Source organism: Hyla sarda, chromosome 1 (assembly GCF_029499605.1).
Source record: "Hyla sarda isolate aHylSar1 chromosome 1, aHylSar1.hap1, whole genome shotgun sequence".
Lineage (NCBI taxonomy): Eukaryota > Metazoa > Chordata > Amphibia > Anura > Hylidae > Hyla > Hyla sarda.
In genome coordinates, this window is record NC_079189.1 from 229,153,033 (window position 1) to 229,297,211 (window position 144,179).

General features: G+C 42.0%; 4 protein-coding genes across 11 annotated transcripts in view; 3 read left to right on the top strand and 1 right to left on the bottom strand.

Moving 5' to 3' along the window:
• Nucleotides 1–10,293, top strand: part of LOC130365708 (signal-transducing adaptor protein 1-like) — a 219,909-nt gene extending 209,616 nt beyond the window's left edge. For 5 of the 6 annotated variants that reach the window (XM_056568891.1, XM_056568889.1, XM_056568887.1 and 2 more), the window contains 2 exons: nt 2,935–2,988; nt 9,076–10,293. In XM_056568891.1, the coding sequence (XP_056424866.1) occupies nt 2,935–2,948 (14 nt within the window). In that variant the 3' untranslated portion in view covers nt 2,949–2,988; nt 9,076–10,293. Of the gene's footprint in view, nt 1–2,934; nt 2,989–4,592; nt 4,703–9,075 lie in introns of all 6 variants that reach the window. The other variant, XR_008891898.1, reaches the window with a different exon arrangement.
• Nucleotides 10,294–28,597: 18,304 nt separating this feature from the next.
• UBA6 (ubiquitin like modifier activating enzyme 6) lies at nt 28,598–91,157 on the bottom strand. The gene is made up of 33 exons (XM_056568892.1): nt 91,072–91,157; nt 88,549–88,612; nt 84,109–84,203; nt 82,687–82,715; nt 82,515–82,609; nt 82,271–82,382; nt 80,093–80,173; nt 79,893–80,015; nt 77,673–77,796; nt 77,176–77,279; nt 73,978–74,040; nt 72,361–72,437; nt 65,021–65,087; nt 64,475–64,618; nt 61,661–61,728; nt 60,821–60,899; nt 59,553–59,633; nt 59,040–59,117; nt 57,207–57,388; nt 56,992–57,097; nt 54,970–55,059; nt 54,794–54,874; nt 53,709–53,837; nt 53,552–53,603; nt 50,658–50,721; nt 46,830–46,899; nt 44,309–44,380; nt 40,074–40,191; nt 39,731–39,924; nt 37,745–37,872; nt 32,824–32,911; nt 32,202–32,296; nt 28,598–29,004 (listed from the first exon to the last, which is right to left on the bottom strand). Exons 2-33 carry the CDS (start codon nt 88,587–88,589, stop codon nt 28,866–28,868), a joined length of 3,069 nt encoding a protein of 1,022 aa, XP_056424867.1. The 5' UTR covers nt 88,590–88,612; nt 91,072–91,157; the 3' UTR covers nt 28,598–28,865.
• A 23,188-nt stretch (nt 91,158–114,345) lies between these two features.
• On the top strand, nt 114,346–119,676 carry METTL18 (methyltransferase 18, RPL3 N3(tau)-histidine). 3 transcript variants are annotated; one of them, XM_056568893.1, is made up of 2 exons: nt 114,346–114,952; nt 118,507–119,676. In XM_056568893.1, the coding sequence occupies exon 2, from the start codon at nt 118,573–118,575 to the stop codon at nt 119,614–119,616; it is 1,044 nt and encodes a 347-aa protein (XP_056424868.1). In that variant the 5' UTR covers nt 114,346–114,952; nt 118,507–118,572; the 3' UTR covers nt 119,617–119,676. The 3 variants fall into 3 exon arrangements, with proteins under 3 accessions (XP_056424868.1, XP_056424869.1, XP_056424870.1); XM_056568894.1 differs by lacking the exon at nt 114,346–114,952 and adding an exon at nt 116,175–116,199; XM_056568895.1 differs by lacking the exon at nt 114,346–114,952 and adding an exon at nt 116,733–116,757.
• Nucleotides 119,677–135,878: 16,202 nt separating this feature from the next.
• Nucleotides 135,879–136,836, top strand: LOC130357024 (transcription factor Sox-3-B-like). Its single transcript, XM_056559360.1, has one exon. It carries the CDS (start codon nt 135,952–135,954, stop codon nt 136,834–136,836), a length of 885 nt encoding a protein of 294 aa, XP_056415335.1. The 5' UTR covers nt 135,879–135,951.
• Nucleotides 136,837–144,179: the final 7,343 nt, after the last annotated feature.

Genomic DNA, 144,179 nt, shown 5'->3' on the forward strand with positions numbered 1-144,179 from the left:
CAGGTTTTTGACAACTTTTTGTTAAAATCGGATGTGTAAATGAAAAAAAATATTTTTCTACTAAAATGCTGGTTTTTCTCCAAATTTTATTTTTTTTACAAAGGGTAATAGGAGAAAATGCCCCCCAAAGTTTGTAACCCCATTTCTTCTAAGTATGGAAATACCCCATGTTTGGACGTCAAGTGCACTGCGAGCGAACTACAATGCTCAGAAGAGAAGGAGCGCCATTGAGCTTTTAGAGAGATAATTTGTTTGGAATGGAAGTCGGGGGCCATGTGCATTTACAAAGCCCCCCGTGGTGCCAGAACAGTGGACCCCCCCACATGTGACCCCATTTTGGAAACTACACCCCTCACGGAATGTAATAAGGGGTACAGTGAGCATTTACACCCTACTGGCGTTTGACAGATCTTTGGAACAGTGGGCTGTGCAAACAAAAAAATTACATTTTTCATTTTCACGGATCACTGTTCCAAAAATCTGCCAGACACTTGTGGGGCGTAAATGCTCACTGTACCCCTTATTACATTCCATGAGGGGTGTAGTTTCCAAAATGGGATCACATATGGGTATTTATTTTTTTGGGTTTATGTCAGAACCGCTGTGAAATCAGCCACCCCTGTGCAAATCACCAATTTAGGCCTGAAATGTACATAGTGCGCTCTCATTCCTGAGCCTTGTTGTGCACCCGCAGAGCATTTTACGCCCACATATGGGGTATCTCCGTACTCAGGAGAAATTGCGTTACAAATTTTGGGGGTCTTTTTTTCCTTTTACCTCTTGTGAAAATAAAAAGTAAAGGGCAACACCAGCATGTTAGTGTAAAAATTATTTTTTTTACACTAACAGGCTGGTGTAGACCCCAACTTTTCCTTTTTATAAGGGGTAAAAGGAGAACAAGCCCCCCAAAATTTGTAGTGCAATTTCTCCCGAGTACGGCGATACCCCATATGTGTCCCTAAACTATTTTCTTGAAATACGACAGGGCTCCGAAGTGAGAGAGCACCATGCGCATTTGAGGACTAAATTAGGGATTGCATAGGGGTGGACATAGGGGTATTCTACGCCAGTGATTCCTAAACAGGGTGCCTCCAGCTGTTGCTAAACTCCCAGCATGCCTGGACAGTCAGTGGCTGTCCGGAAATGCTGGGAGTTGTTGTTTTGCAACAGCTGGAGGCTCCGTTTTGAAAACACTGCCATACAATACGCTTTTCATTTTTATTGGGGGGGGGGACAGACAGTGTAAGGGGGTGTTTATGTAGTGTTTTACTCTTTATTAGGTGTTAGTGTAGTGTAGTGTTTTTAGGGTACATTCACACTGGCGGGTTTCGGTGAGTTTCCCGCTAGGAATTTGCGCTGCGGCAAAAAATTTGCCGCAGCTCATACTTGAAGCAGGAAACTTGCTGTAAACCCGCCCGTGTGAATGTACCCTGTACTTTCTCATGGGGGGGGGGCTGTTTCAAAACTACAACTCCTAGCATGCACGGTCTGTCAGTACATGCTGGGAGTTGTAGTTTTGCAACAGCTGGAGGCACACTGGTTGGAAAACCTTCAGTTAGGTTCTGTTACCTAACTCAGTATTTTCCAACCAGTGAGCCTCCAGCTGTTGCAAAACTACAACTCCCAGCATGCATGGTCTGTCAGTACATGCTGGGAGTTATAGTTTTGCACCAGCTGGAGGCACACTGGTTGGAAAACCTTCAGTTAGGTTCTGTTACCTAACTCAGTATTTTCCAACCAGTGTGCCTCCAGCTGTTGCAAAACTACAATTCCCAGCATGTACTGATCACAGAAGGGCATGCTGGGAGATGTAGTTATGCAACAGCTGGAGGTACGCAACTACAACTCCCAGCATGCCGAGACAGCTGTTTTCTGTGTGGGCATGCTGGAATTTTTAGTTTTGCAACATCTGGAGTGCTACAATTTAGAGACCACTGAACAGTGATCTCCAAACTGTGGACCTCCAGATGTTGCAAAACTACAACTCCCAGCATGCCCAGGCAGCAAACAGCTGTGTGGGCATGCTAGCAGTTGTAGTTTTGCAAAATCTAGAGGGCAGTATAGAGATCACTGTGCAGTGGTCTCTAAACTGCAGACCTCCAGCTGTTGTAATACTACAAATTCCAGCATGCCCACACAGCAAACAGCTGTCTGGGCATGTTGGGAGTTGTAGTTTTGCAACATCTGGAGGGCTACAGTCTAGAGACCACTATAGAGGTCTCAGACTGTAGCCCTCTAGATGTTGCTAGGCAACTACTCACTGGCTTCCGTCGCATCCGGGAGTCGTCCTCTTCTGCCGCACGCCGCCGCAGATCTCCGTCGCCGCCCGCCGATCCCCGTCGCTCCGCTGCCTCCGGAGGGGTAAGCGGACTCCGGCGCCGCTCCTCTTCATTTTCCCCGTTCTGCCCCGCCTATTGTGGGAGGGCAGGATGGGGAAAACGAAAGTAAACCCCTCCGCCCCTGATCTGCTATTGGTGGTCGCGTCTAGACCACCAATAGCAGGGATAGGAGGGGTGGCACCCGTGCCACCTCACTCCTATCGCCTTAGGGGGATCATGGGTGTCTTAGACACCCACGATCCCCCTTCTATTCCGGGTCACCATAGACCCGTAATGACCCGGAATCGGCGCAAATCGCAAGTGTGAATTCACTTGCGATTTGCGCCGATCGCCGACTTGGGGGGGTCTAATGACCCCCCTGGGCATTTGCACGGGGTGCCTGCTGATAGATATCAGCAGTCACCCCAGCCCGGTCCCCGCCCGGCGCGCGGCAGGGACCGAAATTCCCACGGGCGTATGGATACGCCCTTCGTCTTTAAGTACCAGAACACAAGGGCATATGCATACGCCCTTCGTCCCCAACAGGTTAATGTATAGCAGATGTCTACCCTAAAGGCAGTATTTAATTATTATTCATTGTTACTTTTATTAACAGTATTTCCAAGATGAATATATAACAACACAAAAAAGCAGGAGTAATGTCCATCTGGTAAGTACAACTTTAAAGGGGAACTCGTGAGTGGCAAATATATATATAAAGCTTCAAAGCCACCACACTACCTGAATAGTATAATATGTTTTACAGTATAATATCCCTGTAAATCATCCTGCCTGATATGTATGGCTTCTGTGGCCCTGTTGTCTTCTCTGGCTGCTTGATATTCTTTGCCGCCATCCTTACCTCCCCTTGCCTACATCTCCCAGCAATCTTTGCAGCTCTGCTCTGCCAGCCCCCACCCTCCTGCTCAGAGCAGCAGAGAGAGGTTCAGTGTCTGATTGGCTGAGGCTGCACACACCTCCCTGTTTTCAGCACTAAAGAGTATGACTCATCAGTGCAAGGCAGAAATCACATGGGCTGTGTCTCTCACAAGGTCGGGGACTGCTTTCAGAGACAGATTTGGACAGAGACAGAGTGGATGATTTGATGAGGTCATTCCTTTATTTCTTGCATGTAAGTGACAACCAAAGAGGGGAAACTGTCCTATATAGCTAATGAATGATATTTAGTTAAATAGGTTAATGAGAGGGAAAGAATGGGCTATGGGTTTAGTTCCCCGAAACATATCATGTTGAAAATAGCCCTGACAGAGCCTTGTGTATGCAGCAGGTAGGACTTAGTTCACATGTACTGTAGTTAATTATAGAGCAGAAAACAAAAATGATGGAGTGCCAGATCTGTCCCACAATGGACCCAATTGACCTTAAATTGGGCCCGTCGAGTCTTATTATGGTGTCTTTGTTATTCTTCTCAATGTAGGTTCCACATACGTCATCCAATGCAGATGTGAACACAGTATTAAGGCCCTTTTACACAGGTCAATTAATGGATGAATGAGCATTCCTAGGAATGCTGGTTCCCGATATTTGACCCATGTTAAAAGGCCATCGATCAGCCGACAAAGGAAATAAATGCTTAATGGGCTGATTAAATCCTTTTTTTTTTTTTTATGGGCAATACATTTATCCTTGTTTTCTGCACATTGCCCTGTTAAAACGGAATGTATGGCCAAAAACTTTCTTTTAGCACAAATGATCCAGTGATAATATGCAGCCTGGCCACATGATTGATCGAGCCTTGCAAAGGTTTAGTAAAGTGCCTATCACTTAGATCAGCGCTCATTATGGGTGACCTATGTAAAAGAACCCTTAACCTCACTGAGCTGTTTCCATTGTAATCAATAGGAGCTATCACAGCAGATACTTTCTACTTTATATGTGAAATAGCACTGCTTTTATTGTATAGTGTTGCTGGGCAGAAGGTATATAATGTGTATCTCCTGCTTAGCATGAGCTGTACTGCACAGTTTGTTCCTGCTAGGAGCAGGGAGTCTCGTCAGTCCCGGCTCCTGTATAGTATACAGCAATGTGCTATGCACGTCTGTATACTATATGGCTGGCGGAGGTGAGTAGTAATGCTATGCATCACTCCTTACCTTCTTTAGACTCTGTGGGCTGAGCACTCTGCATAGTAAAACTTAGCCTAACACAAATGTTACCTACTATATGTCATCTTACCCTCAAGCTTAGAATTGTAAGGGATTTTTTCAGGATATAGCTCGCAAAGAGGTAAAAAAAAAATGTTTAAACCTTCAGGGAAATGGACAGTATATGATTTGCTTTAAAAAAACAAAAAATGAAAACAATGAAGAACAGATGGAGGCGAAAAAGGAGTTATACTAGATGAATAACATTCCAGTGTTAAGGTAAACTAGCTTAGAAGTGATTTTGTAAGCTGCTTGTAATTGTAGTGAAGGGCGTGATATTTCAGAAAGTTAATGCCAAGAGTGCAACAAAAAGCGCTCTCCCATAACATCTTCTTCCCTGTTTGCGTTGGCATTTATACCACTGTTTAATTTTAACCTTGGGGTACTAAAGAGTTAAGTTAGTCTTTATGTTAATAGCTAACCATGTTCATAATAGCCAGATTACATTCAGATAAGATTAATTCAAGTAAATCTCAGATGACATTTGTAATGAAGGAAGGGCCAATACCATAGTAAGAGAAAAGTCATGTACTTGTACGCCCATGTATAGACTGTCAAAGAGAGGTGCACCTGAGAATGGCGATAAAACTTACCTAACATATATATATGGTGTAATAATGAGGCATTTTTCAGAAACAGTTGAAGATAAAGTATTAAATAATGTACAATGTATGGGCCATTTACACAGGTTGTTCATAGAAATGTGTGTTCTCAATATTTGACCTGTGTAAAATGGCTGATGATCAGCCGAGGAAAGACAAAATACTCATTATCTTACCAGGCTTCCATTGTTAATATCGTCCGCTGCTTTTTCAAGTCCCTGTCTACTCCTGAAAATCATTCTGAGATTCTAAATAAAAAATAATTTTGCTGAAGAACATTGGAAATTTGTTTCCTACTTATCCCTGCATGGCCACTGCATCATTTCTGCATCTTTTATTTCGTGGTACCCAATAAAATGACTGAAATGCCTTTTTCCGAAGTACCAAAAAGATGTTATAATGGCCAAAAAAACTCACAAACTTACATGGCCTTTTTAATAATGTTTTTTTCACTGCCATAGACTTCTATGGGATAAAAAAAAGGCCAAGATTTTGAAGAAAAAAAGTGTCATAGTCTCATCATGCTGCAGTTTTGAAAATCCCCCACTAAGCCTAAAAAGGCAGAAACATGCCCTAATGATTTGTAGCTAACATCTGAGCGTGGTGTTTTTCCACATAAAAAATGCTGTGCGCCAGTTTTGACGTTTATGCAAAAAAAAATTCAATGGAAACTTTTTAAACTACGTTTTTATAGATTTTTTATTTTTTTTTCAAGAAAGAGAGATAACATAAGAATGCACAATCTAATAAAGTAACAGATCATGAAAAAGAAATCAAACTATGTGCCTGCATGAAAGACTTGTACACTATCCAACGAAGAGCAAAAATATATTAGAATATAATATTCTAGGACAACTAAAATGCATTCACCACAAAAGGGGAGATCCCTAGGCATGAAAATAAGAAAAAGCTCAGAGCAAATCACAGTAAAATACAAGACAGAAAGGAAGAGGGAAGAAAAGGGGAGGTAGACACTAAGGGGGACATTTATCAATGTTTGCTTATGTATTCCTCTTTTTAGTTATTTTTTCTTACTATTTTTTTTGCTTATGTGCAAAAAAATCACTTTTTGCTTTGGTGAGCAAGTTTCTTTTTTTTTTTTTTGCTTAGGGCACTGCACAATCATAAAGTTGCCTAAAAAATTGAGTAGTCGCACATGCGACTTTTTAGCGACAATTTTAAGCAAAAAAAACTACTAAATACTTTGATAAATGTCCCGCTAAATAACTGAACCTAAAGTAAGAAGAGACAACTAAAGAACAAGTACAGCAAAAAAGAAATTATAAATCGCGGTCAACAGTGTCCCACAAAGAATAATATTATTGTTCTTTATTTTATAGCGCCCTTGGTTCCAGGATGCTGTACATATTAACTCCTTAATGACGCAGGACGTATATTTACGTCCTGCACCGGCTCCCGCGATATAACGCGAGGTCACGCGGTGACCCCGCGTCATATCGGGTTGGTCCCAGGCAGGGACCCGCGACTAATACTGGACATCAAAGGGTATTAACCCTTTAGACGCGGTGATCAAAGTTGACTGCTGCATCTGAAGTGAAACAGAAAGCACCCCGTCAGTTCAATCGGGCTGTTTGGGACCGCCGCGGTGAAATCGCGGCGTCCCTAACATCTGTCAGGACACCAGGAGGATCCCTACCTTCCTCCTGCATGTCCGATCACCGAATGACTGCTCCATGCCTGAGATCTATGCAGGAGCAGTCGAGCGCCGATAACACTGATCAATGCCATGTCAATGAATGGTAGTGAACAGTGTAAGAGATCAGTGTGTGCAATGTTATAGTCCCCTATGAGAACTAAGAAAACCCAAAAAGGGGCGTGATCATCTGGAAAAGGGGGTGTGGTCACCAAAAGGGGTGTGTTCCCGACATTTTCACAAAAACCCAACCTATTTACTAAGGTTTCCACAGAAAATGTGGTGGATTTTAGCTGAGGAAAATCCTACAGATCAGAGCATGTGTAAAAAAAAGCAAAATGTAGGGAAAGTGGAAACTGTAGGGAAACCTTAGTAAATACCGTGGAAAATAAATTGTAGGGAATTAAAACCCACAAAGAAACCTACACTCCACTCTTGGTAAATAAGGGCCAATATTTGTATGTGTACTAAAGCAGACCACTTGACATCCTCTTTAATGGTCTATTCACACGTACATTATTCTGCACAGATTTGATGCACAGGATTTTCTGCTGCAGATTTCAATGTAAACTAAATGACTGAACACAGCTTCAAATCCTGTGCATCAAATCTGCGCAGAATACTGTACGTGTGAATAGATCCTTAGGGTACCTTCACACGTACAGGTTCCTGCGCAGATTTGATGCACAGGATTTGTAACTGCCGATTAGAAGCTGTAGTTAGTTTACATTGAAATCTTCAGCAGAAAATCCTGTGCATCAAATCCTGCGCATCAATTCCTGTGCATCAAATTTGCGTACGTGTGAACGTACTCTAAGGGTATATTTACACGGATGGGTTACCCACAGCGGGAAACTCATAAATAACATGCCATAAGGGTAATTGGGCCCCAGATGTGGGTATGGTTCCATCTACATGCGCTAGCCACTTTGTGTGACCTAATTCTTTTTTTTTTTCTTGATTTTTTATTTACACATACATACAAAAATCTAGTAAGACATAGTTACATCTATTGATATACACACATATGAAAAGAAAAAAGAGAAAGAGAATGAAGAATCTAAATAATTACTTAATAATTAATAAATATACATGTCCATTGATTACAGGAAGAAAAAGTGAACATTTCCACCAAATGTGTAGGAAAGTCCCGACTTTGGTTCCACATCTCCAACACATGGGAGATGCATGAGGGAACATAAATTTTATTTGGTTCGGTGTTTTTATACCACCTGTACATTAATTTACAGGAAGATTCCCAGTGATTAGCACAGCGACATAACTGGAACGGGAGAATATATTATGATAACCACTGGTATTCTATCACTATTTGTATTCCCAAGTCCCTCTCCCAGTGAATCTTAAAAGAGCACTGAGAATGAGTACGCAACTCCTTAAAGGACAACTGTAGTGCTAGACTTTTATATATTTCTGTGCCCGGCCTCAAAAATAAACAAAATAAACTTTAGCTCACCTTCCTACGATCCCCCGTTGGTCCGGCACAGGCCTCACAGTCCAGCGCACGAACCTCGTTCAACTTCCGGAGGAAGGGGATGCCATAGAGCCGTCGGCGTATCACCGGCCGCAGCGATGTCCCGCCCCGGCCGGTGATAGGCTGAGCGCACTGTTGTGTAAGAAGCCGGCCAGAGCTCCTTACATGACAGTGGGCTCAGCCTATCACCGGCCGGGGTGGGACATTGCTGCGGCCGGTAATACGCCGCTGGACCATTAGGTCTGTTCCGGACCAACAGGGGCTCGTAGGAAGGTGAGTTAAAGTTTATTTTGTTTATTTTTGAGGCCCGAGCACAGGGATATATATAAAAGTCTAGCACTAGAGTTGTCCTTTAATGTGGGAGTATGCTATTGATAACCCCTTTTTGATCCTTTATGCTGCTCAAAATATTGTGTATAGTCTAAGGCAGGTGAAGGAAGTGGCCAATTTAGACCTGTCAGAAGGTGTCTTAATTGTAAATATTTAAAAAGATCATGAGAGGGAACAGGAAATTTGTTCCTTATCTCTTCAAAGGGTAAAAGGGAATTACTTATGCTGACATCACTTAAGAATATTGCTCCCAATTTTATCCATGTTGTAAAGTCAGCAGCAATAAGATTTTCAAACTATCTAGGGGAGTAGATGAAAAAGAGACAGGATTTAAAAGATCAGAGGAAAGAGCCTGTAACCAAGTAGAATAACTAGCTTGAATAGTTGGGGTATATGTGTGACCTCTTTCTAATACAAAATGAAATTGGAAGTTGTGCAATGGTGGATAAACATGTCTTCTACATCTGTATACTGGGGGGCACAGCCTAATATAAATTGTTTGTTTCTATTTCAGAACACTTTACTGTGGAGCAAGATTTTGGATGAAACCATATTTAAAGAAATTAAAGCGCTATTTATATATAGTTAAAGTACTAACTATGAATTTACCTGGAAACAAAATAGAAACAAGTGCAACCTTTACTTGCTGCTTCCTTCTTTAGTCACACATTTCTATTCAGATGTCTCATATACATGTGTGTTTTTGGGGGCCATTCACAGGAACACTGCTTCAATGATCTTCTATCTACACACATTGGCCAACCCACATGTTGCACCACCAGATCAGAAGGCCCTAAGCCTTCTAATTTATTGAAATCTCTATGAACACTAGTCTCTTTACTTATTTTTTCATGGATTTTTAAGCAACTTTATCATCCATGAAATTCAAAAAATTCCATTTGATTCAATTTCCATAAAGCTTTATATGATTTCTGCTGTGTGGTTTTGAGGTCTATACTGGTAGAGATAAAGCTCAGATGTCAATGCATATTTGCAACATGCACAACAAGATGTTAAAAGATGACATAGATGTTATTTAAAGAAAAAGATAAAAATAAAATATAAGGCCACTTTAAATTATTCATATAAAACAGAAAATGTTTCCTAAACCGTGTGCTGACAGCATGGTTAGGACAATCTGACTATAGATTAATATTAATACAAATCCTTAATATGAAGCCCATACAAGTTTATTGGACATTGGGGGAGGTTAATCAAAACTTGTGTAAATGGTAAGTTCTCCAGTTGCCTATAGCAACCAATCAGAAAAGAGCCTCTGAATAATTACATAAGCAATCTGGTTGCTATGGGCAACTGGTCAACATTTTCTCTACAAAGGGTTTGATAAATCTCCCCCATTGTAACTATGTATATTTTCAGTTTCATTCAGAGGATTTTGATGTTAATTCTTTATGAACCAGGCAGTAAAGAAAGTGTGACATTGTCATTTGGATGTCTAATGTACCGTGACAAAATTCTTCCAGGGGAGTTCTCACTGTTCCAAGGATCTTCTGTTGGCATGTATTTTTGAACCCTTGTATTCCACCACAAGATCAAAAGGCCCGTAGTCTTCTGCCTGCTAATATGTAGTATTCTCAATGAACACCTCTCTCTTTTTTGTCTTGAAGTGTTTTTAAGGCAACTTTATTGTATTTATCTTACAGATTTTAAACATGTCAAATATAAATCTTTGTTCATTTCCATAAGTCTTTTTATAATATATTTCTGCTATGTGACATAATAGTCTCATGAATTTTGTAGTCTGGAATGTATAGGTGAAAGACCTTTTAAGACCTATATAGATCACGGCTCTTCATTGTCCTATACATTCATGGTGGTACTAACCTCTTTAGAAGTGCCTCAAAAATCCTCTACCGTTTTACCTGAAGGTTTGGCTGAGTCAGAAGCAAGCAGTCAGAAGATAATCTCACCTTCTTCACCTGATTGTTCCAGGGAATAAATATATGTCTAGTGGAAGAAGTACCAGATAAAACCCCTGCTGAAGTACAGGAAACTGATATCCTAAATTCTTTCATAGAAGAGCAAACCATTTCTAATCATATCCTGAAGGCTCCGCAGGAAAGAAGGGAATTCTTTATCACTAAGTTAAAGCATTTCTGGCTGCAAGGTTTCTTTCTTTCTTTTTTTTTTTTTTTTTTACTGTAAATTTGTATTCAAGTTTTACAATTTTATACAGATAAAGATAAAAACAGCATGTCAAATAAAAGTGCCTACAAGGGCCAAATATAACCAGGTGATTCACATGAGGGATGCAGAAACATGGGCAATAGTAGGCAATAACAGGGTGAGAGTTCAAGTTTCATACATCCCCCCAGAGGAATGCGCCATTGCGGCAAAAAAACTGAGTACATGCACAAAACTCAAAGGGGAAGCAGCCAAAACCGCCCCAAGAAACATAGAAGCAAACATGTGGAAAATTATAAAAATTGAACAAAGACAACACAGAGACAAACAACAGTACAAAAAAACAAGACAAAAGACTAAGAAAGAAACCAAAGAAAGGGGAAAAAGAGTAAGAGAGGAACTGAAGAAAAAGCGTATCAGGGGGGTTGTCGATCAGAAAAGCAGTCCCGTGGTTCCCAGGTAGAGAGGAAGGAGGGAATAGTATTATTTAAAGATGTTGTGAGTGATTCTAGAGAACGAATCTCACGTATGCAGATCAACAGGTTAGTCTTAGATGGAGGGAGAGTCCTTTTCCAATACTTTGCAATGAGAGTCTAAGCAGCGAGAACAATGTGCATTAAGAGCCTAAATGGCTTCTTAGCTAACCCCCTGGCAGATAAGTGCAGAAGATAGGGTAACAGGTCCAGAGACACACACTCCCCCCCCCCCCCAACACTCCCTGAATCAAGCGACTTACCACTCTCCAGAAATCTGCAATAAGTGGACTAGACCAAAAAGTATGAAAAACAGTTCCCAGGCCAACCCACAGCGCCAACATTGGGGAGGAATAGTGGGGTTCAGTTTGTTAAGCAGCTCCAGGGTATGATATCATCCCATAAGCCTGTGATTCCCAACCGGGGTGCCCTACTGCCCGGGTTGCCGCGGGATTTTGCCGTGAATTTTTTTAAAACTTTTTTTTTAAATGTCCTGCCCCGGCCTGCGCGCCTATGACTCATGGTGCTGCAGGGGGGAAGGGAAGCCTGCGTCCGCACTGTGCACACAGCGTCCCCCTCCCCCTTGTGGCGCAGTGAGACGAAAATGGTTCCCTGAATGCCGTGGAACGAACTGCAAGCTGCACCGGATTCCTGTGGCATGGAACTGCAAGCTGTGCCGGATTCCAATGCCGGCTTGCTTGAGGTACTATACCCTTTCCTCCCCATTGTTACCCCTTCTCAACCACGTCCGGACTCCCCCCCCCTGACACCAATGTCCACCCTCCTGTCATCCATATCCACCCCCCGTCATCCATGTCCACCTCCCCTGTCACCCATGTCCACCTCCCCTGTCACCCATGTCCACCCTCCTGTCACCCATGTCCATCACCCATGTCCACCCTCCTGTCATCCATGTCCACCTCCCTGTCATCCATGTCCACCTCCCGTCACCCATGTCCACCCTCCTGTCATCCATGTCCACCCCCCCGTCACCCATGCCCACCCTCCTGTCATCCATGTCCCCCCGGTCACCCATGTCCACCCCTGTCACCCATGTTCATCCCCCCCTGTCACCCATGTCCACCTCTCCTGTCTTCCATGTCCACCCCCACTGTCACCCATGTCCACCCCCCGTGACCCGTGTCCACCCTCCTGTCATCCATGTCCGCCTTTTGTCTATACCTCACCCATGTCCACCCGCCTGTCATCCATGTCCACCCTCCTATCACCCATGTCCACCCTCCTGTCATCCATGTCCACCCCCGTCACCCATGTCCACCCTCCTGTCATCCATGTCCACCCCCCCGTCACCCATGTCCACCCTCCTGTCATTCATGTCCCCCCTGTCACCCATGTCCACCCCTCCTGTCCTCCATGTCCACCCCCACTGTCACCCATGTCCACCCCTCCTGTCATCCATGTCCACCCTCCTGTCATCCATGTCTACCCCCACTGTCACCCATGTCCACCCCCCCCCTGTGACCCATGTCCACCCTCCTGTCATTAATGTCCGCCTTTTGTTCATCCGTCACCCATGTCCACCCTCCTGTCATCCATCTCTGCCTTGTGTCCATCCCTGTTACCCATGTCCACCATCCTGTCACCCATGTCCACCCCCCTGACACCCATGTCCACCCTCCTGACACCCATGTCCACCGTCCTGTCACCCATGTCCACCCTCTTGTCACCCATGTCCACCTTCCTGTCACCCATGTCCACCTTGTGTCCATCCCTGTCATCCATGTCCACCCCCCTGTCACCCATGTCCACCCTCCTGTCATCCACGTCCACCTTGTGTCCATCCCTGTCACCCATGTCCACCCCCCCTGTCAACCATGTCCACCCTCCTGTCCTCCATGTCTGCCTTGTGTCCATCCCTGTCACCCATGTCCACCTTGCTGTCATCCTTTTCAACCCCCCTGTCAGCGCTAAATCAGCCAAATGAGCCCGGGCAGAGATCAAGCGCCTCAGCACAGAGAGAGAAGAGGAGGACAGTAAAAGAGCTTCAAGTTGAGCTATCTCCGCATGAAGTTCCCGGGAGCAAGTCAGAGTATCACGTTTCAAACGACATCCCAGAGCTATACAGTGCTCCTGGACCACCGATTTATGGGCTTCCCACAGCACAGCCTGAGAGGCAACCGAGCCCTCGTTAGTAGTAAAATACTCCCAGGAAGGCAGAGATTTGAGCAAAGAATCATGGTGTAAGCACCGAGTGAAAGAAGAGGAAGGAGAAAAGGATAGCAAAATTGGACTATGAAACTGGTTCAAAAGAGGCCCCAGAAAGCACATGGACCATGGGAAGATTACTATAAAAGTAATCTATACGCGTGTGCAATTTATGAAGGTGGGAGTAAAAAGTAAAAGACCGATCCGTAGGGTGGTTAATCCGCCAGAGATCGTACACGTCGGAAAATAGAAGCTAAGCGCAGGGTAGGGAGGAGTAGCAGAAAGAGAGAGATGGTCCATGGAAGGCGAAAAAACAAGGTTAAAGTCACCCCCAAAAAGCCAGGCAGAGGGAGGGTATCTATGGAGCTTAGCAAGAACTCTACGTAGAAAAGGAATCTGACAGGTGTTGGGAGCATAGACATTACACAAAAGGAGAGGTTTCCCACCAAGACAGTCAGTCCACCATCTGAGGGACAGGCAAGTCCAGGTGGAGCAAAAGGAAGGCACATCAAAGAAGGAGCGTAAAACGGCAGAGCGTCCCTCTTTGCGGACAGTAAGGGCAAAAGGAAAGTTCCATCTATAGGTTACCTGATGGGTCCGCTGGGCAATCAGGAGAAGTTGCAGCATTCGCAATTTGCAAAGGGTGATACAGGACAAGTCCTGATCCAGCTGGATAGGTGCACCATCAAAGTCAAAGTTCTTTGAAGAACGAGCCTTAGCCATGATCCCCTCTTTAAGCTGGAAGTTTTGGACACAGCAGATGACATCATGGTGGGCACCAGTAGAAGACTTGGGACGAAGAGCTAGATGAGCCCTATCCATTTTTATCTTGTGAGAAGGAGGCTCACCCAGGATGAGGTTAAATATGGCTTCCAAGGACACATGGAGGTCCTCTTCTCAGGTCGCCTCTGGAAGTCCCCACACTCACTGAGAAACTCTGATTGAGAGGCAATGGTAGACTGCAACTGAGCGACATAGGCCCAGGTAGCATCATGGGCATCCTCCAGGCCCTCCACTCTGTCAGAAACTTGACGTAAATCCTGATAGAGGGAACAAAATTCAGCCCTGCAAGCATCAGTAACTTCAGTAGTGAGAGAGCAAAAGTCCTCCTTGGTGGGAATTTGGGCTAAAAGCTGACTCCAATCTGCAGGAGCAGGAGACAGTGCCAGGGCACCCGAGGGGGCAAGATCTGCCTCCAATAAGGCATCCCAGGAAGTTCCTTCTGCCCTAGGCCAGGAGGGCCCATGCGGCCCAGGTGAGGCATGAGGAGCCCCCTGAGGGGCAAAGCAAGGTGCCTCAGCATTAATCCATGAGGCCGACATAGCCCTCTGTGGTTTAGGGGCTGGAGGTGCAGGGGGTGAGCAGGTGAGAGTCCAGCAGGGTCAGAGTGTGGAGGGCTAGATGGTGGGGAGTACAGAGTCAGGTGACCCAGCAACAAGGGCCCCAGTGCCAGAGGAGGGGGAGGCAGCGCCCCTCACTAGAGCTGCCCAAGATGGTGGCTACTGCCCAGGGGAGATTAAGAGAACAGGGCCCCCTGTGGGGTGAAGGGCAACCCCTCCACAACACCGCTCACCTACGATGTAGATTGCAGGGCCAGGGATCCCGTGGGCGAGCTGCTGTGCGAGGGGCCTCCACTATGTGAGATGCTGCGGTAGGAGAAGAGGGATGGCCAGGCAGCTGCAGGTCAGACTCACTCCCCAGGGTCCAGACAATCGCTTCCAGCAGGGGAGAAGTCGCAGGGTGTAGCAAGTCCCACGAGCATCAGTCCAGAGGATCTTTGTAGAAGAGCTGGAAGCCGGTCATCCGTCAGGTGAGCCACACCGACGGAGCAGAAGCGGCGGCCTAATGCAGGGCCTGTAATTGCGGCCGCACTGCACAGGGCCGGCGTCTGGGGCTGCTGCAGGAAGCAGGCGATCCCTCCAGATGGCACCAAGGACTGCCAGAGAGCTGCGGGGGATTCTATAGCTTGCGGGAGGTCCTCTCCATCAAAAAACAGCCAGGTCACCAGGTTTGGAGCTGATTTTGCGCCTTAGGGAGTGGGAGCACCACACTTACACGGCCATCTTCCTTGGCATCACCCCATGCCCCCTTGGCTGCAAGGTTTCTTATATTAATTGCACAACCCTTTTTTTTTACAAATGCCATATTCCCTGTTCTTTGACTTTGCATAACCTTACATTGCATCTTCTTTTGGTTCTCCAATAATAAAAATGCTTAATCACCCTTAAACACCCTAAATCTGAACATGTAAGCAGGGTCCATCCCCGTCTTGCCTGGCTCTTGCTACCATGTAACCTTTTTTTGTCGGTCCAGGTTGACAGTATGAAGGACAACATCACTATCTGCCTGCTGGGTATCCACAACCAAAGAGGCAGAATAACAAAAGCTTGTTGTAAAGACACTGATGATAGATTAGATGTGAGCTAGCTGGGTCCCCTCGCTTATGTACACACATTAATTTAAAGACATCCAAATCCCTTCCCCGCTGGTTTCAAACATTTTTCGGATCTGTGCTTCACTTACGTTGCTTCACCACTGGGTGCCCACTGATGCCCAGTAGTAGAACCCTGGGGGTAACAATGCCACGTACGCCCCTTTAAACCTACATAGCAGGTACATGGGGCAAGCATCTAAAAACTGATCCCCCCCCGAGCACAGAAGATCAAAGAAGGGAGAGGGCTGCAAATATGCCCACACTATGGGCTTCCATTTAAAACAGTGAACAAGAAACCATGCTGCTAGATGAGTTCAGGGGAGTAGATACAGCATCCACCTCTGGGGGAATCATCCACCAGTGGCTCCATATGAAGACTTATACTGGGCAGACGTCACCTCCGCCTACCAAAAAAAGACCTGTCCCTGGGCAGGAAAGACGAACTGAGGAGGAAGCGGGGTGGCTGTTCTTTTAAAGAGATAGAAGAAAGATCCTGGTTCCTGTTAAGAGGCTTTGTGCCATCATCGGCAGCGCCCCAGGGTAAGGGGTAAATTTACTTCTATACCAAACCCTCAAAGATAATCCCCACAGGGAGCGAAGGGTTATTTTAATCATCAGTATCCCAATCCATTTTCTTAGTGCGTAGTGCAGACGCCTATTATCAAGACTCTTGATTGAAAGCAAGTTCTGTGGTTTTCACTATTTGTGGAGCAAATTTTAATGCATAGCAATAAATGTGATGTTTTGCAATATACGTTAGCAGGAAGGTTCAAAGATAAGGGGTTTTATACCCTGTGATCCCAGAGAGAGTCAGTATTTGGTTTGGTATACAAAAAAATGTAAAATAATGTATTTGTCCTGAATTAGGATTTAAGAATTCTTAAACTGTGTAGAAATGATACACCCAATTGGGCAGGAACCTAAATCCTGAGAACCAGTGTAAAAGTCAAATTTCGATGGTCCTCATAGTGAGACGGGATAATGTTAACCTCACCACCACAGCAAATAAGTTTGTTAGAAATCTAACAGTTCAGTGCCATTTTTTCCAAAAATAACGCAAATGCTGAAAGAAATGTACAGTTCATACCACTGAGGAATGGTAATCTGTCATATTATCAGAAGGGCATGTCTAAGGAGTTATTTCAGGGTAGGAATCAAAGCAACTCTTTAAAGGGGTACTCCGGTGGAAACCTTTTTTTTTTTTTTTTTAAATCAACTGGTGCCAGAAAGTTAACCCCTTAAGGACCCGGGGGTTTTCCCCTTTACTTTTAAAAAAATCATAACTCTTTCAATTTTGCACCTAAAAATCCATATGATGGCTTATTTTTTGCGCCAACGGGACGTCATGGGTCCTGCAGGGGTTAAACAGATTTGTAAATTACTTCTATTAAAAAAATCTTAATCCTTCCAGTGCTTATTAGCTGGTGAATATTACAGAGGAAATTGTTTTCTTTTTGGAACACAGAGCTCTCTGCTGAATCACAAGCACAGTGCTCTCTGCTGACATCTCTGTCCATTTTAGGAACTGACCAGAACAGCATATGTTTGCTATGGGGATTTTCTCCTTCTCTGGACAACCTATAATGTCCAGCAGTGGCCCGTTGCTACAAACCTTAGAGCCCTGGCTCGATCAGTTATTACAAGCCAAGGTTTTAGTGCTTCGCTGGATATCTTAAATATTCCAAAGACATTCTGTGCAGTTTCAGAGGAATAATGTTGGGGCCAGATTTGAAGTGGTTAAGCTGCAATGCTTTATACAAGCATTCCGTGGCTCATTTCATTACAACCCATCTTTGTCTCACTTTAAGAATGTGGTATGTTTTGGTTGGTGCACAATTTCTTTTCCTTTGATGGTTCTTTTTTTTCTTGCATAAAAGTGTTGTCTGTTGGAGGCTCAACACTCCCCCTCCTTGACAGATCTAACAGTATCATATTGGGAAGAAAAATACATTTTCTTTGTACAGAATCCTTTCTCTGCACACATTCCGTGGTATGGGAGGTTCATGAATGACCTCCTCCTTAATTGGAGGGAGGAGGCTTTTCCCATACCACAGTGTGAAATACATGAACACCAACTATTTCAACCTCAAGTTCACATATAGCAATACAGGGGTACTCCCGTGGAAAACTTTTTTTTTTTTTTAAATCAACTGGTGCCAGAAAGTTAAACAGATTTGTAAATCACTTCTATTAAAAAATCTTAATCCTCCCAGTACGTTTTAGGGGCTGTATACTAAAGAGAAATCCAAAACGAAATGCATTTCCTCTGATGTCATGACCACCGTGCTCTCTGCTGACCTCTGCTGTCCATTTTAGGAACTGTCCAGAGAAGCATGTGTTTGCTATGGGGATTTTCTCCAGTTCCTAAAATGGACAGCAGAGGTCAGCAGAGAGCACTGTGGTCAGGCAGAAAAGAATTCCAGAAAGAAATACAACTTCCTGTGGATCATACAGCAGCTAATACGTAGTGAAAGGATTAAGATTTTTAAATAGAAGTCATTCACAAATCTGTTTAACTTTGTGGCACCATTTGATTAAAAAAAAAAAAAATTTTCCCCTCCGGAGTACCCCTTTAAACCACAAAGGGTAATGGCTTTCAGTTGATGTCAACCATGTCAACCTTAGTCATACTGAATGACTAAGGTTGACATAGCCGACTTAAACCAGTTACTTCTTTGTCTTCACTTGTATCAATGTGTCTTGGATTAAAATACAACAAAAAGCTTTTAATCCATCAAGCCTGCGCTGGAGCTTTTGCCTTTATACTTTTGGATACAGTGTTTGTAGTATAGATTAATGCAACCCTTTAAGTAACCTATTGTAAACAGACCTGTATATACAGTCAATGCCGTTAATGTTGGCACCCCTGAAATTTTTCTAGAAAATGAAGTATTTCTCACAGAAAAGGATTGCAGTAACACATGTTTTGCTATACACATGTTTATTCCCTTTGTGTGTATTGCAACTAAACCAAAAAAGGGAGGAAAGAAAGCTAATTGGACATGATGTCACACCAAACTCCAAAAATGGGCTGGACAAAATTATTGGCACCCTTAACTTTATATTTGGTTGCACACCCTTTGGAAAAAATAACTGAAATTAGTCACTTCCTATAATCATCAATAAGCTTCTTACACCCGGAATGTTGGATCGCTCTTCCTTTGCAAACTGCTCCAGGTCTCTCTTATTAGAAGGGCGTCTTTTCCCAACAGCAATTTTAAGATCTCTCCACAGGTGTTTAGATCTGGACTTATTGTTGGCCACTTTAGAACTTTCCAGCACTTTGTTGCCATCCATTTCTGGGTGCTTTTTGACCTATATGCCCTCTTCCGTCCACGCCCAGGGAGATTAGCTACAGTGCCATGGGTTGCAAACTTCTTGATAATGTTGCGCACTGTGGACAAAGGCAAATCTAGATCTCTGGAGATGGATTTGTAACCTCGAGATTGCTGATATGTTTCCACAATTTTGGTTCTCAAGTCCTCAGACAGTTCTCTTCTCCTCTTTCTGTTGTCCATGCTCAGTGTGGCACACACAGACACACAATGCAAAGACTAAGTGAACTTCTCTCCTTTTTATCTGCTTTCAGGTGTGATTTTTATATTGCCCACACCTGTTACTTGCCCCAGGTGAGTTTAAATGAGCATCACATGCTTGAAACCATCTTATTTTTCCACAATTTTGAAAGGGTGCCAATTATTTTGTCTAACCCATTTTTGGAGTTTGTTGTGACATTATGTTCAATTTGCTTTTTTCCTCCCTTTTTTGGTTTAGTTCCAATACACACAAAGGGAATAAACATGTGTTTAGCAAACTATGTGTTACTGCAATCCTTTTCTGTGAGAAATACTTCTTCTAGAAAAAAAATTCAGCGGTGCCAACATTTACGGCCATGACTGTATGTTAATGCAGTAAAATACATTCAAAATATGCAGTAATTTTTATGCCTATTTCATGACATGCATAACTAGAATGAGATTTACATATCCTGTTTGCATATATTGCATTACATTGCATTGCTGTTAACATTTTACAGGTTTTAAAAAAAATTATTTATACACCTGTGATGGAGGGTATTTAACTGCCTTTCAAGTTCAGTAACGTTTTCTTTGATCAAGGTTGTGCAGGACCGCATAGGACGCGGTGGTGTACAGTCTTGCAATGTTTTTAATGATTTGAAAAAAAAAAAAAAAAAGCCTACAGTGTTTGTAGTGCTGGGTTGTCTTCATTACTTATCTTCTCCGCTCCTGTCACTGCAGCCACCTATTTCTTGAGTTTACTCCTCTGTTTTCTTAACAAGACATACTTCAGCACACGCTAACTGACGGGAGCAGAGGTGTTGTACAGGTTCTGTGCACTTATTATAATAAGTCTTTATTTATTGTTGTCCGTAGTGGGATTTGAACCCAAGGCCCCAGCACTGCCAGGAAGCAGTGCTAACCACTAAGCCACCATGCTGCCCTTAGCATACATCTGCTATGCACGGTTGCTAAAATGGACAGAGATGTCAGCAGAGAAAACTGTGCTCGTGATGTCATCAGTGTTCCAAAAAGAATTTCCTCTGTAGCATTTAGCAGCTAATAAGTACTGGAAGGATTAAGATTTTTTAATAGAAGTAATTTACAAATATGTTTAACTTTCTGGCACCAGTTGATTTAAAAAAGAAAAAAAAAATGTTATTCCACCGGAGTAACCCCTTTAACCCCTTAAAGGAGTAGTCCAGTGGTGATTCAGTGGTGAGCAACTTATCCCCTATCCTAAGGATAGGGGATAAGTTGCAGATCGCGGGGGGTCCGACCCCTGGGGCCCCCCGCGATCTCCTGTACGGAGCCCCGACAGCCCGCTGGAAGGGGGCGTGTCGACCTCCGCACGAGGCGGCGGCCGACACGCCCCCTCAATACAACTCTATGGCAGAGCCGAAGCGCTGCCTTCGGCAATCTCCGGCTCTGCCATAGAGATGTATTGAGGGGGCGTGTCGGCCGCCGCCTCGTGCGGGGGTCGACACCCGCTATCTCGGCGGAGAGCCTGGCCCCCGTACAGAGAGATCGCAGGGGGCCCCAGCGGTCGGAACCCCCGCGATCTCAAACTTATCCCCTATCCTTAGGATAGGGGATAAGTTTTTCACCACTGGACTACCCCTTTAAGGACCAAGGACGTACCGGTACGTCCTTGGTCCTGCCCTTCTGATATAACGCGGGGTTACACAGTAACCCCGCGTCATATCATGGCGGGCCCGGCGTCATAGTGAAGCCGGGACCCGCCTCTAATAGCGCGCAGCGCCGATCGCGGCGCCGCGCGCTATTAACCCTTTAGCCGCGCGCTCAAAGCTGAGCCGCGCGGCTAAAAGTGAAAGTTCCCGGCTAGCTCAGTCGAGCTGTTCGGGATAGCCGCGGCTAATCGCGGCATCCCGAACAGCTGACAGGACAGCGGGAGGGCCCCTTCCTGCCTCCTCGCTGTCCGATCGCCGAATGACTGCTCAGTGCCTGAGATCCAGGCATGAGCAGTCATCCGGCAGAATCGTTGATCACTGGTTTCTTATGAGAAACCAGTGATCAACATAGAAGATCAGTGTGTGCAGTGTTATAGGTCCCTATGGGACCTATAACACTGCAAAAAAAAAGTGAAAAAAAAAAGTGAATAAACATCATTTAACTCCTCCCCTATTAAAAGTTTGAATCACCCCCCTTTTCCAATAAAAAAAAAAAACAGTGTAAATAAAAATAAAAATATGTGGTATCACCGCGTGCGGAAATGTCCGAATTATAAAAATATATCATTAATTAAACCGCTCGGTCAATGGCGTGCGCGCAAAAAAATTCCAAAGTCCAAAATAGTGCATTTTTGGTCACTTTTTATATCATTTAAAAATGAATAAAAAGTGATCAATAAGTCCTATCAATGCAAAAATGGTACCGTTAAAAACTTCAGATCACGGCGCAAAAAAATGAGCCCTCACACCGCCCCATACACGGAAAAATAAAAAAGTTATAGGGGTCAGAAGATGACAATTTTAAACGTATTAATTTTCCTGCATGTAGTTATGATTTTTTCCAGAAGTCCGACAAAATTAAACCTATATAAGTAGGGTATCATTTTAATCGTATGGCCCTACAGAATACATATCAGGTGTCATTTTTACCGAAAAATGTACTACGTAGAAACGGAAGCCCCCAAAAGTTACAAAACAGCGTTTTTTTTTCAATTTTGTCGCACAATGATTTTTTTTCCCGCTTCACCATAGATTTTTGGGCAAAATGACTAACGTCATTACAAAGTAGAATTGGTGGCACAAAAAATAAGCCATCATATGGATTTTTAGGTGTAAATTTGAAAGAGTTATGATTTTTTAAAGGCAAGGAGCAAAAAACGAAAATGCAAAAACGGAAAAACCTCCGGTCCTTAAGGGGTTAACTTTCAGGCACCAGTTGATTTTACCTGTACACCCTCCACCCACTCCCTTTCTTTAATGTGGTGGCTAATAGCGCTTGGCACTGATCGCGGTGCCGCGCGCTATTAACTCTTTAGACGTGTCGTTCAGAGTTGAACGCTGCGTCTAAAATGAAAGTAAACTGCTCCCGGCTAGCTCAGTGGGCTGTTCAGGATCGCCGTGGCGAAATTGCGGCATCCGAAACAGCTGTAGGACAGCAGGAGGGTCCCCTTCCTACCTCCTCGCTGTCTGATCGCCGAATGACTGCTCAGCTCCCTATGGGAGCTATAACACTGCAAAAAAAAAAAAAAAAAAAAAAAAAAAGTTCATAAAGATAATTTAACCTCTTCCCTAATAAAAGTTTGAATCACCCCCCTTTTCCCATAAAAAAGTGTAAATAAAAATAAACATGTGATATCGCCGTGAGCGGAAATGGTGAATTATAAAAATATATTGTTAATTAAACTGCACGGTCAATGGCGTACGCGCAAAAAAAATTCCAAAGTCCAAAATAGCGTATTTTTGGTCACTTTTTATATCATGAAAAAATGAATAAAAAAAGTGTACGAGGAAAAATAAAAGTTATAGGGGTCAGAAGATGACAATTTTAAACGTATACATTTTCCTGCATGTAGTTATGATTTTTTCCAGAAGTGCGACAAAATCAAACCTATATAAGTAGGGTATCATTTTAACCGTGTGGACCTACAGAATAATGATAAGGTGTCATTTTTACCGAAAAATGTACTGTGTAGAAATGGAAGCCCCCAAAATTTACATAATGGCGTTTTTTCTTCAATTTTGTCGAACAATGATTATTTTTTTCCGTTTCACTGTATATTTTTGGGTAAAATGACTGATGTTATTACAAAGTAGAATTGGTGGTGCAAAAACGAAGCCATCATATGGATTTTTAGGTGCAAAATTTTAAAGGGTTATGATTTTTAAAAGGTGAGGAGGAAAAAAATTAAAGTGCAAAAACGGAAAAACCCTCGGTCCCTAAGAGAAAAAAAGTTTTCCTACCGGAGTACCCCTTTAAAGCGCTAATACTTTACTTCTTAAGGGTCCCATTTTTATGTAAGTTTTCCATTTAGAGCTCAAACTCCCTCAAAAGCAATGTAGATAAAGATAGATGTACAAAAATAACTCAGAAGGACTGAAAAATATTAACTGCTCTTTTATTCAAATATTTACTATAATTCTCCTATTTACTGTAAAGTCAGTCTATCAACCAAAATATTACATCTTTAAAACACGTCATAGCTGCACAACTGTCATTGTTGCAATGGTCTTGCTTGCATATGGCAATGAATGCCCCTGAGCATAAAAAAATTTAAGAAAGAAAAACACATAAGAAAACAAGGAACACAACTCTCATTTGATAGTTTGGCTCATTATATATGTATATCTGTCCTCCATATTGACTCCTGGACTATTCCAGTAGTGCGAAGCTTTAATAAGTTCAAGTCATATGTAAAGCATCATGTTTTACATCATTCTCACTGTGGTATCAGAAAAGAGGGCACAGGCAGCCATGTGGATACTAGATGACTAGAGATAACATATCATTTGCCATCGCAGAAACAAAGAAATTATTTAGTCCAGTTCCAGTTCCCAGTCAATATTTCAGAACCAGTCTTTGGATTCGGTTCTGTTCATAGCAAGTGTTACCAGATGTACTTGTTGTCAACCCACCAGGTTCTAAGAACAACCATCCATATACTGTATAAATAAAAAAAATGGATTTCATATTTATAGAAAAAGTTTTATCATAGTATAAGGTTGACAGAACTCTCGGAGGGTGCGTTCACACGGCCGTCTATCCCCGTTTAATTTATCCACGTTTCGGTTCCGTTCTTGCAGCCTGTAAACGGATTAAAAATGGGATCGTTTTACAATCTGTTTACATCCGTTTGTACCCGTCTGCACTCATTTCCGTTATTTTGACAGCAGACAAAATGGCACATGCTGTATTTTTTCTTCCGTCAAAAAAACGGATACTGTAAATTTAACATTGAAGTCTATGGAAAACAAATGAGCCTTTAATGTGATCAGTTTGCATCCATTTTTTTGATCCGTTTTTACTTCTGAGCATGCTCAGAACAAAAAAAAAAAAAAAATATTTGGGAGGGGGTTTATTAACTGAACAATAATGGATCCAAACAGATACAACAGATAAAATCTGTTTGCCTCCGTTATTGCCAGTTTTTTTTTAGTCCGTTTCTATTTTTGATGGGACAGGTCTAGACGGTTGTGTGAACGCAGCCTAAGGCTGGGTCCACACTACGTTTTGTCCCATACGGGAGCGCATACGGCAGGGGGGAGCTAAAAGCTCGCGCTCCCGTATGTGACCGTATGCGCTCCCGTATGCCATTCACTTCAATGAGCCGACCGGAGTGAAACGTTCGGTCCGGTCGGCTCATTTTTGCGCCGTATGTGCTTTTACAACCGGACCTAAAACCGTGGTTGACCACAGTTTTAGGTCCGGTTGTAAAAGCGCATACGGCGCAAAAATGAGCCGACCGGACCGAACGTTTCACTCCGGTCGGCTCATTGAAATGAATGACATACGGGAGCGCATACGGTGACATACGGGAGCGCGAGCTTTTAGCTCCCCCCTGCCGTATGCGCTCCCGTATGGGACAAAACGTAGTGTGGACCCAGCCTAACATATTTTTTTGTATCAATATGTAACTATTTTCAAGATCATGTTTTCATCCAGAGGCTGAAAACCATAACGTAAGTGCATGGCTCACCACAGTATCAAATAGGGATCCACCGATATCGATTTTTTTAGGGCCGATACCGATAATCTGTGACCTTTCAGACCGATAGCCGATAACTTATACCGATATTCCGGTATAAGTTATCGGCTATTTCTGTATACCCCAGGGGCGCAGAAGCCGCTGCAGATCAATGATTTAAAGCGGGCGCTTTAAATCAATGAACAGCAGCGGCTTTTGCGGGGCCAGAGACTGCCGCCGCCACCACCCGCTTCTCTCCCCCTGCCTGTCCTGGGGTCCTCACTAGTCCAACCACCACCACCGCCGCCGCCCCATTGCCTCCCCCATCCCCAGTTTTATAATTACCTGTTCCCAGGGTCCACACTACTTCTGGCTCCGGCGGCGTCCTGCGCTGTCACTGTGCGCACTGATGGTGACGTCGCGCTGAGGACGTCACTCGTCATTGTGCTGCGCAGCGCGCAGGACGCCGCAGGAGCCAGAAGTAGCGCGGACCCTGGGAACAGGTAATAATAAAACCAGGGATGGGGGAGGCAATGGGGCAGCGGCGGTCTCTGGCCGGGGAGGTGGACAGGACATTATCGACATATTGGCAAGGTAATTGCCGATACCGATGATGTCCAAAATCGTGAATATCGGCCAAACTGATAATCGGTCGATCCCTAGTATCAAAGTACTGTCTTTAAAAAACCTGCCAAAATAAAACATTAATATGAACAGGTCTTCAGCCTCTGGGAGCAAACAAGAAAGTTTAGTATTAGTTACAGAAAGGAATGATCATTAAAAGGATATGTAGTTAAAAAAGTTGTCCTAGGTTTTGACATTACCCCCAAATAGCAGAAACTGTGTTCCCCTCAAGGTGTCCCATTGTAAGTTGAGCACAAATGTATTTTTGAAGTAACATAGCCAACTCCTTAAATGCCTATTTTAATCTCACACTGGGTACACAAATCAGACAGACACAGCAGCAACACTGCCCGGCATGGGGCTAAAGCCTGATGAAGGGTCATGGTCTGAAACATTGCATATGTAGTGTCGTTGCATATGGATTTATAAAGAAAAATTGCACTTTTAATCACATAAACTGTATTGGAGTGCTGACTGAGGGCAGGGAATGGGGTGGAAAAAACTAAAATGTTGTACTCCCGTTAAACCCAGCCAGAAGTGCAGTAATGATGTTCCCAATCACTGGTCCTATGCAGTTCAGACTGGAAGAGACTGATGCCAGTGATTTGCTGCAGAGTCACATCCTCAATGTACACATCACCGCACAACCTCTGGCATGAAAACCAGCAGCAAGAAGATGGGTATATACCAGTGTTTCCCAACTAGGGTGCCTTCCGATGTTGCAAAACTACAACTCCCAGCATGCCTGGACAGCCTTCGGCTGTCCAGGCATTCTGGGAGTTGTAGTTTTGCAACACCTGGAGGCACCCTAGATGGGAAACACTGGTATATACAGTGTTTTTCTTTTATTTATTTTCACCCCATTCCCATTCCCTGTTCCCAGCTGATTTGAAAAAAGACCAGAAAACCACTTCAAGTGCTGCTGCACATAAAATTACTTGGCCACTTTGTTCAATAATATAGACTGTCCATAGCAACATAACATTCATTTAGTACTGTATCATTTTTCTTTAAATAAGTTTCTGCAGATTTGAGATAAGTGTCTGGATCTGAGACAACCCCTTTAAACAGATGTATAACTTTACATTATACAATGAATAAACTTTATTGAAATAAATCCTGAGTGCACTATGGAAAAAGCTGTTGATTCAGTAGTAACATATCGATGGAAAACATAAACACAAACGACAACATTGAGGCAGAAGCTGAGAAATGGATCAACTTTGAGACTGAAACGTTTCCTGTCATTATCTTCTCAACACGTTCACAGTTTACAGCAGAAAGAGCTTAGTTAGAGAACCTTAAATAAGATGGTCACTACATTTACAACAGTTGTAAAAAGCAATAACGTAGAAAAATTTTGAAAATTCAATAAATCCGAAGTTTGTGGTGTTGTTGGTGGTGATGTTGGTGGGGTGGTGGTGGTGTTGTTGGTGGGGTGGTGATGTTGTTGTTGGTGGGGTAGTGGTGTTGTTGTTGGTGGGGTGGTGAAGTTGTTGTTGGTGGGGTAGTGGTGTTGTTGTTGGTGGGGTGGTGATGTTGTTGTTGGTGGGGTAGTGGTGTTGTTGGTGGGGTGGTGGTGGGGTAGTGGTGGGGTAGTGGTGGTGTTGTTGGTGGTGTTGTTGGTGGTGTGGTGATGTTGTTGTTGGTGGGGTAGTGGTGATGTTGTTGTTGGTGGGGTGGTGGTGTTGTTGGTGGGGTGGTGGTGTTGTTGGTGGGGTGGTGGTGGGGTAGTGGTGGTGGAATTGGGCAATATAAGATTCAGTCCTGTGCTCCTTCTTTCTTCTTTTACCGAATGAATTAAAGGATGAGTGAATAGGTAAGTTAAAGACTACAGAGGCATTGTTGGGTATGTAGATGTATTACCAGAATGCATGTGAATTACCTTTGTGCCCCCCCCCCCCCGAACAGCAGCAAGGTTGCATTTTCCTTTCTAAGAAGGTTTTCCTATAAAGTCCTTTTTTATATGTCTATCAGGCATCAGAATTGTCAGATCTGAGGGGTCTGGAGGGTGATCCCATCCATGATCCACAGAATAAACAATGGGAGTTATGGTAATATGCCATAAAATAGAGACCTGTTTTAAAAGAATTCATAGCGAGAGCCCTGTTAATAAATTCAGTAGAAATGTTCTCATTTTATGTTTGCAACCTAATGACACTATGAACAGTAAAGTAAAAAGACCTTTTTGAAGCTATTTATTCTCACTGTGCCCTATTAGCCACTGAAATTTATATAGTCACCAGCTAAGCCAAAATGAATGACTTACGGCGGTTTAATATTCTATTGTCAGAACGTTACGTGGTCTATGTATATAGAATTTGTACAGAACACATAAGCATTTATCAAACATTAATAAAATAAGAGAAAAGGGTGTGTGTTGATGCATGAACATACCTCACTGCCAAACAAATATTACACCACTTCATTACATCTCAATATACTAAGGTATTTCAGAGGTCAGTGATAGACATGAGCGAATTTACAGTAAATTCTATTCGTCACGAACTTCTCGGCTCGGCAGTTGATGGCTTATCCTGCATAAATTAGTTCAGCTTTCAGGTGCTCCCGTGGGCTGGAAAAGGTGGATACAGTCCTAGGAGACTCTCTCCTAGGACTGTATCCACCTTTTCCAGCCCAACGGAGCACCTGAAAGCTGAACTCATTTATGCAGGATAAGCCATCAACTGCTGAGCCGAGAAGTTCATGACGAATCAAATTTACTGTAAATTCACTCATCTCTAGTCAGTGACTTCTAATACCCTTACAGCAGAGGTTACATTATCCTGTGTAAGTAAATACTGCGATCTTGCTCAATGAGACCAGTATAATAAAACAAAAGGAAAAGATTGATCTGTGACGTCACAATACCTGTTCCACAGAATAAGGTTTGGTTAAACAATGTACTATATTTACATACACACACACGTATGCAGCTGGATGATCATATGTGCACAGACTGACTACAAGGCACACAGACATATTATTACTTTATAGTATTGTAGCACAAGCCACTTCTCAGGAAAAGAGGTAAAGTACAAATTGAGCCCCCAATAGTCTTCCTAATTCCCCCTTTTTTTTTATATTTAGGATTATTTTTTGGGTTATAGCACAGAATATTGGATCCAAACATTCTGTAATCCAGTCCAAAGAAATGCATACAAGAAAGCAAGGGGAGACACTATAGGTGCAGACTCCAATATGCAAGTATTAGTGCAAATCACTGGTTCCTCTTTTGTTAAGGCTTCAACCTGCTGTGACATGTAGTACCAACACATATGGAGGAGAACATCAGCAATTGCTTTCCTTGTTGAAGTAATATCTCACAGGGGGTCCAGGTAAATCTTCATCTTCATCACACTCTGGTGCAAAGGACACAGTTAGGTCAACATATTTTCTCTCAGCTCCAGCTTTCACAAGCTTGTGCATTCTAGAGTAAAAAAAAGAATAATCTTTAAATTGTCACTGTTTATAACAACATCCCTCCATGTGATAGCCCAGTGGTCTTCAACCTGCGGACCTCCAGATGTTGCAAAATTACAACTCCCAGCATGCCCGGACAGCCGTTGGCTGTCCGGGCATGCTGGGAGTTGTAGTTTTGCAACATCTGGAGGTCCGCAGGTTGAAGACTACTGTGATAGCCTATGATATTTGTAAATCACTTCATCTACCAACATTGCTTCTTAACCCTGGTCACTAGGGAACTCCAATCTCTTTACTGTCTGTTAAAGAAATTCTGTCTCTAGTAACAGACAGCAAGACAAAACAGTGGGGGAAGGGCCTAGCTATCGCTATGTGTAGAAAAGGGGAGTGAGAGAGCATCCCTTGGCTGTGTGCATGCAAGCTGAAGCTTTATCTGTCCCTGAAAGGTAATTCAAGGCTTCCTTCCCATTTACTGTTTCTTTCCTTTCTGCTCACTTAGCACTATAAAAAGACAGCAATCCCTTCACATGCCACCTATAGTACTTGTACAGCACAGTGCCAGCATGTTTAATCCAGTAGGCTTTCACCACCACTAGGTCATGGCATTTCAGAGTAGTAACTGCTGTGCTGTAATTGGCCAGACAACTATGTGTTTACTGCTGGCAAACAGCCCAGCTCTGGTCCTGCCCCCTGAAATTAAAAGAATGAGAAATAGCTCTGTACCAAAATCACCTCGTCACTACTCTGAAGGGTTAATCTAACAAAACCATGCAGATTTTTTTAAAATAGTCCGAAACTACAGGTTTAATTTTGGCTTATCCAAAGTGTCAATATAGTTATGTGGCCGAATGTAAGGTTTCAGTGCTTTAGCGGGACCCTACTGCTGGAAGTTTCATAATGTAGCAGAGGAAACGACATCACACAGCTCGATCTTTCCCGTTGCTCCCCAGTCCGTCTGAGAGGTGGGATATACTATATATACTTACACGATCACTTGGGATGGGCTTACAGTAGCGTCATAATACAAGCCTCTATTTACAATTGATCACTAGAAGTGATCACTGAAACCCTAAATTTACCACCCACTAAATTAATTATACTCCTAAAATGTAATTTTTATTTGCCAACATTTAAAATTTCCAGTGTCCTGTCTCCAGTATTATAATACAGAAAGCCACATGTATCCACATGCTATTTATTTGTGTCCAATTGTCTCAGGCTGCAGTCCGGAGAACAATATAAACTGGGACAACACTGTTATTAAAGACGTATACACATTACCCCCCCCCCCCCCCCCCCCGACGTTTCACCACAAGAAGTGGCTTTATCAAGGGCTATGGAGTCATAATACAAGCCTCAGATCAATATAAAGATGCTTGGTGTATTCCTCTGATACTGGGGAATACATTGAGCACATGCACAGTGGGCGCTCTATGTCTCAGATGCTGTGTCGTCAATCTGGGGATGGGCTTGTACACAAATGCTTTTGAAAAACCATTCCCAGCGACTTTAGAAATGAAGCTTTGTCAAGACTAAAGTGAAACGCTGCAGTTTTTAAATATGTCTGATTTTGTTAAACTTTATTAGAACGCGGTTAAAAAATGTGTAAGAGATTATTATCGGCTTTAAGAGTGCTGGGTATCTTTTTCCTATGGATGGTTTCCAGTGGAATCCTTTCCCAGCATAACTTTACAATCTGTGGCCACACTAAACAAAGGTTCAGTCTTTTCCGACTCTTAGGGGATAATTTTCGCTTCAGCACAGTATTCCTTTATCTAAAGGATAGTGGATAAGTTTTAGATAGCAGGGATCTCCTGCACCCATTCCAGACTCCATGGGCGTGAATCGGCAGCCGACCTGCTCACTACCTAGGGACAGCCGGGGTGCCGTGTAGGAGATCGCAGGGCGTCCCAGTGGTTGGATCTTAAAACTTATCCCCTATCCTTTAGATTGGAGATAAGTTTTACTGCACCACAATACTCCTTTAATGCCCTAACTGCTGGTCTGCAGCTCCACACCTCATACAGGGGGCAACAAAGGTGCTTTAAATATAAATGATATTTTTAGCTATCCAATGACCTTTGAAAAAATTATTACTGATGGTACATTGTATTCTGAAACTGTGTAATGTTTGCGACTGAAACCCCATCCTGATCATGCCTATAGTTACAGGACAAGAGAGCTCAGGAACACTGAATAAGCCAAGTATATTAAAGGAGTTTTTCAGGAGATACATACATATAGATTATTTAAATAAACTTTTTAACTGCATTAAAATAACCTAATACTCCACACTAATTTCCTGTTTCAGTGGTCATGCATTGTATGCTGGGCATCATGGCTCCCAACACAGAGCAGAGATGCCCCGAATACAGCACGTGACCTCTAACGTGGCTGGCTATGGCACTCATGTGACATCTGCTCCAAAAAGAAGACTAGGATGCTGACACGAGCCAGAATGGGGCATGGGCCCAGTATTCGAGGTATGCAAGTTTTAGTCTGTACTAGCACAGGTGTAAAACAGATCTCTAAGGGTCCATTCATACTGAGAAAATTCAGTAAAGAAAAATCAGTGGATCAGCGCAATCCGGTATCGCTGTTTGGACACCCCAATGACAGATGGCACTTCTCTGACAGATTCCTCCAGAAAAGGTTTCATCTTCTGCCAAAATCCAATTCCACTACAAAATGTGCGACATGTGAAGTAAGCAGCAGAACCCCATTGAAATCAATAGGAGGCTGCTTCAAGCAGAATCCATGCAGAGTTGCTGTAGTGTGAATGCACCCAAAGACATATTGGAACTGCAATCAGTCCTGCACCTGTGTGTCCATCACATGAACAAATATGGACAAAGCAGGAGACCATCACACATGTATAAGGGACAAACAACACAAAGTCACCAGCAACCCAAAAGCTATGGACACCTACAAATGCTCTTTTTATTGTTGCATTGTACTTGCTATGTTGCAATAATGATTTATTAAAATGTTTTGCGGCATCTTTTTGCAGTTAGTGAAATCATGGCATGCTGTCCCTCTCTGGTCCTTCTCCTACACAATCCAATAATCTGATTTATGACCAGAGCAAAAAGGTTACAATTTGCATTTAGGAGAAAACATTACGTATCAATGATAATGTCCCTTATATAAAACATGTCTTGCAAGAAAAAGGTATCAGTCATTTCTGGCTAAAGCAACACTTACGTAAGTTTCAGTCTTTTCGCATGACCTGGCATAACTGGGATGTACAACATTTTAACTCCTTGCACAACCATTGTTGGTTCTATCCCATACTGTTCCTGTGGGAAAATGCAGATACATATTGGCATTTACAGAGGATATTACCCAAATATAAATTCATGTCAACTGATTCATTATAAAACATATTTTTAAAACTCAAAAGAGTTGTCCATATAGTTAAACATGTCTTACAGCTAGTGGTGCAGTATATATAGGCTAGTTTCCCACAAGTGTAATATGTGCCTCTATGGATTCCGACATGCAGTTTGTTAGTGATCAATACTGACAAAACAAGAGCGTTATCTACTATTTCAATATATGCTTATTAAAAACTGCAATAAAGTGGATGCAGTCAGCTCCCATCAGGGCGGGGGGCCCGGCCACACTCAAACAGGAAAGACGTCAGATGCCGGCACTCCGGTAAAACTTCACATTTATTGCAGAAACGTTTGAGGTCTCCTATCCTGTCCTAATATTTCTGCAATAAATGTGAAGTTTAATCTGAGTGCCGGCATCTGACGTCTTGCTTATTAAACTTTATTTAAATAAACAAGCATTTCTAAAGTAACAAAAGCCATAATCTTACTTTGACAGCATTGATGAAGTCCAAAAGTGTAAAGTCTTCCTTGCCATAGATCGTCCATCTGTCCCAAATAGTAAAGGAAATGCCGTTTCTGCAAAGCAGTAAATCATGTTGTTATTTCTAGGGCCCTTTAGCTGCACATTCTGACAATTAGGTTGTGACTTCTTTTTATGCCACAGATTTGTATGCAAACACACATTTTACATGCAAGTTTTAGGGGGGGATTTGCAGCAGACATGCTATGGATTTCCCTCTAAGCATTACATAAAAGTGAAATCCCAAAGTAAAGGTGTAACATTAAAGGGGTACTCCCAAGGAAAACTTTTTTTTTTAAATCAACTGGTGCCAGAAAGTTAAGCAGATTTGTAAATGACTTCTATTAAAAAATCTTAATCCTTCCAATACTTATTAGCTGCTGAATACTACAGAGGAAATGGTTTTCTTTTTGGAACACCGTGCTCTCTGCTGACATCCTGACCACAGTGCTCTCTGCTGACACCTCTGTCCATTTTAGGAACTGTCCAGAGGAGGAGAAAATCCCCATAGAAAACATATGCTGCTCTGAACAGTTCCTAAAATTGACAGAGATGTCAGCAGAGAGCACTGTGCTCGTGATGTCAGCAGAGAGCTCTGTGTTCCAAAAAGAAAACCATTTCCTCTATAGTACACAGACCCTAATAAGTACTGGAAAGATTAAGATTCATTAATAGAAGTAATTTACAAATCTGTTTAACTTTCTGGCACCAGTTCATTTAAAACATTTTTTTTTTTTCCACGGGAGTACCCCTTTAAGCCATGTGTGAATCCAGCCATTTTTTGTGGAGAACCTGAGTGCAGACATTTTTAACACTTTCTACTCCACCCAAGACTCCAAAAAATAGACTTTGGTAAAGACTTTGGTCACATTAATAAGACATAACTTATTTGGTTGGACCAGTGTTCAGGGAAACATCTGAGTGGAAATACTTCTATTTACATACTTCAGTTATTTAAAAAACTGATGCTACTAAGCATTGTGTGAATGCCTGTGCCATGCGCCAACCCCTGCAGCCCAGCACTATGGCAAAAAATGCACATAAGTTTTCACATTATATCTTTTTCTTTAACCCATTAAGGAAAAAGTCCATTTTGGCCTTAACTCCTTGGGGACGGAGGGTTTTTGTACTTTCGTTTTTTCATCCTTGCCTTTTAAAAATCATAACCCTTTCAATTTTGCACCTAAAATACCATATGATGGCTTATTTTTTGCGCCACCAATTCTACTTTGTAATGACATCAGTCATTTTACCCAAAAATCTACGGCTAAACAGGAAAAAAAAAATCATGGTGTGACAAAATAGAAGAAAAAACGCCATTTTGTAACTTTTGGGGGCTTCAGTTTCTACGCAGTAAATTTTTTTGGTAAAAATGACACCTTATCTTTATTCTGTAGGTCCATACGATTAAAATGATACCCTACTTATATAGGTTTGATTTTGTCGTACTTCTGGAAAAAATCATAACGACATGCACGAAAATGTATACGTTTAAAATTGTCATCTTCTGACCCCTATATTTTTTTTTATTTTTCCGCATACAGGGCGGTATTAGAGCTCATGTTTTGGGCCGTGATTTGAAGTTTTTAGCGGTACCATTTTTGTACTGATTGGACTTTTTGATCGCTTTTTATTCATTATATAAAAAGTGACCAAAAATACTCTAATTTGGACTTTGGACTTTTTTTTCAGTGTTATAGCCCATAGGGGGCTATAACACTGCACACACTGATCTTTTACATTGATCAATGGTTTCTCATAGGAAACCATTGATCAATGATTCTGCCGCTTGACTGCTCATGCCTGGATCTCAGGCACTGAGCAGTCATTCGGCAATTGGACACCAGGAGGCAGGTAAGGGGACCCTCCTGCTGTCCTACAGTAGTTCGGGATGCCGCGATTTTGCCACGGCGATCCCGTACAGCCCCCTGAGCTAACCGGCATTCGTTTACTTTCACTTTAGGCGCGGCATTCAACGCTATTAGCCACAGGTCCCGGCCGTTGTTAGAGGCCAGGCCCGACCCGCGTGATAGAAAGGGAATGGGCGAAGGGCGTACAGGTACACCCTCCGTCCCCATCAGGTTAAGGACCAGGTCAATTTAATTTTTGTATCTTCGTTTTTCCTCCCTGTTTTTTGCGTGACCAATTGTACTTTGTAATGAGAGCACTCAATGTACTATAAAATGTATGGCGCAACCCAAAAAATATATTGTTTGTGTCAGGAAATTGAAAGGAAAACTGACATTTTGCAAATTTCTGAGTTTTTTTTTCTTCACATTTTTTATGTCCCCATAGGGACTATTTATAGCAATCATTTAATTGCTAATACTGTTCAGTGCTATGTATAGGCATAGCACTGACCAGTATTATCGGCAATCAAAGATCCCAGGAGAGCAGCGGATGCAGGAGAGAGGACCTCTGTCCGCCATCTTGGATGATCGGATTCCCGCGGTCGTGACGCGGGCGATCCGATCTTCCAACAAAACGCTCGCATTTCCACAGATGCCATGATCTGTATTGATCACGGCATCTGAGGGGTTAATGGTGGACATCAGCGCCATCGTTAATGTCTGCCATTATGAGGGGGTCCCTGGCTGCTGATAGCAGCCTGGACCTGCCGTGCATGATGCAGGCATCGATCCGGTGCTCACGTCATGTACAGGACGTAAATGTACATCTTGGTGCGTTAAGTCCCACGCATCAGGACATACATTTACGTCCATTGTCCTTAAGGGGGTTAAAGAAGCACTCAGGAATATTTTGATGCCTGCCCTGTTCTCTTTGTTACTGGGTGACTCTGTTTTCACTGTATAAAGCTGGCCCTGTTCCAAGACACTCAACTAGACAATTTGATCAGTGCCTGCTGTGTGGACAAGAAGTCACTTTCTCAATATATCTATGGGATGCTCAATGTGAGTCTCAGAGTTAGATTGAGAAACTGATCTGCACAGCAAGCACTTGCAGTGTAAGAAGTGTAAGAGGCAGGGAAGTGGTAGGGATCTGAGCCAGCTTATAATGGGGGGAAACTGAGATGCGCAGGAAGGGAATTAAATGGCTGCTTGCCCTTGCCATACTAGTGCAGGGAAGCAAAGAAATGTTCCCATAGAGCTTCTTTAATTCATACTGAATTATTATGTTTAAACAGATTAAATATTTTCCTTATGTCCTGCCATTTTTCATTTGGATGTGTGGCTTAATCTGTCACCACAACCCATTTATTTTATACAATGTATGTGAGACTGTACAACAAAAAGCCAAAGCCAGTTCTAGTGTACATTAAAGACGAAACACTATTTTACAAAATTTTGGAATGTTCTAACATATACAACTTGCACCAAATTCTCATAAATCTATGAACTGATTTGGTAGCATTTATGACCAAAGAAAACTAAACATAAAAATAGAACACCACATTTTGGCCCCGTTCAAGTGAACAGCAGAAACTATTAGGCTGGATTTCCACTTGGCATGCCAAAGCTTAAAATGTTTTATTTATTATTATTATTTTTTTTTTTTAAGGAATTAAAAATATTAAGTAAGGATATACTTCTGGCTTTGGCTCGAAAACTGCAGTGACTGTTTGCCAAATAACTGCTGTATGTGCTCTCTCCTGTCTGATAGCACTCCTCTGTGCTCTCTCCTGTCTGATAGCAGTCCTCTGTGCTCTCTCCTGTCTGATAGCACTCCTCTGTGCTCTCTCCTGTCTGATAGCACTCCTCTGTGCTTTCTCTCCTGTCTGATACCACTCCTCTGTGCTCTCTCTCCTGTCTGATAGTACTCCTCTGTGCTCTCTCTCCTGTCTGATACCACTCCTCTGTGCTCTGTCCTGTCTGATAGGACTCCTCTGTGCTCTGTCCTGTCTGATAACACTCCTCTGTGCTCTCTTCTGTCTGATAGGACACCTCTATGCTCTCTCGTCTGATAGGACTCATCTGTGCTCTCTCCTGTCTGATACCACTCCTCTGGGCTTCCTCCTGTCTGATACCACTCCTCTGTGCTTTCTGTCTGATACCACTCCTCTGTGCTCTCTCCTGTCCTATCAGACAGCACAGGGAAGTGCTAGCCCACCCTCCCTTACTGGACTTAGTCCATGTCTGTGCTTCAGCTTGGACAAAGCCATGATTTCTATAAGAAGGAAATAACATTTTCGTATAAGTATATAATAAGTATATTACAAAGGTAATGTTTTGCCAAGATGTAAAACATATCAAGAGTTTTTGAATCTGACAGTGCGCATTTAAGATGGTTTTCTAGGGAAAATGTATATAGGATAGGCCATCAGTAAGTGAATTTTAGGGTGCTAAAACCCAGCACCCTTGCTGTTCAGTTGTTCTGCACAGCTGTTGCACCTGAATGGAAAGTCTCATGTGTGGGTGCTGGTAGTCAATGCCTGGCTGAGCTAATGCAGATGGTCTATCTGAAACACCGGAGAACTCCAGTAAAGGACAAATAATCCCCTATTCAAAGGATAGGGAACAAGTGTCTGATCATGGGAGTCTGACCACTGGCACCCCCTGCAATCTCCTGCCCAATCCTCTTGTACTCCTCACACACAGAGTGTGGGTCGGCATGTGCCCTCCATCTCTATGAGGGAGCTTAGTTACATTAGTACAGTGCTCGGGTATCTCTGGCTCTCCCATAGAGATCAACGGAGGACGTGTGCCAAGCCAACCCCTGCTCCATGCACAATTAGAGCCGGAGCTCTGGGCAAGATATCCTTTAGATAGGGGATAAATTGGTCCTTCACTGCAGTACTCTTAACACGACAAACATTTTAATAAATACTGGTTGGGTGTTTGCTATATAAGAGAGCATAACTGTAAACAGGATAACTAGTAAAAAAAAAGGAAATAAAGGAATGGATAAAAGATGTGATGTCAACACTATACCTTATGTGGGTTCTTTGTACTTCAGCAGTCTCTGTGAATACTATGATTGGAATTGCTAGATTGAAGAAACAGTTCTTATAAGCTTCAAAAGGATGTCCTCCGACCACTTTAATTAACTCCAGTGCAACCTGCAAGTGTAAAGTGAAACATAATCTTTACTAATATCTCAGTGCACCCCCCCCCCCCCCACACACATATATATTTACAAGAAAAGGGGACCAAGCATTTCTTTAAGATGGGAGAGATTTATCAGAGGAAAAGTTGCTGTGTTGCTCATTGAAACCAAATAGATGCCTTATTTAATCTTTGAAAAGGCCTCTGAAAAATGAAGCGATCTGATTGGTTGCTATGGGCAACTCAGCAACTTTTCCTCTGGACAGGTTTAGCTAAATCTTCCTCATTGTCAGGAGAGTCTGTGGTGTGAACCTACCCAAACACACTTGTCCATGGGTTGTAACTGTTACTGCTACATAGCTGTACTACCTGAAACAGCTACTTATTTGGTTAGTCCCCATTCACATCAGGGAGTCGCGCGCAGGAGACAGGGCCCCGCTAGCTGGCCACCAATGCTTCTTTTTGCCTTCTCAATCAGCCGTCCCCTTAGTTAGCATAGTCCTATTCTGCGACTCCACGTCCTAATGAAGTGAGTTGCATGTCACGTGAGCACTGCGCTGTCTGTAGATCGCATGCGCCAGGAGTTTATATACAGCTCTCATGTCCTGAGCTCTGACTGCTAAAAGCAGTCATGTGAGAGCTGTATGTAAACTGCCTGCACATGCACTCTACCAACAGAGCACAGCGCTCACGAGTTGCAGAATATGAATATGCTAACTAAGGGGACGGCTGATTGGGAAGACGGAAAGAAGCAGGGTTAGCCAGCCGGCTGGGTCACACCTCCTGCAGGTGACTCCCTGAATTCAGAAGGGGAAATTCGCCAGACAATATTTAGGGAACCACAGCACCGATTATAGTAAGTGACCCTTTGGATTCCTGGTCACCCACACTATAACCCAGTATATTGGGTTTAGTATGGGTGATCAGGGTGACAGTTTTCCTTTAAGGTGAATGGGCTTTCCATGGGTATGTATGCCCTTGGTCCTTAAGGCGTTAAAGAAACACAGATTTTTTTTTTTATACATATGTATACGTAAAGGAGTCAAATGCAATGAGCTCAGAAGTAAAAGTTTAAAGCAAAAGCCATTGATATTTGATTGGAAGGTCCTGACACCTATCTGACAGAGCCGCAATACCCGTATATGCACGGTAAACAGAGTAAGAAAAGTCAGCTCTGTTTATTGTATAGAGGCCTTAGGGTGCATGCCCACTACTTTTCTTAAGATACGGGACCATATACGGCTGGAGAGAGGGGGGCGGAGAGTCGGGGGAGGGGCAACCACACGCTGCCATATGCGGTCCCGTATCTAATGTATTTCAATGAGCGACCGAAGTGAAACGCTGCCTCCGTTTTGGCCCGTATACGGTTTCCCGACCGGACCTAAAAACGTAGTCAACAGCATTTTTAGGTCCGGTCGGGAAACCGTATACGGGGCAAAACGGAGCCAACCGGAGACAGCGTTTCACTCTGGTCGCTCATTGAAATACATTAGATACGGGACCGCATACGGCAGCGTGTGGTTGCCCCGCCCCCCTCTCCCCAGCCGTATACGGTCCCGTATCTTAAGAAACGTAGTGTGCATGCACCCTTACTAGGTTACTGCAGCTTTCCCTAGAGTAAATCGAAGTTGAGCTGTAGAACCCAGCATGGCCACTAAACAATGTGCAGAGAGGATTCTGCTTCAGGCTCTATTCACTGTGTATATTAGGGTGCCATGTCTCTGGCGGACAGTTTTGTCAGATGACGGTTCTGGGCGTTGACAGACTAAAGATCATATATTAGAGTGTCAACATTAATATTTTAAAGGTAAATAAAGAGAACAGACAGACTTAAAATAGATTTGTATTACAGGTAGACAGATTCCCACTGACCAGGCCAGACACCGCTGCCGTAGCTGTAGCTATTGCCGGGATAATCTTCCCTGCAATACGCTTGGTCTTCAGTCTGTCAGCTGGTTCAATAGTATACATTTTTGCTCTTAAGTTAGACGCTGCTGTGATGAAGTTGATATGTTCATTGCTGTCATCATCCTTTTCAAAAGATAGCATCTTCATCCGAAGGTCCTCTACAAGAGAGAAAAGAATATAAAAGACTAAATAAAGAATTGACTCATCCCTATATATACATTTTTTTTTTGCATTGCATGTTTTAGTGAGATTGTGAGTTTCCGGTTATTACGTCTAAATATCTCATTCATTCAGTTGCACAACTGACCTTGTGAGGTTTGGCCATCTGCAATGACTTTATCTAACTGTACCACCGCCAGCCTCTCATCTTCACTGCTCACTGAGATTTGGTCAGGCTTCTTTGCATTTTCATCAGTTTCTACTATCTATGGGGGAAAATACACATGAAAGGTTTCCAGTCGTAAGAAGGTTTCTAAAAAATAAAAAAAAAATAAACAAACCACATATAAATGGATTTTTTTCTAATGGCTCTTTTGTCTACTGCTTCTAGTTAATTAGTTATTAGGTCTGTGGTTTAACCCCTTAAGGTCTCAGCCCATTTTGGGCCTTAAGGACTCTTATATTTTCATCCACAGACTAGTATGAGGGCTTGTTTTTTGCGCGACCAGTTGTCCGTTGTAATGCCATCACACATTTTACCATAAAATGTATGGCGCAACCAAAAAAATACTATTTGTGTGGGGAAATTAAAAAGAAAACCGCAATTTTGCAAATTCTGGAAGGTTTCATTTTCACGCCGTACAGTTTACGGTAAAAATGACACGTGTTCTTTATTCTTTGGGTCAATAGGATTAAAATGATACCCACGATAACTTACTTTTCTATTACTGTTGCGCTTATAAAAATCGCAAATTAAAAATGTTTTCGAAAAAGTTTTTAATTTTTTTTAAATTACCGTATATACTCGAGTATAAGCCGACCCGAGTATAAGCCGAGACCCCTAATTTCAACCCAAAATCCCAGGAAAAGTTATTGACTCGAGTATAAGCCTAGGGTGGGAAATACCTCATCCCCCCCTGTCATCATCCAGACCCGTCATTAACATCCTCATCATCATCCCCTTGTCATCATCCCACACATCCCCCCTTCATCATCCCATACATCCCCCCTTCATCATCCCCTTATCATCCCACACATCCCCCCCTTCATCATCCCCTTGTCATCATCCCACACATCCCCCCTTCATCATCCCCTTATCATCCCGCACATCCCCCCTTCATCATCCCACACATCCCCCCTTCATCATCCCCTTGTAATCACCCCCCCCCCCTTCATCATCCCCTTGTAATCATCCCACACCCCCCCTTCATCATCCCCTTGTCATTATCCCCACCCCCCTTCATCATCCCCACACCCTCCCTTCATCATTCTCTTCTCATCATTCGCCCTCAGTGGTCTTCAACCTGCGGACCTCCAGAGGTTTCAAAACTACAACTCCCAGCAAGCCCGGGCAGCCATCGGCTGTCCGGACTTGCTGGGAGTTGTAGTTTTGAAACCTCCGGAGGTCCGCAGGTTGAAGACCACTGCGGCCTTCAACATCATCCAGCCCCCTCTCACCCCCTTTAGTTCTGAGTACTCACCTCCGCTCGGCGCTGGTCCGGTCCTGCAGGGCTGTCCGGTGAGGAGGTGGTCCGGTGGGATAGTGGTTCCGGGCTGCTATCTTCACCGGGGGCGCCTCTTCTCCGCGCTTCCGGCCCGGAATAGAGCCGTTGCCTTGACAACGACGCAGAAGTACGTTGGCAATGAACGCACCTCTGCGTCGTTGTCAAGGCAACGTGACTATTCTGAGGCCGGGCCCGAAGCGCTTAGAAGAGGCCTCCCCGGTGAAGATAGCAGCCCGGAACCACTATCCCACCGGACCACCTCCTCACCGGACAGCCCTGCAGGACCGGACCAGCGCCGAGCGGAGGTGAGTACTCAGAACTAAAGGGGGTGAGAGGGGGCTGGATGATGTTGAAGGCCGCAGTGGTCTTCAACCTGCGGACCTCCGGAGGTTTCAAAACTACAACTCCCAGCAAGCCCGGACAGCCGATGGCTGCCCTGGCTTGCTGGGAGTTGTAGTTTTGAAACCTCTGGAAGTCCGCAGGTTGAAGACCACTGCGGGTGGGGGAGTTCACTCGAGTATAAGCCGAGGGGGGTGTTTTCAGCACGAAAAATCATGCTGAAAAACTCGGCTTATACTCGAGTATATACGGTAGTAAAACATGACAAACTCTACAAATCTGGTATTGCTGTTATCAGGCCGGCCTAAAGTATCAAAATAACATGTTAGCTGACCACAAGGTAAATGGAAAAACAAAAAAATAAAAACACAATTTGCAAAATTATCTTTTACTATTTCTATTTCACTTCACACACAATAAATATATATATATATATATATATATATATATATATATATATATATATATATTATTATTTTTTTCCCCCGCAGAATCCGTTATTGAAAAATTAAAAGGTATCATTATAGTAGTTATTTATGCCCATTATAGGGTGAGGATAAAAATGAGAGTAAAGGCGGAAATTGGCCAGGACAAGTGGATTGTCATGAGGGACAAGTAGATTTTGCTCCGTTTTAATCCCGTGGACAAGTAGTTTTTTTTAAATAAAATTTCCACACCCCTGAGGTGCTGACACAATGATGCAACTCAATATTTATTTACCCTATATCCCACATGTGGGTGTTTTGCACTTTGTAACCCAAACACAGGCCTAGGAAAATAGGGAGAAGGATATCTAATGAAAAAACTTTGTATTTTGCAGGCCTTGAGGTGCAAAATATTTTTGGTAACATTTTGGGGTACATGTGGCATTTTCATCACTTTTTATTAGATTTTTATTAGGTCCTATGCATAATGAAATTATGGAAGGGTTTCAGTCCTTCCAGCTGGTGCTCCCTCACAAACCGGACAACATCCCCATAGAACCAGGGAGAGTTCCAGTTGTAAGGGATGGAGCTGTCCCACCTATCCCAGCCCAGCTGTCTCCAGAGGGGCATGAGAAACAAGCGAGACATTTCTACCCATCTGCAGACAGCTGTTTCGTGGTTTTTGCCACTCGTCAGTACAGAGCAGGGTGATCTGGCTTGGCTGGGGTAAGAGGCCTTATGAAGCTCCGTCATACCAGGAGTGGTAATCTCTCCCTGAGATAAATACTCATCCCCTTTAGCTGCTCACAGGCCTCTTACCCCCAGAGAAGCCAGATGACCCTGCTCTGTACTGACGAAACAGCTGTCTGCAGATGGGTAGACACTTTCCTTTTGGGGAGTAGTCTGGCTTGGCATAAATCCCGATTAGCTTTTCATATTCCTTAACAGGAGCTAATCTGATACCAGGGAACACTACCTGAATAAGCTGCTTTGCATATTCCCCTACCCAGAATGCCCGCAGAGTGCAAAATGGCCTTATGAAGCTCCGTCATACCAGGAGTGGTAATCTCTCCCTGAGATAAATACTCATCCCTATATATATATATATAATTTTATATATATATATATATATATATATATATATATATATATATATATATATATAAATTAGTCTCACTTCGAGTCCCTATAAATAGTCCCACTAGGAGATCAGACTGTACAATCTTCTGCCCGCAGGTATAATACACTGTGGTACAGATCTGTACTGCAGAGTATTATGCCTGTCAGAAGACTGGAGGCTGTTTCCAGGCTTCTGGCTGCCATTGTCACCTCGCAATGGTAATACGTTAAATCCTCTGGTCGCCCATTAAAGGGGTACTCCCGTGCCCTAGCGTTCTGAACATTTTGTTTAGAATGCTTGGAGTGGCGGCTGTGATCGTGACTTCTCAGCCACACCCCCTTCATCCGTGTCTATGGGAGGCCATCACGCCCCCTCCCTTAGACGTGAATAGAAACAGCGTAGCGTGGCGTAATGAGTAGCGTGGCCGTGACGCCATGACCACGGACGAGCGAAGCTGGCGTTTGTTAAGAATGTAGGGTGCTGCGGGAGATCACTGGGGGCACCAGCAGCAGGACCCCCGCAATTAGACATATTATCCCCTATCCTTTGGATAGGGGATAAGATGTCTGGCAGCGGAGTACCACCTTAAATCTTGTGGTTGCAGGATTTAAGGGGTTAAACACCCTGGTATTAAGAAAGCCTCAGCCCTGGCTCCCAGAGGGTGCACCATATGGCAGCAAGGCCTACTCCTAGCTGACACACACAGCGTGGCCAGAAAGAGGTTAATATGTGCATTGCAGAAGCTGGTTGTCTCTACATTTATACAAACTTTTGACATGTAAGTGACCCAATCCGACTAAGAAGGGAAAAGAGCAAAGCTTTGTACTTCCTAGCTTCCATCTGTTTTCCTTACCAGCCTTCGGCTCCATATATATATTTTATTTACATGACATCTATCTCTTGCTGAGTAAGCAATGTCACTGGAGTGTCAGCCATTTGCATGAAACTAATGGAAAAAAGGGGGTTGCTCAAGATGGCAGAAGAATGCACTTACCTTGTTTGATGGTGTAAATTCTTTGATGTTCACTCCCGATATAGTTTTCTTTATCATATCCAGTGACAAATCCTGGAAACATAGGAACAATGAAGGGATAAGTCAATTATCATTGCTAATTACCCAATAGAGCCCACTACATATACTTATTTCTCTGAATAAAGCTCCATTATATTATCCTGTTATTTATTTATTTTTTTTTTTAATACCATAGTTTTGTGTCTACTAAGCATTTTTCCCTTATAAAAAGTTAAATAAATACACATTAGTGCATTTTTAATAAAACATCATTACCTAAAGTTTGCATACCTCCCTTCTTCACAGCTGGGTGCCTTGGCATTACCTCAGTGCTAATGCTGACACAGCCTGATCAAAGCTCTTAAATGTTGGAAATGCTATAACAGTTTAGATTGGAAAATTCCTTTAATGTTGGTATAAAACTTTACACCAAGGGATATGTACAGTGTACAGTGCATACTGCAGAGTTTTCAAGGTCAGGCTTTCTTCCTGGAAAATCCCCTCCAAAAATTTCTGCCACATCATTGAACGCGTTCAATGTTCTGGCAGATCTCCGCTCCGTACACATTGCCATCTGTGGGGACGGTAATGTCTGCGAAGATCTAGTATGGACTGTTTAAGTTGGCACTGGCCGGCGCTGCCCGCACTCTGGATCTCCAGCCGGATATTGTCTTGATCTTGGACTGTCACAGTTTTTGGGAAAAATTAAATTTTTAATAGTAGTTTGCCATGAAACTAGCCCTAATTAAAACAAGCACATGTGCTCCTACTGTGAGGATATCCCCCTTGACTGGCTGGCTGACCATGACTATATGACTGCTTGTACAGCACTAAAAGGGATTATTCCATGATAATAATTATTTACTATCCATGGAATAGGGGACAACTAGCTGATGGGTGGGGGTCTGACTGCTAGGAACCCCTCCAATTACGAGAACTGTGGTCAATTGCTCCCTGAGAGAATGAAGCGGCAGCAAGCATATGCTCAACCACTGCTGCATTTACATTCTACCAGTTTAGCACTCGGCAATGTTCAGAAGGCCCAAAGAGAATGAATGGATCGGTGGTTGAGCCGATAACCCATTAGGTTTGCCTGTTCTACGTGGTGATCTATACATATTATAAATCTCTGAGCAGCGTGTAAACGGGTTTTAGTTCTCTATGAAGCCCATTCATTCTGAAATAAAATTGTGGTCTAAATGAGATATTTGCACATATATGAATGCCCTAGAAGAAAATCAATACCATTTATACTGAAATGCAGTGGTACTAGGAACTATAACATATTTCTACAAGTACAACTAAACTAAGTCAGCATAAACTGTACAACCCATTTCATTTCAAATATAAAATTACAACAGTAAATAACAGTAAAAATTGACAAAGCATCCTATTCCCTCCCCCCACCAGCTAGGTTGTCTCCTCCCATTTCCTCCATTCATTTTCAATCTAAGAGCCATTTTTCTTCCCACTATAATAAATAGATTTGTATCTTCTTATCTGTTCTATTGCGTTTTGCTATTCTTGAACTTTTGGACCCTCTGGGGCAAACCATCTCCTCAATATTAATATTCTTTCCATCCCGAAGATCTTTACTATAACATTATTTCTCACCTCCTCCCTTAATCCTATCCCTAGAATAGCTGTTTTAACGTCAAAATAGATTTTTTTACCCAAATTTCTTCTGTTATTTTGTAAACCTCGGTAGAACTTAGGACACCCCCAGGCCATATGAGTCAAATCTGCCTCTTCAGCTTGGCATTTTGGACACTTTGAGTCTACACTTTTTCCTATATTATGTAAGAACCTAGGTGTATATGGAATCCTATGAGCCAATTCTATCATTAAAATTTTATGATTCATATTTAGAGATGAGTGCACAATATTTTTAAAAATCTCCCCCCATTTTTCTACTTCTATCTGTCCAACCTCTTGTGACCATTTTTCCCTATTTTTGGGGGGAGAATTATTCAGAAAGGATCCTGCGAGTCCCTGGTATACCTTGCCCAGAACTTTTGTTGATGTAGTCTGCAGACTAAATATAAAGTCCTTTAATTCGTCTCTATTTATTTCCCATCTAGGGTTATTTTTATCCTTCTCAAAGGCACTCTACTTGTATATATAGAAATTTGCTCTTCTGATTATTATATTTTCCAATAAGTGCTTTCCATTATTTCAACGTGCTCTCTACTACTAAATCATTCACTCTAGTAACCCCCTTTTTTTCCAAGTTAGCCTTTTCATTTCATAATTTCTGGAAAATATCCATTATCCCATTCCCATTAACCGTCTAGTGAATCTCCATACTCTATTTAATATATTGCAAGTGGGGATCTTTTTCCCATCTGCGTGTACACATCTACCTCCTTCAATTAATTTCCGTGTAGTGCCTCCCTTACTCCCCATTTTAGATACATTTTCAATATATAATCTTCTTTAACCATATATTCACAATATATCACAAGTTAAATGTGTTAAAAGTTAAGTGTTTATAGCACTTTACCTTTTCGGTGAACTTGATGTTGTAAACGTCTGCATATAGTTTTGCTGCACTGAGTATAAAGCTGAAATGCCTAGAAAATGATAAGAAGCGTGTCAGGACACTGTGTTAGCAACATACTTATATCTCAGTTAAATTCATAAGTCTTATACTTAGATATACATTGATCAGTCATAACATTAAAACCACCTACCTACTATTGTGTAGGGCCCATTCATACCACCATTAAAAGGCATGGATGCCATAAAACCTCTGAGGGTGTATCTAAAGGCAAATGATCCTTTAAAGCAGTGTTCCCTAACCCCCGGACCAGTACCGGTCCGTGGATCAAACGGTACTGGGCTGCCCGAGGAACTTTAAATAATTTTACATTTTGGCATAATGAAGTGGGGATGCACTGGGTAGTCTTGGAAACTGAGCTGATGGGGGGAGTGCCCCCTGGGTTAGTTTTGTGGGTATCAGCTTTATTAAATAAGAAAATGGGAAGGGATGTTGCGACGGTTGTCGCGGGTTTGGAGGCATGGCGGTACGCGCTGCAACATCAAATCCTAAACCCATGCATATTGGAGAATGTTCCACTGGCGGTAGTCCAGTTCCTTATACCAACAACAGATTTTGCTGCCTGGATGAAGAAGGGTATTTTAACATTAGGAGATATTGTGGGGGATACAGGACTGCTGCCATTTGAACATATCACTAAAAAATTTGAAATCCCTCCAAAAAGACTTTTTTAAGTATTTGCAGCTGCGACATTGTGTCTCCTCTTTTGATTGGAGAATTGAAGTAAAGTCAAGATACAATGAGTATTTCTTTAATAATAAGGGGGGTAGAGGTGGGATATCTAGATCATATAAAGCTTTACAACAAACAGATCCCAAAATAATGAATTTTCAGGTCAAATGGGAAATTGACCTAGGGTATTCTATCTCTGAAGAAACATGGTCGGGTATCTTTACTATCCCAGTCAAGTTTTCACATTGTCTCTCCCATTTGGAGTCATCGCGTAAGTTACTATATAGGTGGTACCTGACCCCGGTTAAAATGGCTAAATTCAATATAAAGAACTCTTCGGTTTGTTGGCGGTGTAAGCTGGGGGTGGGTACATTAAAACATATTTGGTGGGATTGCCCACATATAAAAAGGTTTTGGGATGAGATATATGAATTACTGAAGCTATTGTGGGGAGAAACTATGGATATTACCTGGGGGCCAGGAATGGCGTTATTATCAATGGGTTTGAATCACCTTCAACTGAAATATTCAGTGATAGCCTTCCATGTACTGGTTACAACAAGGGAGGCGATAGCCAGTTGTTGGAATAGCCAAACTCTTCCAAATATAATTTCCATTGTTAGAACATTGAAACAAATATGTATTATGGAGAAATTAAGACTAAATAGGATTGTAAAGGATAAGTCAAAAGATAAATGGCAGGAGATCTGGGAAATTTTTGAAACACAATTAAATAAGTTGGTGTGAACCTCCCTAAATACTAGGGGTGAACTCTGGGTGTGAGTGGAAAAGGGAGGCGGAAGGATAGTTAGGTGAGAGGGGTGAGAGAGAGGGAGAGATTGTAGGATGTTGTTAAGTAGAGGTTTTGTTGTTTTGGGTCTTATTTATGTATATGTGCGATAATTGTATCCTGAAAATAACAATAATAAAATATAAATAATTTTACTGTGGCGGCCGAGGCGCAGAGCATTGCGCCCTCCCGAGCCCGACCATTGTGTGAAAATTCGCTATTGTTACACTGGTCCTCCTCCTGGCCAATCAGGGAGCGGGTCTTCCTACTTCCTGATTGGCCGAAAGGCAAACCTAAGTGCCTGAAGAATTCACACAGGTCCACTCACACTGTTACTGTAATTACATCTACCTGCAGCGTCTATAACGAGACTTCCTTGCGGGGACACGCGCGATTCGTAACATCATCGCATACGCAGCTCAGGACGTAGGGACGCTTACGTCCCGTGCGGCGCCTGTGATGACTTCACCTATCGCGCGCATCCCCGCAAGGAAGTCTTGCTATAGACGCTGCAGGTAGATGTAATTACAGTAACAGTGTGAGCGGACCTGTGTGAATTCAGAGTGAGATAAACTTGCCTAATATGAGGACCTGCCCGATCATCAGGGGCAAAACTATATTCTTAGGGGGCATAATTGTTTAAATACCGGGGTAATATCTATCTGAGGGCCTGTATAAACCTATTGGGAAACCCTACCTGATCATCAGGTAGGGCTCCCCAGTAGGTAGACATGTCCCCAGATAGATATGACCCCCATCAGGTAGTGCTCCCCAGTAGGTAGATATGCCCCCAGATAGATATGACCCCCATCAGGTAGTGCTCCCCAGTAGGTAGATATGCCCCCAGATAGATATGACCCCCATCAGTGATGGGGATCATATTTATCTGGTGGCATGTCTATCTGGGGGGCCTGTCTACCTACTGGGGAGCCCTACCTGATGGGGGTCATATCTATCTGGGGACCTGTCTTCATATGGGGGAGCCCTACCTGATGGGGGTCATTTCTATCTGGGGGCCTGTCTTCATATGGGGGAGCCCTACCTGATGGGGGCACATATCTATCTGGGACATTATTTACTAGGGGAACCCTACCTGATAAAGGGACATACCTTCCTGAAGTGGGGAGCTACCGACTTAATATGGGGACTTACTTTTTAGGGGCCCTATCTAGCTAATGAGGTGACATGTTTAACTATTTAACAAAGGAGACCTACTTAATTAACAAGCGGGCCACGGAAAAATTATCAAACGTTTACCGGTCCGTGGCGATAAAAAGGTTGGGGAGCACTCCTTTAAAGGGATTGTGTCATTATAGAATTAACTATTGTTTAAATAAAGTTTTTAGGTTAACCATTATTTATTTTCTAATTTTCCATCTAAATTTTAAAATAATCCTGAAATCTAAAAGTTTCCATTCTGATCACTAGGCCTAGAACTAAGCTGAGGCTTGCTGTTATATACAGAATACTTCTTAGCAGTGTCCGACTTAACAGAGACAGGATTACAATGAAAAGGGACACCAGTAGATGGGTAACAGAGGCACACACAATAGTAGCTGCTCACAGCCTCCCCCCTCCTTTTGAATGACATTTTCAGGTCAGTGAACTCACTAAGACACCTTTCCCATTTAGATCAATGGGATAGCATCAGTTTATTATCATCCATGTCTACAGGGTTTGCTGTAGAACATGTCTCTTAATACTTTAATGACTTTACAGCTCAGGCAAGATTGATACCCAATAATAATGTAAAAAGATTTAAATAAAAAATACAAATCATTAATTGGAAACCGATTAGTACAAAACAGCGAATCCTACAGATGCTCAGATCCAGATAATTTGGAGGAGCTCAACACCTTGAACTCTTTGCAAAACTTTTAAGACATAGTTTGAGGAACATGACAGCTGCAGGGTGCATCATCCTGCTACAGAGATAAATAAATAACAGTTAACTTATACCGGAATATCGGTATAAGTTATCGGCAATCGGCCCTAACCTCCACAGAGTATCGGTATTGGCCCTTAAACGATATCGGTCGATCCCTAATTTTTATGTTATGTCAGATTGGTATATATTAATATATAGGTATGTATACAGTATATATTTGTGTACCTGCTTAAATAACACATACAGTGTTTACAGATGGTAATATGCACTTTTCCAAATAAAATGGATAAGCAGCTTGCAAAGGGACAAATTACCCACCCTTTGACTGTAATCATTTAGGAGGACTAGATGTGTACGTCTATTTGAGCCCAATCCATATCATATAGGAAGACTTCCCAACAAAAAATAAAAATATACTTACAAAGGATCCTCTATATCAAATTCTATTGGAGTAGGTGGCCGTTTTGGAGACTGCCAAAATAAGCCTCAAAAGAAAAAACAAAAAACATTACAAACAATTAAATAATGAAGGTATCAATAAAAAGTAGTCAACTTTTAGTGAGTAGCAATGTATGGTCCAGATTGGCCATTACAGTTGTTCAAATTGGCCAGGCCATACATGATCAATGACACACAAGCAATCTTTTTGGGATCATCATGAGAATATTCTGAGAACATTTATTCCTAAAAGATTGTTCATAATTAAAAGAGATTTCCTGAAGGAAAAATCTTTTGTTCCACTATTATCCAAATGCTGATTTATCTATCAGTGCTCGGACAGGCACAGGCCCTATTCATTTCAATGCTAGAGTCTACATTCAGGTCATTTCAAGTTTTGAATCGGATTGAGAAATTAAAGGGGTTATCCAGGAAAAAAACTTTTTTTATATAACAACTGGCTCCAGAAAGTTAAACAGATTTGTAAATTACTTCTATTAAGAAATCTTAATCCTTTCAGTACTTATGAGCTGCTGAAGTTGAGTTGTTCTTTTCTGTCTAAGTGCTCTCTAATGACACGTGTCTCGGGAACTGTCCAGAGTAGAAGCAAATCCCCATAGCAAACCTCTTCTACTCTGTGCAGTTCCCGAGACAAGCAGAGATGTCAGCAGAGAGCACTGTTGCCAGACAGAAAAGAACAACTCAACAATTCAGGAGCTGATAATTATTGGAAGCATCAAGATTATTTAATAGAAGTAATTTACAAATCTGTTTAACTTTCTGGAGCCAGTTGATTTAAAAAAAAAAAATTTTCCCCTGGAATACTCCTTTAAGCTTACAGCGATTTTCAGTCTGTGACAAAACTTGGACATGTTGGGAGAATGGCTCAAACATAGTCACTAGCTGACTACGTTCAGGCCACTGAAATGAATGGGGCCTGTGCCTGTCCGAACACGCATACATCAGCATGCCATTTTAACATTTTCCCAATGTATACGTGCCGGGGCACCAAATGTGATGTAAACGAGGCCTAATAGGTTTTTTAGCCCCCAAAAAAGTAGATTTCTTCCAAGGGATGAGTTTTGTTTTTAAATAAAAATTCATCAAATTTATTAAATGTGTATGGGGACCTTAATCCTAGCCAGAGATCTGAAAGACCGCCCAGTCTGCAATTAAAATGCCTAATTTCCCCCAATAACATACAAGCTTGGTTTACATTTACTGTAGATTGACAACTGTAAAATGCCCCTCCACATAAGATCACAAACAAACAGTCTACCATTCATAGAAGTTGGAATGATTTATTAAGAATACAGATTACAGTTTTAATATTTCACAAAACAGAGCAACAGAAGAGTTATTTGAACAGAATGCATTTTATTATATTACTAGCTGAGTACCCGGCGTTGCCCGGTTTTTCCTTCCTAATCCTTGTTGGGGAGGTAAATTAAAAAAAGGAGGAAGCTTTTGACTTCATATCCCGTCCTTATATATTGTTGTCATATCCCAACCCCATATCCTGTCCTCATATCTCAACCTCATATCCAATCCTCATGCCCCGACCTCATATGGGACTGATTTGTGATGAAGATATTGTAAGCTGAAAATAGAAGGGGACGTGGCTTTGTGGGACTGGGCGTGATTTGAAAGCCAGACCGGTGCACAAAAAGGGTAAATAATAAAAGGGTGGGGCATAAAATGTGGCCGTGTCTTTGTGAGAAGGGGTGCGGCTTGCAAGCCGGATACACACATTCACCAGGAGATGCAGAGCGAAGCTTATAGAGTAAGGTAACGGAAGTCCCATATACTTGCATGGGACTTGAAATAAAAACCCATCTTTTATATAAGGGTGTAGGTAAGGGTTAATTTAACTATTATATATTTTTATTTGACACATAAGTAATGTGTACCAGGTATTCTTGAAATACCTCCAGCCGTACGGAAGTTATGTGGGAACATACATTCCCCATTGATTTGCATGGGACTTTAATCAAAAACCCCAACCCTCACAAATGGGTGTAGTTAAGGGTTAAATTAACTATCCTATATTTTAAGTGGACCTCCTATTTGGAAGTTATGCAGTAACATATTTCCCATTGACTTGTATGGGACTTTAAACAAGAACCCTGACCCTACCAAATGGGGGTGAGTAAGGGTTAAATTACCTATCCTATGTTTGTTGTTGATATATAAGTAACATGTGTGCCAAGTTTCATGTTATTATCTTCAGCCGTTTGGACGTGGTGCTGGAACATATACACACACACACACACACATTGACTTTTATATATACTAGCTGAGTACCCGGCGTTGCCCGGTTTTTCCTTCCTAATCCTTGTTGGGGAGGAAAATAAACAAAGGAGGAAGCTTTTGACTTCATATCCTGACCTCCTATCCCGTCCTCCTTTCCCGTCCTCCTATCTCGACCTCCCATCCCGACCCGTAATATGTGTACCAGTTATTGAAATATCTCCAGCTGTACAGAAGTTATGTGGGAACGTAAATTTTCCATTGATTTGCATGGGACTTTAAACAAAAACCCCAACCCTCACAAATGGGGGTAGTTAAGGGTTAAATTAACTATCCTATATTTTAAGTGGACATATAAGTAACATGTGACCAAGTATTATCGAAATATCTCCAGCCGTTTGGAAGTTATGCAGTAACATATTTCCCATAGACTTGTATGGGACTTACATAAACATAAACCCCGCCCCTGGCAAATGGCAGTGAGTAAGGGTTAAATTACCTATCCTATGTTTGTTGTTGATATATAAGTAACATGTGTGCCAAGTTTCATGTGAATATCTTTAGCCGTTTGGACGTGATGCTGGAACATTTGAGTTTTATATAGATAGATTATTAGAAGGTACTTACTACCATCTTTTAACCGGGTGTCAAGAGGGAATGAATGCAGTAACTGCTGTGCCTAGAATAATCAAAAAATTAAGGGTTTTTAAAAAGTAACATCTTACTGGGGATCGTACACAATGTTTATCTGTGCATCTAGAGTCCTGTGTAAGGTTTTACTGACCTTGTGATTGAAATACTTTTCAAACTTCAACCTTGCCAGTTCTACACACTGTGACCAGCATCTGGGTTTCCTGCTCAGTAGTTTAACAACATGGAAGCAGCCTTCTAAGCTTTCACAAGACTTTATTTTCTGAAAAGAAAGGCAAGAATATGAGAATATTGTTTCAACAGAAAATCCATCCTATAGACCAGTGCTTCCCAACCAGTGTGCCTCCAGCTGTTTTAAAACTACAACTCCCAGCATGCCCAAACAGCCTTTATATCAGCCTCTAGCAGTACAACAAAGCTGTTTATAAATCCCTCACTCTGCTGATCCAGTCCCGGTCTCTACAGTAAAGCTGATAGGATAGACCAACATATCCTGTTCTCTGCAGCTGACTATGTGCTCCAGTGTTCAACGTTGTAAAGTACCTGTCATGATCTTGATACATTTTTTAATCCTCACAGTTCACTCCCCCCCCCCCCCCCCCATGATAAACCACCCAGTCTTATTTTTATAATTCTTTTAGCTTTGTACTTAGCATAATATACGACACAATATCTAAGTCTCTGAGAGCTCTACAGAGTGGGAAGGGGCATTACCCATCTGAAGCTCTGCTGGGGAGAACTTCCTCCCTTATTCTGCTGTGCTGCTCTAAACACACAGCCTAGAGCAGTTCAGTGTGTGATAAGCTGTAATTTGGCTGAGACAGCACCCCCCCCTTCCTCCCACAGCTTTATGCACTGAACTCTACAGTGTGTCAGCTGCACAAGGGAGCAGAACTATCCAGCATAATGTTTAACAATATGCACTGAAGGCTGAATAGCTACATAACAAAAAACTAACAAAAATCTTTGTTTTTAATGATACATCATTTCATTTGTCTGCAGTAAAGTAGCCTCTAGTTAACTGCTCGAACTACTGTACTGTATACTTCTTTTTAGTGAAGTAAAGGTGGTTAATATTATTTAGAACGTGTAAAAGTGTTGAAAATATGCTATTCTGAAATATAAAATTTACTGCATGGTAATAAACCGTGTATATGTATAGGCACATAGGAAGTGTGAAGAGTTTTCTGCACATTTCATAGAGAACAATATACATACCTGTAAAACTTCTTGTACAGTTGAATGTGTTTGCCAAAATTTGTTGTATAGTGATGGTTTGTGGGTAAAAGAGCTCTCAAACTGGATGTGCATAAAAATAAAGTAAACCAATGAGAACAGGGCATAAAAAAAAAAACTAGAAATGATTAGAACTGCAAATAATGTTTATCCTCTACCTTATCTCTTGCCCACTGAATGGTGTGTTCAATGGTGGCTGGAAATGACTTTAAAGTGCAAAATGGGATTTCTTCATCTGGAGGATCTCGCTACATTAAAAAACATAAAAATCATTAAATTATTAAAGCACTTGGTTTGTAATAACCACTGTTCATCCAGCTTCAGCTTTGTCCGTTCTAACTTTTTCAGATAGAAGTGCAAAAGTAGCAGAACATGGCATCTACTTTAAAGGGGTACTCCGGTGGGAAAAACAATGTTTTAAACCAACTGGTGCCAGAAAGTTAAACAGATTTGTAAATGACTTCTATTAAAAAATATTTACCCTTCCAGTACTTATTAGCAGCTGTATGTTACAGAGGAAATTCTTTTCTTTTTGAATTTCTTTTTTGTCTTGTCCACAGTGCTCTCTGCTGACACCTCTGTCCATGTTAGGAACTGTCCAGAGCAGCATAGGTTTGCAATGGGGATTTTCTCCAGCTCTGGACAGTTCCTGATACGGGCATCAGGTGTCAGCAGAGAGCATTGTGGACAAGACAAAAAAGAAATTCAAAAAGAAAATAATTTCCTCTGTAGCATACAGCTGCTATTATGTACTGGAAGGATAAAGATTTTTTTTAACAGAAGAAATTTACAAATCTGTTTAACTTTCTGGCACCGGTTGATTAAAAAAACAAAAACAAATTAAATGTTTTCCACCGGAGTACCCATTTAACCCCTACAGGACCCATGACGTACCGTTACATCATGAGTCTGCTTCTGTTCTATAACCCGGGGCCATGGCGGGTCGGGCCCGGCCTCTAACAATGGCCGGGACCTGTGGCTATTAACCCTTTAGACGCGGCGTTCAAAGTTGAACGCCGTGGCTAAAGTGAAAGTAAATCATTGCCGGTTAGCTCAGGGAGCTGTTCGGGATGTCCGCAGCAAAATCGCAGCATCCCGAACAGCTGTGACACAGCAGGAGGGCCCCCTTACCTTGCCTCCTGGTGTCCGATCGCCGAATGACTGCTCAATGCCTGAGATCCAGGCATGAGCAGTCAAGCGGCAGAATCATCGATCAGTGGTTTCCTATGAGAAACCATTGATCAATGTAAAAGATCAGTGTGTGCAGTGTTATAGGTCCCTATGGGAGCTATAACACTGCAAAAAAAAAAAAAAAAAAAAAAAAAAAAAAAAGGGAATTAAGATCATTTAACCCCTCTCCTAATAAAAGTTTGAATCACCCCCTTTCCCCATTTAAAAAAACAAACAAAAAAAAAACAGTGTAAATAAAAATAAACATATCTGGTATTGCAGCGTACAGAAATGTCCGAATTTTAAAAATATATTGTTAATTCCAAAATTGTGTCTTTTTGGTCACTTTTTATATCATGAAAAAAAATGAATAAGTCCTATGAATACAAAAATGGTACCACTAAAAACTTCAGATCACGGCGCAAAAAATGAGCCCTCATACCGCCCCATACACGGAAAAATAAAAAAGTTATAGGGGTCAGAAGATGACAATTTTAAACGTATACATTTTCCTGCATGTAGTTATGATTTTTTCCAGAAGTACGACAAAATCAAACCTATATAAGTAGGGTATCATTTTAACCGTATGAACCTAAAGAAGAGAAAGTGTCATTTTTACTGAAATATTTACTGTGTAGAAACTGAAGCCCCCAAAAGTTAATAGCGTTTTTTTTTTCCAATTTTGTCTCACAATGATTTTTTTTTCCGTTTCACCGTAGATTTTTGGGTAAAATGACTGATGTCACTGCAAAGTAGAATTAGTGGCGCAAAAAATAAGCCATCATATGGATTTTTAGGTGCAAAATTGAAAGAGTTATGATTTTTTAAATGTAAGGAGGAAAAAACGAAAATGCAAAAACAGAAACCCCCGGGTCCTTAAGGGGTTAAGGCTGTTTGTGTGTATAGGAAGCAATAAAAGCATGCATTATGAGGCAGTTTTACTTCTGACCACTGTTAGGTGGCTACTTTCTTGAGAATTGAATAAACTATAATTTAATATAAGTTCTTACATAACTGTTATAGGATTCTGTTAATCGAGGTACAATAACTTCTGTGTGTCCTTTCGTCCCCATGGTCCCAGAGTCGAGCAGAGGTCTCATGTTAGACACAGAGCGACTGTATGATAAAATAGACAGAATTGAGCACACAAACAAGTTTCAAGTGACATTACAAAGTAGAATCAATAAATCTGTTCAAACACAGAAACTGCTACACGTACAGCTACCTGTCTACGTATCTTCTGGCTTCCACATTGTCCAGTGCAGTCACAATGATGTCCTGTTTACCGTAAAAATCATCTGTGTAGATATTCTCTGTGGCAGGACACACTTTATCCAGACGTGGTTCAATTCTCAACTGTGGGTTAATGCTTAAGGTTGCTGCCGCAGCAGTACAGCTTTTAGGTTTCTGACACAACAAAGAAAAAATATACCATTGGAAACAAGTAGCTTAAAGGGTACTCCGGTGAAAAACTTTTTTTATTTTTTTAAATCAACTGGTGCCAGAAAGTTAAACAGATTTGTAAATTACTTCTATTAAAAAAATCTTAATCCTTCCTGTACTTATTAGCTGCTGAATACTACAGTGGAAATTCTTTTCCGTTTGAAACACAGAGCTGTCTGCTGAATCACGAGCACAGGGCTCTCTGCTGACATCTCTGTCCATTTTTAGGAACTGTCCAGGGTAAAAGGAAATCCCCATAGCAAACATATGCTGTTCTGGACAGTTCATAAAATGGACAGAGATGTCAGCAGAGAGCACTGTGCTCGTGATGTCAGCAGACAGTTCTGTGTTTCAAAAAGAAAAGAATTTCCGCTGTAGTATTCAGCAGCTAATAAGTACAGGAAGTATTGAGATTTTTTAATAGAAGTAATTTACAAATCTGTTTAACTTTCTGGCACCAGTTGATTAAAAAAAAAAAAAAAAAAAAAAAAGGTTTTTCACCGGAGTACCCCTTCAAAGTAAAACAAAACATGAAATATGTTTTTTTATCGGCCGTGGTCTGAGTGTTCAGATCCAGACGGATCATTAGAAAGAGAAGAGAAGTATTTGGCGCCCACCTCTCTCCCTGGTCTATGAAATCAAGAAAATCCCCAAAGACTTACATTTTCGATCGTCTCATTGGTGTGACAGCTGGGAGAGAACGTACTATGCGTGTACATTTCCTGGTTTATTCTACTGATCGGTTGGGGTCTACACTCAGACCTGAACCGCTATGACATAGGAAATGTTTTTTTTTTGTTTAAAGGACAGTGCTTGTTTAACAGAAGTGGGTAATAACCAACAAGCTACTTTTGTATTCGAAGTCTACTGTATATTTCTTAATTCTTTAAATGGATTTTCTACTTGTAAATATGTATGCTTCAGATTAACACCACTGATGGGAACTAAGCTAGATGGATAAAATACAGTGCTTGTATGGCTGGTAACACCCAAACCCCTGTATCCTTGTCATCACTGGACTTACCAGTGATAGGACCAACATATTGGTAGAATGTGCGGTTATGCAATAATTATGCAAACAAATGAGCTTTTACAAGATTTGCCTGCAGATTTCATGGGTATGTCGCACAGAAATTTTGGAATGTGAGAATATGTATGGACATTTATCAACGGCTTTAGTCAGGTTTTCTTTACTATAATTGTCGCAAAATTGTCGCAACTGCGACTACGTGATTTTTCGTGCAACATTTTGACTGGAAAGCGAGAAAAGCAAGTTTTCCAAAAATGAACTACGTAGTAAAAATTTTAAAATGGACTACGGGTAATCAGGTATTTATTAACTGCGACAGTCGCAACTGCGCAAAAAAAAGTCGCAACTCCAGCTCAAACATGGAGCAGAAAAAGCTACAACCAAAGTAAAAAAGGAAAAAAATTGCTTACGTGAAAGAAAATTATCAACAGGCTGAAACCAGTTGATAAATAAGTCGCACATAAGCAAAAAAAAAGTAAGGAAAAAATTACTAAAAAAAAATGATACATAAGCAAACATTGATAAATGTCCCTCATTATTCTCACTACACTTTCTAATAAATGGTAATTTTACATTGTAACATACCTGGATGTGGTAAGGCCTGAAGAGAAACTGTCTGTTCAAGTTAGATTTTTCAATTAAGTCAGGGTCTGTTACAGTAATCTGAAAGCAAAGAAAGAAGTGCTATTTATTACATGAGGTTTCTCCAGGTTAAAAACCCACCCAAGTACGGTCTGCAAATAGGGGGATAATCACTTCATTCTCCAAAATAGATATTGACCAGGTCATTTACTTGGACCACTTTTGGTAGCTTCTGGCACTATATAACAGAAACAACCCACTTGTCCTTTTGATGAAGCTCCCACCCCGTCATCTATCCGTCACTATTTGGGCCTTGTCACAGTCACTCAGATCCCTACGCATCGCCTTTTCTCATGCTTCCAACACATCAACTGTTCATTTGCTGCCTAATATATCCCGAACAATGGAAATAACTCGTTTTAATGACTGATCAGATATAATTAAATATATATATATATATATATATATATATATATATATATATATATATTATATATATAATGTCTGCATACTTACCAAGCCTTTTTGTGAGTCAGAGCCCGCCCCTAGGAGTGCAAAATTCTTCAGCATTTCACAGCCAATAGCTCCACATCCAACCTGCAGATAAAGGTTGTCTATTAAATCCATCAAATTAATGTTCATTTAAATTCAAAACATTTTATGTACTGTATTCCCCAAATGTACGTACGATTCCTTTAAGACAAAAAAAAGTCACTAGAACAGTTAAAATTCTATGGCACTACCTTTAGAATACCTTTATTATCATGCACCGTCTCAAGCTGCAAATGGATTTATAGGAAGTCTCAGATTTTTTTTCTATAAATCCATACATAGCATGCTTGGCTTTTCAAGCAGTGTTAAGCAGAAATAAACTGGCTTAGCTGCTGCCCATTTGTTTTAGGGGGAGGGAAATCAGTGGAGGTCTCAGCACTTGGATTCCCACTGACCAAAACTTCTGACTTGTCAAGGATGAAGAAGTTTACTAAGGAATAATACACTATTGCATAATAAAGTATATACTACATCCCAAGGACCAAAGATCTAATACAGAGGTAGCTCAGATTGGTCAAAGGCTAGTGAGATCTCCGACTGTATCAGCCATTTAGTAATATATAACATATCCAAGCACATGACTATGTAGCACCCAACATACAATTGCCCATAACATTTTGCCTACTCCATAAAGAGTTTTCATTTACCATTTCTAGCCCATAAAATAAGAATATGTTTCCAATCTAGTAGGCCAAGTCTGACAAATACAAGTCTTTAAAAAGTTTACCTAAGCAGGGTTCTCAAACTGGTGGCCCTCCAACTCCTAGCATGCCTGGACAACAGTTGGCTGCAGCTAACGGCTGTCTGGTATGCTGGGAGTTTAAGTCTTGCAACATCTGGAGGGCCATCAGTTTGAGACCCCAGACCTAAAGGTACATTGGACCTGAAACTTTAAACTATTTTGCAATACACATTAGGGCCCCACACAAATGCTTTCCTTCCTATAACAATATCAGCCTTACTGACCACAATATACTGTAGTACCAAAATAGTAAAGCCAATAAAACAGCCCCATTCCATATATCTCTGCCTCTATAGGGCCATTTTTTATTTTATCCCCACCAAACATAGAATGGCATTCCTTTATTCCAATAGTAAATGTTTCTCCCTAATATTTGGATTCATATGTAAATATGAATGCAATGTTTAGGTGACCATATAATTCTTGCATTCTTCCTACACGTTTTCTCAATGTATAGGCAAAGAAACGTACCATGGTAGAGATTACTTACCAAAAAAATATTTAAACTCTGAATCTTCCTGCATAATGTATCTCCAATACAAGCTCGGAGGGCATCATATCGATCACCTCTGCGTATGCATAAAAAAACAGTGTTGAAAATAAATACTACATTAACCTGAAACATTGGAACATTTTGTGAATGGCTGTTTTTGATTTTTTTATTATTATTTGTACTAAGGTCTGTAGTTCCCCTTGAAATGTATTTTAGATAGCTTATTATTAAATAAGTGACCAAATGGTACAAAAGGAGAAGAATATTGCAAATTTAAAGGGGTACTCCGGTACTGGCAAACATTTATTTATTTTTTTTAAATCAACTGGTGCCAGAAGGTTAAACAGATTGAAAGAGGTGGCAGCAGAGAGCACTGTGGTCAGACAGAAAATAAATTAAGAAAAAAGAAAAGAACTTCCTCTGTAGCATACAGCAGCTGAGAAGTACTGGAAGGATTAAGATTTTTTAAATAGAAGTGATAAAAATTTTTTTCCATTGGAGTACCCCTTTAAAATCAGTGGTTAAAATCTATGGTTTTGACAAGTACCAAGTGTGTGTCATGTAAAATCAGGCGTCAATGCAGTTTACACAAGGATGCAAAAACTGAATGAAACCTTATGTATATTTAAAAGCTAAATATTGCAAATTGTTCACAAATTAAGTTTATTAAAATGCAAATGAAAGCAAAAGGGATGGAAGACTCTTTACGTATTGTTAATGGAGGAAGAGACTGTATACACATCAAACTCATCTTTAATACACAGTCCTATGGTGTACACAATTCTACTACAATTCCACTACTGGAAATCACAAAGATTACATTCGCAAGAGCCATACCTAGGAAGGAATTCTTCTTGTTTAGTCTGTTCCAAGGAATTCACAATATCCATGGCATCCAGAAACAGCTAAAAAAAAATATTAAAATATAACATTTAATAAAAACTGTAGTAATCTCACAGCTTCTAGAATAAATAATAACTCATAAGTGATGATCATGCTAGGATTACCCAAATGATTATATGTGGCTTCTTAGCAACAGATTTTGGTATTAGGTGTTACCACGGTAAAAGGTAGAGTCTACTGATGTAGCAGTGTTGCCGACACTCCATATACATTATATAGAGAATGTTGGCTGTCGGCCTCCACTGCTAGGAAGTGCGTACTGAGAATTAATTGAAGGAAAAAAGTTAAAGGAATACTTTATTCTACTATAACTGACTGTAGGATATAATGGATGGAGAGAAGCTGAGCTCTGGGCTATATAAGCTTATGTGATTTGGGGCAGGAGTAGAAGGTAGAGCAAATCTTAACAGGACTCCTTGGAGAGAAAATTTGAGTCCTACTCATTCCGCTCACACAGGGAGATTGACAGTTTCCTCTCTCAGAGTGTGTGTAGAGAAGACTGTCAATCTACTGGCATGGGTTGGGTACGCCTCACTCACTTTTTTCTAGGAGTCCCAGCAGCATTATGATGAGCTTTATTCCTGCTCAGCTTCTTGCTCTCTACAATATACTGCTCTTAGATTGGGCAGCAGAAACCATCTAACAGGTTTGCTGTTACTTAAAGGGGTTATCCAGAAATAGAGAGACAAAAAAAAAAAAATTAAGAAAACACACATTACCTGTCCTCATATTGTTAGTACTATTACAACTTGGCTCCATCCACTTCAATGGAACTGAGCTGGAATACAACAGATGACCAGAGGGCAGCTCTGTTTTTCTATCCTGATTAATCTCTTTAACCCCTTAAGGACACAGCCCATTTTATTTTAGCATTTTCCTTTTTCATCCTCGCCTTGTAAAAATCATAACTCTTTTATAATTTAATCCACAGACCCATATGAGGGCTTGTTTTTTGCGCGACCAGTTGTTCTTTATAATGACGTCACTCATTTTACCATAACGTGTATGGTGCAACCAAAACAATATTGCTTGTGTGGGGAACATGCTGTACACTTTATGGTAAACCTGACGTTTTCTTTCTTTTGTGGGTCAACATGACTAAAATGATACCCATGACTACATACTTTTCTATTACTGCACCGCTTAAAAAAAAATCTAACATTTTTACCAAATTAGTATGTTTAAAATCCCTCTATTTTGACAACCTATAATTTTCTAATTTTTGACAACCTATAACTTTCTAATTTCTGCTGTATGACAACTTTGCACCATGATCTGTACTTTTTATCGATACTACATTTGCGTATGTGAAACTTTTAAATTGCTTTTTATAATTTTTTTTGTAATAAAATGTTACAAAAAAAAGCAGCAATTTTTTTTTCTTACACCGTTCACCGTACATTATATTTTGATATTTAGGACAATTGCACAAGTAGAGATACCAAATATGTTTATTTATTTTTTTACTTTAATTTATTTTTCTTGGGGAGGGGATTTTTCACATTTATTATTATTATTATTTTTTTTAAACTTTTTATGTCCCCATAGGGGACTATTTATTGCAATCATTTGATTGCTAATTCTGTTCAGTGCTGTGCATATGCATAGCACTGATCAGTGTTATCAGGGATCTTCTGCTCTGGTCTGCTCGATCAGACGGACGAAGGCAGGTAAGGGCACCTCTGTCGGCCATTTTAGATGATCATCCAATATAATGCCCGCATTGATCACGGCATCTGAGGGGTTAATGGCGGACATCAGCGCGATCACGATCAGCAGGTCCCTGGCTGCTGATAGAAGCCAGGACCTGATATGCATGATGCGAGCACCGGTGCGGTGCTCGCATCATGTACAGGACGTTAATGTACGTCCTGGTGCGTTAAGTACGACCGTGTCGTTAAAGGAGACGTCCCATGCCTGGAAGTACAGAAAATCACAGGATAGAGAATACGTTTTAGATCGCGGAGGTGGGGGGAGGGGGTGCTGGGTCCGACCGCTGTGGCCCTCACACGATATCTTGTATGGAGCTATGGCTCTCCCCCAGAAAGGCTCACCGCAACCCCTGCCCAAAACCCGCCACAACACCTCCATATATCTGAATGGCTCACCCATAGAGATCTATGGAAAGGGCGTGGTGGCCCCCGCTTCGGGGGTCGTGACGCGCCAATCTGGGTGAGATCCAGGGGTGCATACAGGAGATCACGGGTGGTCACAGCGTTCGGACCCCCTGTGATCTAAAACTTATCCCCTATGCTGTTGAAAGGGAATACATTTTTCTGTACTTCAAGGCATGGGACTTAAGAGTGTTTCAGTCCTAAATGTCTTCACACTTTTTAAAGATTTTGTACACATATTCGTTTAATCACTTCCACACAGACACATTTAAAAGATTATTCAGTACCTGCAGATTTGAAAGCTCTAAAAAAAAAAATTTTTGTGATAACGGAAGAAATTGTAAAAGGTAAAAACCTAAATAAGTGTGCCTATCTACCCACCTACGTAACTAGCTGGCTACCTACCTATCTGTCGGCACACCACTGATCAGCCATTGATGCTTTATCCTGAGGACAGGCAATCGATGCAAAAGTCCTGGAAAACCCCTTTAAAACCCAGGACCAAGTGCTGTACACACGACTCATGGTTTATTTCCAGTTAAAGAAAACATGAACCTTGGGACTCTTCAGTGTCAAATTACAAAACCAGTTAAGAGAAAGCAGAGAAAGCAAAGTAACCATCACATATACACACCCATTGTTGTAGAGGAGAAAACTTTTCTGATACAGCTTTCAAAACTTCTTGGCTGATAATTCCACCCATCGCTGCTGCAAAGGGGGGCAGAAAGCCCTGAGCTGTCCAGGACAACCACTTCACTAAGTGCTTATCAAGTACAGGCTGAAATAAGACCAGAGAAGATATGTTCACTCGAGGATAGGTTAAACAGCTGTACACATTACAAATAGAATCTTCAATCTATGCATGAGAAAAGGCAAAGCATATAAAGGAATATTAGAAAAACATTACTGGTGGATATCAGACTACCCTAAAATGGGTTTGTCTGCTTTTAGAATGTCTATTAATGTAAAAGAGGGGACTCACTTGGGAACCCCTCCATTAGCCACTATACTGCTGTAACGTATAGTTTGCTGCCAGGGGGCATGGTAACCCATATGAAATCAGATGCATGCAAACAAGAATCTAATTATAATTTGTAAATGCCAATGGTTGCACATATAAAGTAATTTAAAACAATAAAGCCTTTAACCTGGGAAGCAGTCTTTAGGCTGTGAAACCTACTTTACTCTGCAGATTTTCATTTATAGATGCCGCTAAAGTCTGCATATCTTCGGCATCCTGAAGGCACCTACATCAATAAAATTCAACTTATTATTTCACATATCCATTCACAATCTTATATCAATCAAAATGTACATTTACATGGTGCCACGACTGTAGAGAAAAGATGATATGAACCGTACATCCAATCTATTGCTTCTGAATATAAACATGGGCTTTGTGATACATATTCTGATCAAACCATATAAGCCCACTTGATAATTCATGGCGACTTCTTTAAGGTGGGTCACTACTCTAATAGGTGTCGCAATCCATGACAACCACCATGGCAACAACAGCATATGTGGTCCACAATTTTTTTTTACTGTGACATATGTTTAAAAGGTTTAAAAAAAATAAAATAAATAAAAATCTAGATTGTGGAAATAAGTAAATAAGATAAAAAGTAGGACAAATTAAGCATATGGGATAGATTGCTGAATAGGTAGACAGGTATTCAAAATGTCTAGGAAAAGATTTCCAATAGCTTTCTTAGCAGGGATCATTTGTTAAATCTTTAAGGCTCAATGCCTATCAGCTCTTTACTTGGATATGTCCTAAAGATCTAAAGTAGTGTAGTAGGGTTCCACTTCTGCAGCCCCACTTATCAAAAGAATGGGAACCCCCAACATGTTTCCTGATTTGCAGTGGCCACTTCTCTCCTTTAAAGTAAGTCTGTCACCAGTGTCACCTGCACTAACCTGTCAGTAACACTGATGACAACGGTACTTACCTTGCCCCGTTCCGTGCAGTCGTTCTTCGGTAATCTTCAGCTCAGAGCCTGACTTGGAGCATGGGTGGAGCTTAGTGACGTCATCGCTGTTTTCTAGCAGCAGGACCCAGCAAAGAGCAGAAGCGGTGACGTCACTAAGCTCCACCCATGCTCCAAGCCGGGCCCGGAGCTGAAGCTACCGAAGAACGACTACAAGGAACGGGACAAGTTAAGTACTGTTGTCATCAGTGTCACCTGCACTACCTGTCGGTACCGATAAATTAGTGCAGAAGACACTGGTGACTGATTTCCTTTAAATATAATGGTAGAGAAGAAACTGCTACAATATCAGCAAACAGGTTGAGCCGAGTATTTTGAAAATGGAACCTAGACAACTAAGACTTATCTTGTTCCTTTAGGACAACACTATTCATACAGCCTCAGTATTGAGCTGCAGAAAGAGCCATGTATTATGTTAAAATAGATACAACACTGCACCACATTTCCCCTGCAGTGACTGCTAGCAGCTCATGGAAAATAAATAAAATATTAAACTTTTTCATGGGTGCTATATATAACACTTCTAGTAGTTTTTTAAAAGATGTCCAAGGACTATTTTTTTTCCTTGTGTAGTGTAGTTAGGATGTGAGAGACTGTCGGCGCCTGCCCTCTGCTCAGAGAAAAGCGCAGACGCAGGCTCTCATGTCTTACAACGTGAGTGAATAATTTTGCATATTCTAAAGAGGATGGAAATAATGAGGAGATAGGGGAGCATGGTGAGCTGGCTCCCTGCCTCCACTGCGCAGGGCTGCACAATATAAATAGAAGTATGAAGACTTAAAACTCCATTACTCACTTAAGTAACCACTAATTGTCATGTTTGTTCTCCTGCATTATAACCCAGAATGCTGGGTTTAGTGCAGATGATCAGCCAGTTCATTTTAACACATTACAGAACAAGGGGGTAGGGTTACGCCCTCAGTCTTTAGTACTTAAGGACCAAAGGCATACCTGTACGCCCTGGTCCTGTTAACTGGGTTTGAAGTGGGCACAAGAGCTGAGCACGCTTCATTCTTGGTGCGTCCCGGTTGCTATGAGCAGCAAGCACTCAGGGTTAATGCCGGGCATTGCCGATCAGGGCGATGCCCGGCATTAACCCTTTAGATGCCGCAATCAAAGTTGATTGCAGTGTCTGAAATAAAATTAAAAAAAACACACACACAACACACAACACACACGATCCCAGCTGCCCAGTGGAGTTGAATGGGACTATCGCAGGGAAATTGTTATGTCCCAATCAGCCGAAGGGACGGCGGTAGGGCCAAAGCTTAGCATTGAACAGTGTATAGAATCGCAAAATTGCAGTCCTATGAGGACTTAAGTTAGAATCACCCCCTTTTGCCATTAAAAAAAAAATAATTATTATAATGTAATACATAATAAATATAATCGTGCGTAAATGGCAGAACTATTAACCCCTTAACGACATTTGCCGTAAATGTACGTCATGGTGCCGTGGAACTTAACGCACCATAGCATACATTTAAGCTCCATCATGAAAAAAGAAAAGTCAAACAGGAAATACCAGTTCACAAAAAGCTAGCCACAGTGTTATGGTAATCTCACAACATAGGCATTTAGCCCGAAGACCAGCGCAGATCCTTCCTAAGCATGTCCATTACTGCCTGCCAGGTACGTACTAAAATCACCTTATAATGGATAGCCCCTTTAAATATTAGAAGGTCGATTGCATCTGCAGGGACTGTGATAATGTGGCAAGGAAAGGGTGTATTTCCTTGGCTCACCCTGGAGAAACCTCCACCTGTGGCTTAATGAATGAGGCAGCAGAGAGGGGAGGTGTTTATGAGGAAGAGATTCAGTGTAATCTTGGCTCTCCCTAGGAAACAGTAAGCTGGCTGTAAGGGAGAGACGCGGGCCCTGTTGAGGAAAAACACAGCCGGAGCTGTGAGCGGTCCTAGAAGTGGTGTGAACTGTGAGTAGCAGGAGGCACATGTTTAACTGGCTGAGGGTAGCTCACCAGATAGTAGTCAGGGCATGCCGATATGTGTAGTCAGTGACCAGATGGTCTAGGATTTTATTTTGTTCCTGTGTTGTGTTTGTTTTTTCTTGCAACCTGTCTAAATAAAGCTGGCAAGGTGCCAGACTTGCATTTATAACCGTTGCCTGACGATTTATTGAGAGGAAACGTGTCCCGTGTCCAGGACGATCCCAGAGCTATCCCCAAGGAGGAATCCTTCCATTTGGTGGAGGATGTGGGCATCACATTGCCAAGGGCAACCAACAAACAAGTTGCAGTTTAGCCGTTGCTAGGAGCAACCCCCTGCATGTTGCAAAGTGGGATGAGCCCAGCTGAAGTGTACAAGTACAGTGCGGAGCCTGTGGGGGAATTTGCTAGGGGCAACAGACCACATCAAGGAAATGAGTTGACATCGGAAGGCCGTTGCTGGGAGCAACCGACGTGGGCCACAACAGATGGTCGTCAAGATTGAAGAGAGGACATGTGAGTTATTGGTGGGTGGAATCCCACTGCTGGTGGACTGTTGGATTGGTGGATTGTTACCAGACTGTTTCTCGAATTATGCCAGATATAATTCCCTTTGTGAAGTCCTGACGGGAGCCCGGTAAGACTATTCAAATTGACTTTGAAACATGTTTTGGGGCAGTGGGCCATATGATGGAGGTATGTGCCGAAATTGTACTGGGCAGAAACTTTGCGTTTTTCTGGCAGTTGTGGGATACCGAGAGTGCACCAGAGAATCTGCACACAAAGGTTCCGGAGTTATTGAAGACTGGGGTGTCTCTACTGGACTGTGTGACTGGTGCTGTAAATTGTGAACCCATGCGGGCCGATAATGTTTTTGTTGAAAATCTTATTCTGATGCCTTCGGATGAAAAGAGTACTGTTGCCACCTCTGACAGGACAAAAGAAAACCTGTGTGAGCTGGCAATAGAAGGTAAAAAGATTATGGCTTTTTAAGGACCTAGATGTATAATAAGTCTGGTAAAGACCAGCTGCAGAAAGCCAGATCCTGTGATAGTGTCTAAGCAGGCCGGTATTTGGGGTTATTAAACGGTTAATGTCTGTATTTCTACTCCCTATGGTACAATAGGCCAGAAGGTTGCAATAGAGCCCTCCTTGGAGTATGATGTAGTACTGGGAAAGGATTTTCCGTTTTTTTCAACTGTTGTGGGAAGATTGTCAGGTGACTAGAGCAGAAACACCTCATAGGCTCACAACACTTGACATGTACCACACAGTAGTGGAAAGCTACTAAGCAGAGTCTGAGGACGGGGAGTGTCAGCAGACCCTAGGTATATGTCAGGTGGGAGTGTGCCAGACCACTAGGGGAGCTGAAGAACAGTCCATGAATCAAGTTAAAGAGGTGACTGGAAAAGAAGCTACAGAGATGTCTGTGGAAAAAACAAAACTAAGAGAGTACAGGTGGAGCTGGGTGCTGCTCTTACGGTCACCGACAGAGTCCGAAGTGAAGGAGATGTGGAGTCTGGACTAGAGAGGGGTCGTAACCAGGAAGGTGGTACCACTGGACCAGAGGTTGTTGCAGATCCAGGAGCCCTAGTCATTTCTGCCAGGCCACGGAGAGACTGTCAAGGCAAAAGAAAAGTCTGCCAAGTAGTAGAGAGACAGTTCAGAGGAACTGTTCGGGAACCACCCAGAGACCCATGTTGCCACAACACCTGAAAAGGGGGAGACTTCACCTATAGATGGGGAAGAGTTGGGTCAAGTGACTGTGACAGAGGACAAGAAAATGTCTCAAGGTTCAACAGCGAGAGTAAGGAGACCGCTCTGAGTAAAAAGTCTCGGAAACCACTAGCTGGCCTTGGAAAGAAACTGGAGCAGATCCAGAATCTGGAAGAAAACCTGGAGATTGTTTCTGCAAAACTGACTGAAAAAGAAGAAGAGGTACAGCGCTTGACAGAGGAGAGGGACGGAACACGTGATGATGGCTCATAAGGTGCATATATGTGATAATGTGGCAAGGAAAGGGTGTATGGAGAAGTGGTGTGAACTGTGAGTAGAAGGAGGCACATGTTTAACTGGCTGAGGGTAGCTCACCAGATAGTAGCCAGGGCATGCTGATGTGTAGTCAGTGACCAGACTGTCTAGAATCTTATTTTGTTCCTGCGGTGTGTTTGTTTTTTCCTGCAACCTGTCTAAATAAAGCTGGCAAGGTGCCAGACTTGCATGAATAACTGTAGTCTGCCAATTTATTGAGAGGAAAAGTGTCCCGTGGCAGTGTCCAGGACGATTCCAGAGCTATCCCCAAGGAGGAATCCTTACAGGACACAAAGCTTGGTCGTCTCCCACCGGTAGCGGGGGTCCGGAATTCAGCCACAGATCTGGCGGAAAGCACGCTCCCATGGACGTCTGGGAAACCTGCGTGCATGGAGAGACACCCTCCCGACAACAACCACATGCTGCGGTGCACCAAGACTGCAGGCATGGACATCACGTCCTCCATGGACATTGCAGAGGGTTTAATAACAAAAGTCAACATATAGCAGGGTACCAAAGCTGCAACCACGGGTGCGTCAGACGTCGCCGCCTCTATGGATGGTGTAGAGGATCCATGGTACATCGGTCAACTCTCACTCACAGTGAGCGGTGTACCCGAATAGCAGCTATGGCAGACGATGGGTGGTGTAGCGGGGTTCATTGTACAGTGGTCAACTCTCACTTATAGTGGAGTACCGAAACAGCAGCTGCGGCAGACGACTCAACCTCTATGGATGATGTAGAGGGTCCATTGTATAGCGGTCAACTCTTACACACAGTGGACTACTGGAATAGCAGCTGCGCCAGACAGGACGTCCTCCATGGGAGTTGGAGAGAACCACGACCACCCACGAGGAGACCACCCAGAGAGTCCATTTCCCCCACAGGTGTACCCCTTTAGTCACTTCACCCAGGAAGTGTTACACTGGGACTGCAGTTGCGGACATGGCGGACGCTGTAAAGGTGGCCGGTGGAGAAGGGAACAGGCTGAATGCCCCTTCCTATGCAAACATGCAAAGAACATCCTGTAAATGATGTCCTTGGAGGAATATGAACACAGGACCCCAGCACTGCAAGGCAACAGTGTTAACCACCCTTGGCAAGCAACTCTGGTTACAGTCCCCAAGTCCGAACCTTTGGCATAACTGCACACCCCAGCAAAAATACCGATGGGGTGCAAGGGAAAGCTGTGAAAACCTGAAAAAGAGGTTACTCAGGAACAGGGGCAAGAAGCATCTAGAGCGGACTCTAGGTCCACAGCCTATTTGAGCATAAGGGTACAATGCACAAGGATTGTGTCGCAAACATGAGCAAAAGCCAAACATTCCAATATGTGAGGTGCACCGAGCCTGCAGAAACAGACCTAGGGCGACGAAGTCACACGCCTAGGGCGACAGAAGCAAGCTTCAAAATCGGCCCCCGTTAGAAGTACCTAGCAAGAACATAATTAAAAAAAAGATAGAAGAGCAGGTCTGGAGAGCTTCAGATCTGTCTGCCTCCTACTGACACTAAGCTAAAACTGATTAGCTCAGTGGGCGGGTATATCCCGCTGGGAGGAGCAGACTTCTTTTTTTGCCTAGTGTCAGCCTCCTAGTGGACAGCAGCATAATACCCATGGTCTCTGTGTCCCTCAATAAGGCGACCGAGAAAAAACTGAAGTGCAAAAACGAAAATTGGCCTGGTCCTTAAAGGGGTATTCCAGTAAAAAAAGTTTTTTTTGATATATCAACTGGCTCCAGAAAGTTAAACAGATTTGTAAATTACTTCTATAAAAAAAAAAAAAAAATCTTAATCCTTCCAATAATTATGAGCTTCTGAAATTGAGTTATTCTTTTCTGCCTGGCAACAGCGCTCTCTGCTGACATCTCTGCTTGTCTCAGGAACTGCACAGAGTAGAATTTGCTTGCTATGGGGATTTGCTTCTACTCTGGACAGTTCCCGAGACACGTGTCATCAGAGAGCACTTAGACAGAAAAGAACAACTCAACTTCAGCAGCTCATAAGTACTGAAAGGATTAAGATTTTTTAATAGAAGTAATTTACAAATCTGTTTAACTTTTTGGAGCCAGTTGATTATATATATATATATATATATATATATATATATATATATAAAGTTTTTTTCCTGGATAACCCCTTTAAGGCCAAAATGGCCTTGGTCCTTAAGGGGTTAACCCTTTCATATCGACACATTACAATGACAGATGCTCAGTATAAGTCATTCATTATTAGTCAATACAATGCTTCAACACTTTTTTTTACGCGAGTCAGCACCTGTGGTTTGTCTGGGTGGCTCCAGCAGATCTTCAGGTGAGCTGACTATCTTTAGGTTTGTTCAGCTGAAGCACTCCAAAAATATACTGAAAAGATTACTTGGCTTTCTATAAACATTGTGGTGTGTGTTATTGTCTGTTTAGTGGGACTAAATGTAAACAGTGTCCTGTATAAATCTCTATACAACACGGTGGAATATAAATGCAATATATAAGTAAGAGAAATAAATTAAAAAGTTTAGCTTAACACAGATTCTAATTTCAAATTCACCAATGTTACCTTATATTAGGCAGACGACTGTGCTTCTCCTGAAAATTATCCAATGCCAGCATTGCAGAGTGGATGCTTAAGGGTGCCTGAGTCCAGAAACAAATATCATTATTTAAGCTGACACACACACTAATATATTGCACACACACACACACACACACACACACACACACACAGAGTGGTCCCTCAAGTTACAATATTAATCGGTTTCAGGACGACCATTGTATGTTGAAACCATAACTCTATGGAAACCTGGTAATTGGTTCTGAAGCCAACAAAAGGTCATCAAAAAATAGGAAAAAAGTGAGGATTAAAGAAAAATAAGTAGATAACTAATATAGATAAAGCAAGTAATTACATAGAAAAGTAATAAAGATCTGCTGGGAGCTGTAATCACTGTCTATGTAGAGGACAGGAGCTTCTTTCTGTACAGTACACAGTTTCCTAAAAAAGTTACATGGAGCCGCCCTCCCCTTTTGTCCAAAGGAGCAGCTAACTGTGGCACAGGTAAAGAATACAGAACATGTAATACCTCCCTGTACTGTAGGGGAGTGCATACGCTTCAGTAATACAGGTGTTTTACCAGTAAAATGCCAATTCTGATTGGTCAGTTCTCCCAGCCATTGACACGTTTTGCAGATCTGGACTGTCCATAGGATTGTATGTTGAATCTTGTTTCAAGCTAAAATGGTCCAGAAAAGACCATTGTATGCTGAAACTATTGTATGTTGGGGACATCGTAAGTTAAGTGTATCTATCTCTCTCTCTCTATCCATCTATATCTATATACACACACACACACACACACACACACACACACACACACACACACACACTTTTACTAGCTGTTAAATGACTTAAATATGACATTTTCACTGGGTTATCCTCTGTAAAAGTTCTAATAATCAGTTTTATATGAAGTGGATCAGTTTTTTTGGGTCCAATGAAGGGGCAGATGAATTGAAAACCAACGGAGCCTACAATGCAGATGTGAACATAGCCCGAGAACTTAGATTAGTCGAAACAGGAATTTAACTGAATACAAACAGGAATTAACTGAAAAAGGGATACTGAATCTTTTTTGCACCTAATTATATAAAACTTTTTTTTTTTTTTTTAAATCAACTGGTGCCAGAAAGTTAAACAGTAAGTTGTGAATTACTTCTATTTAAAAATCCTTCCAGTACTTATCAGCTTCTTTATGCTCCACAGAAAGTTATTTTCTTTTAGAATTTCTTTTCTGTCTGACCACAGTGCTCTCTGCCGACACATCTGTCCATGTAAGGAACTGTCCAGAGTAGGAGCAAATCCCCAGACAGTTCCCGACATCGACTCAGGTGTTAGCGGAAAGCACCGTGGTCAGACAAAAAACATAAAACTCAAGTTTCTCTGCAGCACACAGCAGCTGATAAGTACTGGAAGGATTACGTTTTTTTTTTTTTTTTAAATAGTAATTTACAAATCTCTTTAACTTTCACCAGTTGATTAAAAAATAAATAAATAACGTTTTCCAACAGAGTACCCATTTAAGTCTGCTAAGTTATACTTGCGCTGTTATATGCTGCCTGTAGTTAATACTACATGCTTACAATGACAGGTTCGCTTTAATAATTTTATTTTGCTTACCTCGGGTTTGCTGAAATCTGCAGTTAGATATTTTGGGTCCATTAGCTGCTTTTCTAATCTTTCCTGAACAAGAAAAAAGAAAGTAGCAAAAAAAAAAAAAAAAAAAAATTGATTATATATAAGGAGCAATAATTGACTTAATATGTGCAACAGGTTGGAATAAAACACAGCGAAACAGCTCCTAAAAGGAGAATAGGAAAAATCACTCTTATAGAAAAGATTATCTGGGCTTGAAAAGTAGCGGGACAGAACTGTTAGAAAGAACATGATTTGAAGGAGGGTTGTTTGCCTTAACCCCTTAAGGACTCAGCCCATTTTGGCCTTAAGAACTCAGACAATTAAATTTTTACGTTTTCATTTTTTCCTCCTCGCCTTCTAAAAATCATAACTCTTTTATATTTTCATCCACAGACTAGTATGAGGGCTTGTTTTTTGCGCGACCAGTTGTCCTTTGTAATGACATCACTCATTATATCATAAAATGTATGGCGCAACCAAAAAACACTATTTTTGTGGGGAAATTAAAACAAAAAACGCAATTTTGCTAATTTTGGAAGGTTTTGTTTTCACGCCGTACAATTTATGGTAAAAATGACGTGTGTTCTTTATTCTGAGGGTCAATACGATTAAAATGATACCCATTATTATATACTTTTATATTATTGTTGCGCTTAAAAAAAATCACAAACTTTTTAACCAAATAAGTACGTTTATAATCCCTTTATTTTGATGACCTCTAACTTTTTTATTTTTCCGTATAAGTGGCGGTATGGGGGCTCATTTTTTGCGCCATGATCTGTACTTTTTTTTGATACCACATTTGCATATAAAAAACTTTTAATAAATTTTTTATAATTTTTTTTTTTTAATAAAATGTATTAAAAAAGTAGGAAATTTGGACTTTATTTTTTTTCGTTCACGCCGTTCACCGTACGGAATCATTAACATTTTACTTTAATAGGTCAGACATTTACGCACGCGGCGATACCAAATATGTCTATAAAAAATGTTTTTTACGCTTTTTGGGGGTAAAATAGGAAAAAACGGACGTTTTACTTTTTTATTGGGGGAGGGGATTTTTCACTTTTTTTTTACTTTTACTTTTACATTTTTTTTTACACTTGAATAGTCCCCATAGGGGACTATTCATAGCAATACCATGATTGCTAATACTGATCTGTTCTATGTATAGGACATAGAACAGATCAGTATTATCGGTCATCTCCTGCTCTGGTCTGCTCGATCACAGACCAGAGCAGGAGATGCCGGGAGCCGCACGGAGGAAGGAGAGGGGACCTCCGTGCGGCGTTATGAATGATTGGATCCCCGCAGCAGCGCTGCGGGCGATCCGATCGTTCATTTAAATCGCGAACTGCCGCAGATGCCGGGATCTGTATTGATCCCGGCACCTGAGGGGTTAATGGCGGACGCCCGCGAGATCGCGGGCGTCGGCCATTGCCGGCGGGTCCCTGGCTGCGATTAGCAGCCGGGATCAGCCGCGCATGACACGGGCATCGCTCCGATGCCCGCGGTTATGCTTAGGACGTAAATGTACGTCCTGGTGCGTTAAGTACCACCTCACCAGGACGTACATTTACGTCCTGCGTCCTTAAGGGGTTAAAGGGGTACTCCGGTGGAAAAAACTTTTTTTTTTTTTTTTTAAATGAACCGATGTCAGAAAGTTAAACAGATTTGCAAATTAATTCTATTAAAAAATATGAGTCCTTCCAGTACTTCTTAGCAGCTGTATACTACAGAGTATAATATATATGTATAATTAAGCTGACACCTCTGTGCGTGCCAGGAACTGTCCAGAGCAGCATAGGTTTGCAATGGGGATTTTCTCCTGCTCTGGATAGTTCCTGATATGGGCATTAGGTGTCAGCAGAGAGCACTGTGGACAAAAAAGAATTTCCTCTGTAGCATACAGCTGCTAATAAGTACTGGAAGTAATTTACAAATCTGTTTAACTTTCTGGCACCAGTTGATTTAAAGATAAAAAAAAAATATATATTTTCCACCAGAGTACCCTTTAAAAGGAAAAGTCCCATGCCGATAAGAAGAAAAAAACGTATGTGGCCCCCTGCGATCGTCCATGGCTCTCCTACAGAGTGGTGCGTCACAACCCCCGCCGAAGCAGGGGCCGCCACGCCCCTTCCATATATCTCTATGGGAGAGCCGAAGATAGCCGAACAGCTCTCCCATAGAGATATATGGAGGGGGCGTGGCAGCTCACACTTCGGGCGGGGGTCATGATGCGCCACTCTGTGTGAGAGTCGGGGTGGCCAAAGCGCTCGGACTCCCTGCAATCTAAAACTTTCCTGTACTTATCGGCATGGGACTTGTCCTTTAAGAGGCCAAAGATCTATCAGAGCGGGCTTGAGGGAGGCTCTGAAGAAACTAGAGTTATGACAGAAGTCGTTGCATTTCAGACACCATTGAGGAAAAGGAGAGCTCTTTCCTCCCATGACAGCAGAGATAATCTTATCCAGTGGGCAGGAGCAGGTGGCATAGGGTTATCCACAGAAGGCAAATCAGGGAATGGGAGGGATCAGGGAATCTCTAGAATACCCACAGAGCCCAGATATAAAAACCAGTAAATGAAAAAAAAGAAACATTAACTAGGTACCACATAAAGCACATACCAGTGTCTGCCTCCTACTTACACAAAGCTAAAACTAATTAGCTTAGTACCAGGGGGTTGGCACTTTTTTTTAAAGAGAATCTGACACCTTGTTCAACCGCACTAAACCAAATATACTGGGTTATAGTGTGGGTTTACAGCTTTACAAAGAGGGGTCACTTTCTTACATCTGTTGAGTATATGCAGATTTCTGGCACTGTAATTTTTCTGCTGCATTGCTATCCAGCATGCAATGGAAGAAGGGAACCGGCTCACTGTGCTCCCCTGCCTCCTCCATATTCTCTGTCCTCCCCTTCTCCATTATTATGCTAAAAAAGAGGCCACCATGTAGTCTGTCAGGCACCTTTCACCCACATCAAACCCAAACTATCTTCCGTTTAATTAAATCTGCTAATCTCTTTACCTAGACATTTCTTCTCTTTACTGACAGTCCTTTACAATAATATACAATAGAATACCTTATGAACGAACAGTAGAGAGTATTCCTATCATAGGAGTTTTTTTTTTTTTGGGACCAAAACTCCGTTTAAACACATTCCTAAGGGGCTACTTACAAAGCAGAATGATTGTGGCATTTTAATCTGAACAGCTAGTCCACCATGCTGGTATGGTTCCATGTCCGATGTATCTCCAATGCAAAAAGAGTAGGGTGATGTAACTGTATAGAAAGTAATAAAACTAAATATTATAGTTGACAAATGTAATAGCTTATTAAATCTTTTTTTGTACTGACAGATGTACTGGGTCTAAAAAGGATGTACATATACATTTACACACTGTATTTTATTCTCCAGACTTCCAACGATCCCAAGCTAGATATAATGCGAGGCTGTGTGCGATTCACTCCCCTTTGTCTAACTACAGGAGAAAGGCCTCAGATCAAATATATATATCTCTTCCAAGAACGTACAAAAATATTTAAAAAGCACAGACACACATCTGTTGAAGATTTTATAACCCGGCTATGACCGCTAGCAGCTAGGTAATCTCTCTTAATAAGTGCAAATAAGGAGGAAGAATACATTCAACCTTTCACACCTGTACAACTCACCTGTAATCTGGTGCGTGGAGCCATTTAAAGAAGACATTCCATTGACCTCACGGAAGGTCACAAACTGGCCAGATTCAAGATTGTGAGGGCGATTATCAAAGCATGTGACCACACCGGGATTAGACTAAAATTAAAAACGACCAATGAGATGCATAATATTGTACTCACTATTAAAAACAAAAGGCGAGTAGAACAGGTCATGCTTAAAAGTGTCACTGTCCTTATCAAAATGTTTTACATGTTGCAGGTAAATATAAAGCCTACAAAAAAATACTCCTCAAGAAGACATTTATTTTCTTGCAGTATTTCTTGTAGGTTATGTACATATACACACTGTATTTTATTCTCCAGACTTCCAATGATCCCAAGCTAGATATAGTGTGAGGCTGTGCGCACTTCACTCCCCAGCATCTTTGTCTCACTACAGGAGAAAAGCCTCATTTTAAGTCTATAGAACAGAATCTCAAACAGCTGAAGATCACAGACAGCCAGAAGGTGAAGTAAAAAGCTGATGTAGACATTGTGGAAGTTCGAAAAATCAGACCCTGACCGATCAAAACTTTTGACATGTCCCTGCAAAAATTGTAAAGAAAGAATGTGTGCAGGAGCTGTTGAAGGATCTGCACAGATCACATGACAATATGTCTGCCGGTCCTGCAGCCAGAGAGTGGAGCAGCAGGGTTCCACAAAATAGCAGCAAATGTGTAAGTGTCTGTAGTTACCTTTGGGGTTAGTATATAGGTGTATAGTCTGCGGTATGTATTAATACTGGGGTCACTTTATTTAAAGGGTGTCATTCTGGGGTCTTCACTGAGGCATATATTTACTTCGGGGGTATGATTTGGGATATGTAGTTATTTTAGGGACTGTACTTATTTTAGGATCTGTATTCTTAGGTTTTGCTCTGGTGGCCTTTATTAATTTTATGGTCAGGTCAATATTTTATGTTTAGAATGCAGTATATCAGTTAGGGTTAAAGGCATGGCCTATGCAAAACCAACAAAATAACTTGGCTAATACTTATCACATCTCTGTTAAGGAAGCAGTATAGTGTGTGTGTGTGTGTGTATTTGCTATCTTTGTGTCAAATTCCAAGTTCAACCTGTCCCTGACTGTACATGTATTAGTGAGTTTATGCCTGTCACTGGCTGCCTGTACAGCAGGATCAGCTTCCGCCCTCCTAGTTGTGGACCAGTAACTGAGGCAGACCACTAAACTTATGTTTTCTCAATGGGGAGGGGTAAGCTGCAGCCAGACAGCTCTGGTACCAGCTTCTCTTTCCCAGAACAATAGGGTCAGCCAGTAAAAATCCAACACACCCAACCCTTCTCTTCACAAACATATCATTGGTAGAAAGAGAGGTTACCATACACTATAGATAGTTGGCAAAACCCCTCAAAGTAGATGGTGTAGCTGACTCCAATGTACCTTAAAGGGGTTGTGCGCTGCCCTACAGTTCGGAGCTCTGCTCACAGCGTCCGGAAGTTCATTACTCCGAACGCTGTGTGCGGGCTTCGGTGTTCGCAGCCCCCGGGCGAGACATCACGCCCGGCCCCTTCATGACGTCTCGCCCGCCCCCTCTACCAAAGTCTATGGGAAGGGGGCGTGACAGCGGTCGCGCCCCCTTCCCATAGACTTTCGTTGAGGGGGCGGGCGTGACGTCACGAGGGGGTGGGCGAGACGTCATGAAGGGACCGGGCGTGACATCACGCCCGGCGGCTGCGAACACGGAAGCCCGCACACAGCGTTCGGAGTAATGAACTTCCGGACACTGTGAGCGGAGCTCCGAACTGCAGTGCAGTGCACAACCCCTTTAAGAGTGTTGTAGGCACATTAAGAGTCTTGTAGAAATCTTGAATTGAATTCATTGGTTAACAAACAAATGTTACGTTTCCGCAAAATAAACTGACATGCTAAGAATTTTAATTCAGTGTGGAATTCTTTTTGGGTAAATTTTTTAGATATAGTTTATTTTTTTTTATTTAAAGAGGAGATTTTTTATTATCAGTACTTGTTAGAACTGCACTAGAGCAGAAGATAAGCAGGACAAGCGCTGCAAGAGAAAAGCCCAGGTATATTTATGATGGTGGGAAGAATTCAGTTTTTGTAACAAACCAGTTCCATTTTTTTCTAATCAATAATAAAAGATAAGAAAACTTTACACTTTAAAATGAAAGAATCAGACTGAATTTAGTGATAAACTGAGAAAAAGGCATTCACCTGTGTTATATTAGAAATAAAAATCTCCTTTGGCTCTTCCCCTGTGGTGTCCAGTACTTGAAATTCATCTCCAAAGTCACAAAACACATAGGAGCATACACCATATGAATCCGAGCAGATAAACTGCAAAACAATATGCAGACTGTTACACATGCCTAAACAATGAGTTGGCATTTACTCTAGACTGTTCTTTAGGTTACCTTTATAGGTGGTTGTTGGTCATGACAAAAGTTATTGACTCGTTTCTTGAGGGAAAGCCTTGCTTCTGTTAGTATTACGCACTAAGATAACAGTAAATATGTAATTAATATATTGTACAAGATCTTAATTATTTACACGGAAAGTAAAGTTAATGTTTTGCAAAACAAAAGAAACCAAGTCACCAATTTGATGCTGCCCAAACCATTAATAAAACACTAACATGCTTCCTAATCAAAGTGATTTATGATGTACTCTACATGGCTGTGCCATTTTACAATACCGTATTTGTAGCTGTATTCTCGTCTGTAAAGGAGTTCCTGGCCCTTATGGACAGATCTTTCCCTATTTGTGTATACACTGATGAATTTGCTTGAATAAAGCTGCTTCTGTTATACATATGAAGTTTGACGTGTTAAAGGGGTGATATTTCTCCCAAGAGAGTTTGTGTTGGAAAAGCTTGTAAAAGGTCCATCTTTTATCCTTGCCACATCTGCTAGTCAGGGCCAGGAATCAACCCAATAAATATAAGCCCTATTTATGTCTGAAGATAAAACAATGACTACTCTAATGCGCAGTGTTTCATGATGACAGGCAGTATGAATCAAGTGACAGGTTCCCTTAAGGATGCGTTCCCACACGGCGTATACGCAGCGCAAAATTTACGGCAGCAGCTGGAAATATGCTGCGTATTCCTTGCTCACTATACACACAGGGCTTTCTGGCGGCAGCCCTATGCGTGTAGTGAGTTTTAGAGGCGGGGCCGTGTACCGGCGTGACTGTGACGCGCGGCTCCGCCTCCAAAAGTCACTGCACACATAGGGCTGCCGCCGGAAAGCCCTGTGTGTATAGTGAGCAAGGAATACGGAGCGTATTTCCAGCTGCTGCCGTAAATTTTGCGCAGCGTGAAATACACTGCATATACGCCGTGTGGAAACACACCCTTAAAAGGGGTTTTCTCAGATAAAAATATGCTAGCATATTTTGGGACAGACTGAGTGTATCGTATTGGTCTAGCGATATGAGTAAGTTGATCAGCGGGGATGCTGGTAGTTGGACCGCCATGCTTAGAGGGGTACTCCAGTGCTCCAGCGTTCTGAACATTTTGTTCAGAAAGCTTGGAGCCAGAGCCCGCGATTGTGACATCACGACCATGCCTCCTCCATTTAAGTCTATGGGAAGGGGCATGTCGACCGACATGCCCCTTCCCACAGACATGAATGGAGGGGGCGTGGATGTGATATCACGACCACTGCCGCAGGAACCTGGAGTTTGTTTACAATGCCTGGTGCTGCAGGAGATCACGGGGGGCCCAGAAGCGGGACCCCCACAATCAGACATCTTATCCCCTATCCATTGGATAGGGGATAAGATGTCAAGCAGTGGAGTATCCCTTTAAGGATCAGCCATCAATTTTATAGTGTCAGGAAACCCCTTTAATTGATTTTCATTTGCTATCATTCACAGACAAAAGGAATATAAAGTCATTAGCTGAGTACCCGGCGTTGCCCGCTTTTTCCTTCCTAATCCTTGTTGGGGAGGAAAATAAACAAAGGAGGAAGCTTTTGACTTCATATGCAGTCCTCATATATTGTTGTCATATCCCAACCCCACATCCCGACCTCCTATCCCCTCCTCCTATCTCGACCTCCCGTCCCGTCCTCCTATCCCGACCCGTAATATGTGTACCAGGTATTGAAATATCTCCAGCCGTACGGAAATTACATGGGAAAATACATTTCCCATTGATTTGCATGGGACTTTAAACAAAAACCCTGACCCTCACAAATGGAGGTAGTTAAGGGTTAAATTAACTATCCTATATTTTAAGTGGACATATAAGTAACATGTGACCAAGTATTATCGAAATATCTCTAGCAGTTTGGAAGTTATGCGGTAACATATTTCCCAATGGGACTTTAAACATAAGCCCCACCCCTGGCAAATGGGGGTAAGTAAGGGTTAAATCACATATCCTATGTTTGCTGGTGACATATAAGTAACATGTGTGCCAAGTTTCATGTTAATATCTTTAGCCGTTTGAAAGTTTTTGTGGAACATACATACATACATAGACACACACGTTAAGTATATATATATATATATATATATAGATGACACTTGAAATACATTTGAACCCTTCATGTGGAGACCAAACAAGGTAAACTTTTTTTTGTTACCTGGTACTGTTTCAGGAATGAAAGATCAGAGGACTCGTTCAGTGGTATAGTTGATGATATTACTTGGACATGCGGGTTGAGTTGAGCAAGGTGGTGAAGGCATGTTTCAGCTCTGAAATGTAACAGAAATAGGTTTCAAAATAAATCATGTATGGTATTAATGTGTTTAGGGATCACAAAACACCAAAATAAGGATATTTAGTATTATGTACTACGACAAAGTGGCTTGACATATAGTACTAACCTATTTTTTTTATTTGCAACGTCATCTTCCCTGATAAAGAAATTAGTCCCAAGGTCCCATGTTTCACAATGTCTTGTGTCATGGATTGTCAGGGCCTGAAAATACCAATTAGAGTTACAAAAATGAAGAAAAAAGGAAAGAAAGAAATATAAAAATACATTTATGTTTTTACCTTTATTCCAGCTAAAACAATGTTCTTGGCTATAATGACAAAAGAAAAATTAAAGTCAGATAGAGCAGTAAAATTCACAATATAGGAACTTTTTTAATGCTTCAGAGCATCTATAATTAAAAAGATACATAATTGTACAAATAGTCTGGAATAAACATACCCTATCATTTGTATACACAGCTCCTATGAGTCTCTATGGTTATAAATAATTTAGCATGATTCTGCATTCCTGTGCATTTCAACTATCCCTCCTTTTCATGCAAACCTTCTGGGATGCATATGTTTTTTTGGTTGGTAACTAATCCTCTTGATCACAGATACTGACCAGATAAGGTTGCTTTGTGGATTATGAAGACATATCTGGCAAACAGTTTTACTTACAGTCATGACATCCAATTTGTCTTAAACAAGCTTTGAGAAACTGCCTAACTCACTGAAAATTCTATAACTGGAAATGGTCCCAGTGCTAGGTCCCAATTTATGTTTTTGAGGACATCCGGCAGCATAGTCTCAGATAAGATAGCAGTCTAGTTTTTCTATGGTTTAGTCACGAACACCAAATAGAGTGGAGTAATCATAGGCTATAACGCAGCCTCCAGATAAGGTGCTGTATGCAAAACTACAGTGACATGCTTTTCTTTTCCCTGCACTAAAGGTGAATGTCCTTGATCTGTCATTATTTACCCCCCTCCCCCGATTTAGCTTGCTACAGTATTCTCTCTGGTGAAAGAATTTTGAAATCTGACATAACCATAAGTCAGTGAGGGGGGTAAATAGATTTTCTGACCATAAAAAAAAAACTACAAAAAGTTTATGTAAAAGATCTAATAACATGGTGAACAGAGTCCAATGTTTTTTTCTTGGCCTTCAAAAATAAAAAACCTTGATCACTGTCTTCTTATATTAACTTGCAGCCTTCTCCGAGTCTGATTTTGTAGATCTGGTTTTAAAGGAGTTATGTGGCTCCTGCCCTGCTGCCTGCATTAAACAAAAAACCTAGACTTACCTTCCATTGCTACCCCAATGTCTCTTGTATCCTGCTCCCGTACTCCACTGTGATCCTCTTCCTTGTTGCCAGGGGTCAACATGTCAGACTCCCGGATGGTAATCGCAGGCTCCAGTAGTATCCTCCTCAGCCAGTTCAACTTATGTGGATTATTACATATACCCCTTGTTAGAGTACACACTGCACTGCCTGAATCTAACTGTATGGTACAGCCTAAGTAATAAGTCTCAAAATAGATATAAATATCCCTGAGAAAAAAAAGAAAGCAGCTAAAAGAGCTCTGAAACGTTTAGAAAAGGAATTGGTTTCACTTACTAATTTTTTTTTTTTTTTTTTTTTTATAGAACTTTTTTTTTATTGAGCAAAGCACTGAGCATAATACAAAAAAAACATGCAATACAAATATGACCACTTACCTATTTCAACACCAAGTCCGCCCAAGCCACTAAGGAAAACATTGGACTTAGCCATTTTCTGCATAGCTGTATCACCCAGGACATACCTTTGCCGGCTAAAAAGTTAAAATTACAAGTTATGGAAAAAAAAATAAAAAAAATACAAAAAAAAACACACTTGTAAATTGCAGCACTTTATACACATGTTCAGGTAGTCAAGAAAAGTCAGCACTTGAAACATGCAGCTACAGCCACCCCACGTATAAAGCAGAAAGCCATAAAGGCAAAGCTTGTCATGTATCTTAATCAGCTTAAAAGGTATTCTGCCACTTGTTTTATGTTGGATGAAACAGGTACAGGAGCATGAAACAGGTACAGGAAGCGGGGTCCCAGGACACTATGATTTACTCTGAAACACTATGGCATTTTAGAGAATGGATAGTTTTAAAAAGCTGCCAGGACACGGGTAAGAAGGCACAGGAGGCGATCCCTGTAGCAACCCCCCACCTCACTAGCCTTGAGTGGCACATTTCTCCCTACCTGTATACTCAGGGCCAGAAGGGTGAGGAGCAGCCACTATAAATCCTAGTCTCTGAAATGTCTGGGACCCAGCTCACTGCACCTGTTTCATGCAGTTTTGCCAGCATAAAACAAGTGACAGGTTGCCTTTAAAGTGGGCACAGAATTAACCAAGTCCTTCCCGGTGTGATAATCTGATTGACCAGTCCTCAGTGGTTGATATTGTATACTGTACTGAGCAATCTTCAATTTTCCACACGGGTAAGACAATGGAAGGATCCCTTACTATCAGTCATTGCTTCAATATGTCATGCTATGTATACCAAGGTATGTGGAAACCGGCTACTGCCGAATCTGTGCGTGCTGGGAGCAGAGGTGTGGAGCTGCTGTGAATGCTTGGGTGGTGCTCTGATTATAGGCAGTATAAGGTCTAGTCTGGGATAGACCCGCTAGTCCATGCAAAAATATTAAATCAAAGCAAACAGTAGAAAACAGCACTCAGCATCCATATGCAGAAAAAATCTTGAAATCTTTATAAGATCATATTAAAATGATATATTTTTAATATAACGAAATAAAGATTTCAAGATTTAACCTGCATATGGATGGTGAGTGCCGTTTTCTACTGTTTGCTTTGATTTAATATGTCATGCCCTGTAATATACAATACTTCAGTACACTTAAAGCAAGGTGTCTGAGAAGTCAAGTATATTCACAAAATAAAAACATTAACCTCTTAACTCTTCCAGTACTTATCAGCTGCTGTATGTTCCAGATGAAGTTGTGTAGTTTATTCCAGTCAGACCACAGTGCTCTCTGCTGACACCTCTATGTCAGAAACTGGAAAAATAGGAGGTTGGGGGGGCTCACACTGTGCTAAAATAAACAGAGGATTCTGTGTAGATCCATTGCTAGGGCCCTGCTAGGACTACTATATTATATATATATCTAATAAATAAACAATTTTTTACTCCTATCTTATACTGCTAGTCCATTTGCACACACACCTACTTCAACATCTCACATCTCAATTTTTTATATTTTAATATTTACTTATCCGTTAATATACACCTTGAAGTCTGTATACCACTTTATTCTTTTTATGTCAGAAACTGTCCAGAGAAGAAGCAAATCCCCATAGCAAACCTCTCTAGGTCCAGACAGTTCCTGACATGGACAGAGATGGCAGCAGCGAGCACTGTAGTCAGACTGAAAAGAACTACATCACTTTCTCCACTTCCTCTGCAGTATACAGCAGCTAAAAAGTACTGGAAGGATTAAGATTTATAAATAGAGATTATTTACAAATAGGTTTAACTTTCTGGCACCAGTTGATTTGAACACTTTTTTATATTCCAGAGTACTCCTTTAAAGGGCATCTATCACTGTAACATGCTGCCTTCTGTCTGCACCATTGACTGACAGTCACCATGTATTATATCTACTAGCTGAGTACCTGGCATTGCCGGGTTTTTCCTTCCTAATACTTGTTGGGGAGGAAGCTGTTGACTTCATATCCCCGTCCTCATATATTGTTGTCATATCAAAACCCCCTATCCCGACCTCCTATCCCGACCCGTAATATGTGTACCAGGCATTGAAATATCTCCAGCCGTACGGAAGTTATGTGAGAACATACATTTCCCATTGATTTGCATGGGACTTTAGACAAAAACCCCGACCCTCACAAATGGGGGGTTAAATTAACTATCCTATATTTTAAGTGGACATATAAGTAATATGTGACCAACTATTATCGAAATATCTCCAGCCGTTTGGAAGTTATGCAGTAAGATCAATTTCCCATAGACTTGTATGGGACTCTAAACAAAAAACCCGCCCCTGGCAAATGGGGGTGAGTAAGGGTTAAATCACCTATCCTATGTTTGTTGTTGACATATAAGTAACATGTGTGCCAAGTTTCATGTTAATATCTTTAGCCGTTTGGATGTGATGCTGGAACATACACACATACACACATTGGGGGAGATTTATCAAAACCTGTCCAGAGGAAAAGTTGCTGAGTTGCCCATAGCAACCAGATTGCTTCTTTCATTTTTCAGAGGCCTTTTCAAAAATGAAAGAAACAATGTGATTGGTTGCTATGGGCAACTCAGCAACTTTTTCACTGGACAGGTATATAGGTATATGTATATATATATATATATATATATATATATATATATATATATATATATATATATATATAGATTACATGACACCTGTCAGTAAAGCCCATATCTACAGTACGGCAGAATTGTAATTAAAATCCTGAAAAAACAAAAAACAAAAACAGTATACATGAAACATGGGACAGGCTTAGCACAATTTTTGGCATCCATGTTATCAATGTAGGTCCCGGCCCAACTGTGGGTTTGATGTCCCAAACTAATTGCTGTCATCAAACGTGTCCATATTATGCAATTTTGAACTCAACCTAAGGGTACGTTCCCACCTGGCATATGCACAGAGTATTTCACAGTGCGCAACATTTGCAGCAGTGGGATATACGCTGCGTATCCCTCGCTCACCTTAAACACAAGGCTTTCCGGCGGCAGCCCTATGTGTGTAATGAGTTTTGTAGGCGGAGCCACGCGTCACAGTCACACCGCCACACGACTTGCCTCCAAAACTCACTGCACACATAGGGCTGCCGCCAGAAAGCCTTGTGTGTATGGTAAGCGAAGGATATTTCCCACTGCTGCTGCAGATTTTGCTCAGCGTGAAATACGCTGCGTATATGCCAGGTGGGAACGTACCCTAAAAGTGATTGACCGGAATAGGCTAGGTTTCCATACAGGTTTTTTTCTGTTTTTTGGAAAACTGCCACTGTAGTTTTTGAGCCAGAGTCAGAAATGGATCCAGTAGGAAGGAGAAGTATAACTTTTTTTTTTTTATATTTCCTATTCCTTTTGAATACACTTCAGGCTGTGGCTCAAAAACTGAAGGACAGTTTAAAAAGAAAAAAAAAAACGGCGTAGAAACTCAGCCTAAGGCTGAAAACAGACAGGGCATTTTTGTAAAAAAAAATAAAAAAAAAATTATAGCCCCCCTCAAAAATCACCATACTTGCCGCATGACTTTTTGAGGCAGTTTTTGCAGCTTTCTTTCTGGCCAAAAAGAGAGCCACACAAAGGTTGTGTCTGCTCGTAGCCTAAGGGTACGTTCACATGTGCGGATTTACAGTGGATTTTACGCTGCAAATCCGCTGGTGAAGGCCCGCTCTATGCTGGCTTTATATGTGCCTGCTGGTACCAGCAGACACACTGCGATGTGCGAGTTGCAGTATACTCGCACATCGCGGGAGCTCTCTGCCTAGCTCAGAGCAGGGAGAGCGGCCACGATGTGCGAGTAAGCCGCGCACATCGCTGCACTATGTCTGCTGGTAGCGGCGTATTGCCGCACATTTAAAGCCAGCATACAGCGGGGCCCTTCACCAGCGGATCTGCAGCTAAATGCGCTGCGAAAATCCACACGTGTGAACATACCCTTAGTCAAGTGTTCACAATTAGCATAAATTCACACAGCGGAATGTCCGTTTGGAATTCCGCAGGAATATTCCGCACAGACATTCCACTGTGCACAGCAGAATTTCCATGGCAGAAGTTCCTGGTGCAGAAATCCCGATTCTGGAGTCCGCAGAAGTAATAGAATTTTTTTCGGCGGTTTCCACAAATGCATTGCTGTCTATGAGACGGCACATTTGCTAACAATCCTAGCACCCGCCAGATTATTTAAATGTGTAGAATGTCTGCCCAGAATGGCCAGACATTCTGCATATTTTCAGCCGTGTGAACCTGGCCTTACTTTTTGACACCAGACTTTCATCTTGCTTTTTGCTGTGCAGAAGATCATCTAGGTACACTCTCAGGTAACTTTAGCTTAGCTTTAGATGTTATTGAGGATGATACACTATATTTCTGGCAGTTGCACATAACACACCTGTAAAGACCATCATCGATCTCCATGGAGTCTGCAGCCATTATGAGGATTGGTGTTGCGAGCCCTGTAGAATGTCAGAAACAACAAGACTTGTCAGGTCACAATATTGCTGTCAAAAGAGCCACATTAAACCGCATGCCAAAAACATCTGTGTTATTACAATAAATTACATCTGCTGCCATCTTTAGGTGGACAGCACATGGTAAGGACAGTGGCGGAAATTTTAGCATTGTGTCTTTTTTTTTTAACAGTTATTTTTTTCTCCTTTATACGGTTGTGTGGAAGGAGTCCTTAATATTTAGAAGCTGCGGGCTCCCCCGACTCTCCAGTTTCACATTGATACCTTTCTTCTTATTTCTCTATCTATATGCAGAAAACTGTCTAAGCAAGTGTCAGGGATCATGACTACATACACCATACTGATGGTGTACATTTCCACATAGCACATACACAGATGAGGTATAGATAGGGTCAAGTCCTGGAGGAAAAAAGTGTGGGAAATCACCCAAGATTTCCACTCAAGGGCTGGTCCTACAGGACTCATGGGAACAGTGTTCTAATGGGAACGGTGTTCCTGCTGTGGAAAAAGTGCAGGATCTCCACTCTCATGCGTTCCTGCAGGACTTAAGCCCTGGGTATAGATCAGTGTTTCCCAATCAGGATGCCTCCAGCTGTTGCAAGACTACAACTCCCAGCATGTCCGGACAGCCTTCGGCTGCCCGGACATGCTGGGAGTTGTAGTTTTGCAACAGCTGGAGGCATCCCGATTGGGAAACACTGGTATAGATGAAGGAGAATGGATAGATAAAAATGGGGAATTGTGTAGAGCACTTCTGCTGGCAGGGAACGGACTCAAGATGCCACGGTTAAAACAGGACAATTTATTGAGATTTCTTCGGAAAACGCATTTTGGCACTCACATGCGCCTTCATCAGGTCCACAAACAAATTAGATTATCTGCTGAATACTACAGAGGAAATGGTTTTCTTTTTGGAACACAGAGCTCTCTGCTGACATCATGAGCACAGTGTTCTCTGCTGACACCTCTGTCCATTTTAGGAACTGTCCAGAGTAGGAGAAAATCCCCATAGAAAACATATGCTACTCTGGATAGTTCCTAAAATGGACAGAAATGTCAGCAGAGAGCACTGTGGTCATAATGTTAGCAAAGAGCTCTGTGTTCCAAAAAGAAAACCATTTCCTCTGTAGTATGCAGACCCTAAAAGAGTATTGGAAAGATTAAGATAGAAGTAATGTACAAATCTGTTTAACTTTCTGGCACCTGTTCATTTAAAAAATAAAAAAAAAGTTTTCCACTGGAGTACCCCTTTAAATATGAAGAAAAACATGTCAGATACAAAATCTCTCAATCATTAGTATAGCAAAAAGACGGGGGTGGGAGTGAATAAAACGTCGCTTTTAATAAATCATCTATGGAGGGCACTAATTCTAATAACCTTTAATTTATACTGTAATTACCTAGCTGTAGGTTTCCATTGGTGACTACTGCTATCCATGTACTTACTACTAGTAGCATTTTTAGGAAAATAAATTTGTTTCTATTTTTACCTTTTCTTTCTTACTTCATACTATACAAAGTAGGAACAGAACTATCCTGCCATTCGGAAGCCATTGTCAAACCATTTATATATCATCCATTGGCACTAGGCAATGTAGAACAATCTGTTGCTATGAAAAATAACTTTCCCTGTGATATCGTGGATTCAAAGAAGATTGTTAATCTCTATAGATTATGGGTTTAGAATGTGTCTACGTATATAGATGATAGTGTTTATGCATGGTTGTAGTGCAATGCTATTACATGATTGGACTGGCATCTGTCTATGGCACTCTGCCCACACAATGCAGCATTTTTAGTCTGATAGAGAAGGTGACAATGAGGAATCCCGACCGCATGGACTCCCTGTGCCCTACAAGCCTCTGATGGGTCCCATAATACCAGATCCACCACCAGCAGCTTGCTGGGTGTTTCCATGTAGCACAATACATGATTTGATTTGTAATAAGATTGTAAGCTCTTGTGGACAGATGATCTCTGTTAATATGATCTGCCATGTGTACAGCAGGTGTCTACCCCATGGCTCCAGTCCTATAACGTGACCCTACATTATCAGGACATGACACTGACAGATCAGTACAGTGTGCACTGAGGCCGAGGACACAGATCCTCACAGGTGATGGGACATGAAGCCATTGACATCATTTCCTTCCTCATTATCCAGAATAAACTACAGATCGTCAGTGCTTTACCACCTGCGAGAGAACTGTACGATCTGATCGTTCTCTTTCACAGGCATTGCCGATCATAGCCCAGTGTGTTCTCCATTTCCTTCCTCACAGGGAAGCGCACCCCCATTGATATGTGTCAGCAGGATTCTACAGCAGCATGATGGAGAGGAAAGATGGGGAAACTCCCGAGCAGGTTATAAAAGGGCGCGGATCAGCCGATCACCCATCTCCTGCGTCCACACAACACCACGGAGAATGAATAAACCTACTAACCTGAACTACAGCTGCTGCAGTTCCGTGTCGGCCGGGAAAGGAAGACCTGGGGAAGAGAAGGCAAAGAAGACTACAACTCCCACAATTCCTCTGTCCAACCGGAAGGCCACGCTATTCAAATTGACAAAACTTTATTAAACAGTAACATGACGAGGTCTCGCGTTATCTGGAGTCCTAGCGCTTACCGGAAGTTACTCACAAAGCTTCCTGACAGGAAAGAGAAGCGATGTGCAGCGTGTAGCGGAGTGTAGTAGAGGAGCAGGCGGTTGAGGAGAAAGATCTCCATACATGTATATGGAAGCGACCTCAGCGCTATAACAGTCCTAAAGAAGATGATTAAGCCGCCAAAATCCCATAGAAGCGCCTGAAAACCAAATCTTAGAAATATGACATAGCTGCAAATATTGTTCTGCCGCTCACCCACTATATTGTCTCCTTTCTTATACTGGGAGCTGCTATCAGTTCCTGCCTGTCCTCTAGTGTGGAAAATACTGAATATAACAGGTCCACTGCATTACAGTACAACACAGTGTGATCCAGGAAGTGAGGGCATGCTGCAGATTCGGAGTTGCCACTATCATTGATGGCGCAGTGGCGAGTCATGACTGACTCATGACTCAAAGTTGATCAAGACAATTTCTGGTAGCTCAGTAATTTATGACCCGAGGCTGTGGACAGCCTTAGCAGAACTAAAAAATAGTGAATAAAATGTGGAAAACATATGAAGAAGTCCTTTCCCTTATAAAAGTTTGAATGTTTTTTCAAATAAAATAACCTAAAAAAAATAACCATGATATCCTGCGTAAAAATTCCAGAACTACTAAAATATAACATTAATGAAACTGCACGGTCAATGGCATAAATGAAAAAAAAAAAAAAAAAAGACCAAAGTCCAGAATTGCTGATTTTTGGTCACTTCATATGGTAGAAAAAAATTAAAAAGAGATCAAAAATTCTCATCAAAACAAAAATGGTACCGATAAAAACAGATCAAGGCTCAAACGATAAGGCCTCATACATCCTCGTATATGAACAATTAAAAGTTATAGGGGTCAGAAGAGAAAAATATTAAGCATACTCAGTTTCGTGCAAAAAGTTTTTAAAAAAAGTAAAGGAAAACATTCTATATACAGGGTGGGCCATTTATATGGATACACCTTAATACGATGGGAATGGTTGGTGATATTAACTTCCTGTTTGCGGCACATTAGTATATGTGAGGGGGGGAAACTTTTCAAGATGGGTGGTGACCATGTCGGCCATTTTGAATCCAACTTTTGTTTTTTCAATAGGAAGAGGGTCATGTGACACGTCAAACTTATTGGGAATTTCACAAGAAAAACATTGGTGTGCTTGGTTTTAACATAACTTTATTATTTCATGAGTTATCTACAAGTTTCTATTTGTTTACATCTATTGACATGTCGTCGAGGTTAACACGTGAGGAGTGGATAGAAATTGTGTTGATGTCTGGTGAACCCAGTAACCGGGTCATTGCAGCAGATTGCAATGCAAGCCACCCTACGAGACCACCCATCTCCCATCCTACAGATAGCAAACTACTTGCTAAGTTTCGTGAAACTGGTTCAGTGTTGGATTTGCCAAAATGTGGACGCATGAAATCTGTCACTAATGAAGAAACATCAGTGGCTGTCCTAGCTTCATTCAGCAAGAGCCCACAGCGTAGCACTCGCCGCATGTCACTGGAGAGTGGCATTAGTCGAACATTCCCTTTGGCGGATATTAGCTACTCACAAATGACACCCTTACAAACTCCAGCTACTGCAGCATCTCAACGAAGATGACCCAGATCGGCGCATTGAATTTGCAGAATCAGCAAAACAAAAATTGGAACAGGACCCTCAGTTTACGCAGAAGATTTTGTTCAGTGATGAGGCAAACTTTTATGTGAATGGTGAAGTTAACAAACAAATCCATCGCTATTGGTCTGACACTAACCCACATTGGCTAGATCCCTCCAAGACTGTTGGAACACAAAAATTGATGGTATGGTGTGGTATATGGGGTACAAAAATAGTGGGACCATTCTTCATCAATGGATACCTCAAGGCCACTGGATATGCGAAATTGCTACATGATGATGTGTTTCCCTCTTTATGCACTGAAGCTGTCGCGTTCCCTGGTGCACCACCACATTATGGGTGTCAGGTCCGAGCATTCCTAGATGAACAGTTTCCTGGAAAGTGGATTGGTCGTTGTGGGCCACTTGAATGGCCCCCAAGGTCTCCCGATCTGACCCCTTAGACTTTTATCTTTGGGGTCATCTGAAGGCAATTGTCTATGCTGTGAAGATACAAGATGTGCAGCACCTGGAATCCTGTGCTAGCATTTCTCCTGCGGTGTTGCTATCAGTGTGTGAAGAGTGGGAGAAGAGGGTTGCATTGACAATCCAACACAATGGGCAGCACATTGAACACATTTTATAAGTGGTCAGAAACTTGTAAATAAAGTTTCGTTAAAACCAAGCACATCATTGTTTTTTTTTTTTTTGTGAAGTTCCCAATAAGTTTGCTGTTGCACATGACACTCTTCCTATTGAAAAACCTAAAGTTGGATTCAAAATGGCTGACTTCAAAATGGCCTCCATGGTCACCATCCATCTTGAAAAGTTTCCCCCCTCATATATACTAATGTGCCACAAACTGGAAGTTAATATCACCAACCATTCCCATTTTATTAAGGTGTATCCATATAAATGGCCCACCCTGTACAATATCAGTGTTAACAACAACATGTATAGTAGTCACATGGAGTGTGGCATCTGCTGTAGCATCAACTGTAACAACTGCTTCATCACAATTTCCTGGACTAATATCATCTATCCTTTCTATAAACTCAACTGTTGTACCATTACCAGCAAAGAGCACGCTAGAACATCCGCCATTGCAGAAAAAACTTAAAACTGGATATTTGTCAACTTCATCTGCAGCATCTATGTCAGAAACAGTTACATTTTCAGCAACTGAACCACAAACTACATCCACTGTTTTGACCTCTTCTATGTCTTCCATCATTCCTATTCAAAGTGGAAGTGAACAAGAAAATCCAACCACTCAAGCTTCATATTCCTCTAGCACAGGGGTCCTCAAACAACGGCCCGCGGGCCACATGCGGCCTGTCGAGGACATTTATCCGGCCTGCCGCTGCCTGGGACATCCCTGTGTCCCGAAAGATGTTTTCGGGACACAGGGATGCACTCTCTGAGACCCCGCGTTTGCTTTAAAAACACAGGGGCCGCCGGGAAGGTGGCGCACGCAGGGATGTCACTGACGCCGTGCGTGCGCCCATAGCAATGGAGCGCGGAGGAGTGGGGCAGCGATGAGGACGTGCGCTGGCCAGCTAGGTAAGTGTTACCAGCAGCACGTCAGCTTCGGTGCTCCGACCAACCGCTCCTTTGGTCCCGGGACTTACTGCTATGTCCGGACGGGAGGAGCACTGAAGTGGGGGCAGAACACAGGCATACAGCCTCCAGCCATACACTGTATGGCTGGAGGCTGTATGTCTGTGGGGGAACATACTGCACCTAATGTGGGGGGGACTATACTGCACCTAATTTGGGGGGAACATGCTGCACCTAATGGGAGCTATACTGTCCCTAGTGTGGGGAGCTATACTGCACCTAATGTGGGGGAACTGTACTGCGTACTTAAAGTGGTAGTCCACTAATAAGATATATAAGTGTGCATAGGAATTTGTTCATGTTTTGATATCTATAGTCCGGCACTCCAACGGTCTGAGGGACCGTGAACTGGCTTCCCGTTTATAAAGTTTGAGGACCCCTGCTCTAGCAGAACAAAAAGAAGATCTAGTCTAGAGAAGATAAGTGTGGCAACAAATACCACGCCATTCATCTCTCATCAATTACAGGCAAGTAAAGTAAGAAATTATTGATTGGAATAATTAGTCAAAAAGATCTTGCAGAGGCTGGGCCAAGCCCATCTGCCTCATTTGGAACCGTATCTTCAAGAGATATTGATATTGGTTCAGAATGCGAGATGCAAGAAACTGAAAACATTACACATTATCCAGTTGAGAGAGTTTATGAAATAGTTAATCTACCACACTCACCTGGTGAAGATTTCACTAGTCTGTCTGGAACAGAATTCAAGTCAACTACTGTAATAACATCAGCTGAACATGTTTACCTAACTACATTGCAACAACAAAGATTTGAAAAGGAGCATAACTATTGTATCAAATTGACTCCTGTGGAAACTGTTTCACCCATATTCATTGACAGATATCCACAACAGACCAAAAGTGTAATTACGGAGCAGGTTATAAAGGTGGAAGAAATTTCACAAATAATGCCTCCAGATAATCCAGAACCAAGATTTATTGAGGAAGGAGTGGAAGAACCACTTGAACATGAGACAACTATATCTACTTACATCAATATAGAAGATACCTCATTTTATGCCACTGATATGGAAGAGGAACCAGAAGATTTTTCCAAAATCGATAGTGAAGAGGATTCCAACACTATTGAGCCCAGTTTTGAAGATCTATCATGTAAATGAGGATGCAGTTCATGACATGAAATACTTAATTTTCAAATCAGCTTTTAAAAAGCTGATTCAAAGGATACCATGTCCTGCAAAGAAGAAGAGTGCCTGTAGAATAACACAATATAAAAACAATTTCAAGGAAGTATGTTATCATTACAAGTAAAATGCAACAAAGGACATATTCATAAGCTATGGAAATCACAACCCCTAGTGAATAATACTCCTGCTGGAAATGTCCTTATTTCAGCTGCATCAGTTGTCAGTATGGTAAAGATTTTAACATTCCTCAAATTTTGAGCATGCTGTCTATAGGCCGAAGCACTTTCTTCAATCATTAAAATAATTTCATATTCCCTGGAGTTGATAAACAGTGGCAGAAGAAACAGAAGTCAGTCATTGACACTCTCAAATTAGCCCCTGCATACTTAATAGGAGACGGACAATCTGTTTGAGTGCCAAATATTGTACTTATACATTAATGGATGCTGTAACAATAAAAAATTGTGCTTCTACAGTTGAGCAACTAACTCCAATCACTACCTCCTGCATTCATAAAGACCATAAAGGAATTGATTGAAAAGGATTTACACATAGCTAAGATTGCCACAGATAGACACGTATCTGTCAGAAAGATTTTGAGAGAACAGTACCCATACCCAGTACCGAGTTTGATGTTTGGCACTTGGCTAAATCCCTGGGTAACAAAATTGCCGCAGGGGCAAAAAAACTAAGCAAATGAAGTGCTAAATAATTGCATACAACCCATAAAGAACCATCTCTGGTGGCGCTCACGCACCTGTAGTCAGGATCTAGATGTTCTAGTGGAAAAATGGAGGTCACTAGTGTACCATGTTTGTGATCAACATGAATGGACAGATGAGGAAAGCAATTATACCGAATGTCTACATCCTCCTTAGGTTAATACCAAAGTTGACTCCACTCAATGTGTTATGCAAAATTGTGTTGAATCCTATCATTTTGAGGGATATTCACCAGCTATCATCTTTTTGTCATACTGGCGAGTTGGAGGTCTATCATAGCCTAGTACTGAAATATCGACCAAAAAGAATCCATTTCTATCTTGATTCTATGGTAGCTGCTATCGACCACAATAAAAACGTTGGAAGAATAAGAGCGGTGGTGAGAAAGGCAACAGAAGCTGGTGACCCAATTGGAACAGTCCGACACCGCTATGAATATTCCAAGGCTCGTCAAGAAAGTTTATGAACCCACATGTCAGGACTTCCTTTTTGAGATTTTGTCTGAAATTATTGAGATGGTGCGTAATCCAAATAATAGTGATTGGCATTCACGAAGAGAAAGCCTGCCAAGAAACATCGACCAGATCATGCTGAGTATATGTCAAGATTTGAATGAACATTGCCCATTTAATAATTTATTGTACTTGTTTTATAAAATACACTTTGTAACCTGATAGGTACAATATCAGTTTTATTCATTATATATTTTAACAAATATTCTTCTAACTGTTGGTTTCTGTTAGTAACAATGTAAGATGACAAGTAATGTTGTCCAAATTTTTGGGAAATTGTATGTTGAAAAACCCCTTAAGGACTCGGGGTTTTTCAGTTTTTGCACTTTCGTTTTTTCCCCCTTACCTTTTAAAAATCATAACCCTTTAAAAATCATAACCCTTTAAATTTTCCACCTAAAAATCCATATTATGGCTTATTTTTTTGTGTCACCAATTCTACTTTGCAATGACATTATTAATTTTACCCAAAAATTCACGGCGAAACGGAAAAAAAAAATCATTGTGCGACAAAATCGAAGAAAAAATGCCATTTTGTAACTTTTGTGGGCTTCTGTTGCTATACAGTGCATATTTCACCTTATGACAACTTATCATTATTCTGTAGGTCCATACGGTTAAAATGATACCCTACTTATATAGGTTTGATTTTGTCATACTTCTGGAAAAAATCATAACTACATGCAGGAAAATGTATACGTTTAAAAATGTCATCTTCTGACCCCTATAACTTTTTTATTTTTCCACGTACAGGGCGGTATGAGGACTCATTTTTTGCGCCGTGACCTGGAGTTTTTATCGGTACGATTTTTGTTTTGATCGGACTTTTTGATGGTATAAAAAGTGACCAAAAATACGCTTTTTGGACTTTGGAATTTTTTTTGCGCGTAAGCCATCTACCGTGCGGTTTAATTAATGATATATTTTTATAGTTCGGACATTTACGCACGTGGCGATACCACATATGTTTGTTTTATTTTTTTATGGGAAAAGGGGGGTGATTCAAACTTTTATTAGGGAAGGGGTTAAATGACCTTTATTAACACTTTTTTTTTTTACTTTTTTTTGCAGTGTTATAGGTCCCATAGGGACCTATAACACTGCACACACTGATCTCTCATGCTGATCACTGGCGTGTATTAACACGCCTGTGATCAGTGTTATCGGCGCTTGACTGCTCCTGCCGGGATCTCAGGCACGGAGCAGTCATTCATCGATCGGACACCGAGGAGGCAGGTAAGGGCCCTCCCGGTGTCCTGTAAGCTGTTCGGGACGCCGCGATTTCACCGCGGCGGTCCCGAACAGCCCGACTGACTAGCCGGGATAGTTTCACTTTAGAATGGGTCTAAAGGGTTAATACTGCACATTGCCTAGATCGGCGATGTGTGGTATTAGCCGTGGGTCCCGGCCGTTGATGACCTCCGGGACCGACGTGGTATGATGTGGGATCGCGGCGCGTAAATATACATCCTGCGTCGTTAAAGGGGTACTCCGGTGGGAAACTTTTATTTTTTTATCTTAATCCTTCCAGTACTTATTAGCTGCTGAATACTACAGAGGAAATTATTTTCTTTTTGGAACACAGTGCTCTCTGCTGACATCTCTGTCCATTTTAGGAACTATCCAGAGCAGCATATGTTTTCTATGGGGATGTTTTAGGATGGCCAGGGGTACGACCGCTGATACAGCACACGATCTCCATAAGGTACCACTGAGTCTTCTGCAAGATAGCACGTCGATCACCGCATGAACCGGCATCTGACACACCCTCATTACAGCGCTATTGCAGAGCCACAGATTGCTGAAAGATGTGCAATGGCTCTACCATAGAGATGCATGTCAGGTGCCGCTGTGTGCAGTGGTCAACAAGCCATCAAAAGTGATGGAAAGGTTTTCAAAACTTGATAAGTCTTCGTTATCAAAAGTGTCCCATTTGTATTTAATTAAGATTTAAACCCATTATTATAAAAAAAAAAATTATCAAATATTGACAGACACAATATTAAAAATAAAACAACTTATTTAAGATATAACTTTTGCTTCACAAAATAAATATGAAACATATATAATTTTTGCTTTTTTTGCAATACAATTTAAATGCAAAGGGGTTTAACAGTCTCTAAAATATTATCCATATCTATGAACAGGAAATGGAAATTATTCACCTGTGAAAACACACTTTTGTGAAGGCAAGCTAAAAACTGCTCACTCATCAGTACTGCAAAAAGCTGTTATGTTTATTTCATATGTATCGGCTCAGGTGGAATATAACACATGGATGTTACGGCAGGGCAGTAGGCAGAGAGCACTGTCCAGAGCAAATGCACTGTATCACGCCTACAAGGTGTTTCTTCAGGTCTGAAATAGGTCAGTTCTGACAATGAAGAAACTCCTTGTAGGCGTTTCTTTTCTTCTCTTTTCTTCTTTTTAGGGTACATTCCCACACGGCGTATTTGCTGCTGCGTATTTTATTTTCTCTGTTGAAGTCAATGGGTAGGAAAATACGCAGTACATACGCCGTGTGGGAACGTACCCTTAACATTTTGGTTACTTTCTAGCATATCACCTAAAGTTTTGTTCTTTTTGTATTCTCTCAGTGGCTTTCTTGCTGCAATCTTTTTAAGGTCCTCGTCATTTTCCAATATGAACCAATCCCGCCGAACTGCCTGGCTAATGGTGTTATTGATAGGGGAATTCTTAAAAGCAAAGGCAAAACGCTTCTTGTTTTCGGTGCTTTGAGTTCTTGATTTTCTACTTTTACTCACTAAGGGGGAGATTTATCAAAACCTGTGCAGAGGAAGAGTGGTGCAGTTGCCCATAGCAACCAATCAGATTGCTTCTTTCATTTCCCACAGGCCTCTAAAGAGGCCTGTGGAAAATGAAAGAAGCAATCTGATTGGTTACTATGGGCAACTGCAACACTCTTCCTCTGTACAGGTTTTGATAAATCTCCCCCTAAGAGATTCTCTCTTCTACACCTGTCAGCACGCTGTCTGGCCGACCGTATAAGATCCTCTGGGTACTCTCTCTCTCGTAATCTGGTTGACAGTTCATCCGCCTGGATGTTATAAGTCTCTTCTGACATAGTTTTTCTTTTCAGGCGGATGAACTGTCCATAAGAATACCTTTTTTAACAGCCTTGGGATGTGAGCGGCCGTAGTGTAAAAGAGTATTCATAGCTGAATTTCTGACTTTCGGTATCCTTCACTGATGATACGGTAACCCCTAGCAATCAATTTAATATCAAGAAACTCTATCGAGTCGCCTCCAAACTGGTAAGTGAATTTCATATTGGCGGTGTTGGAGCTATTTAAATAAGTTACAAAGTCAGAAAACTGAGATTCCGAGCCTGACCACACCACCAATATGTCATCCCAAAACGGGAATAAAATGTAATATATTTTAAAAAGGGATTATTGACCGTGTAAACCAGATTTTTTTCCAATATGGCCAAGAATAAATTAGCGTACGTGCAGGACACCGGTGTCCCCATCGGGGTCCCAGTGTCCTGCCTGTACCACTGCTCACCGTATTTGAACGTACTGTTAGTAAGGATAAACTTCAAAGGGGTACTCTGGTGAAAACCTTTTTTCTTTTAAATCAACTGGTGGCAGAAAGTTAAACAAATTTGTAAATTACTTTTATTAAAAAATCTTAATCCTTCCTGTACTTATTAGCTGCTGAATCTTTTCTTTTTGGAATGCTCTCTGCTGACGTTATTATAATAATAACGCTTTATTTATTGTTGTCCTTAGTGGGATTTAAACCCAAGTCCCCAGCACTGCAAGGCAGCAGTGCTAACCACTGAGCCACCATGCTGCCCTTAGCATACATCTGCTATGCATGGTTGCTAAAATGGACAGAGATGTCAGCAGAGAGCACTGTGTTCGTGATGTCATCAGTGTTCCAAAAAGAAAGGAATTTCCTCTGTAGCATTCAGCAGCTAATAAGTACTGGAAGGATTAAGATTTTTTTAATAGAAGTAATTTACAAATATCTTTAACTTTCTGCCACCAGTTGATTTAAAAGAAAAAAGGTTTTCACCGGAGTACCCCTTTAACCCCTTTCATATTAAAAGTTCAAATCACCCCCTTTTCCTAAATAAAAAACATGTTAACATATTTGGTATAGCTGCGTGCGTAAATTTCCGAACTATTAAAATAACATTATATATATATTGTACGGTAAATTATGTAAATGTTAAAAAAAAAATACTAAACCCCAGAAATGCTATTTTTATAACATCACAGAAAAAAGTTAGATCAATACCAAAATTGTACCGATACAAAAAACAGATTATGGTGCAAAAATATGAGCCCTCATACAGCCTTGTATTCTAAAAAATACAAGTTACAGGGGTAAGAAAAGGCAATTAAAAAAATTCAGATTTTTTTTTAAATTAGTAAAATGTGACGGAAACTATACAAATTTGGCATTGCTGTAATCAGGCCAACCTAAAGTATCAAAATAACGTTAGCTTGACCACAAGGAACATGGCGTAAAAAGGAAAACCACAAATATATATTGCCACAGCAGAGTGTTGCTGCAACCTTCTTTTTTTGTATACTCTGTATTTGCCACAGCAGCGTGCACCCGTGTATTAGGTAGTTGTGCTGGCTAGTTCTCTTTTTTTTTTTTTTTTTTTTGTGCAACCTACAGGGAATGACACCCCCTGTAGCCATGCACCTCTCCCCTTTTTCACAGGAGGTATTTTAAATTGATAATGGATCCAGCATGTCACCCAGTCAGAGGCTATATGCCCAGCAGAGGTGAGTGTTATGAGTGTTAGGCGCAGAATGTGTGTTAGGGTCCCATCCAAAATGAGTCCACCTCCGCGTGGTGGATGGGGGGGACACGTTTTGATCAAAAAGTGCGCTAAGAGCCTCCATTTTTTGACCAAGAGTGCTGCTGCAACCTTCTTTTTTTGTATACTCTGTATTTGCCACAGCAGCGTGCACCTGTGTATTAGGTTGTTGTGCTGGCTATTTTTCTTTTTGTTTCATATATATATATATATATATATATATATTGTTTTAGTTTTTTTGCTTAGAGTATATGTCACGGAAAAATAAACGGTGTCATTACAAATAGAGATGAGCAACTCGAAGCAGACAAACCCAAATTCTTTATGAATTTCATGATTTATTCGATTCACAACGAATGCCAATATTGCCGCGATTCTATTGCGCAAATCGCTTCATTAAACTCCATTTAACAGCGTTCTAGGCTCCGGCACACCTAGAATGGCAGATCCACATGTCAGTACATGGGGCAGGGGATGCTGGCAAGGCGGGAAGGGAGGTAGGCATGTAGACCCTGAATCACATGAAGGATGCAGCCTATCAGCATCCCTATATAATCGGCAGCCATTTTGCGGCTGCTCATTTCATGCCATACACTGTAGAGGGATAGGAGGGACTGTGTGTCTCTGTGTGTTACAGACACGCTGAATTGATTATAACGCAGCGTTCCACTGCCAACTGCTAGTCACATCAGCATTGTGGACAGAGAGAAGGGCAGTGCTTTGCTTGTTCTCACTGAGAAGGATTTTTATGCCAGCCATTAACCTCCCAGTCATGTTATTCAGCATTTTATCAGAGAGGGCAGATAGTTTTTCATTGCCTCATACATATCAACAAGCTGCCTTAACTTCATGAACTTTATCACAGGAGGCAGGAGTGATTTTTCAGCGCAATTCTGTGTATTTTTCCCACAAGAAATCATCTGCTGCTTATACTAGTCTGTAGACGGTATAATAACCAGCAGCAGTTCACACAATACTCTGTGACAGAGTGCAATTTGGGGTTTAATACACATTTTTCTTTTTTTTTGTGGTGCTGCACTTTTGTGTCCTGCTGCTGTGCAAAAATATGTTTTTTTTCAGTAGACTGTAGTGCATTTTTCTGCCCTCATAGGTGCCTACTAATCTACTATTTTGTACCTGTTAAAGGGGTATTCCAGGAATGCCTGATAATCTGTCAAGGGCCAACATACTGTGAAAGTCCAAGTAATAGAACTCACCGACTGGTGTTTTACAAAATTACAGAGTTTATAGGCTCATTGTAACGCATTTTTGCATACCACATACCTACATCAAAGCAGTCTACTTTTTTGTATCTGTAAATCTGTAACAAGTCTAGATACTGGGAAAGTCCAAGCAAAAGTAATCACCGTCTGGTGTTTTAGGAAAATAAGTTTTCCAAGTGTACTGTAGCGCACTTTTTTGCCCTCATGCGTGAAAACCACATCCCTACATCGAAGTAGTGCACTTTTTGTACCTGTTAATCTGTAACAAGCCTACATACAGTGAAAGGCCAGGGAAAACTAATCACTGGCTGTTGTTTTATGAAAATAGGTTTTCTAAGTGTACTGACATTTTTTTGTTGTCATGCGTGCATACCACATACCTGCATTTAAGTAGTGTACCATATTGTACATGTTAATCTGTCAAGGGCTTACATACTGTGAAAGTCCAAGCAAAAGTACTCACCGGCTGGTGTTTTACAAAAATAAAGAGTTTTTCATGCTTATTGTAGCGCATTTTTCTGCCCTGATCAGTGCATACCGCATACCTACATCTAATTAGTGTACTATTTTGTACTTGTTAATCTGTCAAGGGCCTAGATACTGTGAAAGGACAGCCAATAGTACACACCTGCTGCTGTTCTAGACAAATACTGTTTTAAGTGTAGTGAAGCGTATTGTACTCCCCTCATATACGCAATAAGTATGTCAGGAAGAGTATTGCCAGGACGTGCACAGAGGAGTGGCAGAGGCCTAAATTCATAAGGCGCAGCCAGAGGTCGCAGCAGAGTAGAGGTGTGTGCCAGCCGGAGTTGCAGCGAGAGGTCTGAGCTCCTGCTGTCAGCTAGCAGTCGTGTCGCGAACTGCAACCCAGCAGCCATGATTGATCGGTTCACTCGGTCATCCACTTCATCTCAAGTGAGATCCGACACCCCCAGTCAACAGTCGGTGGGTTCCTCAACCCTCAGTTGGCATGGCCCTCATGCTCCTGCTGCAACCTCCAGGCTCTGCCATTGTGCCGCTCTATGGTCTCCTCATGCTATTGCTACAACCTTCAGGCTCTGTCATTGTGCCGCAATATGGTCTCCTCATGCTGATGCTGCCAACTCCAGGCTCTCTCATTCTGCTGCTGTATGGTCTCCTCATGCTATTGCTACAACCTTCAGGCACTGTCATTGTGCCGCCATATGGTCTCCTCATGCTGATGCCGCCACCTCTATAATTGTGCTGCTCTATTATCTACTCATGTTGATGCCGCCACCTCCAGGCTCTATAGTCTCCTCATGCTGATGCTACCACCTCCAGGCGCTCTAATTTTGCTGTCATGGATACTGCAAAACATAATTAAGGTGCTGGTCCCCAGTTTCAGAAATTCCTTGCATTAGGGTCACTTTCAGGACTCCTGATTCCACCTCCAGGCTGTGCCATTCAGCCACTATATGGTATCCTCATGCTTCAGCCACCTGTGCCATTCAGACACTATATGGGCTCCTTATGTGTTCCCAACCTCCAGGCTGTGTCATTCAGCCAATATATTGTTTTCTGATGCTGCTGGGACTGTCTTGAATATTACCTACAATTTTTTATGGTAGCACTAGCAAACATACATGCTCAATAAAGATTTCAACATTGATCTTTTAATGTTAGGGGTTGTGAAGCCCTCTTAGGTACACATCCTGCTGCCTGATTAAGGCTGTGTTTCAGGAACTACTTGGCTTACTGATGCTGCTGGTCCTGTGCCTAAATTTTTTGAATGTTAGCACTAGGATTTGTCACAGCCCTATCAAGACCCTTGTTGTTAAATAATATTTAAAAACTAACATTTATTGGTATGCATTAAAATTCAAAACAAATTGTGATAAACACTCGTGATCACCTAGTTAAGCCAAATATTTGTAATGAGGTGATGGACCACCAACCAATCAATACCTGCTACATCAAACAGCAAATAAAGTTGGTATTAACTAATATTTGCAATAATTACAATGGTATATGTGGTGAGAAGGAGATGTATCTACTGTCCCCCAGGCTGCATGGACAGAGAAAACATCATATACAAATTCCTCAGTTACCAATAGGTAGGTAACATAACCGTTATTTTTAACACAGCGTCCTAATATAGATAACTCAGTGCAATGTTTGGCATAGGATAAGGCTCACCAGTTATTCAGGTATAATCAATCCACATTCACCTCATGTGCAAAAAGTGAAAAAAAATGTTTAAATCTACATTACAGTTCAAGATCCATAAGTTCCGACGCGTTTCTCCCCTCAATGGCGGGGTTTATCAAGGAACATTCGTAGGAAAAAGCCCAATAGATAAGGACTAGTGTCAGGAGTATTAGCTAGTTTACCATGAACATTAGTCTACCTGCATAATAAAGGAACAATGCGATCAGATGTAAAGGAGGAATAGAAAGCAAAACTATCATAGTCAGTTCGTAATAGAAGCATTTGTACATACCTTACTCCTCAAGACTGTATGGGATATTAATGGTGGCGAATGGTATGCGCCCCGGTCAGCTGTAGGTCCGGACAGCTGAACCACATATCTCACACTGTCCTGTTTAAATACCTTCAACCCCGCGGCAGACGCCGCCGGGTACTCCGTATAGTCACTTCCGGTCCCTATGCGCGTCATGCCGCAGCTAATAGGCAGATGCTCAATGAATATCCGCAGTGTCTTTTAACAGATCACTGCCTCTGTCAGTGGGATTATATGGCCATGCTGAGGATACTGTTTTGATCCTCCGCATGAATTATAGCGAGCATTAATGTCGGCTCCCTAGAGTGATGTACATGGTCATGTAATCGTCAAATGTGTATTCTAATGCCGACATTCACAAAGCGTCCCGTTGCCATGGTTACCCGAGACATATCCTCTAGTCTAATATTACACACGGTTCCTCTCTATTGCAGCAATTCCGCAGGGTAGACACTAGTTAGGGTTAGATGTGGACGGACGGATGAGGCTGATGGCGTGTCTAATTAGATATAGGAGAACTTTTGCCAGATGATGTAATTCGTGGGAGTAGATGCATAGTGTTATACCCTAGCCATATTTAGGTTGCTGAAGCGAAATTCTATTTGTCTCAAACACGATAGGGATTTTCTTGCATACTTCCTACAACAGAATAGATAGTCATGAAGGCATACATTCTCCATAGATTCTATATTAAGGTGAAATAGTTCACAGTGAGACATCTTCATATTTATATGATGTTGGGACATATGCCAAAAGAGAGGGGGTTAGAAATGGAAATAAAAAAAGGCAGGAGACAGAAGTGCCCTCCCTAAACAGCTATTCCCACACCTCTGTCCCTTCCTTTTGAGGAACCAACCTCCTTAATAGGGTGGCCTCAACCACGGTCCCTACTCTTTCTAAGTGAGGGTCCTATGGGGAACATTACTATGAAAAAATAGGGATAGTCCCAGCAGAACTATACACCTTAGCCTAGTCCGTCACATTCCATCCCAAACTCAAGGTGAGCGATAATTTTATTTGATAAATTGTAAAAAATAATATGGAATCCCTTTACGGGGTCCATCCTAGGAGATATCAATACAGTGTCTTCATATCTCTCAGGTTGCTAATCTTTCCAGCCGAGCAAATCATCTCATTCGATAAATGCTGAGAAATTAAGATTTTCATTCAGACCATAAGGGTTACCACAATGTGTGTCCCAAACATGCCTCGACACTGGTGTTTCACGCTGGTGTCTGATGTCTCCCAGATGTTCACCCATTCTCCGCCTCAGCTCCCGTGTGGTCTTTCCCACGTAGCTGAGGGGGCAGGGGCATTTGCAAAGATACACTACATTTAATGTTCTGCAATTAGCAAAGTCCCTGACTTTAAATTCAACTCCTGTGTGATCACTTTTGAAGGTTTTCGACTTTTCAATGTACGGGCATGCTATACAATTTCCTCCACATTTGAAAGTACCACATGGCTTTCTCCTCAACCATGAGTCTGAGGGGGGCGCAGGTTGGTAATGACTGTGTATTAATCTTTCCTGCAGGGATCTACCCTTCCTAAAGGTGATGGACGGATGTTCTGATAATACCTCTTTGAGGTGTGGGTCAGATTTAAGAATGCCCCAGTATTTGCTTAGAATGTTCTTAACACAATCAGCTCTCTCATTATATGTCCTGATCATCCTTATCTGTTTATCCCCCTCTGGTGTGGTATTGTTTTTAGGGACCAGGAGATCCGGTCTGTTACTCCTGAGGGCAAATTTGTATGCCCTCCGGAGTACCCTCTTTCCAGGAACCTATTCCTCAGATTTCCTGCCTGCTTAACAAAATCATCAGTGTCCGAGCAGTTACGTCTAAGACGTAGATATTGCCCTTTAGGAATGCCCTGCTTAAGTGGGACTGGATGGTGACTTTCCCACCTAAGCAGGTTATTCGTGGTAGTCGGTTTACGATAAATAGTTGTTGTCAGACCACCTTTACCGTCCTTCTTGATAAGTACATCCAAAAAGGCCAACTTTTCTTGGCTACTTTCACAGGTGAAACGAAATCCTATGGGATTCGTGTTTAGTGACAACACAAATTCCCTGAAAGATGTCTCCGAGCCATCCCACAGTATAAAAACATTGTCTATGTATCCGCCCCAGTACAAAATGTGTGATGTTAATAAATTATTATCCTCACCAAATACTATATTGTCCTCCCACCAACCCTGGGTCACATTGGCGTATGTGGCGGCACACGGGCTTCCCATGGCTGTGCCCCTGAGTTGGTGGTAGACATGTTGATCAAAGAGGAAAAAATTATGATCTAATACATACTTGAGTAAGGACAGTACAAAGTTACTGTGTTTCTGGCACGCTACACCTTTAGATCTGAGGTAATGTTTTGCTGCCCTCAAACCCCAATGATGGGGGATACTGCTATACAACTCCTCCACATCTATTGAGGCCAGCAGAACATTCCTCAACTGTGAGACCATCAAGTTTTTGAAGTAGATCTGAGGTGTCCTGTATGTAAGAGGGTAGAGCGGTTACAAATCTCCTCATTACCCGATCGATATATATACCACCGTTCTGGGTCAGGGATGACACACCAGAGACGATGGGCCGTCCCTTTAGGGGGGTTAACCCCTTATGTACCTTCGGTAAGGCATAAAAGGTAGCTGTTTGTGGTTTGTTGGGCAATAGGAATCTGAATTCATCTCTATCAATAAGTCTCTTGTCAAGGGCATCAATCAGCAAGGCTTCCAGCTCAGCCAAAAATTTGTCAGTGGGGTCCGAAGGCAACACAGTATAGCCTCCATCATCCTTAAGAAGATCTAAACACATGTTCTTAAATGCTTCCCTAGGCATAATCACTAGGTTCCCAGAAGGTTTCAGAATCAAATCCATATCCCTCTCAAGGGTTTTTAAAGCTATCATTTCCTGAGGGGTAAAATTATTTTCATAATGAAACTGTTTAGTAGAGAGCTTTTCACATTCCTCCTCAACCAGCCTTTGGAATATGTCAATAGCCGGGGATTCTATGGGAGGAGGCATTCTCACACTTTTTGATTTTAATGTAGTGAAGGGACCAATCCCTGAGTCCTCCGCTCTCATCTCCCCTAAACCAGCAAGCAGTCTGACATCTTCCAAATCTGATCTGGGAATCCCCAGGGAATTACCTTCAATATCCCCCTAGAGACAAAAAAATTTGTGCCATTTTAACTTCCTAAGGAAGAGGTGTAGATCTTTAACCCAAGAAAAAGAATTAAACTTATTTAACGGTACAAAGGATAAACCTTTACAAAGAATGGCAGTTTCTGCCTCTGTCAGAATTCTATCAGTCAGATTAATAATACAATGTTTTACTGGTTTTTTCTCCCTCAGGCCGTTTGCTGGGGCCTCCAAAAAAAGAGGCAGAGGAAGAGGAGGAGAATAATTGAGGAGATGCTGTAGAGGATTGAGTTTGATTGCCACTCGGTTGGCCTTCGGTATAGCTCCTTAGAGTTGTTTGTTTCCATCCTCGTTCTCTTCCTCTACCACCTCTGCCCCTACCTCTACCTCTGCCTCATCCTTCAGTGGATCATCTGTTCTCTGAATCAGTCTCCGATTCCACCTCCGAGGAGGAGGCAGAAACTGCCATTCTTTGTAAAGGTTTATCAGACCGGATCTCTTGGTCGCTAAAAACAATACCACACCAGAGGGGGATAAACATATAAGGATGATCGGGACGTATAATGAGAGATCAGATTGTGTTAAGAACATTCTAAGCAAATACTGGGGCATTCTTAAATCCGACCCACACCTCAAAGAGGTATTATCAAAACATCCATCCATCACCTTTAGGAAGGGTAGATCCCTGCAGGAAAGATTAATACACAGTCATTACCAACCTGCGCCCCCCTCAGACTCATGGTTGAGGAGAAAGCCATGTGGTACTTTCAAATGTGGAGAAAATTGCATAGCATCCCCGTACATTGAAAGGTCGAAAACCTTCAAAAGTGATCACACAGGAGTTGAATTTAAAGTCAGGGACTTTGCTAATTGCAGAACATTAAATGTAGTGTATCTTTGCAAATGCCCCTGCCCCCTTAGCTACGTGGGAAAGACCACACGGGAGCTGAGGCGGAAAATAGGTGAACATCTGGGAGACATCAGACACCAGCGTAAAACACCAGTGTCGAGGCATGTTTGGGACACACATAGTGGTAATCCGGAAGTCCTGAAATTTCAAGCAATAGAAGTGATTCGAGCAAATAATAGAAGGGGCAATGTTGATAATAAGGTACTTAAGAAGGAAACTGAATCGATTTACCAACTGAAAACGGTGAACCCTTACGGTCTGAATGAGAATCTTAATTTCTCAGCATTTATCGAATGAGATGATTTGCTCGGCTGGAAAGATTAGCAATCTGAGAGATATGAAGATACTGTATTGATATCTCCTAGGATGGACCCCATAAAGGGATTCCACATTATTTTTTACAATTTAGCAAATAAAATTATCGCTCACATTGAGTATAGGATGGAGTGTGGAATGTGACGGACTAGGCTGAGGTGTAAAGGTCTGCTGTGACTATCCCTATTTTTTCATAGTAATATTCCCCGTAGGTCCCTCACTTAGAAAGAGTAGGGACCGTCACCGTGGTTGAGGCCACCCTATTAAGGGGGTGGGTTCCTCAAAAGGCAGGGACAGAGGTGCGGGAATAGCTGTTTAGGGAGGGCACTTCTGTCTCCTGCCTTTTTTATTTCCATTTCTAACCCCCTCTCTTATGGCATATGTCCCAACATCATATAAATATGAAGATATCTCACTGTGAACTATTTCACCTTAATATAGAATCTATGCAGAATGTATGCCTTCATGACTATCTATTCAGTTGTAGGAAGTATGCAAGAAAATCCCTATCGTGTTTGAGACAAATAGAATATCGCTTCAGCAACCTAAATATGGCTAGGGTATAACACCATGCATCTACTCCCACGAATTACATCATCTGGCAAAAGTTCTACTATATCTAATTAGACACGCCATCAGCCTCGTCCGTCCGTCCACATCTAACCCTAACTAGTGTCTACCCTGCGGAATTGCTGCAATAGAGAGGAACCGTGTGTAATATTAGACTAAAGGATATGTCTCGGGTAACCATGGCAACGGGACGCTTTGTGAATGTCGGCATTAGAATACATCATGTGACGATCACATGACCATGTACGTCACTCTAGGGAGCCGACATTAATGCTCGCTATAACTCATGCGGAGGATCAAAACAGTATCCTCAGCATGGCCATATAATCCCACTGACAGAGGCAGTGATCTGTTAAAAGACACTGCGGATATTCAATGAGCATCTCCCTATTAGCCGCGGCTTGACGTGCATAGGGACCGGAAGTACCCGGGGGTGTCTGCCGCAGGGTTGAAGGTATTTAAACAGGACAGGGTGAGATATGTGGTTCAGCTGTCCGGACCTACAGCTAACCGGGGCGCATACCAGTCGCCACCATTAATATCCCATACAGTCTTGAGGAGTAAGGTATGTACAAATGCTTCTATTACGAACCGACTGATAGTTTTGCTTTCTATACCTCCTTTACATCTGATCGCATTGTTCCTTTATTATGCAGGTAGACTAATGTTCATTGTGAACTAGCTAATACTCCTGACACTAGTCCTTATCTATTGGACTTTTTCCTACGAATGTTCCTTGATAAACCTCGCCATTGAGGGGAGAAACGCGTCGGAACTTATGGATCTTGAACTGTAATGTAGATTTTAAAAATTTTTTGCACTTTTTGAACATGAGGTGAATGTGGATTGATTTTACCTGAATAACTGGTGAGCCTTATCCTATGTTGCCAAACATTGCACAGAGTTATCTATATTAGGACGCTGTGTTAAAAATAACGGTTATGTTTCCTACTTATTGGTAACTTGTATATGATGTTTCCTCTGTCCATGCAGCGTGGGGGACAGTAGATACATCTCCTTCTCACCACATATACCATTATAATTATTGCAAATATTAGTTAATACCAATTTTATTTGCTGTTTGATGTAGCAGGTATTGATTGGTTGGTGGTCCATCACCTCATTACAAATATATGGCTTATCTAGGTGAACACGAGTGTTTATCACAATATGTTTTGAATTTTAATGCATACCAATAAATGTTAGTTTTTAAATATTATTTAACAACAAGGGTCTTGATAGGGCTGTGACAAATCTAAGTGAATCCTTGGTCAATTGATACAAAAGGGCTGTATTTTTCTAAATGTTAGCACTAGCTAACATACATGTTCTATACAGATTTCAATAAAGCCCACTTGTGTACTTCTGCTGCTGCCTGATCCAGGCTGTGTTTCAGCAACTATATGGTTAAGTGATGCTGCTGGGCCCGTGCAAAAAAAAAATTGATGTTAGCACTAGCTAACATACATCTTCTATACAGATTTCAACATTAACAATGTTAGGGGTTGTGAAGCCCTCTTGTAAACTCATGCTGATGCCTGCTCCAGGCTGTGTGTTTCAGGAACTACTTGGCTTAGTGATGCTGCTGGGCTTGGGCCTTAAATTTTTGGATGTTAGCACTAGCTTACATACATGCTTAATTGAGATTTCAACATTGATCTTTCAATCTTAGGGGTTATGGAACCCTCTTGTGCACTCTTGCTGCTGACTGCTCCTGTCTGTGTCATTCAGCAACTACATGGTTTAGTGATGCTGCTGGGCCTAGGACATTACCTATATATGTTTATGGTAGCACTAGACACCATACATCTTCAATGGAAATTTCAAAATTAATCTATTATTCTGAGAGATTGTGAGGCCCTATTGTCTCCTCATCTGCCGCCAACTCCAGGCTGTGCCATTCAGACACTATATCGTCTCCTCATGCTTCAGCCACCTCCAGGCTGTGTCATTCAGCCACCATATGGTCTCCATATATTGACTGTGTATTGTAGGAAACATGTGGCTATTCTTGGGTTACTCTCCCAGCATTATTGCCATGTTGATACCAGACCAGTAATAAAAGGAATATTGCCAAGGACTAGCAGAAACAGGGAACTGTGGAAACTGACCACCGGCTGTTGGAATTGACTATCCCAGGTGGTAGATTTACCATTTTGAAGTTCCTCAGTTCCAGTAGGCTTTAAGTCGTTCATTCTTTGTTGTGGTTTTACAGTTGCAGAATTAAGTTGTATCATGTTTTCCTGTTCCTCCGATAAGCTAATGTCACTGGAACACACAATACTCATATTGTCAACTAATGAAGGATCCTTTTCTTCAGAGAACAAAAATTGTCAGAATACCACCTGACATTTAAAATAATAAAATAATAGATACATCATTTTATTATTTTGAATGTCAGGTGGTATTCTGACAATTTTTGTGAAGCCCTGGGGTCTCCTTATGCTTCAGTCAACTCCAGGCTGTGCCATTCAGACACTATATGGTCTCCTCCTTCTGATGCCACCTCCAGGCTCTGTCATTGTGCAGACATGTGACTCCTTGTTAGATTAGGTCCTTTGGACCCACACGCCGGGAGTTAAAAGTTCCATTTCAAAATCCTCAATTTCAATATCTTAGATTTCTATTTAAAATTCTTGTATTTCAATGGTCTCCTCATGCTTCAGCCACCTTAAGGCTGTACCATTCAGACACTACATGGGCTCATTATGCTTTCCCCACCTCCAGGCAATTGATTGCACAGAAGCTCCTAGGTTCTCTTGAGCCCCTAGGTTTTGCTTGAGTTTTGTTTAGTGCATGTGTTAAGATGTGTTACTTGCACTTATGATGTTTCTTGTTCTGTAGTTTTACTCACTTACTAGTCTCAGTACAATGCCTTATGAAACTCTAAGTGCTTCCTAGACATTGGCCTGGTTTAATGTCTTGTATATCATTGCTATCTGTACAATAAACTGTCAGTGATTTTGTTGCTTGTATTCTTTTAAATCTTTGTTACATTGTTGTTATATTTCTGAAAAATAAATAAAAACATTTTGGAATAAAAATAAAAAATAATAACAGAAAAGCATGTAATCATGGGTATCATTTTTATCGTATTGACCCACAGAACAAAGAAAACATGTCATTGTTTACCATAAAGTGTACAGTGTGAAAACTAAACCTTTCAAAATTTGCAAAATTGCTGTGATGCTTTGTCTGTGGGGTGAGTGGCCCGGAGCCGGGGGCTTGGTTGGGCAGCAGTGGGGCTGCCTGGCCACTGGGTCATTCCCCCTATGGGCGTGGTGTCGCGGATGCAGTGTTTTCTGCCCGGCGCTACTCCAGTGTTAGGTTAGGGACCCACTCTGACTAGGTGGACTTCATGTGGCAAGTGGACTTTTTGATCAAAATGTATACTAACAACCTGTTAGCTTTTGAAATTATAGGCGGAGAAGCAAGTAGATCAAAACAAATGGTGGATGTGCGGCTATGTTTCTGTTTCACATAATTTTTTTGGTTGTGCCATACATTTTATGGTAAAATGATTGATGTCATTATGAAGGACAATTGGTCGTGCAAAAAAACAAGCCCTTATATGGGTCTGTGGATTACAATATAAAAGAGTCATGATTTTTAGAAGGCGAGGAGTAAAAACGAAAATACAAAAATAAAATTGGCTGTGTCCCTAAGGGATTAATTATAAGTTGTAACTCATTCCGCAGCATTCTCACAATTTAAGTCAGTCACAACTAGAGTTGCCACCTTTCTTTAAAAAAAATATTGGTCATGCTAATTTGCATAATTATAGATTCTGACCCCTCTAACTTTTTTCTCTCTCCTTATACGGACCTTTATGAAGGCTATTTTTTTTGCAAACAGATCTGTAGTTTTTAAAAGTACCATTCTTGTTTTGATGTGACTTTTTGATTGCTTGTTTTTTAAACTAAATTCAGGAGTTGCAGTTAGCTACCAACTACAACTCCCAGCATGCCCTGATACAGCCTGTGGCTCAGCAGTTGCACCAAACGAAAACTTCAACTCCCAGCATGTTGCACTATATAGTATTTAGTACAGGTCAGTGTTTCCCAACCAGGGGTGCCTTCAGCTGTTGCAAAACTATAACACTGTGTTGTACTGTAATGCAGTTGACCTGTTATATTCAGTATTTTCCACACTAGAGGACAGGCAGGAACTGATAGCAGCTCCCAGTATAAGAAAGGAGACAATATAGTGGGTGAGCGGCAGAACAATGTTTGCAGCTATGTCATATTTCTAAGATTTGGTTTTCAGGCGCTTCTATGGGATTTTGGCGGCTTAATCATCTTCTTTAGGACTGTTATAGCGCTGAGGTCGCTTCCATATACATGTATGGAGATCTTTCTCCTCAACCGCCTGCTCCTCTACTACACTCCGCTACACGCTGCACATCGCTTCTCTTTCCTGTCAGGAAGCTTTGTGAGTAACTTCCGGTAAGCGCTAGGACTCCAGATAACGCGAGACCTCGTCATGTTACTGTTTAATAAAGTTTCGTCAATTTGAATAGCGTGGCCTTCCGGTTGGACAGAGGAATTGTGGGAGTTGTAGTCTTCTTTGCCTTCTCTTCCCCAGGTCTTCCTTTCCCGGCCGACACGGAACTGCAGCAGCTGTAGTTCAGGTTAGTAGGTTTATTCATTCTCCGTGGTGTTGTGTGGACGCAGGAGATGGGTGATCGGCTGATCCGCGCCCTTTTATCAGCTGCTCGGGAGTTTCCCCATCTTTCCTCTCCATCATGCTGCTGTAGAATTCTGCTGACACATATCAATGGGGGTGCGCTTCCCTGTGAGGAAGGAAATAGAGAACACACTGGGCAATGATCGGCAATGCCTGTGAAAGAGAACGATCAGATCGTACAGTTCTCTCGCAGGTGGTAAAGCACTGACGATCTGTAGTTTATTATGGATAATGAGGAAGGAAATGATGTCAATGGCTTCATGTCCCATCACCTGTGAGGATCTGTGTCCTCGGCCTCAGTGCACACTGTACTGATCTGTCAGTGTCATGTCCTGATAATGTAGGGTCACGTTATAGGACTGGAGCCATGGGGTAGACACCTGCTGTACACATGGCAGATCATATTAACAGAGATCATCTGTCCACAAGAGCTTACAATCTTATTACAAATCAAATCATGTATTGTGCTACATGGAAACACCCAGCAAGCTGCTGGTGGTGGATCTGGTATTATGGGACCCATCAGAGGCTTGTAGGGCACAGGGAGTCCATGCGGTCGGGATTCCTCATTGATACCTTCTAAGTTAGGGCAAATATTCTGCACCATGTGGGTAGAGAAACATAGACAGATGGCAGGCAGATCATATTATCTTTTTAAAAGGAACCTGTCAGGTCCCTGGGGCCTCACTCACCAGTCGCAGGACAAGACAGGTCAGCAGAAAACCTTTCCACTCTATTCTCCACAGCTCATAACTGAAGACTACATTTACTCGCCAACAGACATGACTGACCGCTTGAGTGTGTAACTTTTGTCAAGGAAGCGCTTGCCCAGACTGTATAACCAGTCAAAGCCGGTGGAGATTAAACTAAGTTTTCAGCTCTCTGCAGCATTGCAGACAACTAAGAAGAATAGTGCTGGGACACTGTTCTGAACTGTCAGGTCCTGGAGCTGGTGTGTGAGGCCCCTGGGACCTGACATGTTCTCGTTAATAACACTGCATCATAATCTAGCTCAGATTTTTTCCAAACAGTGTGTATGTGGCAGACAGTATATTAGACTATTATTCATTGGTGGCAGACATTGCACTGTACCGAGAACACACAGAGGCTCCTTACTCTGTGAAAGCAGTTGCAGGAATGAGGCTGAGACTGACGCCATGGAGTCAACCTGCCGTGCCAGCAGGGAGGGAGGTAATGCATATTGATAAGCCAATGTGAGGTGCAGAACTGCACCCCATGTAATTTTGCGTCAGCCCCTCTCCTCAGCTGTCCGGAGATTTCCGAACATACAGCAAGGGGACGCAACTCTACACCTCCCTTAGGAGGACATAGATTTTCACAGCCGTTCTCCTGGATGTAGATTTTGACAGCTGTGAAAATCTACGTCTGGGGGGCTGTGTGAGCGGGGCTGTGCACCCTCCTCAGGAGTAGAGGTATTCTTACAGCGCCGCTTACGCAGACCCCTGGACGTAGATTTTCACAGCTGTCAAAATGTACGTCCTGGAGCTGGGCTGTGAAAATCTACTGCACAGCTCCGCCTCCCCCTCTCCTCGCTGTATGTTCGGAAATGTCCGTACAGCTGAGGGGAGGGGCCGACACAAAACTGCACGGGGCGCAGTTCTGCATCCCACACCGGGCGGAGCTCCCACCCGGCTGAAGATGAAGTAGGGTTGTTTATGGGAGCTCCGGCCGTAGCTCAGTCTGTGCCCCAAAGACTTAATTTGCATAAGCAGGAAAACCAGTTTAAGGGTACGTTCACACGAGCGGGTCCCCAGCGCGTATTATGCTGCGGATCCGCCGCTGAAGTACTGATGTATGCTGCCCTTACAGGTGCCTGCTTGGAGTGGCAATACGCCGCTACGAGCAGACACACTGCGGTGTGCGAGTTGCTGCGCAGAGCAGAAGACACTTCCTTTCTATGTGACGCTCAATGTTTATTCTCATAGAAATGAATGAAAACTAAGTGGAGCATTAGATAGAAGGTTATATCACTATGAAACTAGACACAAGGGGGGAGAGTTATCGAATCCTGTCCAGAGGAAAAGTTGCTGAGTTGCCCATAGCAACCAATCAGATCGCTTCTTTCATTTTTAAGAGGCCGTTTAAAAAAATGAAAGAAGCAATGTGATTAGTTGCTATGGGCAACTTTTCCTATGGACAGGTTTTAATAAATCTCCCTCAAGAATATTGTCTCTGTCTACATGGCAACTTTGGTGGCGTGACAGCAAATCGTATTTGAGAGACACTGCATCACAGTTTGCATGTGTCTGCAACAGATGCATGTGTTTGCCAGCACCGACCCCAGTGCAAGTTGCATGTGACTGTTACCTGCCTATGACTTCTCTGCAATTTGGCTTTTTATTTTTTATTTTTTTACAGTCCGATCACAATTGTAATAAAGTTATGTGACAACAATTGGCAGACAAATTGTACAAATATTTTGGTCACATGATTTAGATGTGATTTGCTCCAGCAGACTCTATAAATCAATTTCTTCAATTTATTGCATTATTATGTGCACAAAAAGTTACAACCTAAAAACCTGTGCATGGAGCTTCTGTTTTTAGGTTGAAACCTTGCTTTTTTGTACATATATATATATATATATATATATATATATATATGTATGTATGTTATTGAAATAAATTAAAGAAACAAATCTATGGAGTCTGCGAAGTCATGTGACCAAAATATCTGTGCAATATGTCTGCTAATTGCTGTCACGCAACTTTTTACAGTTGTGATTTGACTATAAAAAGAAAACCTGCCAAATCATAGGCATGTAACTGGGTTTGCACATGTGACTTGTGTCATGGGCCAAAATATTATGTAATTATTATGTGTGTTAGTATAGGCCCATTTTGTCAGATCGGCACAGCCATGGTACATGGTGTAAATGGTGTATGGAGCCACAAGCTTTGACTTCATACATTGGTTGTGGTAGTTCAGAGCTTTCATTATAGTGAAAAGGAGATGCACTTGCACTGTGCAACATACAGTGCTTATGCTACATCCAGATGCCGCAGTGGTGCCGGGTGTCAGCACCCTCATTTGCGGTGGAATTTCGGCGGAATTCTATGTTGTTATCTAAACACAGGATTCTGCTGAAATTTAAGCCCAAAAAACACAGAAAAAAGGCCATACTTACTAGTTACTGGTACAAGGGCAGGTTAGGCACCTATTTCCAGTATAAAATTCAAGCCCTCTTGATTTTAAGGGATTCCGCCACAGAATTACGCAAAATATAAGACTAGTCTTATATTTTAATGGAATGCAGAAAGCAGAAATTATGTTGTCTGAATGGGACTGCGGAATCAATCCCATTGGAAATCCATTTGCAGTAAATCACATCAGAATTTCCGCTGGAATTCTTTAGCGGAATTCCGCATGGAAAGTCCACCGTGTGAACGTACCCTTAGACTGCTTTTACAGGGTCTTGTTATTGTTATTCTGTCTTGTAAAGTATGTAATCTCATTTGTTATTTTCTGTTTCTGTAGGACATCCGATGTGGGACATAAAAGGATTAATTCTTCCCTTTTGGAAAGCTTCCTCTGTATGGTACAATGTCATTTCAATTTAATTTCAACATTGAAGAGAGAGAAAGCAGTCCTGGTGAATGTGAAATAAGCCTTTCAAAGCACACGCCAACAATCCCAGACAAAGATGTACAACCAGAGGATTTCAATGACCTTAATAGATCCAGTCAAAAAGAGTGTGTGGACAACAATGAATGTGAAAGCAATGCTAATAGTATAGCTAGCAATAAAACCTTATTCTGCAAACCAGCCGCTGAGCACCAGATCCCTGAAGATGTTTGCAGTGTGTTAGAAAATAAAATTGTGGAGAGCAGCCTGGGCCTACAGTTTGTTAATGTTTCTGTTGTAGAAAAGACGTTGTCTGACTCAGATGTATATGGTGAAGACATAGTGAACAAATCCATTACATCCAACTCTGATCTTATATCTGGCGTATATGAAGGAGGAATGAAAATTTGGGAGTGCACTTTTGATCTGATAAGGTACTTGGAAGACAAAGCTGTAAACTTTGAAGATAAAGCTGTTTTGGATCTAGGTTGTGGAGCTGGATTGTTAGGAATATTCTCCTTGAAACAAAATTCTAAGGTGGTTCATTTTCAAGACTACAACAGCACTGTAGTAGAAGAGATAACCATCCCCAATGCTCTAGTAAACTGCGATAGCAATGATTTAACCAATAATATCAATGAACCTAGTGGAAAAAGAATAAAAAAATCTGATGCGAAGCCTGGACTGTTAACAAAGTGTCGCTTCTTTTCTGGAGAATGGTCTCAGTTTACTCAATTAATGAAGAATCAAGAGCCTCCTATGAAATACAATGTTATTCTAACATCCGAAACCATCTATAATCCCACTTACTATAATGCATTGCATGAGGTCTTCCGGAATTTATTGGCTGATGATGGAATTGTTTACCTTGCTAGCAAATCCCATTACTTTGGTGTCGGAGGAGGTGTTCATCTTTTTGAGACTTTTATTAAAGAGAATAAAGTGTTTGATATTCATACTCTAAAAGTCCACAATGATGGGCTTCAAAGAATGCTTCTTAGCTTAGTCTTTACACATAGCTGATATTTGCATTGTATATAAAAAAAAAAATTATACTTTTATAAAAGTATGTTAAGACTTTTGACATCCATTGTCAGTGTTTTGGTTTGCAAATCTTTTTACAGCATTTTAGTATACTTGGAGGCTTGTTTGGAATCTATAAATTTAAGGCACTCCCAGAATTCAGTACATGTTAGATTGGGTTCACACATTGGGGGAGATTTATCATAACCTGTCCAGAGTAAAAGTTGCTGAGTTGCCCATATGAACCAATCAGATTGCTTCTTTCCTTTTAAACAAGGCTTCTGCAAAATCAAAAAAGTGATCTGATTGGTTTCTATGGGGAACTGGTCAACTTCCCTCTGGACAGGTTTTGATAAATCTCCCCCATAGGAGTGGAACCGGTTACCCATAGCAACCAATCAGATCACTACTTTTATTTTTCAGATCACTTTAAAAAAATTAACCTGTTAAGGACAAAGGGCATTAAGATATGCCCTTGCATCCTTGTCCTGTACGCCCTGCAGTTTTCTGATCACCGTTGCGCACCGGAGCGGGATTATTGCTGATATCTATCAACAGGCGGTTCCTGAGACTACCGTGATTAGCCAGTCAATTCTGATGAGTCTCTGGTGACCCGGTGGCCCAGGAAATAAGGGTGATTGGTGCTCTCCAAGACAGCACTAATTACACTTGACTAGCAGGAGTGAGGGGGCACTGGTTTCACCTCACAATCACCATGATTGGTCGGCCAAAACCAGCTGACCAATCGCGGCTCCTGCTAGGGGATGCCTGACTGCACCCGCTCTGCCCCTAGTCCAGAGGGCAGAGCAGGTGCACATCGGGGTGGTGCGGTCCCCTGAAAGCAGCAACGGCAGGATCAAAGCGACAAGATCAAAGCCGGGATCGGCGGGATCCGTATCTGGAGCAGCAGCAGTAGGTGTGGGCTGTGTGCCTCCTGCTGTTGCATTAGTACAACTTCCAGCATGCCACAGCTAAAGGGCATGCTGGGAGTTGTAGCTATGCAACAGCTGGAGGAACACAACTACAACTCCGAGCATGCCCTTGGGCTGTCTGTGCATGCTGGGAGTTGTAGTTATGCAACAGCTAGTGGCACTTTTTCCCTCTAGCTGTTGCATAACTACAACTCCCAGCATACACTGACAGCCAAAGGGCATGCTGGGAGTGGTAGTTATGTGCCTCCAGCTGTTGCCTAATTACAACTCCCAGCATGCTCTTCGGCTGTTCGTACATGCTGGGAGTTGTAGTTATGCAACAGCTGGAGGCACACTTTTTTTTCTATCAAAAAGTGTCTGCAGCTGTTGCATAACTACAACTCCCAGCAGCTGGAGGCACATAACTACAACTCTCAGCATGCTCCTTGGCTGTCTGTGCATGCTGGGAGTTGTAGTTATGCAGCAGTTAGTGGCCTTTTTTTTTTTTTTTTAAAGGGCTACTATCTAAAAGTGTGCCTCTAGCTGTTGCATAACTACAACTCCCAGCATGTCCTTTGGCTGTCAGGGCATACTGGGAGTTGTACTCATGCAACAGCTAGAGCAAACAGGGAGGTTTACTTTGTTTCCCGCTCAGAGTTTGTTGCGGAAAATCCGCCGTGGCTCAAACTTGCAGAAGTAAATTTGTAAATCCAACAGTATATACTTATTGTAAAAACACCAGATTACACTTAAAGGAAAATGGTTCATCCTGTGCACAAACACTAAACCCAATACACTGGGTTATAGTGTGAGTGAACAGGAAGTCCATTGAGGGGTTCCACCAAAGATCCTCTTCTATCCTCACTTAATTGCACGCTAGAGGTGGGCCCTGTCAGCTGTATTTGCATATTCATCAGTGCTGGTCTCCACGTCCTAGTGCTGGTCACGTGAGCGCTCAGTTGGCACATGCGCTCATGTGACCACTAAGACGTGGAGACCAGCTCCGGCGGGGCCCGAAGAGGATATTCGGTGAGACATAACTCCGGATTGTGTTACGAGTTTTGAGGGGCTTTTTCTCTTTTTACCCCTTATGTAAAAGAAAACTTGGGGGCTACACCAGCATGTTAGTGTAAAAGAATTTCATTTTGCTGGTGTAGCCCCATACTTTTCATTTTTGCAAGAGGTAAAAGGAGAAAAATACCCCCAAAATTTGTAATGCAATTTCTCCTGAGGGCGGAAATACCCCATATATGGGCAGTACAATCTGCAGGTTAATATGGCTCAGGAGTGATAGAGCATTGGAACGGCCGATAGTTGCAGTGGTTCTGACATAAACACAAAAAAAACCACCCACATGTGACCGCATTTTGTAAATTATACCCCTCACGTAATGTAATAAGGGGTGCAGTGAGCATTTACACCTCACAGGTGTCTGACAGATTTTTGGAACAGTGGTCCATGAAAATAAAAAATGTAATTTTTCATTTGCACAGCCCTCTGTTCCAAAGATCTGTCAAATGCCAGTGGGGTGTAAATACTCACTGCACCCCTTATTAAATTTTGTGAGGGGTGTAGTTTCCAAAATGTGGTCACATGTGGGGGGGAGGGTCCACTGTTGTGGCACCATGGGGGCTTTATAAAGGTGACATGGCCCCCAACATCCATTACAGCCAAATGCACTCTCCAAAAGCCCAACAATGCGCCTTCACTTCTGAGACCTGTCAAACGCCTGCAGAGCACTTTGTCAACATATCGGGTATTTCTGTGCTTGGGAGAAATTGGGTTACAAATTTTGTGGGGCTTATTTTCCTTTTACAACTTATGAAAATGAAAAGTTTTGGGCTACACCCATGGCCCTCTGTTCCAAAAACTTGTTGTCCAAATGCTCACTGCACCCACTGTCTGGGCATCATGGGGGGGCTTTATTAATAGGACGTGGCCCCCCAAAACTGTGGAGTGTAAATGCTCACTACAAACTTTTACATTCCTTGAGGGGTGTCATTTCCAAAATGATGTCCACTGTCTTGCACTTTGTTAGTGCTTTGTTAGTGCGACATGGCCCCCAAAAACTATTCCAGACAAATTCTCTTTCCAAAAGCCAAATGTTGCACTTTATGTCAGCTTATGAGGTTTTTCAATATTCGGGAGCAAAAGGGTTACAAATTTTAAATGGCTTTTAATCCTTTTACCGCCTGTAAAAAAAAAAAAAAAAAAAAAAAAATTGGGGCTACAAATGGGAGTGCAAAAATTGGAGACTTTCACATCCACTTTGCTGCTATTCTTGTGAAACACCTAGAGGGTTAACAAATTTCTTAATGTCATTTTTGAATACTTTGAGGGGCGTAGTTTCTATAATGAAGTAATTTATGGGGGATTTCTTACAAACAGGCCCCTTGAATCCACTTCAAACTGTACTGGTCCCTGAAAAAATTTTGATTTAAAATTTTTCGTGAAAATTTGGAAAATTGCGGCTAAGCTTTGAAGCCCTCTTTTGTCTTCAAAGGCAAAAAGACGTCAGTTTTATGATGCCAACAATAAAGTAGATATATAACATATGTGAATCCATATATAATTTATTTGGCATTAATATTTCCTTACATGCAGAGAATTTCAAATTTAGAAAATATGCTAATTTTATAATTTCTCATGAAATGTTGGAATTTTTCACAAAGAAATTATGCAAGTATTGACGAAAATTTACCACTATCTTAAAGTAGCATATGTCATTAAAAAAGCCATCTCAGTATCAGAATAAGTAAAAGCATCTCAGAGTTATTAAAGGAGTACTCCACTGGAAAACTCTTTTTTTTTCAACTGGTACCAGAAAGTTAAAGAGTAGCTCCCACCATCTGTATTTTTATTTCTATCACTACCTATTGCTAATCTATCCCTAACCCCCTCCCTGCCTTTAAAAAAAATTCTACCTTACAAGTGGCTCATCTTCTACTCCTACGTGTAACTCTGCCGGAAGCCGACTTCCCCAGCAGGCGCAACGTCACTGACGCCTGTTGGGTACCGACTTCCGCCCTCACCTCATCTAAGCTGCGCTCCTGTTGGGAGCACGCATAGATGAGCGGCCAATAGCACGGCAGGCTGCTCCGGGGTCTCCTCCTCCCTGTTTAGCAGTGTAATGTTATCCAGGGAGGAGGAGTATAGGAGCATTGCCCACCTGCCGTGCTCACTGCCAAAACCCAGGACCGAAACAAAGGACGGGTAAGTGAAATAAGACCTCACTTACCCTTACAGGACATGTACAGTCCTGGAGCATCAGCACAGCACTGAGATTCAGTGCCGTGCTGCCTCCAGACTGTACATGCCGGGGGCAGGCAGCCAATGAGGCAGCTGCGAGGCTAGGCAGCCAATGAGCGCAGACCTGGCTTTCACAGTGCTTGCTCCCGCCTGTCTGATTGACAGGCAGGGAGCAAGCGCAGGCTGACTAAATTAGGACCGTTTCCCTGGCCGGCATCGGTCCTAATTCAGTCGTGACGTCATGGCAGGCTGCAGCCGGCCACTAGGAGGGAGACCCCTAGTGGCCAGTTTTCATATGTAAACCGCCGCCAGTGTGAATGTACCCTAAAAACACTACACTACACTAACACATAATAAAGGGTAAAACACTACATATACACGCCCTTACTCTGTCCCCCCCAATAAAAATGAAAAACGTATCGTACGGCAGTGTTTCCAAAACGGAGCCTCCAACTGTTGCCAAACAACAACTGACTGTCCAGGCATGCTGGGAGTTTAGCAACAGCTGGAGGCACCCTGTTTGGGAATCACTGGCGTAGAATACTCCTATGTCCACCCCTATGCAATCCCTAATTTAGTCCTCAAATGCGCATGGCTCTCTCACTTCGGAGCCCTGTCGTATTTCAAGGAAACAGTTTAGGGCCACATATGGGGTATTTCCGTACTCGGGAGAAATTGCAATACAAATTTTGGGGGGGCTTTTTCTCCTTTTACCCCTTATGAAAAAGAAAAGTTGGGGTCTACACCAGCCTGTTAGTGTAAAAAAAAAAAAAAATTTGTACACTAACATGCTGGTGTTGTCCTTTATTTTTTATTTTCACAAGAGGTAAAAGGAAACATAGACCCCCAAAATTTGTAACGCAATTTCTCAAAGTATTCAAAATGACATTCAGTAAGTGTGTTAACCCTTTAGGTGTTTCACAGAAATAGCAGCAAAGTGAAGGAGAAAATTCAAAATCTTCATTTTTTACACTCGCATGTTCTTGTAGACCCAGTTTTTGAATGTTTACAAGAGGTAAAAGGAAAAAAATCATCTCAAAATTTGTAACCCAATTTCTCTCGAGTAAGGAAATACCTCATATGTGGATGTGAAGTGTTCGGCGGGCTCAGTAGAGGGCTCAGAAGGGAGGGAGCAACAATGGGATTTTGGAGAGTGAGTTTTTCTGAAATGGTTTTTGGGGGGCATGTCACATTTAGGAAGCCCCTATGGTGCCAGAACAGCAGAAAACCCCACACATGGCACACTATTTTGGAAACTACACCCCTCAAAGTACGTAACAAGGGGTCCAGTAAGCCTTAATACTCCACAGATTTTTGATGACAAGTTGGATGTGTAAATGAAAATGTAAATGTGTAAATGAAAAAAAAAACTTTTTTTACTAAAGTGCAGTTTTTATAATGGGGTCATTTGTGGGGTATTTCTAATATAAAGACCCTTCAAATCCACTTCAAACCTGAACTGGTCCCTGAAAAATTTGGATTTTGAAAAATTGGAAAATTGCTGCTGAACTTTGAAGCCCTCTGATGTCTTTCAAAAGCAAAAACATGTCAACTTTATGATGCAAACATAAATAAGACATATTGTATTTGTGAATCAAAATATAATTTATTTAGAATGTCTATTTTCCTTACAAGCAGAGAGCTTCAAAGTTAGAAAAATTATAAATTTTCAATTTTTTCATCAAATTTTGGAATTTTTCACTAAGAAATGGTACAAGTATCGACAAAATTTTACCAATAACATAAAGTAGAATATGTCACGAAAAATCGGAATCAGAATGATAGGTAAATGCATCCCAGAGTTATTAATGCTTAAAGTGAAAAAACGCTCTGGCCCTACAGTGAAAATTGGCCTGGTCCTTAAGGGGTTAAGGCCAAAATGGGCTAGGTTCTTAAGGCGTTAAAGGGGTACTCAAGTGAAAAAAAAAATTTTTAAATCAACTGATGCCAGAAAGTTAAACAGATTTGTAAATTACTTCTATTAAAAAAATCTTAATCCTTCCAGTACTTATTAGTGGCTGTATACTACAGAGGAAATTCTTTTCTTTTTGGATTTATTTTCTGTCACAACTGCAGTGCTCTCTGCTGACACCTCTGTCCATGTCAGGAAGTCAGGAACTGTCCAGAGCAGGAGAAAATCCCCATAGCAAACATATGCTGCTCTGGACAATTCCATATGCTGCTCTGGACAAATGGACAGAGGTGTCAGAAGAGAGCACTGTGGTCGTAACAGAAAAGAAATCCCAAAAGGAAAGAATTTCCTCTGTAGTATACAGCCGCTAATAAGTACTGGAAGGATTAAGACTTTTTAATAGAAGTAATTTACAAATCTGTTTAACTTTCTGGCACCAGTTGATTAAAAAAAAGTTTTCCACCAGAGTACCCCTTTAAGGAAGCAATCTGATTGGGCAGCTGGTCAGGGTTTTCTCTGTACGGTTTCCCTATAAGTGTTAGAGGGAATCTGTCATCCATATCACCTGCAGTATGCTGTTGGTACAGGCTTGTAGTGTGGGTGACACTAATCATACTTACTGTTCCTCGCTCCATGCCGATTTTCTTTGGTAATCCCTGAACTTCTGGATTTGTGAAAGGGGTACTCCGGTGGAAAGCTTTTTTTTCTTCTTCATATCAACTGGCTGCAGAAAGTTAAACAGATTTGTAAATTACTTCTATTTAAAAATCTTAATCCTTTCAGTACTTATTAGCTGCTGTATACTACAGAGGAAATTGAGTTGTTCTTTTCTGTCTGACCACAGTGCTCTCTGCTGACAACTCTGTCTTTGTCAGGAACTGTCCAGAGCAGGAGAAAATCCCCATAGCAAACCTATCCTGCCCTAGATAGTTCCTGACATGGTCTGAGGTGTAAGAAGAGAGCACTGTGGTCAGACAGAAAAGAAATTCAAAAAGAAAATAACTTCCTCTGTAGTATACTGCAGCTGATAAGTACTGGAAGGATTAAGATTTTTATATAGCAGTAATTTACCAATCTGTTTATCTTTCTGGCACCAGTTGATTTGAAAGAAAATTGTTTACCATCAAAGTACCCCTTAATTATTTTGCTTGGTGTACAAAAGTCCCTGGTGAGCAATTATGGGCGGACGACATTATGATGCAGAGTGGAGCTCAATTCTGAAGCAAAGGAGACTCAGCACATGGGAGAAGGGGTTACTGTTAAGTTGCTCCCCGGATATTACCATGCACAAGAGGCTTGGAAATCCCCCAGAACATACCACCAAATCTTCACACCAACCATGTCGAAGCTCAGTTGGAGAGCAGAATGACACATGGCTTTGTCGCTTCTGGCCACTCTTCCAAGTCCTTTTCTGTGAGAGCTCCTTCCCATCACATCAGCCGGGTTGGTGCTTGATTGACAGACCTCCCTTTATAGCTCCTAGACTTTTGAGGTAAGGGTGAGGAGCACACATCTCCTACGTCATGACGCCAGGCACTACGTCTACTATTTAGCACAGATATTGTTGGAATGATTTTCGGAGTCCATGTCACATTTGTGGAGACTTTGAAATACCAATACAGTATGAGCCAACAATACACTGCCTTGCAGGATTTCTGCCCTGCCCCTCCTCTCCAGTAACATGTAATGAGACTGCATTGCAGTTAGAAGGCAGGGGACAGGCATTGGGCAGGGATGAGGTCAGTGTGTCTAACATACCCTGTCCCTGTCCAGAATGCCAAGCTCATCCTTCACCCTCTGTTCCTGCACTTTTGTTCTTTGCCTTGTGGGCTGTCCAGCACTGCATCAATGGGTCTATGTGACCGAATGCTGCAGTTACTACCAGCCACAGCAAGGAGGAGGCAGCATATAGCATAGTGGCAAGGGGAAGAAGGCTGTGGACCATCCTGGCTATGGGGCCATGTCAAGATGCAACTGTCGCAACTTCTACAGCTACCCCGCTGCCTTAAGGTATTCATTTTAGGCTGCGTTCACATCACAATTTCTCCATCCGACTTTTATAACTTAAAATCGTATGAAATCGTATATAAAGTCAGATCCATTGACCGCCATTAAAAAATCCGATTTCAGACCCGAACAAAAATCGTGTGAAATCGGATGGGGATCAAATCGGATGTGTGTAATGGATCCAATTTCTTAATGGAGGTCAATGGATCCGACTTTATATGCGATTTCATAAGATTTTAAGTTATAAAATCGTTTACTCAAGTCGGATGGAGAAATTGTGATGTGAATGCAGCCTTATTCTTACAGTTGTTTTCCAGAAATTAGTATGCAGTGGATGTTGCTGGGTAGTAAAAATACATATTTTCCACAGATGCCGTTTCAGTGCCCAGTTTATTGTGCCCAGCTTGTTCCACAATAAAAAGACACCTGCTTGAATATTATAATACTATGTAACAATCTTACTATCCATATTTTAAAATAATTCTGAAATTTAGTAGTTTCCATTCTGGCCACTAGGCCTAGATAAGACTTCCTGTTCTGTACAGATTATTATCCAGAACTGCACTCCTTATCAACACAGACAGAATTACAATTAATGGTGACACCAGTGTATAGATAGCACACAATACACAGTGCAACAAACAATAGCTGTTGCTCAGAGATCAGCCTCCCTTTCTCTTTAGAAAAGGTCACAGAGCATGCCCAGACCCATTTGTCCTTCATGTGAGCTTAAGTCTATTGTGATGTGCCAGGACAGGTACACGTTCCTGTACTACCTGTAGGCCCTGTCAGGTTGAGTCCCTCAGTGACCTGGGGGCTCCCCTGCAGGGACTCCCCTTGTTCTCCTGTTAATTCAGCAAAGGTGCCTACACCAACTTTAAGAGCATAGACAGGATCCTTATGTCTAGATAGTATACAGGGCCTGTGGAGGACTCAAGGACCTGTGTGAGTAAGCCTGTCACATGTTATGTTATGCAGTTATATGATTGGCTGTAACATGTACTCCCAGAGAGCACCAGCTTTAACCTATGACCCGCAGCTTGAGCAATGGGCTTTAGTCCAGACCCCCACTATATAAAGGGGTGGCCATCTTTAATTAGCTCTCTTAGACCCTACCATCTGATCTGAGAACAAGTCTTTGCTGAAGCAGCTACCAGAGACCTTAGAGTCAAGTGATCAGCATCTGGAGTACCACAAAACTACAACTCTCTAGTAAGTCTACAAGTCTATGTCTGCTGTCACTGAAGTTAGTCAAGTCCTGCACATAGTCAAGTCCAGTCTAATTACAAGTCAAGTTTATTACAAGTATTGGTCCAGCAAGCTGCGAGGTCCTCTGGGTACTGGTCACCTCTCTGGGATTTCTGGCCATAGCTGTGAAGATAATTACACCTGTCTTCTATTCAGTAAAGCCTCCATTTACCGTAAACTGGTTGTGGACTCTTTATTCACTACTAGCCCGTGGGATAGCGGAGAATCCGGGCGTGTGGTGTTCCGGAACCCGAAAACCACACTGGCGTCATGAACACATAGGGGTTAATACATCCAACCCCCGGGGTTAATAACATCTGATCCCAACACTCATCACTGCAACACCCGTGGCCCAGCCACTCACCACAGTGGCACACCACACTATTGTTGCCTATGTCCATGGGGCCTACTGTAAAGAATAACTCTAAATTCTGTTAAAAACTGCTCAGGCAAGGTTGATGCTCCCAATAGGTATGTACAAAAAAATATTTTAAAACAACTACAATCAGAAAAAAGAAACAGATTGGGACTTGGGTTAAAATCCCACTAAGGACAGCAATAAATAAAGTGTTATTATTATAATAACGTCAGCAGAGAGCACTGTGCTCGTGATGTCATCTGAGAACCTTCCAAAAAGAAAAGAATTTCCTCTGTAGTATTCAGCAGCTAATAAGTACAGGAAGGATTAAGATTTTTTAATAGAAGTAATTTACAAATATGTTTAACTTACTGCCACCAGTTGATTCAAAAGAAAAAAGGTTTTCACCGGAGTACCCCTTTAAAGAAGATATCCAGTGAACAAAAACTTATCCTGCGGATAGAGGATAAGTTACTGATCGCGGGGGTCCGACCACTGGCACCCCTGTGATCTCCTGTACATACTCTGATGATGTTTCACATCCAGTACATAAGGTGGTCGTATGCGAACGCTGTGTCTCCGCATCTCCCATAGAGATGAATAGAGGGAGGTGTGATTTAACCAGCTTCCTGCTGGGTACGAGACACACTCAAGTCATGCAGAGCCTGGGCCCCATATGGGAGATCGCGGGGGATAGGGGATAAGTTTTAGTCCACTGACATCTTCTTTGATACAGAATTATTATCAGTATTTCATGTCTCTCTTCTGTGCATTGCTCCCTTAGGCCCGGGAGCTATATGCAAGTGAAAATTGCATATGTACATGTATAGTGAATTTAATTGTGATGTTTTGAAATATTAGAGTAGAACCTATAAAGACCCATTGGGGAAATTTATCAAAACTTGTGCAGAGGAAAAGTTGCTTCTTTCATTTATTTTCTTTGAAAAGTAAAAGAAGTAATGTGATTGGTTGCTATGGGCAACTGCTTTACTTTTTGTTGCAGAGGTTTTGATAAATCTCCCCCAAAATATGCAGCTCTTCTACACAAAAACACAGATGGAGCGACATGATAAATTTCCCAATGTTAGGGTCCATTCACACGGGCGGATTACCTGCGGAATTTCCACAGCGGATTTTGCTACCATTGACTTTAAGGCTAAGTTTCCAATGTATTCAAAAGGAGTAGGACATATAAAGGAAGGACTTACACTTCTCCTCCCTTATGGATTCACTTCTAACTTCGGCTCAAAAACTGCAGTGGCAGATATCCAAAAACTGGCAGAAAAAAGTGGAAATTTAGCCTAATGGGTCCGAAGGAAAATCTGCAAATCTAACTCTACTGCAGATTTTCTGCTAACCCATTAAAGTCAATGGTAGCAAAATCCGCTGCAGATTTTCTGCAGCAAATACACTGTGGAAAATCCACAGGTAATCTGCCCGTGTGAATGGACCCTTAGGCTAAGTTTCCACTTTTTTTTTTTCTGATAGTTTTTGGAATACTGCCACTGCAGTTTTTTAGCCAAAATTAGAAGTGAATCCATAAGGGAGGAGAAGTATAAGTCCTTCCTTTATATGTCCTATTCCTTATGAATAACTTCTGGCTTTGGCTCAAAAACTGCAGTGGCTGTATTACAAAAACTGTCAGAAAAAAAACCAAGTGGAAACTTAGCCTAAGGGTATGTTCACACGAGCGGATTTTCGCAGCGTATTTTGCTGCTGATCCGACGCTGAAGGACCCTCTGTATTCTGCCTTCACATGTGCCTGCTCGTGCAGACACACTGAAGCTATGTGCGAGACGCCGCGCATGTGCGGAATACTCGCACACATCACGGTTGCTCCCCCTGCTCAATGAGCTAGGCCGAGAGCTGCTGCGATGTGCGAGTATACTGCGCATGCGCACGGTGAATCCCACATCGCACTGTGTCTGCTCTTAGTGGCGTATTGCCGCTCCGAGCAGGCACATGTAAAGGCAGAATACAGAGGGTCCTTCAGCGGCAGATCTGCAGCGTAAAATCCGCTGCAAATCCGCTCGTGTGAACGTACCCTTAGGGTACTTCACACATGCATATTTTTTTAACAGATCTGCTTCAGCTGATTTAACTGCCCATTAAAGTCAATGGGCAGTAAAATCTACAGCAGCAAATCTGCAGCAGATCTACCCTTAGGGTACGTTCACCTGTGCTGATTTTTTAGCGGGTTTTCCACTGCGTATTTGAAAGTGGGCAGACTCTTCTCAGCTGTCCGCAACAGATTTTCCGCGGTAGAATTTACGCTGCGGAAAATCCGCCACAGTCCCTACTGACTTCAATTCGGCTTGCTGCGGATTTTCCGCAGTGTACATTCCGCCGCAGAAAATCTGCTGCGGACAGCCGAGAAGAGCCCGCCCACTTTCAAATACGCAGCGGAAAACCCGCAAAAAAGTCTGCGCGTGTGAACATACCCTTAGGGTACGTTCCCTTAGGGTACGTTTCCACGAGCCGATTACCTGCGGAATTTCCGCAGCGGATTTTTCTACCATTGACTTCAATGGGTCTGAAGGAAAACCTGCAAACCTGCTATTGTGGATCCTATTATGGATTTTCTGCTGACCCATTGAAGTCAAAGGTGGCAAAATCCGCTGCGGATTTTTTGCAGCAATTACACTGCGGAAATTCCACAAATTATCCGCCCATGTGAACGCTTAGAATGGATTCACAAGTAGTATTTTAACACCAAATTGGTGTGGAACTGACACGAGAATGGGGGAGATTTATCAAAACATGTGCAGAGAAAGTGGTGGTGTTTCCCATAGCAACCAGATGACTTTCCCCCCCCAGAGCAATCTGGTTTCTATGGGCAACTGCACCACTCTTCCTCTACACAGGGGGTACTATACAGGTTAATACACTCTGGAGAGGATTCATCAAAGCATTTAGACATTTTTGGGGGGCGTTTTGGCACTTAAAGTCGCACAACTGTATTTAGCGACTTTTTAGTGCCAAAGCACCACAAGGCCGATGTCAGTGAAAACGTATATCACAGTGAATTTTGCATCTGCGGATGCAGCTGTCCTGAATTTATCATTGCGACTTTCCCATGGAAAGTATGCCGCAAATCACCGCTGCCAGGAGACCACGTTTAGGAAATGATGCTATTTGCGCAAGACATGTATGGCTGAGCAAAATTTATCAAATGGCGTGCGACTTAGCGCACGATCGCACATATCCAGTGGGAAAAAGGGACACGTACCACAGTCATGGTTGATAAATCTCCCCCTCTTAGCTTTGGCTCAAAAACTGTTGTGTTGATAAAATAACCAAATTCACTGAAAAATACTATTAAATTGGCAGTTTTTTATTTTTATTTTTAAACAATGTGTGTCAACGTAGCCTATATTGTAATTTTACTTGCATGATATAGATGTGCGGCCATTTGTTGATGCTTCTCTTGTGTTTTTTGTAATAGACCCCTGAAAAACACATGCAAATTTTGCTAAAGTAGGAGGTTGTTCAGCTGTGATTGTAATGTGGTTAGGGCTAGGGTTACATCACGTTTACCATGTACATTTGTATATGTCATCAGTTTGTCAAAAAGGGAAGCCAATGTATACTGCAACAGATCCATTGGGGGAATTTATCAAAAGTGGTTGTAGTATTATATCAGCTGGTTTTCTTGTATCGATTTTGGCAGACATGCGCCAAATTTATCAATTTGGCGCATGTCATGATTAAATGGCATCCGATACTTACTCTGCACAGGCATCTTTTGAGGGCTGTTTGCTCCAGGATTAGCATTCCTTCCCCCGTTAATCGAAAACAGGATGCATATGTATACTCTTAACAGGAGCAGCGGACCCCATTCACTATGGCCAAACATAATCACTTAGGGGGAGATTTATCATAACCTGTGCAAAGGAAAAGTCGCCCAGTTGCCCATAGCAACCAATCAGACAGCTTCTTTCATTTTGTAGAGGCCTTATTAAAAATGAAAGAAGAAAGCGGATTGGTTGCTATAGGCAACTGGGCAACTTTTCCTCTTGACAGGTGTTGATAAATCTCCCCCCTGAATCCGTTTTGGAATGTACTGTATGCACTATTTCAAAAGAGCAACAGCCCCCGTTTTTAGTCAGTAGGGGTGAGATTTATTAATACCTGTCCAGAGGAAAAGTTGCCCAGTTTTCAGCGGGATGCCAATGGATACCATTAACAGGGGCAGGAATGCAGTGTGAACCTACCCTTTGCGTCTTTTTTAAACCAAGTAAAAAATCTGACTTCGAACACCTTAGACATTTCTCTATTTTTCAAAAAATTGCTGCGCCTAACATTTGCACCAAAATAATGATAAATTCCCTCCATTGCGTTTAGTGGACCGAATGCAGTCAACTAGTAACAACTCTACCCATTTTCTAAACATATGCATTTATTTTGCAGAACTGAAAAACAAAGGCAGCCATGCGTTTTCACAAAATAAACCTGTATGGTCAGAAAATAGGCCAAACGTCACAAGTTGTCCATATACCGTTTTCCATATACCGCAGTATATACCACATCACTTTTTGACAGGTTGCAGACGTATATGCCGATGGTAAAGGGTAAAGGTGGCGTGAACTTGGAGAAGGGTTATGATCACTCTAAGTTCGTTCCCATGTTAATCGTATGCGTCAGCATCCAACCGAAACTGGAATTCCGCATTGGAATTCCGCACGGAGATGCCGCACAGAGATTCCGCAGCAGAGTCCCATTGTATTCAAGACATTCTGCTGCACTGCAATGTTTCTGGTGTGAAAATTCCAATTCCTGTGTCTGCAGAAAGAATTAACCTGTTTTCTGCAGAGTCTGCATGGAATGCATTGCAGTCTATTAGACTGCGTATTCCCAAGTCTGCTATCCATACACACATTTTTCATGCAGACATTTATCAAAACCTGTGTAGATTAAGAGTGGTGCAGTTGCCCATAGCAACCTATCAGATTGCTTTTTTTTTATTTTTCAGAGGACTTAAAAATGAAAGAAACAATATTGGTTGCTATGGGAAACTGCACCACTCTTCCATTACATAGGTTTTAATAAATATCCCTAAATGACAAAAAATAATGAATAAGGATAGGTTCATACTGCATTATAATTTTCCATCACAGGTGTTCATAGGCATCGGGATGTCAACATGTACTGATAGCAGATGCATTCATTTTAATGTCCCCTAATGACTTTAGGGGCAGAATATACTTAATTTAGGTTCTTAATTTAGGTTAACACAATGTCAGTGCTCCAGTTATTTGTTTCAGTTTGTATCCCGCAAAAAATGGGATACCCTACATATATTATTAACAGTATACTCAGTTCAGGACATATGCCCTATTTAACAGACTCAAAAACATGAGTTGTTGCGATTTTGAAATAGGTAACTCCAGCCATAGAAATCAATGGGATCTGTTGCTCTCATTAACTGTATACAGACGAATACTACCAATTGGAACAGTATGAAGTGTAAACCTACCCTGAGTAGTGGGGTCTGTTGCATTAATGGGGCCCATTAATATAGCATATACAGCCTGATCAAAGATACTGATGGATACCGTATTTTTCGTCATATAAGACGCTCCGTTGGCTGTCCGGGCATGCTGGGAGTTGTAGTTTTGCAACTTCTGGAGGTCCTCAGGTTGAAGACCACTGGTATAGGAGGTAATACTCACGTGTCCCCGCCGCTCCGGACCCGTCACCGCTCGTCACCGCTGCCCTGGATGACGCCCTCCATTGCTGTCGCTGCGTCCCCGGGGTGTCCCCGTTGCTCCGGAACGTCTCTGCTGCACGGTATCCTCGCTCTCTGTTGCTGCCATGATGTCGCTACGCACGCCGCTCCTATTGGATGACGGGGCGGCATGCGTGACGACGTGATGACGACGAAGGAGAGCGCCAGCCATGCAGGGGATCCCGGCACGGAGCAGACACTGAGGAGGCAGGTAAGGTCCCTCCTGGTGTCCTGTAAGCTGTTCGGTGTCCTGTAAGCGATCAGTGATGTCCTGTATTAGCCGTGGCTCCCGGCTGTTGATGGCCGCAGGGACCGCCGCGATAGGTGTGTATTCGCCTTATAAGACATACCAACTTTCCCCCCCCAGTTTTGGGGAAGAAAAAGTGCGTCTTATACGGCGAAAAATACGGGTATGTCTGATGGAAGTACTAATGCAATGTGGACCTAGCCTTAATTTTGGCTGGAAATATTCGGGGGGAAAAAAGGCTGTGAACATGGCCTTTAGGCTAAGTTTCCACTTGGTTTTTTTTCTGGCAGTTTTTGGAATACTGCCACTGCAGTTTTTGAGTCAAAGTCAGAAGTGGATCCATAAGGGAGAAGAAGTATAAGTCCTTCCTTTATATGTCCTATTCCTTTTGAATACAGTTCTGGCTTTGGCTCAAAAACTGCTGTGGCAGTATTCCAAAAACTGCCAGAAAAAAACCAAGTGGAAACTTAGCCTTATAGGGCTATGTGGTATATAAATTTGGCTTGTAAAAGGTTAACCATGTAATTTGAGATAGTGGGCTGAGCCATGACATTTTGCTATCATTGGCTGATTTCAAGTGATGAGGATGAAACCAATTATAAATTGCTCTAGAGGGTGGTTTTAGGCAGCTGCTGGAAATCTTTGGTAGAGAGGGTTCCTGCAAGTGGCTGCTGAATGCATAACATGCTGGACGCCAACATGAAAAGCCCTCTGCGGGACTCCAAACCTCAGGTTGTAGAAGCAGGTTCAACATTTAAAGGCACTACTGCTACTCCAGACCACGACCGGGTTAAAAGGCCTATGAATGCTTTTATGGTGTGGTCTAGAGAAAAGAGGAAGAAAATGCTTGCAGACCATCCCAAGATTCACAACTCTGAAATCAGCAAAAGGTTGGGAGTAGAGTGGAAGCTTCTTGGTGATGCAGAAAAGAAACCCTTCATAGATGAATCAAAAAGACTGAGAGCTCAGCACATGTCAGAGCATCCAGATTATAAGTATAAACCAAGGAGAAGGCAAAAGACTCTCCAGAAAAAGGACCACTATTCTTTGCCTGGGAATCTTATGGCTTCAGATGCAAACCCATTATCAAGCACTATTGGGGTTGCACAAAGGACAGATCCTTATGGCCACTTGAACAGCTGGCCGAATGGCCCTTATGCTCTGATGCAGGACCAACTTGGCTATATGCAGCACCCTGGGTTGAACAGTTCACAGGTTCAACCAATGCACAGGTATGACTTTAACAGCTTGCATTATAATCACATGATGCCTTCTTCTCAGGCCTACATGAACTCCTCATTATATAATGTAACCCCACCATACAACCTGCAAAGCTCCGCTCCTATGACCATGGTGCCTGGGGCCAAAACTGAATCCAGTTCTTCACCTCCTGCAATAACCCCACACATGCAAAGAGTCTGCTCTGGAGATCTGATGGGCATGTACATGCCTCTTGGTGGTGATGAAGGGGACCAGTCTTCTCTCCATAACAGCAGACTGCACAGCATCCATCAACACTTCCAAAGTGTGGAGAATGGAAATACATTAACTTCACTTTAAAGTTCAAAGACATTCCACTTGCTTGAAAAGTGTGAGGGGGTTTTATAATTTTTTTTTTTTTTTTATTATTTTTTTTTTGTGTGTGTAATGCTCTAAAATGTTAGAGGGTTTATTATATTTTGGACAAGGTTTGCACAAAGCTACTTAAAGCATGACTGACTTTTAAGACTCTGGGTTTAAATGCCCTTGTTCAGGTCTTTCTTCAGATATAATATTGCGCTAAATCTTCATGTAAACTTGGAACTGATGTGTTTTTGTTTTTGTTTTTTTTTAAATCAAAAGCTGTTGTTTTTCACTAGATCTTGTCTTACTTTTTAATCTGTAAATAAATAACTTCATAATGTTGACTTTTAACCTCTACCACAATAAACTTTGTAAATAATTATTTTTGTTTGTTTAAAAACTTAGTTTTCAAAGCCTGTAGTGTACCAGTCAGATCCCACAAAAAAACAAAACCAAGTTAGGCTGGGTTCACACTATGTTTTCCCCCATACGGGAGCGCATACGGCAGGGGGGGAGCTAAAACCTCGCGCTCCCGTATGCCTTCGTATGCGTTCCCGTATGTAATTCATTTCAATGAGCCGGCCGGAGTGAAACGTCCGGTCGGCTCATTTTTGCGCCATATGCGCTTTTACAACCGGACCTAAAACCGTGGTTGACCACAGTTGTACGGTTGTAAAAGCGCATACGGCGCAAAAATGAGCCGACCGAACGTTTCACTCCGGCCGGCTCATTGAAATGAATGACATACGGTGGCATACGGGAGCGCGAGGTTTTAGCTCCCCCCTGCCGTATGCGCTCCCGTATGGGAGAAAACGTAGTGTGAACCCAGCCTTACTTGGTAGTACACAAAGTGCAGTCAGCTCACCAGGCCTCCAACAAAAGACAGAAAAAACATGTGCCAGCGGTAAGATGTTCTCCTTTATTATATCCAGGTTAAAACATTGAGACTTTCCATGTCAATGACATGTACAGCTTGATAAAACCCAGGAAACGCTCTGCATGATGCGTTTCTGGTCATGTGACCTTTCTTCAGATGCATACAGTTACTCTGTTCCTGATCATGTACATAATTTGTCTCGCCAATATTTCACTAAAAAGAGCATATTCACTGTCATTCATTTTCTCACAGGGGGTATGTCTCTCTTGCCTGCACTATGCATGACTCCTTTCCTTCACTCTGCTGACTCACTGCTATTGGGAGTGAGCCTGGCAGCCCTGCTCTGTAACACTTTCCTACATGGCTTCATGCTGTACATGTGCGCACGCACACACAATATGGTGAGTGCATAACTTAGATCGTCCTAAACTAGTGCCAAAAGTACAGTAGTTTTTTTTATGCATACATTTTCTCTGTTCTAAATGTCACTCATGTGTGTCATCCTTAGGCAGTCCTGTAATGCTGGGCCTTGTAGTTTTTTTATTTTATTTATTTTTTTTGACACAAGTTTTTATTATTTATTTATTTTTTTTGCATAAAGCTATGTTCCACAGCAATTCCACAAAAATATTGCTGAATGGAATTGTGGTAGAATTTCTCTGTTCTCAGAACACAGAATTTTGCCAAAATTCAAGCCCCATTCACTTTAATGGGATTCCGAAAAATAAAACTTATGATTCTTGATTTGTCTGAATAGTACCGCCGAATTCCATTAAAATCAATGGGCAGTAAATTTCAGTGGAATTCTGTTGTGTGAACGGCCTATGGCTGCATTTACACTTGGCTTTTTTTTTTTTTTTTTTTTTGGCGCCAAACTTATTTGCCCCCTAGATAATGTGGTAAATGTGTCGCACATGAGCAAGAATAAACAATTTCAAAACACTCTTTCCAAATAAGTGATAAATATCCCCCTTCAGTTTTTGCCAAATATACTCTCTATATGAAGTCATTTCTTTTTTCCTACGGACTTGGTAATTTTTTTCCCAAAGATCACACTTGCTTAAACGTTATCTATTTAGCAAGAACATGCCCCTTTTTTGATCAAATATAGGGAAAGTACGCAACAATGTACAATGATAAATTGCACCCCCCCCCCCCCCCTTACAAAATGCTGTCTTAGCTAGAGTTTACATTTAATGTACATGGTGGAGAATTATCCTGTGCAGAAAAGTGGTGCAGTTGCCCATGGCAACCAATCTAATTGCTGCTTTTACTTTTAGAGGGGCCTGTAAAAGTGATCTGATTGGTTGCTATGGGCAACTGCACAGGTTTTGATAAATCTCTTCGATTGCTTTTATTATCATGCTAACTAGGGGTTAGAGCAGAATCTGTTTCCTGGTGAGTTATAATATAAAAATGCAATGCATACTTTTTGACAGAATAGACCAGTGCACTTTAGTATACAGTGGTCCCTCAACATATGATATTGGTTCCAGGAGAACCATCATATGTTGAAACCATCATATGTCGAGTACATATGTCTATGTAAAAATGGTAATTGGTTCTGGGGCCTCGGAACCATTGTATGTTGAATACATATCTCTGTGGGAAACTGCTAATTGGTTCTGGGATGACCATTGTATGGGGAGTGTTTAACAAACCAGGGTGCCTCCAGCTGTTGCACAACTACAACTCCCAGCATGCATGTAAAGCCATTGACTGTCTGGGCATGCTGGGAGTTATAGTTTTGCAACAGCTGGAGGCACACTGATAGGGAAACATTGATGTATGGGGTGTATAGTGTGTATATGTATTGTATGTGATGTGTGACATCGCATACAGTACTGTACAGTTCTTTAAATACCTTCAGGGGAGACAGAATGTCCTCCATTACGATCCTGCCGACTACAGCTCTATAGGAAAGGGAGCAGCTCATTGGATGCCTGCAGCAAGATGCTGCAGGCTATTGGCTATGGCTGCACTGGGGGGGCGGGGCTTACACAGCTCACAGTGGAAGCCTGTATGAGTTAGCAGGACAGCATGTGAGTAACAGGAGGCAGAACGGGGCACATTAAACAACTATCTGTCAGTTGCTGAAGTTGTCAGCGCTGTCAGATGGCTGTTTGTATGATGGCCCCGACACACAGCAGCATCATATGTCGAGGCTGCCTTCAACATACGATGGGCTCTGAGAGGCCATCATATGTTGAAATGATCATATGTCGGGGCCATCATAAGTCGGGGGATCACTGTACAGTGTAATGAAATGGAAACCAATGAAATGTAGATACTATTGCTCTTCCGCTTTAATTTTTAAGGTTCTTTTCACACCACTCTTTCTGTTTTTGTTGGCTGGATAATGCAGACCTCTGTTCTATACTGTACAGCTAAAGTAATTTTCCCCATGTATCCAACAGAAACATCTAAACTAGGGGAGGATGAATTGTGCTTTATGTTAAATAGTATAGTATAATTAGCTTTCGCTGTCTAACATATTAAAGAGAGATTCAATGCTAAAACCCTTTGTGTCCCTTCAAATGATCCTCCTGGATGCTTTAAAATGGTGTTCATTTAAAAAAATAAAATAAAAATGTAAGTGTACTTCGGTCTTGTCCCCGCAGCTATTCTGTGTCTCTGTGGAGGGGACAAACAGGGGTGTGTCAGAGCCTTAGTGCAAAGAGCCCACACTTCCTATATTTTGCCTCTGCACAGATACAGCTTTACCCATAGTATATTACAAATATACATATAGGGGGAATCTATCATTGTATATAGTGCTGTTTTGTGTCTATTTTATGCGCAAATTTTGATTGAATTACTCATCACCTTGTCTACGGTTAAGTTTACCATAGAGCATTTTCTACTGTAGAATCAATTTACTAACTGCATATTTTTTTTGGGTGCAAAAAATGAATGAATAAATGCGCTAACGGCATTTTCTTTCACAAATATACACCACCTTGGCGGATACGTACCAAAGTGTCTATTTTGGCACAGTAAGGACTGCTACTCCCATCATGGACAGACTTTGCCCATGATGGGAGTTGTAGTCCAGGGGCTGAGGTGCAGATCGCAGCAGGTCATTCTGCAGAGACCCTCTGCAATCCGCATTTATTAACTATACAAGCCGGCGGTACATGCGGCTATACTGTGCTGCCCCCGGCTCCTGTATACAGTCATAATACATAATCCCCGCTGTCGGCACACGGGAGCTCTGATTGGTGAAAATCTTTTCACCAATCAGAGCTACCCTCTCCCGGCGGGGATTATGAATTATAAGAACTGTATATAGGAGCCCGCGGGCAGCGCAGTGTAGACGCATGTGACGCCGGCTTGTATAGTTAATAAATGCGGATCTCCAGAGAATGATTTGCTGCGATCGGCCCCTCTGCCCTTGGACTACTACTCCCATCATGGGACAGTGTCCCATGATGGTAGTTGTAGTACCGCGGCGCTGCTGAGGGGTGGCACTTTCGCATCCCCCAGCTGCAGGACTCTTAGAACTACTTCTCCCATCATGGACAGACTCTGCCCATGATGGGAGTTGTAGTCCAGGGGCTGAGGTGCAGATCGCATGGGGTCATTCTACAGAGACCCGCTGCAATCCGCATATATTAACTGTAAAAGCCAGCAGTACATGCATCTGCGCTGCCACCGGCTTCTATATACAGCTGTCATAATTCATAATCCTTGCCGCCAAGAGAGTGGAGCTCTGATTGGTCAATAGCTATTAATCAATCAGAGCTTCTGTCTCCCAGCGGGGATTATGAATTATGAAAGTGTATACTGCGACAGCGCAGTGTAGATGCATGTACTGCCGGCTTTATAGTCTAAATGCGGATCGCAGCAGATCATTCTCTGGAGATCTGCTGCAATCAACATACGTGTGTATGTTCCAGCATCACATCCAAACAGCTAAAGATATTAACATGAAACTAGGCACACATGTTACTTATGTCAACAACAAACATAGGATAGGTGATTTAACCCTTACTCGCCCCCATTTGCCAGGGGCGGGGTTTATGTTTAAAGTCCCATACAAGTCAATGGGAAATATGTTACTGCATAACTTCCAAACGGCTTGAGATATTTCGATAATACTTGGTCACATGTTACTTATATGTCCACTTAAAATATAGGATAGTTAATTTAACCCTTAACTACCCCCATTTGTGAGGGTCGGGGTTTTTGTTTAAAGTCCCATGCAAATCAATGGGAAATGTATGTTATCACATAACTTCCGTACGGCTGGAGATATTTCAATAACTGGTCACATATTAAGGGTCGGGATAGGAGGTCGAGAAAGGAGCACGGGAAAGGCGGTCGGGATATGAAGTCAAAAGTGTCCTCCTTTTGTTTATTTTCCCCCCCCAACAAGTTATAGGAAGGAAAAACCGGGCAACGCCGGGTACTCAGCTAGTTAACTATATATGCGGAGAAACTGTCCCCCGTAGCAGGGATGGAGTGAGATGGAGTGGGCTGTAAGCAGAAAACGGCCTCCCTATACGGAGGGTCACAGTTTTCTTCATTACACCGGCGGTACATGCGTCTCCACTGCGCTGTCGGCTTCTATATACACTGTCATAATCCCCGCCGCCAGAACACGGGAACTCTGATTGGAGAATAGCTATTGACCAATCAGAGCTCCCCTCTCCCGGCGGTGGGGATTATGAATTGACATTTGTATATAGAAGCCGGTGGCAGCGCAGTGTAGCCGCATGTACCACCGGCTTTTACAGTAAATAAATGTGGGTCTCTGCAGAATGACCTGATGTGATCTGCACCTCAGCCCCTGGACTACAACTCCCATCATGGGCAGAGTCTGTCCATGATGGGAGTAGTAGTTCTAAAAGTCCCGCAGCCAGGGAATGTGCAAGTGCCATCCCTCAGCAGCCTGTGGTACTCCAACTACTCCCATCATAGGACAGACTGTAGGAGTAGTAGTCCAAGACAGAGGGACAGATCTCTGTTCCCATTATGCATTTTGCATAATGGGAACAGAGCCTTTCTGGCAGTTTGTTACCAAACAGGGAGACTCCAGCTGGAGTTGTAGTTTAGCAACAATTGGAGGCTCCATGTTTAGGAACACGCTGCATTATGTGTGCTCTTCCCATGGGAGAGCGCAATTTTTTTTTACTAAGGCTGGGTTCACCTCACGTTTTCTTCCATACGGGAGTGCATACGGCAGGGGGGAGTTAAAACCTCGTGCTCCTGTATGCTTTCGTATGCGCTCCCGTATGTAATTCATTTCAATGAGCCGTCCGGAGTGAAACGTTCAGTCGGCTCATTTTTGCGCTGTGAGCGCTTCCCCCCCCCCCCCCCCTTAAATTGTGTGGTCAACCACGGTTTTAGGTCCGATTGTAAAAGCGCATACAGTGCAAAAATTAGCCTACTGGATCGAATGTTTCACTCTGGCCGGCTCATTGAAATGAATTGCATATGGGAGCACATAGGTTTTAGCTTCCCCCTCCCAATGATAAATAAAAAAAGTGTGTGGTTCCCTAATTTTTTCAGGATTAGCCAGATATCAACCAAACAGCAAGAGCCTGCCTTTACCAGGGTGGGTGAGGACCATTGTTACGGCAGCCTGTTACCGCCTAGGCCCAGGAGCACCATTTTTGATGCTCCGGGCCTGTTGGTACTGGCTCTTCCCAGAACCCCTGTGGTGGTGCGTACCTGGGTAATTGGGGGTTAGCGCTAGCTGATATGGGGGCTAACGCTAAGCCCCAGCTTAGTAATAGATTTTGTCTACAAGATGCCTTCCACTACTAAACCTGAAAATTCAATTATAAAAAACACAACACATTGAAATTTTTTTATTTAAAACACCCCCCCCCCACAGCCCTCGTTAACCCTTTTATTAACATTTAAAAAGAAAACTCTGTTCATTGCAATCCACCAAATCTGACAAAAAAAAACAACAAAAAGTTTAGTACATTTTTTTTGTTTCCACAAACCAGCAAAAACACAAGAAAAAAATGCAAGAAAAACTGACAAAACACAGGAAAAAGCTGGGACAGTTTTTGCTGGACAAAAAACCTCAATGGAATCCTGGCCTCAAAGCAATAGAACAAAATACTACGTCCACTTTTCCTGTGAGGTAGAGCGAGGGGGGCGTTTCTATATTTGTACAAGCTTTATCAAAGGAGTGCACAGCCTTTGTAAATTCTAAGCAAGAGTGTACAATAGACAAGTGTAAAGGGGTAGAACTGAGTCTACAATAGACACATAATAATAAATTTCCCCCATAGGGTACAGTCCCACGTACCGCTTACACAGCGTATTTCACAATGTGCAAAATCATCTGCAGTAGAGGGAAATACGCAGCATATTCTCAGATGATCATACACACAGGGCTAGCTGGCAGCAGTCCTGCATTTTCAGTGAAGATTAGAGGCGGAACCGCATGCGTCTGGCACGTGGTTCCGCCTCCAATCTTCACCGAAAACCCTGGGCTGCTGCC

Excerpts from the sequence above, each read along its gene's own strand:
- UBA6 (XM_056568892.1), bottom strand. The coding sequence starts at position 88,589 with ATGGCTGCAGACTCCATGGAGATCGATGATGGTCTTTACAG. Across the intron at positions 53,604-53,708 it reads AAAAGTATTTCAATCACAAG|GCACAGCAGTTACTGCATTC; the intron begins GTCAGTAAAACC and ends TGATTATTCTAG. Across the intron at positions 32,912-37,744 it reads GTACAAAGAACCCACATAAG|AAACGGCATTTCCTTTACTA; the intron begins GTATAGTGTTGA and ends ACTGCTTTGCAG.
- METTL18 (XM_056568893.1), top strand. The coding sequence starts at position 118,573 with ATGTCATTTCAATTTAATTTCAACATTGAAGAGAGAGAAAGCAGTCCT.
- LOC130357024 (XM_056559360.1), top strand. The coding sequence starts at position 135,952 with ATGCATAACATGCTGGACGCCAACATGAAAAGCCCTCTGCGGGACTCC.